This window comes from Ornithorhynchus anatinus, chromosome 1 (genome assembly GCF_004115215.2).
Source record: "Ornithorhynchus anatinus isolate Pmale09 chromosome 1, mOrnAna1.pri.v4, whole genome shotgun sequence".
Classification (NCBI taxonomy): Eukaryota; Metazoa; Chordata; class Mammalia; order Monotremata; family Ornithorhynchidae; genus Ornithorhynchus; species Ornithorhynchus anatinus.
In genome coordinates this window covers 49,777,482-49,921,660 of record NC_041728.1, presented here as the reverse complement: position 1 = coordinate 49,921,660, position 144,179 = coordinate 49,777,482, and the positions used below count along the sequence as shown (strand labels likewise).

The 144,179-nt window shown below is 41.0% G+C and overlaps 1 protein-coding gene across 1 annotated transcript; it reads left to right on the top strand.

The window, feature by feature from the left end:
- The first annotated feature begins 23,848 nt into the window (after positions 1–23,848).
- KCNK10 (potassium two pore domain channel subfamily K member 10) lies at positions 23,849–129,315 on the top strand. Its single transcript, XM_029076951.1, has 7 exons — positions 23,849–24,333; positions 59,552–59,880; positions 78,513–78,630; positions 91,228–91,388; positions 114,187–114,373; positions 125,345–125,487; positions 127,291–129,315. The coding sequence occupies exons 1-7, from the start codon at positions 24,282–24,284 to the stop codon at positions 127,909–127,911; spliced, it is 1,611 nt and encodes a 536-aa protein (XP_028932784.1). The 5' UTR covers positions 23,849–24,281; the 3' UTR covers positions 127,912–129,315.
- Positions 129,316–144,179: the final 14,864 nt, after the last annotated feature.

Below are 144,179 nucleotides of genomic sequence, written 5' to 3'. Positions count from 1 at the left end.
CTCAGGGGCTACTGTCAGGGAAGGGGCTGGTCTGGCCATGAACAACAACAACAAAAATTCAAAAGTGGCACTGGGTGACAGAGCAGAGGGAGGTCTGATGGAGGAGGATTCAGTGCACAGATGGAGGTGGGGGTGAACAGGAACTGCAGGGAAACAATTTGAAAAGCCACATTAGGGAGGGGCAAGGGGGAAAACACTTGAAGAGGGGCAAAGAGGGCCATCCAGATCCTGAACTCTCAGTCACAGTATGCACATTATATCAGGCACCCGCGATAAAATAATGGTGTCATACCACAACATTTCGTGGATAGTCCACCCAAGCCTGTCCAAACCCAGTGTGTTTTTTCAGGAGCACCCTGAAGTCCAGAGCCATTGTGTCTGTCTTCTCCTGGACTCTGTTTGCACAGTCACTGCTTCTGAGTCAAGGAACTCAGAGACAGAAGGCCAGGCAGAGGGAGGCTGGATGCTTAAAATCAAAGAAAAAAAACCCAAAGAGTCACAAAGGCATTTAATGCTGTGCCCATACAGCTGAAAACTGGATTTTTGATAAAATGACACATAAAAAGCCATATTAATAGTGGGAGAAGATGGGGAATAGGAAGTAAATGGAGTTACCTGATCACTAGGTGGAGTCGCCAGGTAAGTTAGACCTGAATATCTGACTTCTGCTGAAGAAAATGTCAGCTTCGCTTATCTTAGAACTGATGAAAAAAATGAAAGGTGTTCTTCATCTTCTATCTAGTTTCCTGTCCAAAGGCTTCTAAGAAAACTGCAATAGATAACCCCAGGATTCCAGGGCCCAAAGTATTTCAGTAATATTTTCCCCTCTATCTTTTGAGCCCGGTAAAGAAAGGGCCAGAAATCCAGAGCCCAACTCATCCTAGTTTTAGGCCCTCTTCAGGACCCTTGCCTACCTCATTGGAGCCCAGGGTTGTAGTGTGAAAACTAGGTTAGCATGGGACCCAAAATGACCACTGGCTGAACCAGAAATGAATCAGAACCTCACTACCTGGGGCACTGCCAAACAGTTGTGACTATTTTGCTGGTGCATTTGCGAGCATGCGTCTAGGAGTCAGAAGGTCATGGGTTCTAATTCTGGCTCTGCCACTCGTCTGTTGTGTAACCTTGGGCAAGTCACTTCATTTCTCTGGGCCTCCGTTTCCTCATCTGTAAAATGGGAATTGAGACTGTGAGCTCCACGGGGGACAGGGACTGTGTCCAACCTGATTAATTTGTATCCATCCCAGCGCTTAGTACAGTACCTGGCACAGAACAATACCATAATTATTATTATTATGATTATTACTGTTATATTTTCATACCCAAGGATTGTAAATAGAATAGTCCAAGGAAAAACTCTGAATGTCAGCAACCATCATCCCCACAAGCTCCTATGCTCTAACAGGCATGCTGTGATGTCCCTAGCTCAAAATAGACAGTACTGGAGCATGGTCTAATTGTACTGGGGTGTGCCAGAGCTCAGCCCTGGCACTTAAGGGGAGAGCCCTGTTGACCTGTCCTGGAATCCCGGCATCTTTATGCAGAGCTCTTAAATGTGTTCATTCAATCATATTTATTAAGGGCTTACTGTGTACAGAACACTGTACTAAGTGCTTGAGAGAGTGCAGTATAACAGACACATTCCCTGTCTACAACGAGCTTACATTCTTCAATAACAATAATAACAATAGCTGTGTTATTTGTTAAGCACTTACTATATGCCAGGCTTTGTTCTAAGCTCTGGGGTAGATACAAGATAATTAGGTTGGACTCAGTCCCTGTCCCACATAGGACTCACAGTTTTAATCCCTATTTTACAGATGAGGGAACTAAAGTGTGGAGAAGTGAAGTGACTTGCCCAAGGTCACACAACAGACAAGTGGCGAAGCCAGGATTAGAACCCAGGTCCTCCTGACTCTCAGGCTGGTGCTCTTTCCACTAGGCCACACTACTGGGGTCCTTTTGATTTGTCCCAGATGATCACAACCCTCCTGGACTCCCTACTGGCCCTTCCATCCCTTGGTGATAAATTCCACGCTCTAAATAATCTCATCTCCAAATTCAACTCCCTATTCTCCATGTCCCTCCATCATTTTTGTACCACCAAATCTCAGCCCTGAATCACCCCCACAGTCTGCTTCCTCTACTCCTGCAAGCTGAGTACTACTGGAGAAAATCCAGGCCCCTGAATGATTTCTGCTATGGGAAGCAGCATGGACTAGTGGATAGTGCATGGGCCTGAGTCAGCAGGACCTGGGTTCTAATCCCAACTCCATCACTTGTCAACTGTGTGACCTTGGGCAAGTCAATTCACTTCTCTGTGCTTCAGTTAACTCCCTCTATGCTGTAAGCTTGTTATGGGCAGGGAACGTGTCTGCCAACTCTAATATATGGTACTCTCCTAAGCACTTAGTACAGTGCTCTGCACATAGTAAGCACTCAGTAAATACAATTGATTGTAAAATGGGGATTAATACTGTGAGTCCCATGTGGGACACGGACTGTGTCCAACCTTGTATCTTCCCTAACATTTATTAGAATGCCTGACAGTAAGTGCTTCACAAATACCATAAAAAATACTTTTTAAAAATCCCTTCAAATTCACTCTGATCTGCTATAACTCAGCTCTCTCTCTTGTTTGGCAAATCTCCTGTTACTCTTTCCCAAGCCTGCAGCTCCCACCAACTTTTCCAGATCTTTACCTCCTTCCTGAAGCTGCCACTTCCCCCTCCTTCCCTAATCCTGATGACTTTGACAAATACCACTAATGAGAAAGTTCATGCCGGACCAAACAGTCCCTCCTTTACATTCTCATTACTCTGCACTTAAATGCCCCCTGCTCTTTTTCCTAACAATCTCTCAGTAGATCTACTCTCTTAACCTACCTCCACTGCCTGTGTCTCTGACCTCATTGCCTACACTTCCTTTAATCACTTCTTCCCTCTCTCCTTCTCTCCCTTATCATCTTCAACCATTTAGTTTTTTTGATGGCAGTTGTTAAGTACTTACTATGTGTCTTGCACTGTTCTAAGGGCTGGGATAGGTACAAGTTAATCAGCTTGGACACAGTTCTTGTCCTACTTGGGGCTCACAGTCTAAATAGCAGGGAGAACAGGTAATGAATTCCAGTTTTTCAGTTAAGGCAACGGAGGCACAGAGAAGTTAAGTTACTTGCCCGAGGCCACACAGCTGGCAACTGGAAGAACTGGGATTAAAATGCAGGGCCTGGGAGTCAGGTGGTCATGAGTCAGGTGGTCATGGGTTCTAATCCCAGCTCTGCCACATGTCTGCTGGGTGACCTTGGGCAAGTCAGCTCACTTTTCTGTGCCTCAGTTAGCTCATCTGTAAAAGGGGGATTGAGACTGAGCCCCATGTGGGATAGGGACTGTGTTCAACCCGATTTGCTTGTGTCCAATCTAGCCCTTAGTACGGTGCCTGGCATAGAGTAAGCACTTAATAAATACTATTATATTAGGCCATTCTGCTCTTAGTCTCAGATGGCTCCTTTAACTTCCAACATGTTCAAGACTCACCTATACTTTACTTAATTAATTAATTAATTATGGTATTTGTTAAGCACTTACTATGTGCTAAGCACTTTTCTAAGCGCTGAGGTAGATACAGGGTAATGAGATTGCCCCATGTGGGGCTCACATTTTTTAATCCCCATTTTTACAGATAAGGTAACTGAGGCACAGTGGGGTTAAGTGACTTGCCCAAGGTCACACAGCAGACAAGAGGCAGAGCCGGGATTAGAACCAACATCCTCTAACTCCCAAGCCCGTGCTCTTTCCACTAAGCCATGCTGCTTCTAGAAGCTTGGGAATGGTACCTGAGAGCTAGACCAAAGATATATAGCCCACTAGTCCCCACTGCTGAAGCCTTAACTTTACAGGACTCTATTTCTAAATTGTCAGTACCAAAAAACAATGTGTATCAGGTCTATTTTTTTTTTGCATTTAAACAGTACTAATGCATCGATCAAAAAAGATTTCCAACTATAAATTTCCCAGTGAGCAAGATGCATGAGGACTATTCAGAGAGGATGATATTTATTTCATGAAGCACCACAGCAAATGTAATTGCATAGCATTTATTCAAATAGTGACAACATCACAAATGAGAATGCAGTCATTAAACAAGAATCCCCAGCCTGACAAGGCTGAGGAGTTGCCCTGTTTGAATTTGAACATAAGAAATATCACGCTGGGTCCATCCGACCTAGTACTTTGTCTCTGACAGTAGCACCAGAGGATGCTTATAGGAGTAGTGTGATAGTTGCTCTCTTTGACATTTTTCCTTATGGTTATGGGTATATCACCTCCCACATCTGTTTTCTTTAATAGGCTTTCTTACACCCTTATTCCACCTAAAACATTCTTGAGCTTTCTATTGATAGACAACACCACAAGCACACACACTACAGGATCTTGGGAAAATTTAAGCTGCTTATGGGCAAGTCACATATCAACCAATTTTGTTTGTTTGCTTTTGGTATTTGTTAAGTGCTTACTATGCTCCAGACACTAAGTACTGGAGTAGATAAAAGTTAATCAGTTTGGGCACTGTCCATTTCCCACATGTAGTTCGGGGCTTTAATCCCCATTTTACTGGTGAGGTACCTGCGGCACAGAGAAATTAAGTGACTTGCCCAAGGTCACAGAGCAGACCAGTGGAGGAACTGGGATTAGAACCTAGGTCCTCTGACTCCCAGGCCCGTGATCTTTCCACTAGACCACACTCTTTCTCTGTTATATTGTACTCTCCCAAGTCTTTAGTACAGTGCTCCATATACAATAAGCACTCAAAAAATTATAACTAATTGTTTTATTGATGAATTGAGTACCACAGTGAATAAAGCAATTGCAAAGCTGATTCAAAAAGCACTAGAAAGTTCAAATGGACAAACTCAAAACTGCTGAATTTTCAAGATGTGGATTTGAGAGTTACTGTAACAGATCAAATTTAAAATTCATTTTTTCACTTAAGATCAAACTATCAATAAATACAAGTCATCATTTTAAAACACTTATTATATACCATTTCAAAACCTCCGTGCTCAAGATTACCCTGTTCCCCACTCCTCAAGAACCTCCAGTGGTTGCCCATCCACCTCCACATCAAACACAAACTCCCTACCATTGGCTTTAAAACACTCATTCTCCTTTCCCCCTTCTACCTCACCTCACTGGTCAGGTCTTCTATTACAACCCAACCCACACACTTTGCTCCTCTGATGCCAACCTACTCATTGTACCTTGATCTTTATAATCAAAATAATAATGTTGGTATTTGTTAAGCGCTTACTGTGTGCAGAGCACTGTTCTAAGCACTAGGGTAGATACAGGGCGATCAGGTTGTCCCACGTGGGGCTCACAGTTTTAATCCCCATTTTACATATGAGGTAACTGAGTCACAGAGAATTTAAGTGACTTGCCCACAGTCACACAGCTGACAAGTGGCAGAGCTGAGATTCAAACCCATGACCTCTGACTCCCAAGCCCGCGCTCTTTCCACTGAGCCATGCTGCTTTATCTTGCCACTCACCTCTCACCCATGTTCTGGTTCCAGTCTGGAATGCCCTCCCACTTCATATCCAACAGACGATCCAACTCCTCACCTTCAAAGCCTTATTGAAGGCACAAATCCTCCAAGAGCCCTTCCCCAACATTTCCCCAACACTCCCTTCTATGTCACCCTTGCACTTGGTTTTGCACCCTTTATTCACTTCTCCCTCAGCCACACATCACTGAAGTACATATCCATAATTTCTTTATTTAGATTAATGCCTGTTTCTCCCTCTAAACTGTAAGCTCAATGTGGACAGAGAATATATATATACACTGTCCTCTCCCAAGAGCTCTCCCAAGAGCTCTGCACACAGTAAGCACTCAATAAATACCATTGATTGACTAAGTGAATGAGTGAGCAAGAAAAGGAAGAAGCTCATTCTTCTTCAAAATGTTACCATCGTGGTCCAAGTTTTTGCCATATTGCAGCTAGAATGGTATCAGCCTCCCCACTAGTTTTTCCACCTCCAGCCTCTTGCCCTTACATCCCACAATCTCTAATACTGGATGCTTCACCGATCATCTTCGTGAAGCAACACTTGACACTCATCTCTCAGAATCAGAGGGGCCCTCACTCCCCATCTCGCACCTTCACTTTCAGCTCTTTGTACCTCTGGCCATTAAGGACCATGCCTCATGGTAAGAGAATCATCATTATAGCCGCCTGGGCTCCCAATTTGTGTGTGATTCTGATTCTGATTCTGGTGCCCTATAAGGGGTCCAGCATGAAGTGGAATTCCCAGCTATGCCCTGGAGCCTACTGAAATTTTAGTGGTTCTCAGAACTGTCCTAATTCTACAGGGATCTCCAATCCACTCGTGAGACTGGTAGTCAGAGGACCGGGTTCCTAATCCCAACCTATCTGCTGTGTGAGCTTGGACAAATCAATTAGCTTCTCTGTGCCTCTGTTAGTCAACTAGAAAATGGGGATAAAATGCCTGCTCTCCCTCCCTCTTGGACATGGAGCTTCATAAGGAATAGGGACTGTGTCTGATCTGCTGTTATCCAGCACTTAGTAAGGGGCTTGGCACAGAGTAAGCAGTTAAATACCCACACTATTATTTAGACTATAAATGTAGTCATATTCAAAGAACAGAGCAGCGATATGCCAACACAAAAATACATTTCCAATCCAGAAACAGCTAGACTATATAAGTAAAGTGCAACATTTCCACTAACTTTTCAAGGACTTTATATTTTTTTAGGGTGGCAACTGCCAAAAACAGCATTTGTGAATCTTGCTCAAGGTTGAGTGGCTCCACTTTGTATAGGTTCATGAATCTTATGCTACTTTGGGTAAACTAGATGTGGCAGATATCACAGCTATTAACTGCACTCATCTACAGAGCCATCTCCATCTCTGTTAGTTCCTCAGCTAGCCATTCATTTTAAATCTTTTAAACCCACTTAAAAAAAAATCTCTGTATGAACAGCATGTAGCCATTCTCTGGTTACTAGGTAACCCATCCCTGTAGCTTAAGGAATAGCAATTTCCAGTCTTCTACTGCCAATCAGATGCTGCAATTCATTAGCAATACGGCTGAATAACAAAGCTTGACATCCTACCTAATACAATTTTCATTCCATTTTTGCCACGAAACTCGATGTTTGCTCCGTCTCTTGTACATTTTCTCCTTTTGCCTAGAGATATACAGTCTAGGCTGCTAAAGAATTTCTAGATTTGCAACAGTGTCCTTTGTAAATGAACAATAACTAATACACAAATTGAACCAAAGATAAATAAAAAACACAACTATTCACCAAAATCCCAGTCCTAACAGTCACACTCCAGTTATGTTTATGAAGTATTTCTGACTACAGTTAGTTATTTGGGTATCTATTGTGATTTAGTCTATTGGAAGCTGTCAGTTTTGAAACTACCTGTGCAACCCCTTGATCCTCTTTTTATAAATATTCACAAATAAACCAATACTATCTAGAAAAATCAGCCTACCCCCCATCTCTCAACTCCTCTGCAGTATAAAATATCTTGTCTGATTTTCTTGACTTTTGCTATTTCTTACATTGCCTTTGTATGCTATTTACCTAATGCTAAACTATCACCCATTGTTTAAAGCAAGCCAGGTGACATTCATAGCAGTCCATAATTTAAAAAAATCTATTAATGACAATGATTCCAATGTAAAACTGAATTTATAAAACCAGATGTCAGTAATATCTGACAGTAATCATCTACAAAATTCACTCACAGACTTTAGAACAGAACTAAAAAAGGAAAAAACCCAAATTAAGAAAAATGTAGTAAATACAGAAGTCACAATAAGGAAACTTAAAAGCCAGTGACGGGTGACTTCCTTTCATTATTATTTCCAAAAGTAAGTGAGTCATGAAATGGTCATCTGTTTAATAAAGAAATAAATTATAAATAATTTCAAGTAAGTGGAGTTCGGGACAGTAATGCATCCATAATTTATTATGATGAGTGGACTGATAGCAGGTAAATTTTTCCCTTTGTACATCTTTCCTTCACAAACCCAAAGAGAAAATATGACACACGATAACTGGGCCGGTGGTTGAACATTACATATTCTCTTTTTAGTATATGCCACTAAACAATGCAAAATCAATTAAATATAAATTCATAGATGAATAGGGAAGTTGTCTTTCATTTTTCCAGATAAAGGTTATGTTATCTTCCTTCTTTCTCGTTCCCTCAAATTATTCTCGGAAACTAACCTTCAAAAAAACACTGTAAATTGAGTTACTATTCCATCTTTCATAGCCGATCCAGAGGTAATCTGCTGGGATCTTGCTGGCAATGGAAAATAATGAGATGCTTTGCTAATTGCCACAGACCTTATGAAAGGATTGGCATCCATAAGTAGATCAAGGTTCTAGAAAATGCTTAGTAAATTTGGCTGTGTTGAAACCTTCACTAAGATCAGATACTCCTACATGCAAAATATATTTATGCTGTAATGCAGGCTTTATAATCGGTTATTATGGCTTTGCTGAAGAAAACTGTTGATTGTATCACAAATTTGAATAGAGTTGAGCTTCTCATTCACAGGATAAAATATGGTGTAGATTTGGAGCTCTCATTTACTGCCCTTTTCTAGTGCAAGAGATCCAAACTGCAATGTCAGTTAAAAATAGAAGTTTATATTTAACCCCTTGGCTCCCCCCCCAAAATGTCACTTGCAAATGTAAAGACCACTGTGGTGGTCTTTCCCGAATCACTTATGACAGCTTGAAACCTTAAAATTATTGAGAGGAGTCATTATTATGTTATTGTGTGTGTATCATGACCTCCCACAACTGTCATTGAATTGACAACTTGATAGATATTGTCCAACAAAGTCTCTTTCTTAGGAGTAAAGTCTGCCAGTTAATCCCACTGTGGCTTTGTAGATGGTAAAGGTGTAATGAATTCATCATTATTGAGAACATTTATTTTAGTGATTACTGTATACAGGGTGATGTACAGATTCCAGTCTGTTAAATAGATAATGCTTAACACCATTTGGATTATTTTTCTCCTTGCAAACAAGACATTGTGGACAACCATTCATTCATTCAATAGTATTTATTGAGCGCTTACTATGTGCAAAGCACTGTACTAAATGCTTGGAATATACAATTCGGCAACAGATAAAGACAATCCCTGCCCAATGATGGGCTTACAGTCTAATCGGGGAAGACAGACGGACAAAAACAAGACAACATAATCACGATAAATAGAATCAAAGGGATGTACACCTCATTAACAAAATAAATAGGGTAATAAAAATATATACAAATGAGCACAGTGCTGAGGGGAGGTGGAGAGGGGTAGGAGCAGAGGGAAAGGGGGGAAGGGGCCTTAGTTGAGGGGAGGTGAAGGGGGGAAGGGGTAGGGAGTAGAGGGCAGAGGGGGAGCAGAGAGGGAGCAGAGGGAGCAGAGGGAAAAGGGGAAGCTCAATCTGGGAAGGCCTCTTGGAGGAGGTGAGCTCTCAGTAGGGCTTTGAAGAGGGGAAGAGAGTTAGTTTGGTGGAGGTGAGGAGGGAAGGCATTCCAGGACAGTGGTAGGACGTGGGCCAGAGGTTGATGGCGGGAGAGGCGTAAACAGGGGACGGTGAGGAGGTGAACGGCAGAGGAGCAGAGCGTGCGGGGTGGGCAGTAGAAAGAGAGAAGGGAGGTGAGGCAGGAGGGGTCAAGGTGATGGAGAGCTTCGAAGCCAAGAGTGAGGAGTTTTTGTTTTGTGAGGAGGCTGATGGGCAACCACTGGAGGTTTTTAAGGAGGGGAGTGACATGCCAAGAGCATTTCTGTAGGAAGATGATCTGGGCAGTGGAATGAAGAATAGATTGGAGTGGGGAGAGACAGGAGGAAGAGAGACCAGAGAGAAGGCTGACACAATAATCCAGCCAGGATATTATGAGAGCAACTAGAGAATTGACTCCTAAAAATCATCTCTAATTAGGGCAATTATTCAGAACATAAGAAGCCAAACAACACCATTACCATGTTACACCAGTGGTCCACTTAATCTAGTATTCTGCCTTCAACAGAAGCAACCAGAAGCTTGGTGGAATGGGTTGCCTCATTTGTGTTGTTTAGGGATGGACAAGAATTAGTATCATTATCATTATTATTGTTAACAGTAATAATAATAGTGATATTTGTTAAGAGTTTACTATGTGCCAAACAGTGTATTAAGTACTGCAGTAGATTAAAACATAAACCGGGTTGGACATCATCCCTGTCCAACCTGTCCAATCTGTCCACCAAGTCTTCAGTTTGATCCAGAACCCAATACATACTGTCTCCAGAGTCTGAGAGTCTTCTGAAGGATGTGCTGGGCTTCTTGGTTCTGTAGCCTATTTACCTGGCTATCATTGCATCGTTTGTCAACATGCAGCCTAGGTAGCAAAATTTTATCATGACTTTAAGCTTATCTACAGCTGTGAGACCCGAAGCAGTGTGGCCTAGTGGATAGAGCACGGACCTTGGAATTAGAAGGACCTAAATTCTAATCCTGGCTCTCCCACTTGTCTACTGTGTGATGTTCAGTAAGTCACTTCACTTCTCTGCTTTAGTTACTTCATCTGTAAAATGGGGATTAAGACTGTGAACCCCTTGTAGGACAGGGTTTATGTTGGCCTGATTAGCTTGTATGTACCCAGCCTTTAGCACAGTGCCTAGCACATCATAAGAACTTAAGACATACCATAGAAACAAAACCAAATGAACACTCAGCTTCCTGAGCAGTTCCATTAGTGCACTTACGAGCAATAATTAATATCAAATGGCAGCATAACATCATGAGCAGTGAAGTTCTGAAACCTAGTCAGTCTCCCAGCATCAGAGCTATGCTCACCTTAACACTGCTACTCTGTGTGGAACAGGTGAGGAAACTGAATAACAGCAGGACATCCAAGCATGTATGGAGAGTTAAAATTGGGAAATCCAAAGCAAGAAGGGCAGAACATTTGTTAAGATGCTTAACAAATATCACTATTATTTACTAATAATTTAATTGGAAATTTAAATATGTGCTCTAAATTGTTGTTCTATTTGCATATTATTTTATTTAAATATGTATGGCTTTGGCTTTAACAAATACCATTTAAAAAAATTATTACAGTTTCCCAAGCAATCTCCCTGGGATCTGCAATGAAAGGGAACCATGACATTGTTTGCCGCATTGGATAACTTATAGCCATACCAAGGCTTTCCACTATTATCTTTAATAATATGGATCAACCTATCAACCTGATTTCTATTTGTCTTCTCATCCCAGCACATTAGTTCCACATAGAAAGGACCTTTTGACACCCCTAGGAATGCTATACATTGAACTGAGTCATACTGAGAGATGAGAATCTACCTAGCAGTGACCCAAAAAGTGGGTATTCTTAAATTCCAATAACATGTATAATTTTACAGGTGCAGTGCATGTGCTGGCTATAGGAAATCACCACAGAAGATGATGACTGTTAAATCCATCATCCCTTGTAAAAGAATTCTCCAGAAACACAGGATTGCAAATAAATGCAATTGAAAAGAAAATCAACAAGGGATTTACTTATTCTTGTCTTCACTTACTGGTGCTAATGGCTGGTGTTATAAAACCAATTGTGGCAAAATCTCCCCAAGTTTAAGATTAATGACATCTTTAGATTCTGTATTGAATAGAAAGAAAAATGAATTAATTACTATGAGTCAGGGTATTCTGCAGGCTCTTGTGAAGCCAGTAGCTTCCGTTTCACCAGATGGCTTTCAAATCACCCTACAAAGCTAACTATTTAGAGAGAAATCACATCAACCACTCACCCCTTGTTAAAGCATAGCAACCATTAAACTGTGCAGAACACTCCCATAAAACAGTAAAGGGGATGCGGTATACTCTATTCAATTGAAAAAAAAATAGAAATATGGGGTCAGGGATTCTTTTTTTTTTCTGTTTTTTTTAATGTGAGGGAATATATTATAGTCCTGTTCAGAATATGGCCAGAACTCACATCTGAACTAGCTCCAAATGTACTTTATCGATATTTTTAGGTTGTTTGTCCTTTAAAGACCTAGTACCTATTCATGAAAATGCCCTTTTTTTTTTTACAAATAGTTTGGACATAATTTTCAAAATACAGTTACAAGTAGTTGGTGGGATGATGGGAATAGTGTTATAAAAAGACACTTTCTGCTATCCATACACCTCTATGTCTTATTGCTCATATAGTCTATATTCCATATTCCAAACCAGCGGTATGCATTTTGAACAATGCCTTTAGCAAGGTGAATGTAAATCGCATAATGACTTTTCAGCTCTCACATACCAACTAACTGTGATATGCAATAGACTATCTGCCAGTATTAGGGTTTCAGTTTACAGAGAGGCAAGCCCCTATGTTAGTAAGTTCTGCAAACATTACATATTTTGTGTTTTCATGAGTTATTTTCCATTTCCCTCTCTTTTGTAAAGTCCATTTTGAGGATAAACACATGAGTCCCATGAGGGACAAGGACTTTGTCAGATGTAATTATCTGTATCTGCTTTACTGCTTAAAATATATCAAGTACTTAATAAATACCACAATTATCATTATAATTATCATCATCATCAACAGAGTCATCTATGAAGTTATTTTAAAAAATCATCTGTGTTAAGTGCTTGTTTCGTACCAGGCACTGTACTTAGCACTGGGTACACACAAGATAATTGTATTGGACACAGTCTGTGACCCAAGTAGAGCTCACAGTCTCAATCCCCATTTTACAGATGAGATAACTGAGGGCCAGAGAAGTGAAGTGATTTTCCCAATGCTGCCCAGCAGACAAGTGGTGAAGCTGGAATTAGAACCTAGGTTCTCTCACTTCCAGGCCTGTGCTCTTTCTACTAGGCGACACTGCTTCTCGATTGTTGATGGAAGTTTGTGGAATGGTCCGTTGGCTTATAGTTAGTTGATAGTAAGCAAAGCTTGTGAGGTTGAAATTCTGACTAGAAATGTTTGGGCAGTGCGCAGATGGGAGACATATTTGGGGCTCTCTGTTTGTGTTTCTGTTTTTCTCTCCCAGCAGTGGTACTTCTTTGAGTGGATGGAATAAGTCTATATGATAAGTCCTGAAGATTCAGTGACAGTTTGTAAAAAATATAAGAAAGCCAAACAGAGTGAAAAGCTCCAAAGACATTGCTGATCATCTAGCCCAAGAGTAGTCGATGTGTAACTAGTATGGAAAGGGGAAGCTCTTCTTTGAGAAGCAGCATGGTGTAGTGGATAGCGCTTGGGTCAAGGAAGCAGAAGACCATGGGTTCTAATTCTGGCTCTGCCACTTGTCTGCTGTGTGACTTTTGGCAAGTCATTTTACTTCTCTATTCCTCAGTTATCTCATCTATAAGATGGGGATCAAGACTGTGAGCCTCACTTGGGACAGGGACTGTGTCCAACCTGTTTTGCCTTATTTCTGCTGATTTGCTGATTTCCTTAGCACTTAGAACAGTGCCTGGCACATAGTAAGTGCTTAACAAATATCAAAATTATTATTATTATTAGGTTTAAACACAAAAGCAAAAGAAATGTATGCTTACTTCATGAGTTTTGCTCCATCCCCAAAGAAATCTAATTTCACACACAACTTTATATTTTATGTGCTAATGCTAGCTTTAAATAGAACAGTTAATTAAAATTGTTTAAAGTAATCTGAATTTTAGATAAAAGTGAACCATCAGTCCAAGTTTTAGTTGGTTTTTTTTTGGAGGGTTTAATATTTAAGCAGAATGGGTTCAGTTGCTAATACCAGGGGTCTTATGTGCTATATTGTGTAATTTAAGTGTATATTACCCAAATGTCATCACAGAGTTCTGGCGAAATTGAAAAATGGAATTCAGTACACTGACTCCCTGATGGTCAAAGGGCAAGGAAAGGTAAAGTTAGAATTGGCAATAACCTTAATGATAGAGTTAAAGTTTATGTAAGCATATGTGGATGATAACACCTGTATAAAAAGATGAAATGGACTAAATCTGGGGACTGTATGACCTGGAGACATTTGTGCCAGACATCTTAAATATTCTCAAGAGATTTTGGTGATGCTACCTGAGATAGGTGGAGGATCACCAAGTGATCACAAGGTCCATGCAGACTAAATTATTCTGAACTTTGAGTTAATGAGGTTTTACTCTAGTCAACATTAATGAGAACTGGAGAAACAAAAAGAAAACCAACTATGTTCAAGACAACTACTCTTACATTATACATGGGGATCATACTGTTTTTGCAGGACTGTTAGAATAATAAAGCAAAGATGTCTTCAAAATTCTATTAATAATTTAAATTTTGAATCACATATTAGTTTTGAAAAATGGAAGAGAATGAATAATTTGCATGAAATGAAAATGATCATGGTGACAATCAATATAGATCATGATGTCAAGCTGGATAAACTATATAGCTTGTGAGGCTATGATAATTTGCTAATATTATAAATTATTTGAACCAATATACAGCTTATGGTACACATGATTAAACACCCTTCTAAAATTCAATAATTTATAGGGCACAATCATAATGCTTTTTTTTCTGTGGAATATATGTAACATTTCTTTGGTACTTACCTTTTACCTAATGATACCATTATCAGATTTTACAAAAATATCTTGAAGAAGACTTTTAATTTCCTGGTCCACTCAACAAGGCATAAATCAAAAACAGCATTAGATGACTTATTTTCCCTATGCTGGGGGAGTAGCTTGCCTTAAATACTTATCTATTCCTTACAACAGGTAGGATGATAGACTTCCTACCTTCATGGAGATGAGCAAATGGTGGGATTCCCCAAGGATCAGTGCCAAGGCCAATTTTGCAAATGGATTCATGGGCGATGATAGCCTACAAGTCCAATAAAATGCTGGCATGAGGTTTTAGAAAACAAAGACATTCATCTGGGATTCCTTGTTCTACAAAACCTGCATTTAGAGTGCAGCAGTCACCTCACTTCCAAGTGCTATACTGGAAAACAAAGATGATTTGGGCATACTATTTCTATTTAAATACCTCACATTTGTCAAAAGCAATCTGGAATTTTATATTTTTGTTTGTTTGTTTGGTGTTTCATTACTAGCACCTCAGGGAATTCATTCCAGCACAAGGAATTAGTAAGTTCAAGAAAGGTTTAGGTAAATAATGGTGACTACTGAAAGGGAAAATTTAGGGATGTTGGAGGGGAAAGATGGTACCTCCATTGCCATGAATCAACATACATAGGGGTAATCATTGTCTTGTTTCTACAAGCATCTGTGTTTGTCACTATCGGGGACAGAACCCTGGACATGTGCTGCAGGATCCTCAGTGACTGGGTCTGCATCTTTTCTTTCTACTGTACATCCCTAAGGGTCCAGTGAATACAGTAGGCTCGCTATAAATACGGCTGCTGTTGGACCATAGATCTCTAACTGAATCTCTAGGTTAGAAGTCAACATTTAGTTACCAATTCCTTTTCTCTTCAATCAAAACTACCGGCCATTGACTTTAAGGCACTCCATCACCTTTCTGCCTCCTACCTATTCACTCCTTTCTTCTTCACCCCATTTTTCAAGCTCTGCTTTTTCCCACGATCACCTTCTCACTGTGATTCATTTTTGACTCTTCTGTTTCTCACCTCTTTCCCCAAATAATTTCTCTTCTCCCCAGATCACATCCTCCCAACTGCCATCCCAGCATTTTTACACCACCTCAGCATTTATACACTCATGGTCTCACTGCAATTTTGTACATATCAATTTATATAGTTCTGCTACATAAACGTGACTTCCTCAGATCCATCACTTATACTGTGTGTTTACTTAATTAGATTGTAAGTTCCTCTGAGGGCAAGGATTGTGTCTTCTGGCTTGTACTCTTTCGAGCCAAGCATTTAGTACAAAGCTTTGCACAACAGAGGCACTCAATAAATTCGATTGATTGAAGCTACAGAATTTTAAAATTTCTTCATAGGTAGTGAGACTGAACAGGGCAAAGGCATTGTAAACATAAGCAAATCACCACTATTTTTAGTTGGACACTTTTGTTCCACAAGGCGCGGGTACTTAATCCCACAAACCCTTCAAACAGAGGGAAGATTCAAATATAAGTAAAATTTTATTTTAACTGTCCAAGGTCCTGAAATGCATGATCATTCTATTGACTTTATTGACCTTTAGTTCTTTTTAAGAAATACTTAACTGAGAAACTCTGAGGAAGTTTTAATTAGGTTTGGAATTTTAAACTAGGATTTAGAGTTTACAGGACCAAATAATTTTGCAATTCTTCACTCTTATGAAACCTTAAAATTTTAGTGGTAATTGACTGAAGTATTAGGTCAGTGCTATTTTACTCACAAAATTAAGAATTACCATTTTAAACAATAAACTAAATTTGACTAAACATTATATTAGTAATTATTTTATAACTATCAATCATATTTTCCCAATGTCCTAGATGAAGAAATTAATAATATTCTTCACAAGTTTGCAAATAACACTAAATTGGGTAGAGCTTTTACCACTTTGACAGACCTGGGAAGGAAAAAAAATGTAAATGACCTAGATAAATAAGAAAAAAAAATAGTGCCACATAAATAGAATGATTTTTAGTGTAGGCAAATGCAAGGCAAAACTCTTAAGGAGAAAAACAAATACAAATACAAATACAGGATTGGGAAAGAGTGGTTAGAAGAATTACAGCAGAAAAAAGGGTCCTGAGGAGCCCCAGATCCTGGGATCTGCTGACCTGCTTCAATCTGAGTCAGGCTCTGAAGGTGTGGAACCCTTCCTAGTTTACAGGAAAAAAAAAAAATGTAAACAAAAAAAGGGCGAAAAATTGAATTTTATGAGGATAAATGAATGCTTATCCAGAGTGAACAATGATTTGGCCAGGCATGTGGAAAGACTGCAAATTTCTCATTTTCCTACCTGGGAATGTACTGCGGTAAGGACTGACTGACAAAATAGTTGGGCTGGCAAATATTCAGTATTTATCTGTGAATCTGGGTTAAAGGATTCAGGATTGCTTAATCTGGAAAAGAGTTGACATAGGAATGACTTCTTCAAGAATCTGTATAGTTACTGTAAAGAAAATCATTATAGACAACACTACTAAACCCACAAGTCCATAATCTTGGCATTACCCTTGACTCACCTCTCTCATTCAATCCACATATTCATTCTGTCACTAAATTTTGTTAGTTCTGCTTTCATAACATCACAAAAATGTACCTTTCCTCTCCATCCAAATTGCAACTATGCTGATCCTAGCACTTATCTTATCCCACCTTGACAACTGCTTCAGCTCCTCACTTACCTCATTGCCTCCTGTCTTTCTCTACTTCAGTTTTTACTTTCCTCTGCTCCTCTGATTAATTTTCTAAAAAAGAGTTCAGTCCATATCTCCAAACCCCTCAAGAAACTCCACTGATATCCTATCCACCTTCACATCAATCAGATCACTCAATTGGCTTGCCTCAACCTACCTTACCTCACTGATTTCCTACTTCAACCCAGCCTGCACACTTCGCTTCTCTGATGCCTACTCACTGTACCTCAGTCTTATCTGTCTCACCACCGACCCCTTGCCCCTGTCCTCTCTCTGGTCTGGAACTCTCCTCCTGCCCCTTCAAAAATGTCAGACCACAACTCTCCCCACCTTATTAAAAATCATATCTCCTCCAAGAGACCATCCCCTACTATGCCCCCAAAATCCCCTACTCCCTCTCCCTTCTACATCATATATGTATTTGGATCTGTACTCTTTAAGTATTTGATAGTCCCCCCACCCTCTCCCTCCCAGCACTCATGTACATATCTGTAATTCATTTTAATATTTGTCTCCCCTGCTAGACTGGAAGCTCCTTATGGGCAGGAAAAATACCTACCAACTCTATTATACTGCATCCTCTGAAGTGCTTTATATAGTGCTCTCTGCACACAACACTCAATAAATACCCCTGATGGATGATCCTCTTTTCCATATCTACAGCAAAGAGAACAAGTAGAAATGGTTCAAAACCCTAGGGAGAGAGATTTACAACAGACATAAAATAGATAAAAATTTTTTTAAAAAGGTTATGAGACTTCAGTATAAGAGAGCTTCAAGAAAGAGAGAGCCACTAATGTGTCTTGATAATTTTTGAGACACTCTTTCTTTCAGGCAGGGGGCTGGTTAAATAACTTCTTTCAACCACATGAGTTTATGACATTTTCTGCATGGGCTAATCTAGCTGCAGATTTAATAACCTTACAGATCCCAGAGATTCTACCCATGTGTTCACAGCATGAATTATGCCTGTGTGTAAGCCAGTTAACATTAGCCAGCTGATCTCACCCAGAGCATCAGCAAGGTGGTGGGGACAGGGTCAGTGGAGGAAAAACTCATTTTGCTAACTGGGAATAACTGGGAATTTGATAGAAACCTTGGAGCCCAGGTTCTCAGGGTGTATTTGGAGGTGCATAAATGCTGATGACTTCAAAAACATTAATCTTTTTGCCCAGTGTAATACCCACTTGACTTGATTGGTGTTGGATGATACTTTTGTCCTGTGCAAATTACAGTGTTCTGCACATTGTAAGCCCTCAAATCCCACTGATTGGAAACTATCTTCAATTAATACTTTTGCTCTGGTGAAACGTGGTTTTAGTAAGTTACTTTGTAACACCTTAACATAAAAGCCCAAGTGCAGTTTCCAAAATAGTCATTTATAATGACACTTTCCCAAATAGACATGTTTGTTTAAAAAATCTAGTAGTTTTATGTATCAGGAATTCTTATAAGATTTCATATCTGTCTACTGAACACAGTCATAGCATGATAATTGTCCCCACTGAAATTAATTGGAAGTTTAAGATTTCCCTGTGCAATTTCATAAAATGCTCAAATTGTAGCTCAAACTGTAAATAATCTCACCTAGCCCCTTCCTCTAGGCAGGTGAAAATCTTGAAAACATGAATATTTCCTGCAGTGCTCAATTTCTAGTATATGTTTTCACTACAATCTCCAAATATTTTTTACTGAGAACCAACTTTCACTTTACGAAGAAAGCCAATAGAAAACCACAGTTTCCCTTTCCCATTGCCAAAGGAATTATTGCTATCCTGATTGCAATCCTGATATCCTGAGGAATCAATGTTCCCACAAGAGGTGAACCTTCCTTTAAAAGAGGTAAATAACCAACAAATGATGAAAACACAAAGCTCTATTATGATGTAAAAGCTGAATTTCTGGTGTGAGGAGCTTTTTTCTCCTTCCTATTAGACACTACATAATTATGAATACATAAACCCAATGTCTGTGTGTAAAGTCACTCTCCAACTGCTAAAAAATGAACACAGCTGGCCTTCTGCTAATTTTTCAACCACAAAACTGAACACAACACTATCTCAGTATGTAGTTTAAGTGTCTAGTGCTAGGACATTAGGGACAATGGAGAAGTGACAAATCCTATAGGGAAATTTCATTAGGAGAAGAAAACATTCAAAATATCCTGGGTTCCACATGGACACATGCCTCCATCAGCCATGGACATTGCAAACGATGCCACTGTAAGATAAAACTGAAAGCTATAACACACTTTCTAGAGATGGTATCCAGTCAGAGTGGGATTCCTCTTGTACCCTCTTGTGTGAAGAAATTCAAACAAAGCAGCTTTAATAAGCCTTCCTTTCATAATGATTTTGGCAAGTTCCAGATAAGCTCTAATCAGGTTTGGGTATTCTTTTTTTATTCTATCTGCTGAACTAACATTAAACAGGAACCTTCCCCCCCCCCCCCCCCCATCCCAAACCCTCCTCTTCACTCCCTGGGGTTTGCTTCCTTAGGAAATTCTCCTGCCTCATCACTGCAATCGTGTTAAATTCTGATCTGGCTGTGCAGGCTCATTAGCATTCAGTCCATGTTTCTCCACACAGCAGAGCCCCCTCCTTCTGTACACACACACCAGGGGCTGCAGCTTGGGGGTTGAGCTCAGGAGAAGTGAGCTAACCAACTCCTTGAAAACTTGCCTCTCCAACTGAAACTATTTTGGTAGAGGTTAACATTATTGTGGAGAATTCTGCTCACCAGGCCCTAACCCAATAACAAATAAATGGGATGCTACCAGGACCGATGCACTCTTGCTGCAGTTTAGTGCCTGCTGTACTAGACCTGGGACAATCAGAGTTTCTTTCTGAAGGGAACCGTGTTTGCTTATCAAGGAATTCCTCGAAGAATATGTGAAACAGGGGGGAATCCTCAGGAGTGTGAGAAAACTGCTGTTTGCCGAACCAGGAAGGCTAGAGGATACTTTACTCTACGATGCTTTGTTTTCCTGCCGCATGAACCTCAGGCTCTCTCGCTCTCTTTTCCACAAGTCAACACACTGGCAGCAATAAGCATGGAAGTTACCCAGCAGCTGGAGAGGGAATTGCTCGGCACTGCATCATTTTGGGATGTGATTACTCAGTATCAGAGAAGACTTTCCTCCCACTCGGGGTAAGTGATGTTAAGTTTCCCTAACAAAGGGGGTGGGGGTAGGGGTGAGGATGAAAAAGAAAGGGGTCTCTAACAGTGCAAGTGGTTAAGGTCTTAAGTTGTTCTAGTCGGTAAAGGAGTGGGCACATTTCACCTCATATGCATATTTTGGGATAAGGACTTTGTGGAAGTGATCCAGAGGGACTGAGATCAGTTCGATTCTTTGTTTAGAGTTTTTTAGGATAGACTTGCCTTTGTCCACTTCCTGAAAGAGGGATGGGGCCATGGGGGAGGGGAGGAGATTGGGGCGATGAATGATTTAGCAGAGCAGCTGCCCAAGAACAGCAGAAGAATGATCATCCTAAGGTCCCGGTGTCAGTGTAAGCCCTTAACACAAAACTAGGAGCCCGTAGCTCTCCAATCATATTCTTCTGCAGCCAGTCTCCCCAGTCCATTCCAAACTATGGCATCTTTGAAATAAGTGGTTGCAGTGACTGTACACTGTGGGTGTTTGCAAGGGGGAAAAGGATTTTCTTGCTTTCCATTCTGCTTAGGAACTGATGATGTTTGAGGAATTCCACTGCATCAATTTTGTCAGAAGGATTGCCTTCCATTGTTGTCTGTCTTGACTTAAAACAAGGCCCAGGATACTAACATGGCCCCATGCCTTCCACAGAGTGGGAAGGGACCAAAGAAGTTACCACAGATAAACCATTTGTTGGGATTTTTAAACTTCGGGAGGACCCAGAATCTCTGTACCATCTCTGTCATCTCTAGAGGTGGAACCGAGTTTTCGGGAACAAGGAAACTCTTGGATACCTCAGCCAGTCAATAAGTCAATCATATTTATTGAGCGCTTACTGTGTGCAGAGCACTGTACTAAGCACTTGGGAGAGTACAATATAACAGATCCATTCCCTGCCCTCAACGAGCTTACATTCTAGAGGGGCCATCTGATATGCACCTTGTTTTTTCTATCTGTTTCTCTGTTGTTGCCTTTCACCGATTTGGGGCTAGAACCATGGTGAAAACAAAGGTAGCCATAATTCCAGGGGCTAGTCATATTTACCCAAAGGGATACCTGGGAGGGGAGGCTCTGAGGGTGAGCATCCAATTCCTTTTAGAAGAACCTAGAGGCAGTTCTCTTCATGTCTTGCAATGGGATCTACACAACTGTTGGCATAATGTCCTCCCTTAAAGTAACAATAATTCATAATTCCTGCATTATATTGATCTTTGTTGCCAGAGAATGACATTTAGGGATCTCAGAGGCTCTCAAGGCACTTTATAGAAAACTCTGACATTGCATCATTCTTCACAGTGTCCCACTGAGGGAGAAAGGATCAAGGTTGGGAACTGAGCCACAGGAAGGCTGCGAGAAGCAGCATGGCCTAGTGGAAAGAGAGTGGGCCTGGGAGTCAAAGAACTAGGTTCTAATCACAGCTCTGTAACTGGCTTGCTGTGCGATTCTGGTCAAGTCACTTAACTTCTTAGTCTCACATTGTGCTTATCCATAAAATTGGAGATTGATACCTGTTTTCTCTCCTACTTTGATAGTCAAACTGTGACCCCCATAAGGGGCAGGGACTTCTCCAACCTGGGGTTATGTCCTATCTACCCCAGTGCTTAGTACATTGTTTGGCACATAATTAATGCTTAATACCTCAATTATTATTATTACTACTAGGGAGAGTACCTCTGGGAGGACTCCTAAAAGTACCTGTGGTTCTTGACTCTCAGACCAGTACTCTGATCCCACCATCACTCACTTGAATTTCTTGAATGCTTACTGTATACCTAGCACTGTACTAAGCACTTGGGCGAGGAACCTATACCAGGGTATACAGCCTAGAGAGGACCACCAGACTATCAATAACTTCTCAAAGAGGTGTCTTCTCTGGAATGGATCAGAAATCTGACTGGATTCCAGGAAAGGCTACCTGCTGGAGAATAACCTGGAGTTGAATGACAGAGAACTGAGCTCTTGCAGTTTCTGCTCTTGATGCAAGGCTGGCATAGAGTTCTTCTGGAAAGTCAGATGCCCAAGAGCAGAATGAGCAATAGAGAGACAATAAGCCTTTCTCCTCAGTCCCCACAAATTATCCCATGAAGCGCTTTGGGCAGTAATATTCAGTAAACATGGAGTGCAATCCCTGCAACCTCTACCAATGCATATTTGGTGTCAGTGGAAAGGGTTGGAATGGGAATTGAAAAGTGCTCTCCAACTAAGTCCTGAGGGGATCCAAAGGGAGAGCAGAAAAGGATGGTAACCTGGGACGAAGCAGCCAACTCCACGCAAGAAGCTGCTGTAGCTGCTGGTTGCTGTGGCAGCCGGGGTATGAGATATTCCTCTCTCCTTTTGCTAGAGTTCTCATCTCTTCAGCCATCCCCCCCTTCCCTTAAGGAGCAGCAAGCCCAGCTAGCTAGTCATACCTGGGGAAGGGAGGCCAAGTGGTGCCTGAGGAGAGAGGCTTCCCTAAGCAGGTAGCCAGGCCAGAAATGGGAGTAGCCCCGGCAAACAAAGGTTGATGGACGTGTCTTGGTCTCCTTAGACCATAGATGGAGGCAAGGAAACCTACCCATGGCACGAGCACAAAGCTAGCAGCAAGGGGATCTGGAGGAGAAAAAGAGGGTGCACCCCATGTGGAAAGTGGTCCCCCCAAGGAAGAGCTGGCCAGAAGTACTGCTCCTCCTCTTTCTCCTGCTGCTGCCTGTGCAGCCACAAGGCAGCCAAGCGTGTCTCCGGCTGCAAACTCCACCCAACAACACCGCATCCTCTCCCTCCTCACTCAGAGAGCAAAGCCAGTAAGTATCCTCGATTACCCTTCAGGCAGCACACAATTGTACACACCCTTTTACTCTTCTTGTACTTTTTTTTCAAAATGCAGACGTGACTTCCTCCTTAAGAACATAGTTTCTCTTCCCGCCCCCTTTGCAAGTTACAAAACCTCCCCAGAAACGTTTAGTGAACTCCCACCAAGCAAACGTGTCTCTCCCTCTTTCTCTCTCTCTCCCCCTCCCTCTCTCTCTCAGCTAATAAGCTGCTGGTATTGCTGCGGCTGCATTCAGATAGGACGGTCTCTCCCCCTCCTCCCTTTCCTTCACACAAGCCATGCTGCAACGCATCAGATGACTTTTGGGGGGTGGGGGCTGGTGTAGGTTTAGACTACGATTTTTCTTGCTGGCAGTGGTGAGGCAGATGGATGTGTGTATATGTGTGTGTGTGACTGGGTGTCTGTGTGCCTGAAACCTTCAGTGGATAGCGCTTAGGAGGGCTGGTTTGCTAGGTCTGCATTTGTGCTAGTCTGTATGTCAGACTGGTGTACGCATGTGTGTAAGACACAGAGAGAGAGAGAGAGAGCGTGTGTGCGTGTATGTGCTTGTGTGTGTGCATATTCGACTTAGATGTGTGTAGTAATACTGCAGCGGTTTCCTCACCCTCACTCCCCTCTCAGCACATGGACTGGACAATCAGGCTGCTGAACCTCACACCCGACGGGAACCACGTTTTGGATCTGACTTGCTGCTCTCATGTTGCCTTCCTCCCTATCGAACCATCTCTGCTCTTAGTTTTTATTCCACCCAGGGTGGTGCAACCCTCCCCACATCCCTCTAAAAATACCCTCCTCTGAACCCTTCTTATTGAATATTTTTCTCACTTGGCAACCACTGAGTTTCCTCAGCCAAGCATCCAGTTCCTCCCTTATTTGAAATTAATTTATTGGACTGCAACACTGAGACAGGGAAAGGATTGGGAGTTTATTTAAATTTTTCTTCTCCCCGTGCAACGGAGCAATGAAATTTCCAATTGAGACTCCAAGGAAACAGGTGAACTGGGATCCTCAAGGTTGGTGTTTATTACTTTTAACCTCCCTCCCTCCACCCCCACCCCACAACCGTCTCTAATAGTGCCGGATGACAGCATGTAGCTGGTCTGAATCTGGAGTAATTTTTCCTCCATGTGCGCTACCCATAAGTGGCAGGAATCTCTCTTCTGAAGCTTTGCCAGGGTGTTCTTAAGCTTGGAAATGTTACTGAGATCTGCAGAGCGGGTGGAGCAGCAGCAGGAGGAGGAGGGGGGCGGGGAATGTGTTAGATTCTGAAAACATATATTACCTGTAATTATCATAAGTATTTTTAGCCCCACTGTTTTTCTATTTTTAGGTAAATTAGTCAGAAGTGGATGAGAGTAGTAGAATAAAATGCCTCAAGCAGACAATACTCACTGCTTATTTTAATTTAGGAGTCTGAATGTGTGTGACTTCTTTGTTGCTGGTTATCTTTGTTTCTCTGGAAAATGGGTGGTGTACTTGTGGAGTCAGATGTGGCTGCTTGCTTAGGATGTTCTCACTGGGAAATGTATCCTGGCAGCAAGCTGGGATAAAATCTGCTGCAACATGTCCCTTAGAGGGACCAACACTGAGGGCATGTTAAATAATGAAGCCCAAAGGGCCCTTTTGTATTCTTTATCTTATGAACATTTGAACAACGACTGCTGTGCCTGTACTTCGACTCGCTAGTTGGGGTCTGAGTCTTGGTGGTGGGGAGTGGGCTGGGGGAAGGATGGGTGTGGAACGAAGTGTACGGCAGTGCAGTGGTTTATTGTAAGGCAACGTAAATTCGACGAGCGATAGAAAATATTCTCAGCTCAAGAGGGAGAGGGTAAAAGAAATAAGTGACAGAAATGGTCCTGGCGATTAGCATACAGATGCTTAATCTCCTCCTAAGTGATCGGTAGGGATTGAAACAAGTTGGAGCCTTATGTCCTGCTTTGCAGCAGGAAAGCTGGATCTTGGTCACTCTGTGGCACTTTTCTCAGGAAGTCTGAAGAATGACATGATATAGAGGATTGGTCTGAGTATTGCAGGTCTAATTCTGTTTGTCTGTGGTTTGTGCAGCATCTGTTTTTCTACAGGACTATATTTTCATATTTCTTCAGGATGGAGAAAAAAAAGAATAAGAATTCTTGGACACTGGACACTGCACAAATTCCAGTTAATATGATGAAAATTGGCAGTCTTGCCTTCAGAACCAGAGGCAAATCCATCCTTGACATCTTGATTTTGTCTTTAGGATATTGTAATACGTTGCCCATATCATTTTCTTTCACACTGACAAATCAGCACAAGATAATTCTGACGTTCACTAGGAAATGGACGGTAGGTATCACTCCCTGCTTTTAGACTAGGAGGTCCAAGCAAGGAGGTGTTAAGCAAGGTGCTTAGGGTTATCCACCCAATTTTTTATGCAAATGAGTACATCTCCAAGACTTGATAGGGTCAGATTCCCAAATACCAAGCCAACTGCCATCCTTTCAGGTATTCAATGTATGTAAATTATGTGTTTGGCAGGGTGGGGCAGGATGGCCTTATTTTGGAAAAGTCTTAAAATGTTCATTCTGTTATGACTGGAAAATTGAGTTATTGCCTTGATTATGGCAAAATAAGGCAGCAGCTACCTTAATAGGAGAATTATTCCATAATTATGCTGTTTTGTTTATAGCTCCACTATCTGACAATTTAATAGGATAAAATAAATGCAGTTTACAAACAGATTAGTTTTGATTGCACTTAGGTGAATTAAGTGAAGCATCAGCACATAATTTAAGTGCAAAAATCAAACCTAATTAATTTTTCTTGGAGAGTTAAAAGTCCTTCTTCCATATCCATAAGCATGGCCAATCAATAAAATGAAGTAAGGATCTATGGAGAAAGGAGGTGTTTCTCTCTGCCCATAATAGCAGTGAATATGACAGAAAAGAAAAAGATCGTTTTCCCCATTATATTGTTCTGGCTGAGATTCTAAATTAGTGGCTGCTTTCTAGCTGATGGGGGAAATGACCTGTTGAATTTGGATCTCATAGCCACTTTTAATAAGACTAGCAAGTACTACTCCCAAAGGGAACTAAAAATGGCAAAATACTGAGAAATTCAACGGAATTGGAAAGGGACACTAAACAGGAAAATACCGCCCCCCCCCCCTTTCACGATAGATGATGGCTTAAGTATTCTGTAGCGACCAGATAACATTTTTCAGAGACTGAAATTGACATCTGCTGATTTGACAACAAAATAATTATTGATCCATCAGTCAGTCAGGTTTATTTAGTGCTCACTATGTGCCAAGCACTGTGCTACGTGCTTGGGAAAATAGGTAATAGTAGGTAATAGTTATAGACTAGGTAGACATGTTCCCTGCCCCAAAGGAGCTTACAGTCCAGAGGGGGAGACAGACATTAAAATAAGTTACAGATAGGGAATATGATAGAGTGTAATGATATGTACATAAGTCCTGTGGAATGAATAGCAAGATCTTAAGGGGTACAGATTCAAGTGCCTAAGTGACACAGAAGGGAGGGTGAATAGGAGAAATGAGGGCCTAGTCAGGGAAAGCCTCTTGGAGGAAGTGTGATTTTAGTTGGGCTTTGAGCACCTTATTTGGACATACGGTTCATGTTTTGTGGGCAAGGAATTTTAACATAAAATCCCGAAACTAGTTAGGACCATATTTTGAGGAGGATTTGGCAATTTATTGATAATTTCATTCTGATTAAGAAATATAGGCAAACTGCCCAGAAACATCTGAAATTTTCTGTTTCTCAGAGATACATCTGAGTATGCACCTTATTAGAAAGGTAAAGCAAAACCTGCTTGCAAAACATGGTTCCCCCTTGCTCACAACCAGTCTATTCAGGAACCACTTTAAGTTACGACTAACTAGATTCACAGGATTAGCATGGCCTAGTGGGTAGTGGATAGGCCTGAGAGTCATAAGGACCTTGGTTCTAATCCTGGCTCCTCAACCTGTCTGCTGCGTCACCTTGGGCAAATCACCTCACTTCTCTGTGCCTCAGTTCCCTCATCTGTAAAGTGGGGATTAAGACTGTGAGCCCCTTGTGGGACATGAACCTGTCCATCCTGACTAGCTAGTATCTGCCTCAGTGCGTAGATCTGTGTTTGGCACATAGCTCTTAACTAATATCCCCCCAAAAAGAAAGTAAGCAAATACTGCCTTTTCTCAATGCACCATAATTGTTTCTTTAAATACTTACACTTCATTACCCTTCACTCCCCACCTGGGCTGTAAACTCGTTCAGGGAACTTGTCTATCAACTCTATTGTATTGTACTCTTCCAAGTGCTTAGTACAGTGCTCTTCAAACAGTAAACACTTAATATATATATGACTGATTGATTGATTAGGGAGAACTGTATGTGGAGGAGTGCAGGGAATTAGACATGCCCTTCTATGTTACCAGATGCCTTATTTGTACCCTTGTTAATTTTTGTGGGTAAACTTCAAATCCAAATTTAGAGAAATTATTCTCATTTAGACTAATCATATATCAGAAGGACATTCATAGTGAACTGGAAGATGAGATGAAAATCAATCCAGAAGAGTATTTGGGACTAGAGAAAGACCCATAATCTTTTCTAAATTTCTATTGTAATGTCAAAATCTCATCCCATATTTTAGTCTCTGGTGTTTAGTTTTCACTTTTAGAATTTGATCATTTCAGCCCATTTCTCAAAACAACTCAATTCTATGTTTGAAGGGGGAGTAAAGTTAGTTTTGGAAGACTGTCTGAGACAGATTCACCCTAAGGGACTAGCTGAGGAGTGGTATGAAAACTAAATGTAAATTAACATGTTCTGACTTTAGGACCCCTCTGCTCCCCACAACTCCACAGTTCTGAAAGTTACCCACCTCTTAAAATATAGGAGAATCAAAGGAAGTAATTATACTTAAGAACTGCTCACATTAAACAATTTCTCTTTAAATGATGACACCATTTGGCTCAAGATTCTGTGCAATGGCATGTTACAGATTTTAGCAGTATTATGGATAATTCACCCTAATAGACAATGCCCTGACATTGGTTACAACTGAGAGTTTCTTTCAACCTCAGGGGATCAGATCTCTATGAAAAATTAATTCTAATGGACAGGTATCAGTGGTAAAAAACCGATTCAATTTAACGTTCAATCAGATAATATTTGAACTCCCTGAGTTATGTTGTCCCTTCCAACTACCACTTATCAATCAATCATTTTTATTGAGTGCTTACTGTGTGCAGAGCACTGTACTAAGCAATTGAATTTATTTATACTCTCCTTAGCATTCAGGGACCTATACCACATTTCTTTATAAATTTTTGACCTCTCCAGTTGAAAATATTTTTCTGTTTCCCCTCTTCAAGTGTAAGCTCCTTGAGGGAATGGTGTCCTTTCATTATTTTGTACTTCACAGCTGTCTGCTAATACAGCACAGCACACCTAGTGGGAGCTCAGTAAATGCTACTGTAATTACTACTACTACTACTACTACTACTACTACTACTTATCGAATGCTTCTGTGTGCAGAAAAATGTTCCAATGATTGGATAAATACAACAAAAGCAAAGATGCATTCCCCGCCTTCCAAGTCACGTCAACAGCTCTGCCTTTCCGCTGGGAAAGAGCAGAAGTGTGGAAGTCAGGACACCTGAGTTCTAGTTCCAGTTCTGCCATTTGCCTGCTGTGTGGCCTTGGGCAAGTCTTTTAACTCTCACTGTCTCAGTTTCCTCACCTATAAAATGAAGATTCTCTATCTGTTCTTCCTCTGCTCCCTCTAGACTGTGATCCCAATGCAGGACAGGAACTGAGTCCAATCTGGTTATCTTGTATCTGCCCCAGGACTTAGTAAAGGCCTTGGCACATAGTAAGTTCTTAAAAAATATTATTATTACTATCATCATTATTGTTATTATTATCAACTCACCAACCATCTTTTTCACTAACATAGGTCCAGTTTTTTATGGTATTCGTTAAGCACTTTCTATGTGCAGGGCACTGAACTAAGTGCTGGGGGAGGTACCACATTATCAGGTTAGACACGATTAATTCAATTAATCAATAATGAGTATTGAATGCCTTACTGAGTGCCTTCTAAGCACTAGCGAAGATACAATAGAGGAAGACGACACAATCCCAGTTCTGAAGTGGCTTATGATCTAGCGGAGGAGACAGACATAAAATAATTTACAAATAGGAGGAAGTTGGCAACATTAAGCACAAAATAGCAAAGGGAAGTGGTGAGTGCAATTTCACTCATGTATAGATGCATTTTCAAATGTAAAGCCAATTATTTATTCTGATTTCACTATTTATAAATACATTTATGTTTGTTTCTCCTATTATAGCAAAAGGTCTTTGTGGCAGGGAATGTGTCTTGTGCTTCTATTTATTTTCCCAAGCTCTTATACAGTGCATTGCACTGAGTGGGCATTTTACTAACTACCATTGGTACCTAAAGAGCATACAATCTAAGGAACGGATATCTCTATTAGCTTCTCAGCCACATACCCAAAGAAGCCAGAAATAATCCAGAGGGTTCCAAGCTCATTGCCTACAAATATTCTTCCCCAACTTTTCTAACTGGGTGGTTGCCTGATCAACCTCACTTGGCTATAAATTACTTACAAATCAGCAAAAACCTGGCAAATCTTAAGCTGAGCAGTAAGAGAGAATGCAATTGAAGGTATAGTCTAGCATAATCTTTAGTAAGGAGGTAAACCATACGTCTGTTTTCATTGGTTGTGGTTGCTAAGCTAAACAATGGGAAAGCAACCTGGAGCATAACCTGTTTAGAAACCAGACCATAGCAAAACCACAAGATTCAGATCACAGTTCAAAATGCTAAAGGTCACCAACTGCAGTAATCCTCCTTTAACATTATGCTCCTTAAACCCAATAATCAAAAACTGTTTACCAGGAAGCAGTATGCATTTGATTTTTCTGGAAGATGCAAAATTTCAGATGACATCAATTGTAGCTTAACTATAAGTTCTCTCGAGCTGAACGGAATTGTGTCCAGATCTAAAGATAGTTCATTCAATTTCTTTGAAAAATGGTAAAAACATTGGAGACCAGAATGTGTGACATACTGAGTTCCAATTTTTATGCCCATCTCAATAACTGGTTCTGGTTGACCTTTATTAATTCATCTTTATCTATTGACCTCAGCATTTCTATTTCTAAAATGGGAAAATTAGGAAGAACAATTTTCAGAGGACATTCTTTTTAATTTTAAGCACGGTTGTATATAATGGTATTACACAGCAGTCTAAGTATCAAATAACACTCCCACACTAACAAGCTGTTTAGGTAAGATTTGTTCTCCATAAAAAGATCCATCTTCCCACAATTCAAGGTAATATTTTCTACAAGAAAATGGTCCTTTGTGAGAGGTAGAGTTTAGAGGTCTGTAGACCTGGCTATGAAGTAATAGAGTCAAACTTATTGGACATTTGATTGCAAGCATCTCTTTGGTTGCTGCTATATTATTCTTAAGCCAGACTTGTAGAGAGCTTGACAAAATAGTCATGATTGCAGATATCTTTGCCAAAAAGCAAATATCTCTGATTGTATACAAATCTACTCACATCATAGATATGATGCATCTGGTGGCCATACTCATCAGTAATGTGAACAAATTCAGGTCTTTTGCTTTGGGTCATAGTTAAGAATTTAAGAAAACTGTTCTTTCTCGCTGATCCTACTTTGATGTTATTATGCACAACTGAACCCATCTATCTCAGAAGGAATTTGGAAGCCTTTAACCCTTCCTTTATAAGATTTTAGAGGTATTTTACTAAACACGGAGAACACAAATAAATTACTGTACCAAGCACTCTCTTGGTCTTTTCACTTTGGCTCTAAATAAATATGGGTAGATTCCGGGCATTTCTTTTTCAGCGGGATCATTATATCATTGATATATATGCAAGCATTGTTCTTTTGACCCTACTGGGAGCTCTGCTAATCCATTCTTTATGGCTCTTGCTCAAAAGGCCAAGCTCAAACCTGCAGTAGTGCAGGAAACTGCTTTAGGGTTCTCTTTCTTCCTACAGTCACTGCGGGGGTTCTAACACTTGATGTATGGAGAGTGAATGAAAGACAGACCTCTGAGTTAAATGACTGATTCTTTTTTTTAAATATTTGCTAAGCGCTTACTGTGTCCCAGGCACTGACCTGTCTCTGTTTGTGACAGGTTACTATTCAGAGCAGCAGAGTTGACTTGGACCCAGGGTATTCTGGTGAATATTTAAAACATCATTTCAAATGTTAGATGCTACAAAAGCCCCAGAACTACTTTTGCCATGCTGTTCAAAGATATTCGTTTCTATTAACAGCCTGTGATGATCTTCACTTTCAACATCACCCTTAAGAGTTAGACGTTAGTGTGGATGGAGCATTGAATGATCATTGGTTTAACAATGATCATTGTAACAAAATGGTAACAAAATGGCATTCAGACATCTTAAAAACAAGGAAGTTTCCATTATGGATGGTACCAGTTATGGAAAAGAAAGAGTCTTCAGTGTTTGGGATGGACTCGGGGTGCCAACATCCGAGAAGTTTAATGTCATGGGAAATATCAGTATGTGTGGAGGTAGTGATGCTGAAAAACTTTGGGAGAAATAATTGGACCGCACAGGATTAGAAAGGTAAAGAGCAGTAGTGGAGTTCTTCCCTACAAGTATGCCAAGGAATAGCTTTCAATCTCATATATAACCCCCAAAAGAATAAAAATGACGCTTCACAGCTGCTTCCCAAGATCTCACAGCAGTAACAGTGTTCTCGGGGCTCGGCATTCTGCCGAGTGCTAGGTTTATCATCACTTGATGGATTCACATCTTTTTTTTAAATGTTAGAGATAGCCAATATATCACAAAGTGGCATCCAGTCCCTTGGAACACTTTTCTAACTCCACAGGGAATGATGCTCATCAAAAGTCTTTGAATCCACCATAAACACCAAGCCCATATGATTTTGTTCTGGAAACACAGTCACAGATATGCTGATATGTAAGAAACTACAAATCCCTTTTCACAATCAGCAAGGTCCTGTGGATTAACAATAATTATGCGATTATGGATCAGCCTGTGCCACAGAATATTGAAACAGACTCATAGCCAATTATGCCTGAATAATTTTTTAAAAATATGACAGAGTTAAGAAGACCAGTATGACCTTTGGAAGATTGCTGATAAGAGTGAGTCAGAAGGACCTGAGTTCTATTCCCAGTTCCACCACTTGTCTGCTGTGACTTTGGGCAAGTCACTTTACTTCTCTGTGCCTCAGTCTCCTCATCTGTAAAATGGGTATTAAGACTGTGAGCCCTATGTGGGACAGGTACTGTGTCCAACCCAATTACCTTGTGTCTACCCAGTACTTAGTACAGTGTTTGGCACAGAGTAAGCACTTAACAAATACCATTATTGTTATTATTAATAATAATATGACACCAAACTTCATATTTTAGTGGAGGTCTCCAACAAAGGGACACTTTTCAACTTTTGCCAAAGGGAGCATATTTCATTTAAATTATTTTTTAAATAGACTGCATACAAACTTGCATGCTGCCCCTATGCATTCTAGCCCTTGCTTTGGAGATAAAGTGCTCCTGCCATACTGTGAATCCTGTGAAGTATATTCTTTGGCCTGGCAAGTAATATTAGGTTCCAGAAAGACAGAAACCTTTGGTCCTAACACACCAAAACCTTATCCTTCATCCAGAGCTCTGGTTTGTACACCTTAATCTCTGTTTAGTGTAGAGTGCCATAAGGGAGGAGGGCTTGAACAGCCAGTAGAGAGGGACTAGAAATTCCTGGGCTTCCAGGACCTTGTGTGGCAAGTAGTCACCAGAGAGGTAGTCTCAGTCTGAAAGAGAGGGCTAAAGAGGGTTTTGGGCTACACAGTGCTTCATTGCTTTGGTCGTGCACCATACCACGAAAATATAATGAATGGGCCCAGCTTGTGTTCAGAGTTTAGAGTCCTTTTCTTAAATGAAAAAATCTAGTTCCGCTACAGACATCACCCCTGACTTCTTGAACCAGTCCTTCAGCATCTCCAAAGGGGCAGGTAATGTCAAATGGCAGTGTGGGACCAGAAAGCAAGAGGTCTTGGAACACAGCAGTTTGTGAGCATCAGAGCAATTGATGCTTGTTGCAACACAGCTTCATTAGCTGGGTCCGGTGAAGAGAATGGCTGACAGCAGGATGCCCAAGAAGTCGTTCAAAAATTCTTCAAAAATGAAGAGCTGCTATATATAGGTATTTCCTTCCATATTCGGGCAGTTGTATTCCACAATATGAGTTTTTTGAGTCAGTTATGTACACAGTTTTGAAGCCTATTTTTAAACATTAACATAAGGTTTAAGTTTAGACTAGTTGGCTGTTACACTATTTGTCAGAAAATGATCTCTTTGTCAATTTGGTGTTGAATGATTGCTGATCCTGCTGAAGGTTGTAAAATTCTGTGGACAGTGGAGTTTTGGTCAGTGGACTTCATTCATTCATTCATTCATTCATTCATTCATATTTATTAAGTATTTACTGTATGCAGAGCACTATACTAAGTGCTTGGGAGGATGTAATACAATAATAAGCAGATGAGTTTCCTGCCCACAAAAAGCTTACAGTCTAGGGGTGGGGGATACAGACATTAATAGTTTCAAAGGGAGACAGGTGATGGGCCTAGAAATTGTATTAAGAGCCCTAAAAATATATATATATATAATATATATATTTATATATACGCACACAATATGTTAGCTCAATTTAGTTCTGTTAGGTCTCCAAAGAAAAATGCATCTCTGATGACATGCAGTTCAAAACAATGTTGTTGCTGACTTCTGGGAATGTAGTTTCTGGAAATACAGGTGAAGATTTAATATAAACTTTCAATATCTATTCCATCCATTTGGACTATCATGTTCCTTTAAAGACAGTCAAGTCCTAAATGTCACTTTGTCCTAGGTCATGAAATCAATCAGAAGCACATAAATAGAAGAAATGAGCTCTCTTAGGGTACAGATGTTCCATCAACAGATATGAAGAGGGAAAGGCCATTTTCTCCTCTCATGCCCATTCCTGGCCGCAAGTACCCATTGCCTGAAACACGTTATAAATTGTGCAGTTAGTATAAGGACATTTGGTTCCGCAGTTACCGAAACATTTTAGGAAGGGAAGGACGAGTCACAGATTGGCTTTTTGACTTTGGTGTTCTGCCTAGTTTAGTGCATATATTAGGATACTAACCAACACACGACGGGGTTTCCACTTCAGAAAAGGACACCTTGTAAAATACTGCAGTTCTCATTCACTTTTTATAAATTCTCTCGACGCTTGCAGTATTCTCAAGCAGCGTGGCTCACTGGAAAGAGCACAGGCTTTGGAGTCAGAGGTCATGGGTTCAAACCCCGGCTCTGCCACTTGCCAGCTGTGTGACTTTGGGCAAGTCACTTAACTTATCGGTGCCTCAGTTCCCTCATCTGTAAAATGGGGATTAAGACTGTGAGCCCCACGTGGGACAACCTGATTCCCCTGTGTCTACCCCAGCGCTTAGAACAGTGCTCGGCACATAGTAAGCGCTTAACAAATACCAACATTATTATTATTATTATTACTGTTCTAGGGGAAACGAACAAACTCATTTAATCATTCCATATGACTGACTCCCATATGCAAATGTGTTTTCCATTGTTTCAGTTCCTTAGATGAAATATCTGCTTAAAGACAAATCTAATCCATTAAGTGTTTTATGGACCCCCAGGTCCCCCAAGGGGTGTCATTAAATTGACATGACAACTTGAAATATTGAATTTAAAATCTGGTCTCTGAATTAGCTGAAAGGATGTGAAAGACACATGAATGTAACTGACTTTTCCCCTTCAATTGAAGTCTTCTGTGTGGTTTCCCCTAAAACTTCCAAGATTCCTGTTCTCAAGAAAAGGAACCCAGCGTCATTCGTTTTAACTGCAGAGCAGCACCTTAATTCACACAGTAGCATTTTCCACATCTGCTCGAGGCTTTATTAATTTTCATTTTCCTTTCTGCCCAGTGAAGGATCTCTGAAAGCAGAGGAAAGGATTCAAAAAGTGGAAATCAAGCTACCTGGGTTCTAGTTCTAGCTCTTCCACTGTCCTACTGTGTGAGTTTTGGAAATCATTTTCCCTCTCTGTGCCAGTTTCCTCACTGTAAAATGGATATAAGATACTTGTTCTCTCTTCCTGTTAGACTGAGAGTTCTATGTGGGACATTCACAATATTCAACTTAATCAGAGTAGTAGTAATAATATCTACCGAGTACCCAAACTGTCTATTATATACACAGATAAACTAAATTACCACTCTAGTACTGAGACCAGGACTGAGAGCCTGCATTTAGTGATTGATTATAGTAACAGTGGCTTGTACTGCACTACTTACACTTCTGCAGGGGCACAGAGTGCAACTAGTCAGTTGCTCTATTCATTATTCATTCATTCATTCAGTCATATTTATTGCGCACTTACTGTGTGCAGAGCACTCTACTAAGCACTTGGAAGGTGCAGTTCAGCAATAAAGAGAGACGATCCTTGCCCACACTGGGCTTCCAGTCTAGAGGGGGAAGACAGATATCAAAACAAGTAAACAGGCATCGATATAAATAAAAAGAATTATAGATATATACACACCAAAACAAACATATCAATATAAAAATAGAATTATAGATATATACTATATTCATATATACATAAGTGCTGTGGGGCGGGGAGATGGGGGAAGAGCATAAAGGAGTGAGTCGAGGTGATGCGGAAAGGAGTGGGAGCTGAGGAAAAGGGGAATTAAGTCTGGGAAGGCCTCTTGGAGGAGTTGAGCCTTCAGTAGGGCTTTGAAGGGGAAAAGAGTGATTGTTTGGTGGACTTGAGGAGGGAGGGCATTCCAGGCCAGAGGTAGGATGTGGGCTGGGGTTGGCAGCAGGACAGGCGAGACAGAGGCATAGTGAGAAGGTTAGAACCAGAGAAGCAGAGTGTGTGGGCTGGAATGTAGGAGAGAAGGGAGGTGAGGTAAGAAGGGGCAAGGTAATGGAGAGCTTTGAAGCCAATAGTGAGGAGTTTTTGTTTGATACAGAGGTTGATAGGTAACCACTGGAGATTTCAGAGACTTGGAATTTTGAGCAAATGTAGAGTAAGGAGGGAACAATATATGGAGGCATGAAAGAAAAAGTGCTTTAGAATGAACTTGGAAAAGAAGTGAACCATTTTGAGATGTTGAAATAGAGAGAACAGCATGGCATAGTGTATAGAGAACCAGCTTGGGAGTCAGGAAGACCTGGGTTCTAGTCTCAGCTCTGCCATTTGTTTGCTGGGTGACTTTGGGGAAGTCACTTGACTTCTCTGTGACTCAGTTACCTCATATGTAAAATGGGAATTAAGACTGAGCCCCATGTGGGACAGGGACTTTGTCCAACCTGATTTGCTTGTATCCATTCCAGAGCTTAGTACAGTTCCAGGCACACAGTAAGTGCTTAATCAATACCACAATTATTATTATTATTATTGTTATTCTTAGGAGGGTTGGAAGGGCATGAGAAAAAGCAGAAGATAGACTGACCCTACATGTAGTGATCTTTAATTGACAATTCAGCTTTGCCTCTATCACTAGTCCTAGATTACTTTTCTCATATTTTTTATATTAAAGATATTTGAATGTACAAATCTGTAGTTTTAGTGTTCAGATTTTCTAGCTATCCTTCACTTAAATCATAATCCTTTCTGCATGATATCACAGGCAGTTGTGGTGGAAAAAAAGCATTATTACTTAACGTAAGACTAGATGAAAATTTAACTAGGATATGATCTAGTGCCTGGTATTTCAAAGCAGACTGGAGATATTAATTCATTCTCTGGTCAGGAAGCAGATATCCTGAAGTTCAGTGTGGGCAGGGAACATGTCTACTAACTCTGTTATATTGGACTCTCCCAAGTGCTTAAAACAGTGCTTTGCACACAGTTAGTGCTCAATAAATATCATTGATTGATTGATTGAAAGTTCCTAGAGTCTTTCTAATTTGATCCTTTATTGAAATATTATCCCATCCATTGTTCAATCTTCATTTTTCGCTCTTCAAACCCACTTAAAAAAGTTGGGGTTTGACTAGGCCAGACCCCAAATCTTGCATTTCCGATGGGCTCAGGCTGGGTTTAGAATGGGGAAGGCCTAGGTTGGGTTGGATAGATCCCAAAAGTCTAGTCCACGCAGAGGTCAAATATATATATGTTTTTCACCTGGGGATCTAGATTTCTAATCCCACTGAGTGCACAGGAGCATCTGTAAATGTACAATTTTTTAAGCATGAGTAACAGCTTCACTGTTGCTTGCTTGCCCAGAGCCATCATTAGGGTGACCAGTCTTCTAGGTTTACAGCAGATAGTTGTGGTTTCCTCTGGTCTGTCCCTTGTCTGGTAAGACTCTGACACTCGTGTATTTATTTCAAATGGCCAGACGTCTTCTACTGTGGTTCTTGCTACCTAGTTCTGTGATTCAAAATCTGAGCCCATGTTCAGAGGGACCTGGGTGATGAAAGCAAAGGCTCTGGAGCGAGTAGGGTTGGGGGAGCGGGAGACTGTAAGCACCCTGTGGGCAGGGAACATGTCTGCCAACTCTGTTATATTCTACTCTCCCAAGCGCTTACTACAGTGCTCTACACAAAGTAAGTGCTCAATAAATACAATTGATTGATTGATTGGGAGGGTCTTCCTAGAGAAATGCTCTAAGTTGGAGGGCTCTGGGTGTACGTGTGCAAAATGAAATGTATGATTTTATTATGTTAGGCTAGGGACAAGAAAAACACCTGTGACACCATGTGTGTCTCTTTGTGTGGCATTCATGAGGGGTATGATGTCCATCCTTAGTCTGAGGAGACCCAAACAGATGAGGCATGGCTGCAGGGCAGGTGGAAGGTGTGGCAGAAAGCAAGCATTAATCAGTAGTATTTTTTTAACATCTCCTGCATGCAGAGTACTGCTCTAAGCAAATGGGTGAGTATAATATAATTCATGGACTTGATTCCCTGCCCTCAAGAGCTTATAGTGTAGTGGGAAATGCAAACACAAAATAAATTACAGAAAGAAGAGGAGGAAGGAAAAAGTGATATGCATATAAGTTTGAAATAATAGATGTCAATATGTACAGAAGTGCTTTGAGAGCATAAGGGTGAATATAATTCATGCAGGTGTGCTGACATAGTAGAAGGGAGATATGACCTGGAGAGAAGAAAAATTAATTAGTAGGTTGGGGGAAAGGGTGTTGCTGCTTTTCTTCAAAAAAATAGCTTATTTTTCTTCAATTTCCATTAAAGTTTTCCTTATTTGCCTTTTTTGGGTTTGTTTGGGTATATTTTCCCCTCCCATTTCTGTTTCTTTATATTTTTTTCTTTTGTACTGCTTTTTGCAGGAAATTGGAAAAAATACCTTAGGTTTATTAAAGCCAACCTGAGTATCATACTCAGCAAGTGGCTTCATGAAAAATGGGCAAGGATACAGCAGTTCTGGGGCTCGTGAGGTCTTAGGGAAATTCTGCACCTGTGCCTGATATCCTTGGCAGCTGCCTCTCAGTGTGTGTTGCTGGGTATTGGGGCACAAGGTGAGAAAGTACGGATGGTTCAGTACAAACCGTTATCACTCCTGCAAAAATACCTCAAGCATCTGTCATATATCTTCCCCCCACCCCCAAATCATTTAGTCCTATGAAACACACACAGGTCCATTCTGGTTTCTTGTTGAGAGAAATAACAGTGACATTGGATACTAGGGACGCAGTGCTCATCCTATAGGACAAGGGGCTGGATAATCAATCGATCAATCAATCATATTTATTGAGCATTTACTATGTGCAGAGCACTGTATGAAGCACTTGGGGGAGTACAATGCAAGGGAATTAACAAACACATATTCTGCCCATAACGAGCTTACAGGCTAGAGAGCAATGAACCCTTCTGTATTTTTCCAGTGTATATAATGATGGTATTTGTTAAGTGCATACTGTGTGCTAGGCACTTTACTAAGCACTGAGGTACATACAAGCAAATTGCACTGATAAAACTCCCTTTCCTATGAGGAGCTCCACAGTTTCAATCCCCGTTTTACAGATGAGGTAACTGAGGCACAGAGAAGTGAAGTGACTTGCCCAAGGTCACACAGCAGACAAGGGTGTAGCTGAGATTAGAACCCATGACGTCCTGACTCCCAGGCCCATGCTCTATCCACTGCACCATGCTGCTTATACTATGCCATGCTGATTCTAAATGAGATAACACCTCCACACAAATGCAATTCAGCAGACCAACATCTTAAAATATACTTGGCAGATTACTCCCCACCTTTCTCCTCCCACCACAAAGACTCATATATGTGGTACTGCTGCATGAAAATATAAGGTGGAATGCATCAATTTTATTTGCAATTACTAGGGCACAATGTGGCTTTGAAGCAGTTCAGGGTACGAAGAGGAAGAAGCATTCTTATTGAAATTTCAGAGGATTTATGACTCACTTTCTTCAGCTAAGTCACTGTGTGAAGTAGGGGGAATGAAAGGTGGAAAGAGTTGTTTAAGTTGCAGAAAATTGATGGACAAATACAGTCCATTCAGCTTGATGAGAGAGTGAAGAAGATACTGTTAAGCAGAGTATCCAAGGCTCCAGCAATCCCTTACTGTTCTAATGCACTGTTATAATGGGCCCTAAGGATGCTAGCAGATGTTCCTTAATAGATGTATTAGGTTTTATAGCTCTGAATACAGAACACTATGTCTATTGGAATTTTTTCTTTTAAAGAATAACTTGAGAACTTTATGAAACTTTCAGCCTCTACTGGTATATCTGGGCTTCAGTTTTGCTGATATTGCATCTAGATGTACAAGTTCTAAAGTTTATTTTTAGGGTTCTTTCAAAAAGCAATCTTAGGTAATTTGTGTGGGAGAAAATTATGCAAATCAGCTGTTAGTTTTTTTCAAAGAGCTATCTTTATTTCCTCTATTGATTCAATCAATTGTATTTATTGAGCACTTTTTATTTGCAGAACACTGTACTAAGCACTTGGGAGAGTACAACACTATTGAAGTGTATAAAATCTGTCCATCCAGCCTCTCTCCTGAGTCTTAGTTCCACTATGAATTTATATTTCCAGGTTTAGGAACCTGAATCTCAGGACTCACATGAGAAGCAGCATGGCCTAGAGGAAAGAGCATGGGCCTGGAAGTCAGATGACCTGGGTTACAAATCCAGCTTTGCCAGTTGCTTGCTGTATGACCTTGGGCAAGTCACTTAACATCTCTTTGCCTCAATTATCTCATATCTAAAATGAGGATTAAATTTTCCTCCATCCAGTTTAGACTGTCAGTCCCATATGGGACAGGGACTGTGTCCAACCTGATAAACCTGTATCTTCCTCAGAATTTAGAACAGTGTTTGACATAGAGCAAGCACTTCATTCAATTGTGTTCAGTCGTATTGATTGAATGCTTATTGTGTGCAGAGCACTGTACTTCATGCTTGGGAGAGTACAATACAACAATAAACAGACACATTCCCTGAGTTCCTTAAAAAAAGTTGGGGGGCATTCTCTGGGACTTATACCTAAGACAAGAGGAATTCCAGGGAAAGCTAATGGGGAATACTTCCAGGTAAGTATTAGCAGGAAAGGCAACCTATGGAAAAATTCTCAATTTGGTTATGCTTCTACCTCTCATTTCCTCCTCATGCCATCCTGTTCAGCAGATAACTGCTAGTTAAATACTAAAAGATTCCTGTTGGCTTTACTTTCCACTATAATTTCATTTTGTTATGGCAAAAAGGCAATGAAAGATATCTCTGTTATAATTTCGTGACTCAGTGATTGAGCGTTTCAGTAAGTTGCATGACTCTGAGGATACACAAATGAGCTGGCGAACAGTCCAAATTTAGCAACTAATGAATACTGAAAATTATCTTTCAAATATCTGTGGTTTGGCTGAAAGTACTTTCCTTTCATATTTCTTTATCAGAAATATTTTAAGGGAAACATAATACCTTTCTCATTCACAGACATCAAATCATCTTGGTATTTTTCAAGGACCATTTGATTTCAAAGACACATTTTGCTGAATTTGAATAATCAAAACTCCAAAGCCCTGGGCTTCTAAGGGCCTTATTAGTCAAAACAGAAACATACAATTTATGCAGAATTACAGATGTGGAGTCCCATCTTTTAATTATAGTGGTCTTAAATCCATTGTATTCTCCATTTTAAAGTGAAAAAGAGAGAATTTTTCCTATTTACAATAACCTGAACTGCTTTCCCAAGCTCAATAGGAGCTGGATAAATTCATAGATTAGAGTTCCAAAGCCGGTATTTAGGTAAAGGATATTGGTAGGTCGATTCAATCAGTCTATCAATGGTACTTACTGTGTACGAAGCACTGTACTAAGCACTCGGGACAGTACGATACTATGCCATGTGGCTGGATATTAAGGAGGGCAATCAGCCCAGTGTTCCTTCTTTGACCCTATTACCATTCTCAGAGATAAGGTGTTGGGCTGGCTGATTGATCCAACCCAGTGTGGCATTGCTTATGTTCTTATAATGAATCAATCTACCTTGAAGTACTATATGAAACACTTTCCTAAAAAGCTCATGCCACTGAAATAGCTGCTCTGAAAATGGATTTGAATTCTCTGGATATTCTAAACTTTTGCAGATTATTCCTGTCTGTTTGTGATCTCATCTAAATATTTAGACTGCTTAGAACAGAGTACAGTATCAGAATTTGATCAGAATACAGAATACATTATATCAGAAAATATTATGAGATTACACCTCCCAAAGCCTGGCTTTAAATCATTTCCAAAATGTACAATAACCCATGTCAAGATTTCAGCACCCTGAAGCAAATAAAAAGTATAAAAATTCTAAATATAAGTGATAAGACCATTGAGAAGAAGCCCCAGTTGATTTCTGACCTGAAGGTATTGCCTCATACATACAATTGTCCAGTTTTGTTGTGGGCAGGGAATGTGTCTGTTATTTTGTTATACTGTACTCTTCCCAGCACTTAGTACAGTGCCTGCTTACAGTAAATGCTTAAAAAATAAGATTGACTGATTGATTATTTGCTTGTAAACTGTTCCCAGTGTCCAAGAGAACAGCCATTCACAGGATATGTAAGGAAATCGGTCAGTGGTATTTATTAAGCGCTTACTGTGTGCGGAACACTTACTAAGCACTTGGGAGAGTACAATACAATAGAGTAGGTAGACAAGTTTCCTGTCCTCTAGCTCACAGTCTAGATGGGGAGACAATCACTAAAATTAATAAATGACAAATATGAACATATTCACAACACACCCTGGGTACTGCTACAAACTACTATAAAATCAATCAGCAATTTGACTAACACCAATGCTACTTCTCAGGCAACAAGTTTGGGGTCAGACACAAGTCACTGTTCCTGATTTCTTAACGCTGACGTGAAAGTTACTTACAGGGTTTTAGCTTTTATTAGGGAATTACCATTAGTTTGATGCTTGTTGTTCCCCACCAATGAAGGGATCAGTTTCCAACTCAGAAAATAAGAGCAGCCTTCCCAGCCCTTTAATAAAAATTAAAATATTCCTGGGAACTTTCAGTCCACTAGCAAAGATCTCTTATGAGCAGTTCTCAGTGTGTCAGTCACAGTAGTTTTTTGAGGTTTGAATTCAACCACACTTCAGAGAAGCAAGTCTTTTGACATTAAGCGTGATGTGGGCAGGAAATTTGCCTACCAAATCTGTTTCATTGCTCTCTCCCAAGTGCTTAGTACAGTGCACTGCTCACAGTAAATGCTCAATAAATATGATTGATTATGACATAGTGTTGACTAAAGACGATTAACATCACAGGTATTAAGACAAAGTTCTGTATGCATTCTCTCTCAACTGATGCTGTATGTCCTGCAGAAAAATCTAAGAAATTTTCCTTTTTAGCTCAGGTATGCCTATGTCTAAGGCTGGAGGAATCCAATAAAATCTCTTTATTTTTTTAAACTACATAATTTGCTGTAATTTGGCATAATGGTAAGAAAATGAACTGAGCTGGCAGGGAAGGTGAGCTTTGGAGAAAATCTCTATTTGTTTACCCTTCTACCTCTCATTTCCTCCTCAAGCCGCCCAATTCCACTGGTAGCTGTTAGTTAAATACTAAAAGATTTCGCTTGGCTTTACTTTCCACTATGATTTCATCCTGGTATGGGGAAAAGGCAATGGAAGATATCTCTGTTAAAATTTCATGACTCAGTGACTGAAGGTTTCAGTAAGATGCTTACTCCAGGATACACATACAAGCTGAAGGTAGACTGTAGACTGCTAACCCCTTGTAATAATAAATAATAATAATAATAATAACTATGGTATTTGTTAAGTGCTTACTATGTGCCAAGTACTGTTCTCTAAGCACTGGGATAGATACAAGATAATCAGGTTGTCTCATGTGGGGATCATACTCTTAATCCCCATTGTACAGATGAGGTAACTGAGGCACAGAGAAATTAAGCAGCTTGCCCAAGGTCACACAGCAGACAAGTGGAGGAGCAGGGATTAGCATCCATGGCCTATGACTCCCAAGTCTGTGCTCTTTCCACTGAGCCACACTACCTCTTTTTGTAGGCAGAGATGCCAACTCTGTTGTATTAATCATATTTAGTGAGTGCTTCCTGTGTACAATGCATTGTACTAAGCACTTGATTTGTACTTTGTCAAGTGCTTAATACAGTGCTCTGCACACAGTAAGTGCTCAGTAAATACCATTTATTGATGGATTGACTGACCGAATGGAGTAGAATCATTTGCAGTTTAAAGCCTTAAGATGCATCATATTTGATCTTGACCAACATTTATTCAACTCTAAATTAAAGTTTTACGTTAAAGACTGGGATAGGCTAAACTTAATCCTCAGATTGAGACATACTTGATGATGAGAAAAACCCAACTACAGTTAAATCCCGAGAAAAACTAAAGTTCTTTATTTTTCACTAACTCAAAGGTGGGAAGCTTGACCATTTTTATTGCAGTGCATATATTGGCCAGGGTCATCCTCGGGTAGGACAGATTGACATAATTGTCCTGGACCTTGCCCCTCAGGGTGGGGAGTGGGTGGAGTCCTGCTTCCACTTTGTTCAAGAGGTTGTGCTACTTACAGGGACTATGTCCAACCCAATTTGCTTGTATCTGCCCTAGTTCTTAGTACAGTGCCTGGCACATAATAAGCGCTTAACAAATACCACAGTGATTATTATTAGTAGTAGTCTTGGAGAAACTGATGAGGGAACCAAACTAGTCCACTTGCTAGTTGCTTACAAGATCAGGCTAGGAGATAAAGGTGGCCAGTAAAGAAGCAAAGCTACTGCTCCTTAATGTCCCTTTCTTTATCTGCTGGATGGTCTCTTATCAGATAATTTACCCCAGGTCTCACACTGCCTAGGGACAGCCCTGAATTTTGATCCAATTATGAGAGCTCAGAACTGGGAGGCAGAATACTGTGTTCTTGGCACTGTTGTGGTAATGACTGAGTTTATCTGGGATGAGTTAAATGAGAGACAAGCCTGAAGGTAGAAAAAATGAACAAATTGATCTCCCTTCCTTGAGTATTCAGACTAGGGGCCTCTACTCTGGAATTATCCCAGATGATCAAATCTGCGTCTACTCTCTCTAGCCTCTGATAATCTGAGTTAGTTCTGGGTTGATTCCTCTAGACTTTAAACTTGTCCTCTAGACTGTATGCTTGTTATGGGCAGGGAACGTGTCTGCTGATTCTGTGGTGTTGTATTCTCCCAAGTGCTAAGTACAGTGCCCTGCACATAGTAGGTGCTCAATAAATGCCATTGACTAATGGGCTATTCCAGGTCCCTGTACTGAAAGGGATCACACAGCTCCCTCCTGAGTAGATCAGAGTTCATTCATTCATTCATTCATTCAATAGTATTTAATAATAATAATAATGTTGGTATTTGTTAAGCGCTTACTATGTGCAGAGCACTGTTCTAAGCGCTGGGGGAGATACAGGGTAATCAGGTCGTCCCACGTGAGGCTCACAGTTAATCCCCATTTTACAGATGAGGTAACTGAAGCACAGAGAAGTTAAGTGACTTGCTCACAGTCACACAGCTAACAAGTGGCAGAGCTGGGAGTCGAACCCAGGACCTCTGACTCCGAAGCCCAGGCTTTTTCCACTGAGCCACTCTGCTTCTCTAAGCGTGCTTACTACAGTTCTTGGGGCTTCTCTCACAGGGACCCACTGGACAGAGGCCAGCATACTTGACTGTCTGGGAGTATATCCTGGCTCACAGTGCAGAAATGCCCAGGGGCCTGCCATGAGCCTGGCATGCTCTAGACTGTGAGCTCGCTGTGGGCAGGGATTGTCACTGTATACTGTTGTCACTGTATACTGTTGTTTTGTTCTTTCCCAAGCATTTAGTACAGTGCTCTGCACACAGTAGGCGCTTAATTAATATGATTGAATGAATGCTTACCCAGATATGTAATGCTCTCCCACTCTGGGAGTCATCTCCTTTATGTAGGTTGTCCTGCTTCCCCCAGGTGGGGCAGGATGGGATTTAACCTGACTTTCCCTGACTTTAAGGTAAGCTTACATTTGCAGTTTCTATGAAGAGTACTCACTTGCCCCCAAATGCATTTTGAGGAGGTATTAATAACATTAAAGCATGCATCATTTTTGGTAGGGGAAACAATACAACTTCTATTTAATTACCCATTCAGCTTCTTGGGAATTAACAATATGTTTTCTTCTCCCTTTTACATTACTCTTTACCTCTATACTAGTTTCATTCCTAGCCACTGATACTGCATGTGCAGTAAATCACAACTAGGTTGCTGAGTCAGCAGCATTGGTACTGCATGATAGAATTCACTTTAGAGGAAATTATGTTAGTCTATTCAAAGGGATGCTGGTATTGTGTGGGAGACTATATTGGTACTGTTTTTTTCCAGTAAAACTTCGTATTCCATTTTACTTCTGTTCAATCCCCATATCACAAAGTAGTCACATTTTCACTGAGTACATTTTTGTGCCTACAAAAGGGACTGAATCAGGAAGCATGGAACCCTCAGTTTCTCCACACTTCTCATTCAGCAGAAGCAGCACAGGCACCAAGCTGTTCCGAGACTTCAAATGTTTTCTAGATAAACCTCACTAGGGAAGAGAGAGTTCTTCATTTCTTTGAATGATTCAGTGTAAGTCTTTCCTGGGTTGGTCAGCCAGTCACATATTTGTTGAATATCCATATGGTGAATAGGTGTCTACTAGGTGCTTATAATATGGGGCACAACTGGGGGCTAACAACAAATGTGGAGATTGCATGGGCTATATAGCTTTACCCTTACAATTTGTCCTGCAGCCCACCAATTGGTGTGCTTGCTGAAGGCTGTATTATCTTCTTTCTTGGTGATCTTGAAGAACAAGGGAAGCATCCATCTGTCTAGGATAGTTTAGGTGTGGCCCTCGGTGACAACTACATTAGTTACCTAACTGCCTTCATCTTCTCCTCTGACCGGTCTATTCTTTACTCTGATATTTGAATCATTTTCCTACAATGTTGTTCCGCAAGCCTGTCTATCCATAATAGTAATAATCATAATAATAATAATGATGGTATTTGTTAACCTATTACTATGTGCCAGGCCCTGTATTAAGAGCTGGGGTGGATACAATAAAATCAAGTTGGACACAGTCTTGTCCCACTTGGGGCTCACAGTCTCACTCCCCATTTTACAGATGAGGTAACTGAGGCCTAGAGAAGTTAAGTGACTTGCCCAAGGCCACACAGCAGACAAGTGGTGGAGCTGGAACAGAACCCATGATCTTCTGAATCCCAGGCCTGTGCTTCTTACATCATGCTGCTTCTTGAATAGTTACCTGCTCATCTTTGCATAAAACAGAAACTCCTGCCCCTCGGCTTTAAAGCATACCCTCAGCTCTCATTATCTTAATTATCTGCTCTCTTCTACTACACACCAGCTCCCAAACTCCATGCCCCCAAAGCTCATGTTCTCATTTTACTTCGTTATTGAGTCTCCCAACTTCAACTCCTAATTCATGCCCTTCTCTTTTCCTGGAACTCCTTCTCCCTTCAAATCTTCCAGATGTCAGTGCTCCCCCTTTTCAAAGCCCTTCTCAAATCCCTTCTCCTTTGGGAAACTTTCCCTGATTAACTTTTCTTCTTTCCAGGTTACATCCCCTCATCTGAAATGACAGCACTTTTCCACAATCCCGGAACTTTTGCTCATCACCTCACATTGTACTTTTGTATATATTGATTTGCGTACTCTACCATGTAAGCACTTCTGTGCATCTGAAAATTATTATAACTGTCTCATTCATTAGAGTGAAAGCTCCCCAGGGACAAGGATCAGGTCTTCTCCTCCATTTATTGTGCTCTTCTAAAGATCTTCGTTCTCAAGATCTCTGTACACAATCTACATATAAGACTACTGATAGTTTGAGAGCTGTAGGTCCTTTCTAGACCTGTGATATTCCAGATGCACATACCCTTCTGCACACAGTAAGCACTCAATAGTTATTATTGTGTGCAGAGCACTCAATTATTATTGTGTACAGAGCATTATACTAAGCACTCAATAATTACTATATATATAAATAATACATAAATATGATTGATTATTATTATGGGCTTAAGTGCTTACTGTGTGCCAAGTACTGTACTAAGTGCTAGGGAAGATACAAAATAATCAAGTTGGACACAGTCCCTGTCCCACATGAGGCTCACAGTCTAATTAGAGGGAGTAGGATTTAATCTGCATTTTATAGATGGGGAAACCAAGGCAGAGAAAAGTGAAGTGACTTGCCCAAGGTCACCCAGCTGACAAATGGCAGAGCCAAGATTAGAACCCAGATTCACTGACTCCCAGGTCCACGCTCTTTCCAAAGCAGGCCATACTGCTTTCCAATGGTTGACTGATTTACTATATCTGCAAAATTTACTGTATCACCCTTTAATAATTATTCAGAAAACCATACCTGCGGTTTTGAGGCAAGATAGCTGCAGTTATCTGGGAATTCTGGGCAAGTATAATCTTTTCCCTAATTATCCTGGTAATTGCCTCAGTGCACATCTTTGCCTGGCTGATTTTATGTGCTACTGTGCCCATTTCTCTGATGGCTCCATAATTATTGCCCCAAAAGGAAGCTGAAAACACGTTCAGCCTGAGAAAAAGTTTGAGTGTAAATCAAGAGTGTCTTTTACATAGACTTCTCCTTCTTTTAAGGGGAAATAAGCCATATTTAAAGGAAATAAGATATATGAAAGGGAAATGAAAAGACATTACATATGGATTGTACTAATTGCTGTGTGTTTTCATTTGGAAGCAACCTGTAATCTTTATCATAGAATCTAATTTTTAGGTTAACTTGAGTCAAACCCAGTTCTGCTGCTTATTTTCTGAGCTCTGCTCTCTCTCTCTCATCTGCAGAGCTTCTTATGTCCTCAAACATTTCCTCTTTTAAAGGAGCACAAACCCAACACTAAAATAGAATTGCTAGTAAGAATATCTATCCCAGCTCTTTATACAGTGTCTGGAACATAGTAAGCGCTTAACAAATGCCATAAAAAAAAGAGGTACAATTCTGTTGACTCCTGTTCTGTGATGTCATGGTACAACTTTGGAAAGTGGTTGGACCACTTCTGAAGGGTAATGGGTGTCCTGCCAGAAGCACAAGAAACTTGACATATGTCACCATATCCAAGGATGAAAAATCCAAAGGGAGATGTCTCCAGTTTGCTTTTGTTTGCAGAGCAAACTATCCCGAGGACTATCCTGTCTGTGGACTACCTCTGGAGCAAGAGCAAATTGGTTTCATGTGTATTTCAGGACTCCACCTGTTATCAAGAATTCATCTCCAAAAGAGAGAAGAAGCATGGTAAGTGTGAATGCATCATCAGGTTATAAAAGGCTAAGGCTCTGTCACTAAGGAACTTCCTAATTGAGAAATTTAGATTTATCCAACTGGAATAACAAAATGAGAATGGGGAGTATTAATAATGGAGTCTGTGAAACCTCATGTCATTTAATTGTGTAGTCTTAAACAGATGTGTAAGCAGAATGATTATTATTATTCTCCAACCTCAGAAAGAGAATAAGAACAACAAAAAAGACAGTAATAGCTGTAAAATACAAAGACATGAGGTGGCGATGACAACACGGATTTGGCAGCCATTTCTGATGGCAGGTAGGCTGAGTTCCAGAAAATATCCAGCGGGGTCCCAGACCAATTCTATTTTTCTCTACTCAGGCAGTCAGTCTGTTGAGTGCTTGCTGTGGATAGAACACTGTACTAAGTGCTTAGGAGGTACAGTATAACAATAAAATGGACACATTCCCTGCCCACAATGAGTTTATAGTCCAGAGGTTACAGTATCTACTCTTTCTACCCTGCCAAAATAAGGAGCATTGATGAAAGCTGTATGTAAGAGGGTGGATTAGATATTCTGGTATTGGGACTTTCGTTTTGCATGAAAGGAATAATTTGGGATGGTTTAGGGGAAATCACTGGCGAGTTGAAGTAATAAGAATAAATTGACCCATACATGATGAAATTAGCTTCTGTAAATGATGACCATTCAATTCTCCCACACACTGAGCCAATTCCCCTCTGTTAAGGGAAAAGAAATGGAGGATCAAGGGTTGGGGGGTGCCTCCTAAGGATGAACTAAAATTTGCCAAAACCAACTGGCAGCCATCTGTTTTATTTATATGAACTCAAATTGGGTCAGTTGGAGAGGACTGTTCTTTTTGTCCACTGCCACGATAGTAAATCACCAACGTAAGTTTCATTAACTTATCAGGATAACAGTCATATCACATGGAGCAATGAGGAAAGAGATCTCACCCGTTCTCAGCCAACTGTAAAAAATGTACTTTTTGGCTATTTTTCTTAGCTAGTGGGTGAGCAAATCATGCCATGTTGTTTATATACTATTTGGATTAAAAGAACATTTTCAGATCTTAGCTCTGGCTGGTTGTCTCTGAAGGCTAGAATCATTAACTCCACTGTTCTTCAATGGCCAAAAGAGAAATTTCCTTTCACAAGGCTTGTGAAATATGTATTTTCTGTTGGTTTCATTACAGAACATAAGTAAGAATACCAGACACATCAATCAATCAATCAATAATCATATTTATTGAGTGCTTACTGTGTGCAGAGCAGTCTACTAAGTACTTGGGAGAGTACAATATAACCGAATTGGAAAAATACATTCTCTGCCCACAGCGAGCTTACAGTCTAGAGGGGTAGACAGACATTAATAAAAATAAATTGTGGATATGTGCTGGGAGGCTTTGGCAGGATGAATAAAGGGAGCAAATCAGGGCAACACAGAAGGGAGTGGGAGAAGAGGAAATGAGGGCTTAGTCAGGGAGGGCTTTTTGGAGGAGCTATGCCTTCAAAAAAAGCATTGAAGGCGGGGAGAGTAATTGTCTGTCAGATATGAACAGGGAGAACATTCCAGGCAGGTAGCAGGATGTGGGCGAGAGATGAGCAGTGAGATAAACAAGATCGAAGTACAGTGAGTAGTGGGCATTAGAGGAGCAAAGTGTACAGGCTGAGTTGTAATAGAAGAGCAGTGAGGTGAGGTAGGAGGGGCATGGTGATTGAGTGCTTTAAAGCCTATCAGAAGGAGTTTTCTGTTTGATGCTGAGGTGGATAGGCAGCCACTAGAGGTTCCTGAGGAGTGGGAAAACATGGACTGAACATGTTTGTAAAATAATGATCTGGATAGCAGAGTGAAGTATGGACTGGAGTTAGGAGAGACAGGAGGTTGGGAAGTCAGCAAGGCAGGATAGAGTAAGTGCATGGAGTGCGTGGATTAACGTGGTAGCAGTTTGGATGGAGAGGAAAGGGCAGATTTTAGCAATGCTGTGAATGTTGAACAGACAGGATTTAGTGATAAATTGAAAATATGGGTTGAATGAGAGAGATAAATCAAGGATAATGCCTAGTTTATGGGCTTCTGGGACAGAAAGGATGGTGGTGCTGTCTACAGAGATGGGAAAGCTAAGGGGAGAACAGATTTTGGGCAAGAAGATGAGCTCTGTTTTGGGCATGTTTAAGTTTGAGGTGACTGCAGGACATCCAAGTGGAGATATCTGGAAGGCAGGAGGAAATGTGCCTTTTTCTTTGCCATTCTCTCACTGAAAAGTAAGACTGATGTGGAGAAGCCAAAGGCACCCTCCTTAGTGAAAAATAACTTGCCAAAAATAGTGCATCTGTACTGAGCATCAGCATTGCCTTTTAATAAAGCAACTTATGTCTAGTTCAAGATGTAGCAATCACGCCTGGCATACACTCTGTATTTGAGAAGCAGTTCAGATGACGTAATCTATTGAAACAGAGCAAGAGCACTTTTCACAGAGCCTTCTGTGCTCTGATGCAGCAGGAAACAGCTAGAATGAAATTAGCCATAACCAAAAAACAAACATGGCAGAGCCCTCCAATCAGGAATTCTCTTGTTCCCACCTAATGGGACTTATTTTAAAATTCAGCACAATTAAATCTTTATACATCTTGTAGATGAATAGTAGCCTCAAGTTCCTGACCACTCGTGTCTATTAAAGATCCCTTGGAGGTTTTCGAAAGAGCTGGGGCATTGACCTTTGTACTCTGGCCAGATTCCAGATGGGTAAGTACACTTTGCTGTGCTACATTCCCTCTGCAGTGTTAGTTCTGCTTCTTCATCACTCCAAATTTTCTGGGCAATGCTGGACAATCGGAAGTTGGCTACATTTTTGTATCAATGAAAGATTCCTTATTCATATTTTGGACATTGAATTGTTCACTGAGTGGCATTTTGGGGGCCAGAAATGAATAAAAATATAAATATATTTTATAAGTAAATGACATGTGAAAAAATCATCATATTCACCATGACCATTAAACAGGACTTCCAGGTGAAATACAGAAAAAAACCCTTCATTCAAAGTAATGCTTTAAATGAAATAGGGGAATATATTGGGCTTCATTTTTCCTACTCCACAACCTTGCATCATTTTTGCTATTTTCTACTTCATTTCTAGACATCACAAACTAAATGGACCATTACTTTTAATAGTTTATCAATTATTGATGATTTTCACATGACAATTGTAAGTAATGGGACAGTAGTAGTTGCTAGTGAAATAATTTCCACTTCAGTAAAGTACTGGTCACCAGTGTGGGAAATGTCTCTCTCCCATTTGGGGAATGGGGCCAACTCAATCCATTCATTTGGGAGATGAAGTATCTTTGAAGGAAAAGGACAGTAATAGGCCCTTCTAGACTGTTAACCCATTGTTGGATAGGGATTGTCTCTGTTGCCAAATTGTATTTTCCAAGTGCTTAGTTCAGTGCTCTGCACACAGTAAGTGCTTAATAAATATCTCATAATATCCCGACTGGATTATTGTGTCAGCTTCCTCTCAGATCTCCCTTCCTCCTGTGTCTCCCCACTCCAGTCTATTTTTAATTCTGCTGCTCAGATTATCTTCCTACAGAAACGCTCTGGGCATGTCACTCCCCTCCTCAAAAACCTCCAGTGGCTGCCTGTCAACCTTCCCACGAAACAAAAGCTCCTCACTCTTGGCTTCAAAACTCTCCATCACCTTGTCCCCTCCTACCTCACCTCCCTTCTGTCTTTCCACTGCCCACCCCATACACTCGCTCCTCTGCCGCTCACCTCCTCAATGTCCCCCGTTCATGCCTACCCCGCTATCCACCCCTGGCCCATATCCTACCGCTGTCCTGGAATGCCCTCCTCCTCACATCTGCCAAACTAACTCTCTTCCCCTCTTCAAAGCCCTACTGAGATCTCACCTCCTCCAGGAGGCCTTCCCAGGCTGAGCTCCCCCTTTTTCCTCTGCTCCCCCTTCCTTCCCCTCCCCCCACCCTCTGCTCTTTCCCCTTCCCCTCCCCTCAGCACTGTGCTCATTTGTATATATTATTTATTATCCTATGTATTTTGTTAATGAGGTGTATATCTCCTGGATTCTATCTATCTTGATGATGTTGTCTTGTTTTTGTTTTGTTCTGTTTTGCTTTGCTGTCTCCCCCATTTAGACTGTGAGCCTGTCATTGGGCAGGGATTGTCTTTATCTGTTGCTGAATTGTACATTCCAAGAGCTTAATACAGTGCTCTGCACATAGTAAGCGGTCAATAAATACTATTGATTGAATGAATGAATGAATAAATACGGTTCAATGAATAAATGAATGATAAAGGGGAATCCAGGTCACCTAAAGGTCACTATCCCTCTGCTGGACAGCACAGAGCACAAAAGTTCTCCTAATGGTATTTACTTCTCATTGTGGTATTTACTCAGGGAAGAGACATTTTAATTGAAGTTGGGTTTAGGTCACAACAGAGTTCAACAACATAAACCACAGTTAAAGCTATATTATAATAGTTTTTCACTTTCAGTATGGTAATTTTATCTAAATTAAGCCTTCCAAGTTGCCAGAGAGGTAAATATTTTGGAGCCCTATTCTCCCCAGGGAGGAAAAGAGCTGCATAAAAGTTCTTAAACATGCAGAAGCCATCCTCCAAGGATTTAACTGTGCTCCTGCAGGGAAAGAATTGCTCCCTTTCCCCTCCCCGCCTCCTTCTCACCCCCAGGGGTACACAGCACTGATTGGGGGTGAGGACTCTGGGGGCGATTCTGCCACCTGTGCAGCCCCTTCCTGGGCACATCTTTCCTGAATTTTAAAGTACTCCTGCTGTATGCCCCTTTAGGGGGTCGCTTCTGAAGAGGGACACGCCAGGGCTGTTTTGAGGCTCCTTTGGTGTGGGACAATGGTTGAGAGCAGTGACTGGAACTGCTCCCTAAAATAGAGACCCTTTGGAGATGCTTGCCAAACAGAATCATCCCTTCTTCCCTAGCCAAACTTTCCCTCCTTTCCTCTCTGAAATGTTCCCAAAGATTCAAGGAGACTCCTTGAAAGGGCAGCAGGAGCTCACAACTCAGAACCTGGGGATCCTGGCTTTGGGAATGTTGCCTTCTTAATAATAATAATAATAATAATGGTATTTGTTAAGTGCTTATTCTATGCCAAGCACTATACTAAGCACTGGGATGGTTATGAGCAAATCAGGTGGGACACAGACCAGGTCCTGCATAGTTCATTCATTCAATAACATTTATTGAGCGCTTACTATGTGCAGAACACTGTACTAAGTGCTTGGATTGTACAATTCGGCAACAGATAGAGACAATCCCTGCCCAATGACGGGCTCACAGCCTAAACGGGGGAGACTTACAGCAGAGCAAAACAGAACAAAACAAAAACAAGACATTTTCAAGATAAATATAATAATAGAATCAAGGGGATGTACCCCTCATTAACAAAATAAATAGGGTACTAAATAATATATATAAATGAGCACAGTGCTGAGGGGAGAGGAAGGGGGAATGGGGAGGAGGAGAAGAGGGAAAGGGGGGACTCAGTCTGGGAAGGTCTCCTGGAAGAGGTGAGCTCTCAGTAGGGCTTTGAAGAGGGGAAGAGAGTTAGTTTGGCGGAAGTGAGGAGGGAGGGCATTCCAGGACAGCGGTTGGATGTGGGCCAAGGGTCGACGGTGGGGTAGGCATGATAGTTCTCACAATCTTAATCCAATCCCCATTTTATAGATGAGGTAAAACTGAGGCACAGAGAAGTGAAGTGACTTGCCCAAGGCCACAAAGCAGACTGTGACAGACCTGGGATTAGAACCCATGACCTTCTGTTGCCCAGGACCATGCTTTATGCTACTAAGCCATACTGCTTCAGAATAAGGATATGTACATAAAGCCTGGGACTACTTCCAGCTAAGTAGGAAGCAGCGGGGAAGCATGGGGAAGCAGCGTGGCTCAGTGGAAAGAGCCTGGGCTTCGGAGTCAGAGGTCATGGGTTCGACTCCCGGCTCTGCCACTAGTCAGCTGTGTGACTGTGGGCAAGTCACTTAACTTCTCTGTGGCTTAGTTACCTCATCTGTAAAATGGGGATTAACTGTGAGCCTCACGTGGGACAACCTGATTACTCTGTATTTACCCCAGCACTTAGAACAGTGCTCTGCACATAGTAAGCGCTTAACAAATACCAACATTACATTATTATTATTAATGAATGGGAGAAAAATTGTGGACTCGCCCAGGATTTGTAAGGAAGGCTGAACCAGGAATGAAGGGAGACTGTTGGGCATGAAGGGATCCTGTCTCTTTAAAACAGGATCAATCATTCTCTTTTCAGCTTAAACCAGAGAAACAGATTTTGCTTTCTCATTTTGTGAGGTATGGTTCAGTAAGAGTAGCATAATTTCTGAAATCACTCAACCATTTGTTTTTAGCATTTAACAGGCATTAATCTGTCGTGTCCCATGTCTTCTAGACTGTAAGCTTGTTGTGGGCAGGGAACATGTGTACCAACTCTGTTATATTTTACTCTCCCAAGTGCTTAGTATAGTCCTTTGCACCCAGTAAGTGCTCAATAAATATGACTAATTGATTCTCAGAACAGAAATGTGGGACCTGAATAATAACTGTCATGTCTGCAAAGTCTCATCTTCAGCCTAAACTACACTCTGCAGCCCTGTTCATCTTAAAGTGTCTATCGGCACAAATCTCTTCTATCCTCAGAAGCCTCCAGTTACTGCCAAGTTCCCTCTCCATTAAGGAAAAACCCCTTTACCATTATGTTCAATCTCTTCACCAGAGCTTATATATTGGCTCTTTTCATCTGCCTCACCCTAGCTCGCCCTTCATGTCTCTCCCACTTCCAGTCACTTACTCATGCCCTCTCTTCTGCTTGGAATTTCCCCTCCTTCCAAATCCTCAAGACCACAGCCCTCCCTATCATCAAATTCCTTATAAAATAAATGTCTACTTCCAGCTACCTTAGCGGTCTGAACTTGTACCTATTTTCAACACTTAGGAATATTTCCTTCAAACTATAATGCAACTCTTCCTTATTATTATTATAATTATTTCAATTATATTTAAGCATTTATATTAAGTCAAGCACTGTTCAAAGTACTGGAGTGGATACAAGTTAATCAAGTCGGACACAGGCCTTGTCCCACATGGGGCTCACAGGTCTAAGTTGCGGGCGGGAACTGGCACTGATTTCCCCCATTTTAACGAAGAGAAAACTGAGGCACAGAGATGTTAAATTATTTGACCAAGGTCACACAGCAGGATAGAGGCAGAGTCAGGATTAGAACCCAGGTCTTCTGACTACCAGCCCCAGGCCCTTTCCTCTAGGAATGCAAGGTTCTTCAGAAATATAATCCCCATATTGTACCAATGGTATTGAGATCTCAGATATAACCCGTTTCTACCTGTTTCTTCCTATATATTGAAAGTTTCATGGAGACAATTACTGTGCCTTCTACTTTGATTGTACTCTACCACATCAGATTTACTTAGTGCAGTGCTCTGCACAGAGTAGACACAAAAAAAATTATCACTGTTTTTTTAAGAAAAGACTGTACGGAGTAGGCATTCAAAAAAATTATCATTGATTTTTTTGAGAAACGACAAGGAATAAAGTGTTCTTTTAAAATGCTCTTCACCCCTGAGAAATCATCCATCTTTAAGAATAAATGCAATACTGAACCTCTTTGCCTTTGTATCTATACCATTTAAACATTTTATATTTTCCACCTAATCCTCAGTCCTAAAGCACTTATGCACGTATCCCGTAATTTCTTTTAATGTCCGTCCACCACCCTTGTTTGAAAGCTCCCTCTAGACTGTAAGCATTGTGTGGGCAGGGACTGTGTCTATCAATTCTGTTATATTGTACTCTCCCATTCATTTAGTACAGTGCTCTGTACATAGAGCACTTATGTACACATCCATAATTTACTATTACATCTGTCTTCCCCTCTACACTCTGAGCTCCATGTAGGCAGATATTATGTCTACTAACTCTGTTATATCGTGCTCTCCCAAGTACTTACTAAAATGCTCAATAAATACCATTGATTTATTGATTTGAAAGTCCTGAAAAGTCCATCAACATGTTATTTCAAGCGTATAGTTCCTAGGCAATCCCTGAAAAAGGAACACTCAGATTCAAGCAGAATTCAGAATTCAGACAAATTCAAGCTTATTGGAAAGAACACCTGCCTGAGAGTCAGAGGACTTGGGTTCCAATCTTGGCTCTGCCACTTCTCTGCTGTGTGACCTTGGGCAAGTCACCACTTCTCTGTGCTTCAGTTTCTTCATCTTTAAAATGGAAATTAAATCCTTCTTCCTACCTCGACTGTGAGCCCCCAGCGGGACAGAAACTGACTCCATATGATAACTTTGTATCTACCACTGGTCTAGAAGAGTGCTTGGTACACAGTAAGTGCTTAATAAAAGCCATAATTACTGTTCAAAAGAAGTCCTATAGTACTAAGATTCCTACTGTATCCAGAAATGTCAAATTCTTCTTTAAGAGTATGTGAATGGATTTTACACATTCCTGTGGGCAGGACTGAAACTCACAAATGACTCATGCTCATGCTAGAAAAAGGGCAAAGTTACACTACTGGATCTATGAAATTAAGGAATGTACCTTTCTAAGCTTCTCTTTAAAAAGTATTAGTAGTGCTGACATTTGGGGTTTTGAAAATTAAGAAAATTACTTCATGCAAAGTGCAGCCTAAGATTTAGCCACACAAATCCCACCAGTGTTTAACTGTTTACATCTCTTTCGCTGATTATTTGAAATCTCTTAAATCTGTTCCTTGTTCATGAAATAACTGGGAAGCTCAGTGACATGCATTCTAAGGTATAACAGGGAAAGGAAACTGGAAAAAAATATGTATCACCCACTCTCTTGATAATAGTAAATTTTTGCAGTGCATTAAAAAACTAAATATCATATGGCCATTTAATTTCTGCAACAACAGTCAAGTCTGGGAGATAAATGCTGATTTCCAAATTAATTAAATTACAACTATATGGAATAGTTCTGAAAGATTTCATGAAATCTTAAGGAAATTCCCTTCCAGTGGAATTTTGGGAGGTAAGGAAGAGGGAACTTCAGGGACTAATAAGCTAGAAGGATTTTTCAGCTAGCTAACTCACATTTTCCATCCATCAATCAATCAATCATACTTATTCATTCATTCATTCATTCACTTAGAGGGCTTATTGTGTGCAGAACACTTTACTAAGTGCTTGGGATAGTACAATATAACTGAGTTGGTAGACATGTTCCCTACAGACATGCATTTAGAATCTCCCATATACTGGATCTACTTTTTAGGAAATACAATTTGACTTGGGACATAGTCACCATTCACTTTTTGAATCACTGTGACCTTTACTCCTGAGCACAGAGTAATCTTCAGAAATTCAGATTTTCTTTGCTGTTTGTGAATTTTGGCTGTTTTCTTTTCCAGCTTTTTTATGGATCCTTGTCCTAGGATCCTTCCTATGTGTTATGTCTTTGCATTCCTTTATCTATTCTCTCCTCTTTTAACATTTATCTCTGGATACTATGAAGAAGGCTAGCTGAACAGGTGAATTATTTTTATTCCACATAATTTTTCCCAAGTGTTTTGTACCATTTGTTATGACATTTATTAAGTGCTTACTATGTACTCAGTGCTTACTATATACCAGGCAATGTACTAAGTGCCGGGGGGGGGGGCAGATATGAGATAATCAGGTTGGACACAGTCCATGTCCCATGTGGGACTCACAGTCTTAATCTCCATTTTACAGATGAGGTAACTGAGGTACTGGGAGATCTGGGCTTAAAACCCAGGTCCTCTGACTCCTAGGTCCATGTTCTTTCAACTAGGCTGCACTGCTTCACTGCCTCAGTTGAGTTCAAGAATTCATGCCCTTCAAATGTTACCATACATTTATGTCTCTTACTTTTAGTCAAGAAAGCACAGAAGAAACAAAATATCAAAAAGGGTTTGTGAAAAATAAATCATTTTCAGAATTTACACTGGCTTTATAGAGAAGTGAAGGACTAAGTTCAAGTTTGGTTCCTTTTTCTAGGTTCCAAAAGTTGACAATGGGAGATTCAGTGGGCTATCCCAATAGTATATTGTGATATTAAGATGTCTTGAAGGGTAGGACTGGTTTTACCAATTTCAGGGTTTAGTCCCCCCAGTTTTAATGCTCCTGTTTGGAAACTGGACTGCAAAAGAGCTCTCTTTTAAAACAATAGGATGTTAACATTAAACATTTCTTTTCTTTCCCCAAGTGGCTGTTCCTGCGGCAGTGTCGGCTTGTCAGCCCAAGACTCCAACTAACGGTCACCGTCCGGCTCCGCGTCTCTCCATCACCTCTAGGGCCACGGTGGTTGCCAGGATGGAAAGCACTTCCCAGGGCTTGCAAACAGTCATGAAGTGGAAAACCGTGGTGGCTATCTTTGTGGTCGTGGTGGTCTACCTGGTCACCGGCGGTCTTGTCTTCCGAGCCCTGGAGCAACCTTTTGAGAGCAGCCAGAAAAATACAATCGCCTTAGAGAAGGCAGATTTCCTTCGGGATCATGTCTGTGTGACCCCTCAGGAGCTGGAAACCCTGATTCAGGTGAGCAGGGTTTGGGTCAAGACAGCCTGATCCTTGGGAACCACAGCTGTGGGACAAATCCTAATGGGGGTTTCCTGGAAAACTGCATTTTGTATTTCATCAAGAGCTGAAGGTTGCAGGAGTGTGGGGAGCAGGAAAAGGAAGCATGGAGTTTATACCTCTAGGCTGCTGGTGGTTTCAACCTGAAATTTCCATAATTTTAGATCAGTGGAAAATCCCTCAGTTTTCTATGTTTTAGAAAGGATTTGTGGTAGGAACCCATGCTGGGGTAGATAGAATCCATTATTTAAGACATCATGGCATAATGGATAGAGCATGGGCCTGGCAGTCTGAAAGTCATGGGTTCTAATCCTGGCTCCGCCATTTGTCTGAGGTGTGACCTTGGGCAAGTCACTTCACTTCCTTGTGCCTCAGTTAATTCATCTGTAAAATGGGGACTGAGACTGTGAGCCCCACATGGGACAGGGATGTGTCCATCCCTGTTGATCCATCCAAATGCTAAGTACAGTGCCTGGCACATAGTAAGTGCTTAACAAACACCATTATTTTTAATATTATTACATTAAGGACTTCCTGAGCAGTTTAATTAAGGGCCAACATTCACCCCTTTCTTGGAGCAGGTATGCTTAGAAGCAGAGGACTTAAGATAAGGTCAAGGGTAGAGGAAGTGGGGACAAGAGAAGAGGCCTGTCCTGACAAGTCACTTTTTAATCAATCAACTGAATTTATTGAACACTTACTGTGTGCAGAGTACTTTGCCAGGTGCTTGGAAGTGTACAAGATAATAAATTTGGTGGACATGTTCCCTGTCCACAAGAACATTACATAGGGAGAGAGAGATATTAAAATAAATTACATGTATGTATGTAAGGGCTGTGGGACTGAGGGTGGAAAGGATGAAGGATACAAATCTAATTGCAAAGGTGGCTCAGAAGGGAGAGGGAATAGGGGAAATGAGGGCTCTTATTTCTTCTTGTATTTATTTATTCTTGTAGACCTCTTGAATGTGCTACAAATCGTCTATGAAGCAGGGGAGAGTTGATCGTCTTTCAGGTCTGAAGAGGGAGGGAGTTCCAGGCCAGAGAGAAGATATGGGTGAGGGGTCACCGGCAAGATAGATAAGGTTGAGGGGGTCATCAACAAGATAGACAAGGTTGAGGTACAATGAGAAAGTTGGTGTTAGAAGAATGAAGTAAGCAGGGTGGGTTATTGTCAGAAATCAGTGAGGTAAGATAGGAGAGGGCGAGGTGAGTAAGTGCTTTATAGCCAATGGTAAGGAGTTTCTGTTTAATGCAGAGATGGATGGGCAACCATTTTGAGGAGTGGGGTAACATCAATAAGTCAATCAATTAATTGAGACTGAATAGTTTTTTTAGAAAAATGATCTGGGCAGCAGAGTGAAGTATGGACTAGAGTTGGGAGAGCCAGGAGAAAGGAAGGTCAGCAAGGAGACTGATGTAGTAGTCCAGGCAGTATAGGATAAGTGCTTGGATCAATGTGGTAGCAGTTTGGATGGAGAAGAAAACATAGATTTTAGTGATATTCTGAAGGTGGGAATGACAGGATTTGGTGACAGATTGAATATGTGGGTTGAATTAGATAGATGAGTCGAGGGTAGTGCCAAGACAGGGAGGATGGTGGGCCGCCTATAGTGATAGGAAACTCAAAGGGAGTACAGTGTTTAAATGGAAATTAAGACTGTGTACTCCATATGGGTCGTGGACTGTGTCCAACCAGATTAGTTTGTATAAACACCCAACAGATAAAGTTGAAAAAAAAGGGGGAGGAGTTCTGTTTTGCTAAGGCTGAGATGTCAACATGACATTCAAGTAGAGATGTCCTGAAGGCAAGAAGAAATACGAGACTGTAGAGAAGGAGGAAAGCTTAGGGCTGGAGAGGTCTATTTGGGAATCATCTGCATGGAGATGTTAGTCGAAGCCAGGGCAAGGAATAAGTTCTCCAAGGGAGTGGATGTAGATGGAAATTAGAAGGGAACTCAGAACTGGGCCGTGAGTGACCACCAATGGACTCTTTCCAAGGTGAGCACTGGGAAATGTATAAGGTGGTCACTAATGACACTCAAGAATACCAAAACACACTGTTACTGACCTGAGAAAGGACAGATCGGCTGAAAATTGGACAACCCAGTATAATAATAATGATGATGATGATGGTATTTGTTAAGCACTTTCTATGTGCTAAGCACTGTTCTAAGATCAGGGGTAAATACAAGGTAATCAGGTTGTCCCTCGAAGGACTCACAGTCTTAATCCCCATTTTACAGATGAGGTAACCAAGACACAGAGAAGTTAAGTAACTTGCCCAAAGTTGCACAGCTGATAAGTGGTGCAGCCAGGATTAGAACCCATGACTTTTGACTCCCATGCCTGAGCTCTTTCCACTTAGCCATGCTGCCTCTTTAAACCAGATGGATGATCTCCCTAGCAACTTCCAATCCCATAACCTAAAGCAGCCCCAGATATATTCAGCATCATGGCTACTATAGATTTTTGCTCATTTCATGCTTCTATTTTAGGTTATACCATAGATTCTAACCATTTTTTAATGCCCAAACAAAATGGGTCTAACAGTTATGGCTATGGCGTGGATATGTTATGCTACAGGAACATATGTGAAGCAGCATGGCTCAGTGGAAAGAGCACGGGCTTTGGAGTCAGAGATCATGGGTTGGAATCCCGGCTCTGCCACTTGTCAGCTATGTGACTTTGGGCAAGTCACTTAACTTCTTCGTGCCTCAGTGACCTCATCTGTAAAATGGGGATTAAGACTGTGAGCCCCACGTGGGACAACCTGATTCCCTTATATCTACCCCAGCGCTTAGAACAGTGCTCTGCACATAGTAAGCACTTAACAAATACCAACATTATTATTATACTGCTGCTCCTGAGCAATAATCACCAGAGAACTTAATTGTTCTGAGGTGATATGAAAATACTTATAATCACCTTGCCTCTTAAATAGTACAAACTGCATTTCTCCATCCCTTTTCCCCATGCACACCAAAAAAATCCCTCAATTCTAATCCACCTTTCCCTGCTTTACACATTCCTATCTAGAATCAGCCCTACACTAAGCCTTAAACAGTCTTTAAAAGCTCATCACATGGGGTGAAAATGATTGATGCACTTTCATATTAGTCTCTGTAATACTACATATGTAAATGAGGTCATGGAAATAATTTTGACAATGTGGTGGAGTACATAATTGCTTTAGGGTGTTCATTGGGATGATTTAACTAAAAAGTCATTTCCAAATCTGGAAAAATGGCTTTTCTCTAAAGCACCAAATTTTGAAGACAGAAAGCACACAGGAATTGCTACAGTCACCTTTTGGGTTTTGACGACCATGAGTACACTGACTTGAAAGCTATGCTTGAGTGCATGCTCACTGTGAATAATCACGTAGTCTATCATGGCTCTGATGGGTCTCTGAATAATTCTCAAAATCCTCAAATGGTTAGCCACCTCCCACGGTGTCAGTCTTATTATTGGCTCCAAGGCTCCCCACCAACATTTCCCACCTGACTTACTGGCTCTCCTCACCTACGACTACTTGATCGACTATTTCATTGAATTTCTTCTTGTTCCAGCTCTTGCAAATACTTCTGTGTTCACCTCCACCTTTAGAATACAAGCCTCAGGAAGGGGGTAGGTAGGGAAGGAGTCTAGTCCATTTGTTGTACTTCCCAAGCATTAGTACACAGAATTACACTCAGGAGGTGCTCAAAAAATACAATTACTACTACTACTACCACCACCACGGGTATCAGTTCAGAGGTCTTTCAGCCCTCACATAAAATCAATTGCTAAATCTTGTCCATTTTTACTCCTTAACATTTCCCAGGACTGCCCTTTCATCTCCACCCAAAAACCTCCAGTATGTCTCAAGGTCCTTTCATAAAATGGCTAGACTATTTTATTAGACTCTTCACTAGTCTCCCCACCTCCAGCCCCACTTCCTTACAGTCCATACTCCCCAATGGATCATTTTCTTGAATTGTCACTTGGCATACATCCCTCCACTTCTCAAATCCACCGATGGCTGCTTTCTTCCTTTAAAACAAGCATGTTGTTTAAGGCATTTCATCAACTTTCTCCAGCTTACTTATAGGCTCTGTTACATGTTACATATAGGTTCACTTAACTCAGAGGCTCACTTCACCTGCTTACATATAAGTGTTCTAATAATAGACATCCAATTCATATGCTCTCTTTACCATATTCTCCTTAGTTCACATTCTTTGCGCCTCCTAAGTGCCCCTCACTCTCAACTCTCCCACCCTCCAATTCATGACTTCTGCTGGTCCTCCTGCCCGGAACTCTTTCTCACTTCCAGTCGGCCAGACCTCAACTTTCCCTATCTTCAAAGCATCACACTTCCTCCAGTAAGCCTTTTTAGATTTATGAAATAAGCCTCACTTGTGCCAATCCAACCCCTGTGCTTACCACTGATATTCTGTACCTAGCCTGAGCACTAGTACATTTTTATTTACGTATTCATTTCTACATGTACTTATTTAGTCAGCTAATGCATACAAATTTATTTGTATTACTTCCTGCCATAACCCTCCATCCACTTTCACTATATGTAATTTGTTTCGCCATCATCTCATTAAATTGAGATCAGGTCCTCTAGATTGGACTGAAGTCAGGGATGGAAAGGCAACTCTGAGTGGAAAGGGTTTATCCCATCATTTCAATCTCCTCCTCCAAACCCTCCCCCCGCCAAAACACCTGCCTGCTGTTTGACTATGGGTTTGGTTTCTGTAGGGAATTTGGACATGAACCCATTTTGAGGAAACATGATGAGAGACACTGTGGTCTGACACATTAAGAAGTTCCTGACTGTAATCTTGTGGGCAGGGAAAGTGTCAACCAACTATATTATACTGTACTCTCCCAAGTGCTTAATACAGTGGTCTGCACACAGTAAGCCCTCAATAAACATGATTGATTGATTGGGTTCAATTCCCAGATTGAGCATCCAATTGTTTCTGTTCCCAGAAGGGAGTCCCTCAAACTCTACCTCAAGATGAGAAGGTATAGGTTTTACCTCTGGAAGCTCATTCTATAAGAGTTCAGAATCTGGTAAGGTCCAAAGAACAGCAAAATATATTTCCTTTAAAGGTTCATCTTAAGAGGAAATGCAATATTAGCTGTTTTGTCCGAATTCAGGTGCTTGGGGAATAACTATATCAGCAGCAGCAGTTTTGGAAAAAAAAATTCAGTTGGAGATTTTTTTTCTCTCAAGTCAGAGAGCAGTTGAGTAGGGGAGGGAGGAGAATTAGGTAGAAGAGCACATGAAGATTGAATAAAGGGACTCTTGCTATGCTATGCTATGCCAGACATGATGGTATTAGGCAATGCCAAAGGCAAGGACACTGGTTTTCTATCTTTTTATTTTTGTCTCCTTGGCTCCTTTGGGCAATTTTTCTCAAGGCCTCAGCAATAGAGAAGAGTGTTCCTGTTGATTCTGGAAGGTTGGCTCATTTAATGGAAAAGTCTATTTGCTAATGGGGCCTCCCTCTATTTTGTCTGTGGTAATTGTTAAGCACTTACTATCTGCCAGGCACTGTACTAAGCATTAGGAAAAATTCAAGATAATTAGGTTGGACAAAGTTCCTGTCCCACATGGGGCTCACAGTCTTAGTCCCCATTTTACTGAAGAGGTAACTGAAGCACAGAGAAGTTTAAGTGACTTGTTCAGGGTCATTCAGCAGACAAGTGGTGAAGTTGGGAGTAGAACCCAGGTTCTCTGACTCCCATGCCTACGCTGAAGCCACCCTGATTCTCTTATTGATCTTAAGCTAGAAAAATAGGTTCTCAATTATGTGCTTGGATTAAACTGCTACTTAAACTTGACATATAAAATAGGTCTACACTACCAAACCACCTGGATAATTAAGACCAGAACGAAGGATCTTTTCTCTTGAAACACCTAGGCAATTGAGGACAAAGTATAATTTTTAATTTGAATTGTCCAGGTAATTTTTTAAGCTCATTGTGGGCAGAGAATGTGCTGATTATATTGTTGTGTTTTACCTCCCAAGCACTTAGTACAGTGCTCTGAACAAAGAAAGTGCTCTATAAGTACAATTCATTGATTAATAGTGTAGATCGTCAAAAACTTCAGAATAAAGTTTAACCTCATTTCAGTAAATACACACACACACACACACACACACACACACATATGCTCTCTGCAAGTTGAATGATTCTTATGCCAGAAAAGACATTTTTGACATTATGGATTATTGTTAGAGGATGTAGTCTCACTGCTGGCAGCATCATCTTTGAAAATAAAAGGCCAGCTCCACTGCGATTATTATTAAAGGATAAAGTGCCACTTGGTCCAAATAAAATTTGACCACCACAGATCAACTTTCAGGCAGTCTTTGAAGGATAATTAAACATTTAAAAAAAAATTTTTGACCTAGTCAGGGATTTTTTAAACGAACAGAATATCATTTAGCATTTAAGCACTAGGATATTGCTTGTCCTTAATCTTCCTGAAAAAACTTTGTCCAAATAATTTTAAATGCAGCAGAATATGGCTGTAATATTCTAAAACACTATTCAAAAACATGAATAACTTTCTGAAATGATAAGCATTTGTGCAGATAGTTTCAGCCATAAATAATTCTACAGGTGATGTACCTTATTCAGGATTGTAAAGAGTTCACTTGTTCATATGAATAGTCTATTATTGCCAATTGGTAGATCTTTGAAAGAAAAATGCAATTTCTCTTTCCCCTGAAGAAAAGTCATTGCTATGTTACAGCTGAACCCATCAAGTGAGAAGTGATCTGCATTATATAAGATGGTGCCTGCAGTGATTGTTTGGTCTCCAATCAGCATTTTTGTTACCGCCACATATTATTCATTTTGTTACTGTGAAATAAATACCTAAACCTATTCCAGACAGAAATTAAAGTGATAATGAAAACAGCCATGTATTTGGAAGATGAAGAAAGAGATGTCTTGAGAGGACCAGAGAAAAATAATATGAGTATCCACATTTGTGCTTGAGAGCAGATGAATGAATACATTTTAGAGTAATTCTCAAAGTAACCCCTCCTAATATAATGATGAATATTGCTTTTGAGTTTAACTTCAAACATATTTGTTAGGGACTATGTTTAACTTCATGGACCCAGGGGAAAGAAAATCTGAACAAAGAGACTAATAATAATTATATATTATTAATATATAATAATATGGTTCTTGTTTAGTACTTACTATGTGCCCAACAGTGTTCTAAGCACTGGGATAGATTCAAGTTAATCAGTTTGGACACAATCCCTGCCCCACACAGGGCTCAGAGTCTTCATCTCCATTTTACAGATGAGGTAACTGAGGCCCAGAGAAGTTAAGTGACTTTCCCAAGTTCACACAGCAGACATGTGGCAGAAGTGGCATTATAATTCATGTCCTGCTGACTCCTAGGCCCATACTCTATAGGTCTGGGGACAGAAACTGGTGAGGAGAAGGGTTGAGAACAGAAGAGCATCTGTGAACTTTGGATGGTCCTGCTTGTTTAGCAATAACTGCTTCATTCCCTTCCCAACTGTTCCCTTTCCAACTGTTCCAAAGTAAGATTCCAGAGAAGACTATGGAATGGAGGCAAAAGGGGAAGACATTCTTTCTCCCAAACTATCTGGGGAAAATTTGGCTCAGTGAGTCTTCCTGAGGCAATGAATCCTCACCTGAAATTCAGAAAGCATGAAACATACTGATAACTTCGGAATTTTACTAAGGTTATTTCACTAGCTTCCATGGAAGGCTTAGCATTTACTTCTTGATTCTGACTGCTTACATCCTAACTCTCTTTCTCTCTCTTCCACACATTCAGAACTCTAGAAAATATTCACTATCAAATATAGAGTGTAGACCACATTTCTGAAAAATTTGAAATCCATAACAAAATGCATAACAAAGCAAGGGTACTTGGCATCAATATACACACAGAAATGCAAATGAAGTTATAACAAACCCCACTGTTGTATCAAAGGGTAAACAGTAGTATCAAAGGAAAACTTGCCCTCAAATACTCAAGATTTCAGTAGTCCAAACTCAGTTTGCAATTTAGATATTCTTTTTAGCTAATCCTATTCTACTGTCATCTTGCATTTGGAAATCATCACTGCTTTAGTAGAGGGTTAGGTATAGAAATAAGGTTTCCAAAATGGCTTTTAAGCTCTCAATAGTTGCTTAGTTCACTCTGAGTAACCTGGAACAATGTGGATTTTTGCATTTAAGTGATTCGTTCTGCCCATCCGTGATGACCCCCTCTAGACTGTTAAGCTCATTATGGCCAGAAAATGTGTCTGCTAATTCTGTTGTATTGCACTCTCCCAAATGCTTAGTACATTATTCTGCACCTAGTGAGCTCTCAAGAAATATGATTGATTGATTGACAATGATGATGATCCTCTAGACTGTAAGCTTGTTGTGAGCAAGGAATGTGTCTGTTTACTGTTGTATTGTACTCTTCCAAGTGCTTAGTACAGTGCTCTGCACACAATAACTGCTCAATAAATATGATTGAATGAATGAATGAATGATGATGATAGCCCCTGTTCCTGTACCCTGTTCTGTTCACCTGTTCTCCTGTTCCTTTGCTGGGCTGTAAGCTTGTTGTGGACAGAGAATGGGTCTATTATTTTGTTGTACTGTACTCTCCACAGTGCTTAGTACAGTAAGCGCTCAGTAAATAAGATTGACTTACTGACTGTTAAGAGCCAGCCATTCTTAAAGAAATCAATTAGAGCCCCAGTGGTTGGGGTAGCCAATCATACTCTCTTGCCCTGCCAAATCATCTTCCAGCAGGGAAATGGAGTGCAGTGAGCAAGTATGCAGGCAGGGGTGCAGTAAACTGTGAAGGGGCCATGAAGATTTTTGGGTTTGCTTTTTTTCAGACCCATCTAGGGCTGAAATGAGTGCAGCATAGTACCAATACTGTGCCAGAGTGTCACACCCAGCAGCAGGCTGTTGTCTTGGTAGCCACTCAGTCTTCACTGCTCACATTAGCCAGCAGTTTTTCTGTTCAGCCTGTCCCCCTTGCAAAATGCCCTAGATGGCTTTTCGGTTGGAAACCTTGGTCTTATGATTCCCAGAGTTATACTTTTTCTACCGGACCAACATGGGGGCTACAGCTATGGAAATAAGCCCTGGCCCACAAGACTGCAGTCTAACAGAATTAGGATGGTGGAGATAATGAAAATCAGGCAGTAAACATAAATGGCATTTCATAAACTCTATCTCTCATTTTTCAGATTAATTTCAGGGGAATCCATGCTTGCAAAGGAATACTGAGTCTCTTTCCTGTAAGCTGTCTGAGCCAGCAACAGGGAGCAGAAGGAGCTGATGAGTGAGAATAGTTAGGGCAATGGGATGGTGTTGGTAAATATGCAAGGGCTGCAGGCCAAACTGAGTTTTTGAAAGCTATTAACAAGGCTGAGTCACAATACTCCAGGCACATCCCATTTTATAAAGTTCATCCAATGGAGGAGTCGGAGGAAACAACCATGAAAGCATTCAGAAACTTGACTTTTTTTTCTCCTACAAACCCCTGCATCTGAAATAAGGATGAGTGGATATGTTCTGAGAACTTGAATGATGGAAACGTGAGTATTGACCGTAACTAGAACCAATCCATAACAAGGAAAAAAAAAAGGAAGAGGAATTTCACAAAGGGGCTGCTAGGGAATGGTTCCTTAGATCTGGTTTTTAATTAAGAAGAAATTATCTGAGAGAAGAAAAAGGGGAAAAAGTACTGCTCAGAATCTTTCACAATCCTCTTTTAGAAAAAAGGAGGCTAGAAGTAGAAACCAAAAATGAGAAGCAGTGTTGCCTAGTGGATAGAGTATGAGACTGGGAGTCAGAAGTACCTGAGTTGTAACCCTGACTCTGCCACTTGTCTGCTGTGTGACATTGGGCAAATCACTTAAGTTCTCTGAGCCTCAGTTACCTCATCTGTAAAATAATAAGCATTTAACAAATATCATTATAAAAAAGGGAGGGAAAGAGTGAATGAAGAAGCAGGTTATTTTTAGAATTAGAAATGAAGAAAGAATCTGATTGGAATTTTGTATTTACAGTCATTCTTTGAATAGTCCTTTAAATAAAACCTCTACAATCACTTTTCGGGTCTGTTTCTAAAGGGCATTTCAGGAGGGCTTTTTAGAATTCAGGTTTAAATGATGCCCTCTACTTCTACTTAATATCTGAGATTGACTGTGTGTTTTGAAAAAAATGCACAGTGAGCTCAGATCTAAAATATGGCCAAGACAAAGGTCTTTTCTTCCTCCTTTTTAAAAAATAAATTTGTTTTATACTATTATGAAGTAGTAAGCAGGAGCAGCAGGAGTTTATACTTGTGTAGGACAATTTTCACAGGTCATTTGGTCGACTTTGGTCTGATTTGGCCTCCTTTGGTCATTTTGTGCTAGCCTCTCTTTGGGTTAATGAGAGCTAATATCTCATGGAAGACTTTCTTGACCTTTCTAGTAACTTGCTACCAAATGAACAATAAAATTTTCCTGTACTGGGAGATGGGGGTGATGGAAGGACCCAGGACCGGCTCTGCTGCAACGTGGCCTGGGCTGGGCACTGCAGCACAAGAGTGGAGGATTCTGGGAATCCAAAACAACTGTAGATGGCAGGGGAGGGGAGGGTCAGAGAAGGGGAGCATGTGGAAGGAAGATACCAAGTCAGATTTTCTCTAGGCCGGTTAATTCACTCAACTTGTTCTGCCTAAGCCTGGCTTGATTTCCCACTCCATTAAATATGTTACAAACCACATATCCCTACCCCAAGCATTCCCTAACTTTTGGATTAGGAATTGCCTTCTGTCAAATTTTAGTTTTTCCTTTTTGCAGCTACCAACTGGGGAAGGGAACAAATGTAAGGGAGGTTGCCAGCACCCAAAGAATGAAGCTAAAATGGTTATTAACCAATAAAATACTCATTAACCTTTTAACCTAAAGTATTCATTAACCAAAAAAGAAGACTAGAGATTTGTTACTCAACAATAACTAATTAAAACACAATAAGCCTCCAATAAACTGAATATATCATTAGTTGGATTGGTCATAGAAGAAGACAATAGAAGCTGAAGTCTGCTTTGCATTATCCATTTCAAGAAAAGGGTAATTGACATTTTAGCAATTTCTGCTCTAAAGGGGAATGACTTCATTGTTAGCTTCAGCGGAAATATTTATTACTTTAAGCTCAGATCTTCCTCATCCTGAAGATCACAGTACTCCCACTTTCATTAATGTTTATTTCAATCTGAAGTAATGTTGACTCATAAGCAAGGGTAATGAAATGATATACGCGGAAAAGAAATGAACAAAGTCCTGTACTGCTTAAGCTATTGCTGCTGATAATTTGTCTCATGCCCCTTTATTCTAGGTTCAATACTTGAGGGTAGAAAGATGAAAGGAAATCAGCAGATTCTGGTTAACCTATGTGGGCTTTCAAACCCTAATGGCATTTCAGAGTTGTGGTGAGCCCATCTCACCAACTGTTATTAACGACCTCACATATTTTATTGTTAACCTTTTTTCCTCTAAGGATATCCTAAAGGAGGAAAGAGGATTCTCATTTTTAGCACATTTATGAAACCACAAGTTAAAAATAAATCCTAAATAATAAATCACATTCCCAAGAGTGCCCTATTGTGGACAGAGAACACTGTGGACATAGAACAATCACTTGATTGTTAAAATTTAATTCTTTATGTTTGTCCCAGTGGTACATACTAGCAGTGCACTTGGTTGGGAGTGAAAGACTCAGATTGTTCAGTTAGCATGATGTAAAATGAGCTAAGCTGATCTGCCATTTCTTAAACATTCAGAATCAGATAATTAAATAACCACAAAATATATACTGATTATATATGAAAAGATTCAGACATTCCCAAGTGAATCACAATTCACTACCAAGTAGCAGTAACATTATTCATATCATCTTGGACCATGCCATATACCGCTTATACATACTGCCTCGGGGGAAGTGGCAGCTTTAAACCTGATAATTTTCCCACATATAATTCACTTTCTTGGGATTAATCATAGAAGCCCCTAATCCTATTTGGATAGAGAATTTCTCTTGATATCTTTTATAGTAAACTTCTTGTGATCAGGGAACATGTCTACCAACCCTGTTACAGTGTACTTGCCTAAATGCCTAATATAGTGCTCTGCACACAGTAAGCATTCAATAAAATGATTGATTGATTGATCAAATAGTGAAACAGTGACCTATGAGCAGGGCTGGCTCTATGGCAGGCAGATCTCTGAGGAAGGTTAGGATAGGGTCATATCCTGGAGGGGTTAGGGAAGGAATACATGAACACACATGAACACATACATACCCACGTACATGAGAAAGTGCTCAATCTGGGGTGTAACGACAGGTGGAGATGTGGTTGAAGAGCAATGACAGAGAGAGGTCCCATATTTTGGGCAGGGCTGAGTGACCCATGCTGTGTTCATTTTTTTTTAATGGAACTCGTTAAGCATTTAGTATGTGCCAGGCACTGAATTAATAATAATAATGTTGGTATTTGTTAAGCACTATGTGCAGAGCACTGTTCTAAGTGCTGGGGGAGATACAGGGTAATCAGGTTGTCCTACATGAGGCTCACAGTTAATCCCCATTTTACAGATGAGGTAACTGAGGCACAGAGAAGTGAAGTGACTTGCCCACAGTCACACAGCTGACAAGTGGCAGATCTGGGATTCAAACCCATGACCTCTGACTCCCAAGCCCAGGCTCTTTCCACTGAGCCACAGCACTGGGGAAGACACAAGATAACCAGGTTGGACATAGACCCTGTCTCACTTGGGGTTCACAGTCTTAATCCCCATTTTACAGATGAAGAAATGGAGGCACAGAAAAATTAAGTGACTTTCCCAAGGTCACACAGGAAAGAGATGGATCCAGAATTAGAAGCCAGGTCCTTCTGACTCCCAGCGCCATTCTCTTGCCTGCCACACTGCTTCACTATATCTGTGAATTCTCCCATTCCAAGCCTGTTAAAAGCAACAAAGGGTATAGAGCATGGCAAGGGAGCCAATGGAATGTCACCAGTGAGAGAGGCAGCCCAGAATCAATGGCCATAATAGTAAGGTGCAGATTGTATTAAAATAGAAGCCCCTGAGAATGTATCCCACTTCCCTTCTTCCTCCCCTGAATCCTTATGTAAAGAAGCCCAAATTCCTAAGGTGTGCTGGGCACATTTTTGGACTTCTTACAGTTCAGCCAGATGGATTTATTCCCCTGTATTATATCATTTGTGCTTGTCTGATTTTTAAATTAATGACCTTAATTCTCTTCCCTTCAGGTTGGGAACACAGCATGCCCTAGTGGAAAAATCATGGTCGTTGGAGTCAAAGGACCTGTGTTCTAATTCCAGCTCTGCCACTTGCCTGCTGTAACCATGGGCAAGTCATTTAACTTCTTTGTGCCTCAGCTTCCCCATCTGTCAAATGGGAATTAAGTACCCATTCTTCCTACCTCTTCAAATGAGAGAAAGGGATTGTAGATTGTAGCTGTGTCCAACCTCCTGGGATTTGCATTTGGTATGCACTCAACACATAGACTGTTTTAAGCACTATAAGAGTGATAGCAATTACTGTTCACCCTATTTAACCTTTAAGCCATTTCCACTAATGTATCAAGTGATGGATTAGAAGTCAAGAGAAGTCATGAGAATGAGGAGTCATAAAAATTCAAAGCCCTCCTGAAATCCCATATCCCTCGGAGGTTTTCCCCAATTAATTTCCTCTCCCCAGGTCATACCCTCAGTGCTTGGCACATAGTAAGGGCTTAATAAGCACCACAATTATTATTTTGATTATTAGTTGTAGTGGGATTCTTCCTAATGGATTTTCAGAGTCAGCTGAGCATATGACAATACAGTCATACCCCTAGCTGCATTGTGGCCAAGAAAAAACATTTCTCTGCCACCAAAAACCCTTGGGTTTTGCCTTGAAAGCAGTTTGCTAAGGAAATGAGAAGACCAAATAGTCAAAACTTAGTGTGTTAGTTAATGGTATTTAATAATAATAATAATAATAATGTTGGTATTTGTTAAGTGATTACTATGTGCAGAGCACTGTTCTAAGCGCTGGGGTAAATACAGGGTAATCAGGTTGTCCCATGTGAGGCTCACAGTCTTTACTCCACATTTTACAGATGAGGTAACTGAGGCACGAGAAGTTAAGTGACTTTCCCACAGTCACACAGCTGACAAGGGCAGAGCCAGGATTTGAACCCCTGACCTCTCAGTCCCAAACCCGTGCTCTTTCCACTGAGCCATGCTGCTATTTATTAAGGGCTTCCTATGTTCCAAGCACTGTGCTAAGAGCTAGGATAATAAAAATAATAATTATTATCATGGTATTTGTTAAGCGCTTACTATGTGCCAGGCACTGTATTAAGTGCTGGGGTGGATACAAACAAATCGAGTTGGACACAATCCCTTGTTCCACATGGGGCTCACAGTCTCAATCCCCATTTTACAGGTGAGGTAACAGAGGCACAGAGAAGTGAAGTGACTTGCCCAAGGTCTTACAGCAGAGAAGTGGTGGAGCTGAGATTAAAACCCATGATCTTCTGACTCTCAGGCCTGTGCTCCACTGCGCCATGCTCCTTCATAGTAATAATGGTATTTGTTACATACTTACTATGTGCCAGGCACTGGACTATGCTGGAGTGAATACAAGCAAATTAGGTTGGACACAGTCCCTGTCGCTTGTGGGGCTCACAGTCTCAATCCCCATTTTCCAGATGAGATAACTGAGGCACAGAGAAGTAAAGTGACTTGCCCAAGGTCACACAGCAGACAGGTGGAGAAGCTGGGATTAGAACCCATGACCTCTGGCTCCCAGGCCCATGCTCTGCCCAACTGTGCCATTAATAGATCCCAGTCTCTGTCCAAAATGGGGCTGACAATTTAAGGTGGGGATAATTAAAGAAAACACTAACAATAAACTGCAGACATCAAACAACCTTATCAACAAGTTAAAATGACAGTGCTAAGACAAGTAAAATAATGGATCTTGGAGGTGGAAGCCCTCAGTTTCCCACTGCTCCAGGTAAACCGTCCTTAGTTACAAACCACAAGCAGCATCCCCAGGATTTTGAAGGATATTAAAATAGTTTTTCAGAGTATGTCTTGCTGAGCTGGGGAGGATGGTCTATGTGGTTGGATGATAGCTAACCTGCCAGCTGGCTAAAGGAGGGGGAGCAGTTGGAGAATCAAGTCTGATTTTAAACAGGGCCTTTCTTTCAGGAGGCTAACCTCTGTTATCACACATCGTCTTGTTCATCGTGTCTACCAACTCCGTTGTATTGCATTCTCCCAAGCACTTAGCACAATGCTCTGCACACAGTTAAGTGTTCAAACAATACCACTGATAGATTGTTTCATCCTCAAAACATTCTTTTGAGGGTGGAAGGATCAAGCATTATTACCATTTTACAGGTGGATAATCCAAGGTCTAGAGAGGTTAAGTCATTTTTCCAAGATAGTTACTGGTAGCACTAGCCTTTGGCCTCCTTTTGATTTTTTTGATTTTTGATTTTTATAAAGATTTTAAGAGATTCAAGAGCCATATCAATCAATTTTATTTATTGAGCATTTACTGTGTACAGAGCACTGCACTAAGCACTTGGGAAAATCCAATCCAACAGAGTTGATAGACAGGTTCTCAAGTTGATAGGTTCTCCACCCACATTAAGCTTACAGTCTAGAGAGGGTGACATATTAATATAACTAAGTAAATTATGGATATCTACATAAGTGCTGTGGGGTTGAGAGGGGGTGAATAAAGGGTACAAATCTAAGCGCATGGGTGGCACAGAAGGCAGTGGGAGAAGAGAAAATGAGAGCTTAGTCAGGGAAGGCCCCTTGGAGGAGAAGTGCCTTCAAAAAGCTTTGAAGATGAGAATATGAACGGAATGATCTTTTTTAGGAATTTGCAAATGTCACATATAAAGGAGGGAACAAAGTGACAAGTCTAGCTATGCTCCTAACCATCACCTCAAGTGCTGCTTTGGTTTCAGGTGAACTATGAGGGGAGATTGGCTTGTTTTGTCTTATGTTGTTGAGTCATCTCTGAGCCAGAGTGTCTACATGGACACATCTCTCCCAGAACACTTTCATTCATTCAATAGTATTTATTGAGCACTTACTATGTGCAGAGCACTGTACTAAGCGCTTGGAATGAACAAGTCGGCAACAGATAGAGACAGTCCCTGCCGTTTGACGGGCTTACAGTCTAATCGGGGGAGACGGACAGACAAGAACAATGGCAATAAATAGAGTCAAGGGGAAGAACATCTCGTAAAAACAACGGCAACTAAATAGAATCAAGGCGATGTACATTTCATTAACAAAATAAATAGGATAATGGAAATATATACAGTTGAGCGGACGAGTACAGTGCTGAGGGGATGGGAAGGGAGAGGGGGAGGAGCAGAGGGAAAGGGGGAAAAGAGGGTTTAGCTGCAGAGAGGTGAAGGGGGTATGGCAGAGGGAGTAGAGGGGGAAGAGGAGCTCAGTCTGGGAACGCCTCTTGGAGGAGGTGAGTTTTAAGTAGGGTTTTGAAGAGGGGAAGGGAATCAGTTTGGCGGAAGTGAGGAGGGAGGGCATTCCAGGACCGCGGGAGGACGTGGCCCAGGGGTCGACGGCGGGATAGGCGAGACCGAGGGACGGTGAGGAGGTGGGCGGCAGAGGAGCGGAGCGTGCGGGGTGGGCAGTAGAAAGAGAGAAGGGAGGAGAGGTAGGAAGGGGCAAGGTGATGTAGAGCCTTGAAGCCTAGAGTGAGGAGTTTTTGTTTGGAGCGGAGGACCCCACTCTCCATCTGCAATCATACTGGTAGTTAATAATGTTGGTATTTATTAAGTGCTTACTATGTGCAGAACACTCGTCTAAGCGCTGGGAGAGATACAGGGTAATCAGGTTGTCCTACATGAGGCTCACAGTTAATCCCCATTTTACAGATGAGGTAACTGAGGCACAGAGAAGTTAAGTGACTTGCCCACAGTCACACAGCTGACAAGTGGCAGAGCTGGGAGTTGAACCCATGACCTCTGACTCCGAAGCCCAGGCTCTTTCCACTGAGCCACGCTGCTTCCCCAACCATAGCGTTTTTTGTAAAAATACGGAAGTGGTTTACCATGCCTTCTTCCACAGAGTAAACTAAAGTCTTCATCCTCGACTCTCTCCCATGTTGTTGCTGCCTAGCACAGGTAAGTTTTGAGTTATAGAAGATTGCCTTCCACTCACTAGTCACTGCCCAAGCTAAGAATGGAATGGGTATACCTCTGCTTGACTCTCACTCCTGTAACCAAGACTGGTGGAGCCCTGGAAACTCTCCAGGTGCGATTCTGAGATTAGGCAATTAGATATTGAAATATACTAGGAATGGTGTAGTGTGAAATTGAATCTGAAGGCTCTCGGTCCAAACTGAATAAAATAGGACTTTTCTAGCAAAAAGGACACACCATCTGTTTCTTCTTCAACAACAGCATAAGGGGCATATATGAATAAATGATCTGTGTCAAATCACTGATTTATTCTGTGTTTCATAAATAGATTAGCCTAACAGCTCAGACATCTTGTAGACCGAACAACCAAATTGCAGCCTTATGTAATTTAAAATAAGGCTATGAATTCCTGGAAATCAGAGTTTATATTGTAAAGAGTGGCAGTCAAGATACAGTGGCAATATTTCACATTCTTAAAAGCAGGAAGAAATTGAAGAATTGCTTTAAAATGAGTGCATTTTCTTTCATGACTTGCATAAACCTGGTAGCCTTGTAGATAAGAGGTAGGTCAGTCTTCCAGGACAGTCAATCTTGCCCATCTATTATTGTATCAAGATCATATGTGGTAATTGCTGAGTGATGGTGCTATTTTGTGCAGATCATTTCAGAAATCTTAAATATATTATGGACCTACTTGCATGTTGTTTTGCTTCCTGACTTTTTAATTTTAAAGATTAGCTTTAAACCAGAGGTAGAAAGTCTGCGAGCTCATTAGCTCCTCCTCCAGCCTGTAGGCTCCTTGGGGGTAGGGAACATTTCTACCAACTCTGTTACACTGCACTCTCCCAAGTGCTAAGAGAAGTGCACTGCAAACAGTAAGTCCTCAATAAATATCATTGATTCATTTTACATTTTCTACTGCAATCTGTAAAGCATCAACATCCTGGAAGTCCAAGGTGTTGTCAGTAGTTACCAGTTTTTCAAATTGGAACTCTTCATTGACTCTCCAATTTCCCTCAGGGAATAATGCATTACTCCTTCTTTTAGCTTTTCTTAAGCTTCTTTTCCCTTCACAGTAGATACTCTGTCCTTTCATTCCATCTCACCACTTCCTCTCCTATAGCCATCTTGATTGTCTGCCAGTGCAACTTCCTTTCTAATTAACTCCACTTCCTACTCATGTCAGCCTCAGGAATCATTTACCCATTGCTTTATTTTGTTTTCCACCATTTGCAGGAGATATGCACAAAACTGCTATTTTACAGTGTTAGGATTTTTATGCAAAGCAAAATCCAGCGAAAGCTCACGGCTTTCTTTCTGTATTTGCAGCACGCTCTTGATGCTGACAATGCTGGCGTGAGCCCAGTAGGAAATTCTTCTAACAACAGCAGTCACTGGGACCTTGGAAGTGCCTTTTTCTTTGCTGGAACAGTCATCACAACCATAGGTAACCCACTTGTTTGGTAACATTTTCTCCCCAGCACCAGAACCCAGTGAGAAATTCAACACCCTCACCAGCTTGACCCTGGGCTCACTTCATAATTGTAAAAGGAGTTAGCCCCAGGACATGCAGGTATAATGCATGTGTAGGATGCCCAGGGGGAATTGTAGATTTATTATTGATCATGGTGCTTTCACTACAAGGAAAAAGGGGATGCAGAATTCAGTTTTCGGATGAAGGGCCTGGGAACAGCTAGGTTGAAAGAAGCCAGTGACAAAAATGAGATCAGTTAAGCTCAGAGGATTCAGCTGACCTCTACACCTTTAGCGAATTCTAAATGCTGCCTTCAGTTGAGCATCAAAGATGGGGGATGAAGAGGGCAAGAGATCTTGGGTACTGTGGTGGGCATTAGTGACTGTTTTGTCAAAGAAAACTGTTAATAATGCAATTTGCCAGAGGCTGGAAGGTGCTATAAAATGAGTTTCACAGCTCTAGGCATCACTTTCATGACACTGCTGTGGCTCCAGTTTGCAGAAGACACATGTCTTGGCTTCTACAGCCATATTAACTGTCTCACTAACACAAAGACAAAACTTAAAATAATGCAGGGTAACAAGGGGCTAATCTCATTGAGCTTACTGGGGAGAGCTGATTCAGATTGTTTCTAAGTAGGTCACCAAATCACATGACAACCCAGTCACTTTATGGAAACTCCTTAATCACAGTAGAAACCTCTATCTAGTTAAGTTTTCCATGGGTTCTGGCAACCCAGGGGTCACAGATGTGCAAGACTGCAGGTAAGATATTTATTTATTCGTAATGGTATTTGTTAAGTGCTTACTATGTACCAGGCACTGTACTAAGCACTGGGATAGATACAAGCTAATCACGTTCGACACAGTCTATGTCCCACATGGGGCTAACAGTCTTAATCCCCGTTTTACAGATGAGGTCACTGAGGCCCAGAGAAGATAATCAATCATATCTATTGAGCACTTACTCTGCTCAGAACATTATACTAAGCACTTAGGAGAATATAATACAGCAGAATTAGCAGACACGTTCCCTACCCATAATGACTTTACATTCTAGAGGGTGAGCAGACATTAATATGAATAAATAATTTATAATATGTAATTTAAAGATATGTATGTAAGTGCTGTGATTAGGGGATGGGGCAAATATCTAATGTCCAAAGGTCACAGATTGAAGTGCGTAGATGATGCAGAAGGGAGAGCGAGCATGAAAAGAAGGCTTAATTGGAGAAGGCCTCTTGGAGGAGTTGTGACCTTAGTAATGCTTTGAAGGTGGAAAGAGTGATGGTCTGGCGTATATAGAAGGGGAGGGAGTTCCAAACTAGGGGAAGGATGTGGGAAAGGGGTCAGCAGTGAGATAGACAAGATCAGGGCACAGTGAGTAAGCAGGCTATAGAGGAGCGGAGCAAGTGGGCTGGACTATAGTAGGAGAATAATGAGGTGAGGAAGGATGGGGAAAGCTGTTAACTGCTTTAAAGCCAGTGGTAATGAGTTTTTTGTTTGATGAAGAGATGGATGGACTGCCGTTGGAAGTTCTTGAGTCGGGAGACGTGAACTCAACCTTTACGTTGAAAAATGATTTGTGCAGCAGAGTGAAGTACAGATTGGAGTGGGGAGAGACAAGAGGATGGGAGGTCAGTGATTAGGCAGATACAGTGGTCAAGGCGGGTTAGGATAAGTACTTGGATCCTGGTAGCAGTTTGGATGGAGATGAAAGGGCAGATTTTAACAATGCTGTGAAGGTAAAACTGATGGAGTTTGGTGACATATTGAATATGTGGGTGGAATGAGAGATGAGTCGAAGACAACACCAAGGTTATGGGCTTATGAGGTAGAAAGGATAGTGGTGGGCAAGTTAAAGGACTTGCCCAAGGTCACACAGCAGATGAATGGCAAGCCAGATCTTTTCAGGTAATCAACAATTGCCTAATGAAGATAAGACTAAAGTTTCAGGAGTGTCATGCCACCAGCCCATCCTCTGTATTCTGGCATCTCTACATCTGCCTGCTAGGCAGACGGCAGTTTAGGCCAGCCCCAAGCCTGGCCTTACAATATGTTGAGGGCCCAGGGGAGCTAACTTTACCATTGTCTCCAAAGTTCAGGCAAATTTCTCCATCCCCTAATGTCACTTCAGCATTTCTTTGACACCTACACACTTGGATACTCACTCCCTAAGCACTATATCCATATTGCTAAACTCTATCACTTCTCCTTATGTGGAATTTACTTTAGTGACTATCTACACTGATAGATGGTTAGATCTATAAGGGCAGCAATGGTGTCCCTATTGTACTCTTACAAGTGGTTAGTAGAGTGCCCTGCCCAGGGTAAGTGCTCAATAAATACTATTGTTCAGTGAGTAATCCTTTTTAAAAACATCTGTACAAAATGCTCCCCCACCAAAAAAACCAAAAAACTCATAATTTTTTTTTTGGTATTTGTTAAATGCCTATTATGTTTCAAGCACTATTCTAAGCTCTTGGGTAGGTACGTGTTTGTCAGGTTGAACACAGTCCCTGTCCCACATGGGGTTCACAGTCTAAGTAGGTGGGAGGAGGAATGAATCCACATTTTACAAATGAGGTAACTGAGGTACAAACAAGTTAGGTGACTTGCCCAAGGTTCACACAGAAAGCAAGTGGTAGAGCTGGGATTAGAAGCAAGGTCCTCTGACTCCCAGGCCCATATTCTTTCCACTAGGCCCTGCTACTTCTTTATAACAAATAACAAAAGTCCTCCAGAATTGGTCCCTGAGTTTCATTTCCCCTTCCCGTTCACCACCATTGAGAAGAAGCCCTTATCTTCTGGGATCAGCAGAGGCAGAAACTGCCCTGCCCTATGACCCTGAGCTCCTGCCATCAGAAGGGCTCCTAGAACCTGTAGCACCTTTCCTCTCCCTTCCTGCCCATCAATGCTGAGGGGAGGCCCTTATCAAACCATTCAAGGGGTGAGAAAGTTCAGCTTGATTCTGAATTAGACTGAAAGCTCTTTGAGGGCATGAAATGAATCTCTTTCTACTACTGTTCTCACCATAGAGCTTAGATACAGATGGTACTCAATAATAAATACCAATGATTGGCAAATTCATGGTATTACTAAGCACATCAATAATCAATGGTATTTATTTAGTCCTTACTATGTGCAGAGCACTGTACTAAAAGCTTGGGAGAATACAATATAAGAGTTGATAGACACATTCCCTGCCCAGTCAATCGTATTTATTAACTACTGTATACATAGCACCATACTAAGCACTTGGGAGTGTACAATATAACAATGTAACAGACACATTCCCTGCCCACAATGAGCTTACAGTCTAGAGGGGAAAGCAGACATTTAGTCCTGATTGGAGTGGTGACAAGCCTAAGGACCATTCCCTCCCTACCATTTCCTCCCCACAGTACTGGACAACAACTGATTATTTTTTTACTTAATTTTACTTGTGTGAGTAGCATAGCACAGTGCATAGAGTATGGGCCTGGGAGTCAGAAAGTCCAAGTCATGGGTTCTAATCAAGGCTCCACCACTTGTCTCCTATGTGACCTTGGGCAGTCACTTCACTTCTCTAGGCTTCAGTTACCTCATCTGTAAAATGGGGATTGAGACGGTCAGCCCAACATGGGACAGGGACTATGTCCAACTCAATTTGCTTGAAACCACCCCAGCACTTATAACAGTGCCTGGCACATAGTAAGTGCTTAACAAACACCATTATTATTATTTTATTATTATTAATGATTTGCCCAGTTATTTTTTTCCAGGATTTCAATCTCCTCTCCCTCTCACCTAACCCATATACCCCCTCCCCAGCCATGTTTAAGACTATATGTTCTGTGTGGGCCATTGACCATGTCTGAATGATCATTCATGTGTCTATGTGTATGCAGGTGTATACATGAAGTTCACGGAGAAGCAGCGTGGCTCAGTGGAAAGAGCCTGGGCTTGGGAGTCAGAGGTCGTGGGTTCTAATCCCAGCTCTGCCACTTATCAACTGTGTGACTTTGGGCAAGTCACTTAATTTCTCTGTGCCTCAGTCACTCCATCTGTAAAATGGGGATGAAGGCTGTGAGCCCCACGAGGGACAACCTAATGACCTTGTATCTACCCAGTGCTTAGAACAGTGCTTGGCACATAGTAAGCGCTTAACAAATACCAACATTATTATTATTACCTTTAAGTTTAGTTCAGTACTTGTCATAAAGTAAGCATTTAGAAAGTACAATAAATGATTATTATCATGAAGGGTTCTACTGCACTGGACATCATTTCTTTAAATGGTATATTATAAGTTACTCATTTACTCTGTCTCCCCTTCTAGACTGTAAGCTTTTTATGGGCAGGGTACATATCTGCTAATTCTATTGTATTGTAGTCTTCCAAATGCTTAGTACAGTGTTCTGGACAAAGTAAGTGTTTAATAAATATCACTGATTGCTTGATTAATCATTCTTTATGCTACAGTGCTTTCAACACAGGAATCATGAATTATTTTTTTCTTGTTTAAATTGATTATACTTCTAGAAAGCACCTTGCTTCTGGAATGCCAGGTCAGCTTTGCTCTGGAATGCTCTCTGTTAGGATCTGACAGTTCAGAGAAGATTGGATGCTATACATAGTAAAACACAGCCTGCAGCTAAAAAGCAAACTGCAGAGCTCCCGAACTGCCAGGAAACGGATTCAAACCTTCCTCCCTGGGGAGATGAGAGGGAAAATACACTTAGTGAGTCCCTGCAATTCACACTGCAGGGATGCAGCTAGCAGCATTGCAAAAAACTTTGCTCCAAGTGCTATGCTTATCATTCTGTTCAAACTGCAAAAACCTCTCTAATATGGACTAATGGGAGGGACATGGAAAATCATCATAATTAGTAAAAAGGCAGAATTTTAGACTTCATGTTTTAAAATGCAATTTTGCGACTCTAAGTCTCTCGGCTACTCAGACTTTCATTTCATGAGATGAGAAAGAGAAGGGGCATTCCTGGAAGGGAAACTGATCAACCTGGGCAACAGTGAACTCGGAGGGGAAGAGTGATTAACTTTGATTTTTCCATCATCTTTCTTTTTCTCTCTCTGTCTCACACCCTTCCCTCTTCTTCTATGCCCTACAAGGATAAAGATTTTTGAAAACTTAAAACTAATTTTCTTTTTCCTTTCTCCCCGACTTAATATTCATTCATTCATTAAATCAATCGTATTTATCAAGCACTTACTGTGTACAGAGCACTGTACTAAGCACTTGGAAAGTACAGTTCAGCAGCAAATAGAGACAATCCCTACCCAGCAACGGGCTCACAGTCTAGAAGACAACAGTGTACACCCTAATTGCATAAGGAGTCAATCAGTTGCTCTGCTCTGATTTTCTTCTTTACTCCCCTCAGTTTTGCTTAATCGATTGTCTCTCTTCCCGCCTGTGATTCCATCATTTTTCTAACTTGTCAACCCTTCCCTACTCTCTTCTGGGATAGTACCTTCCTGCTTCCCATGGAGGCATGGGCAGGATGAGGTAGTCCCTTCCCAGACTAATGTTCCAGGCTTCCCGCTACATCCCACCCCATCCATCATGGCTCTGCCACTTGTCTGCTGTGTGATCTTGAGCAAGTCACTTCACTTCTCTGTGACTCAGTTACATCATCTGGAAAGTGTGGATTTAGACTGTGAGCCTCATATGCCCTACTGAGCGCTCACCTCCTCCAAGAGGCCTCCCCAGATTGAGCTCTCCCCTTTTCCCTCTGCTCCCCCTCCAGCCTTTGCTCTTCCCCCTTCCCTCTTCCTCTCCCCTCAGCACTGTGCTCATTTGTATATATTTTTTATTACCCTATTTATTTTGTTAATGAGGTGTACCTTCCCTTGATTCTATTTATCATGATAATGTTGTCTTATTTTTGTTTCATTCTGTTTTGCTCTGCTGTCTGTCTCCCCTGATTAGACTGTGAGCCTGTCACTGGGCAGGGATTGTCTCTATCTGTTGCAGAATTGTATATTCCAAGCGCTTAGTACAGTGCTCTGCACATAGTAAAAGCTCAATAAATACTATTCAATAAATACTATTGAATCAGTGTGGGACAGGAACAGTGTCTGCCCCTATTTGTTTGTATTGACCCCAGCACTTAGTACAGTGCTTGGCACATACTAAGTGCTTAACAAATACCATTTTTCCGGCACTTAGTACAGTGCCTGGCATATAGTAAGCACTTAACAAATGCCATTATTATTATTGTTATTGTTATTCCCATTCTTGACCCCATGGTTTTGGCAGAAGCAGGTAGATAGGACTGTAAACCAGGGAAAGGGAAGGAGGTGCTACAGTGGTGCACGTAATAAGCACGCAATAAATACCATCGATTAATTGATTGGCTGTTGTTACTAAGGTAACAAATCATGGCTCAATGGATAGAGCATGGGCCTGGGAGTCAGAAGGTCGTGGGTTCTAATCCTGGGTCCACCATTTGTCTGCTGTGTGACCTTGGGCAAGACACTTCACTTCTCTGGACCTCAGTTACCTCATCTGTAAAATGGGGGTTGAAACTGTAAGCCCCACGTAGGATAAGGACCGTGTCCAACCCTATTTGCTTGTATCCACTCCAGAGCTTAGTACAGTGACTGGTGCTGAGTAAGTTCTTAACCAATACCACAATTACTAATATTATTATTATTATGTAGTATGCAGTACAGGACTACTATGTTATGGAATTTCTTGAGTGCCTACTGAGTGTAATGCACTGTAGTAAGCACTTGGGAAGCACAACACATAAGACACAGTCTATCTCCAAGAAACCTACATTCATTTTACAGTAGAGGTCAAAGTGAACCCTGGGAAATAAGGGGAAGTAAGGAAATGAGTTCAGGTTGTGGGGAGAAGCAAGAACGCCTTCCGGAACAGGGGAAGTTTGATGATAAAAATAACAATAATGGTATTTGTTAAATGCTTACAACGTTCCAAGCCCCATAAAAAGTGGTAGGACAGGTACATATATATGCAAATTAGACACAACCGCTGTCCCACATGGAGCTCACAGTTTGAGGGAGAGTTAGAAGAGGACTTTTACCCCTGTTTTACAGATGAGGAAGCTGAGGTGCACTGAAGTTAACTGAATGTCCCAAGATCACACAGAGCCAAGATTATTCATTCATTCATTCAAATGTATTTATTGAGCACTTACTGTGTGCAGAGCTCTGTACTAAATGCTTGAAATGTACAATTCAGCAACAGATAGAGACAATCCCTGCTCAACAATGAGCTCACAGTCTAAAAGGGGGAGACAGACAACAAAACAAAACAAGTAGACAGGCACCCCTCTTTCCACTAGACCACACTGCTTTTCCATTGACTACCTATGATGATAGGAGGGAACATTGGACCAGAGGTACACATGCTCCCTTATGCTTTGTGGGGGTGGCCCAACTCGTGGGATGTCAGAGTTTGAAATGAAAGATGCTGCTACCTTTACAACCTGGGCTTTCATATGCTTGAATCTTAGATTTACTAAGTTATTTTATCTCAAGTTCAGAAGGGGATTCATTGTTTGCATCTGGAATTCATTTAAGTTATGAGTGCCTTGCAGTAAGCATTAATTTTTTATTTTGCAGCTAAAAATTAACCAAAAAGTGAAGGGGAACTTTCATTTGGGGAGTTTCTTTCATCTTGGGGACTTTCAATGGGGAGAAGCAGTGTATCATAGCAGAAAGAGCCCAGGCTTGGGAGTTGGATGTCATGGGTTCTATTGCCCACTCCGCCGCCTGACGGCTGTGTGACCTTGAACAAGTCACTTAACTTGTCTGTGCCTCATGTCCCTCATCTGTCAAATGGGGATGAAGACTGTGAGCCATATGTGGGACAACCTGATGACCTTATATCTCCCCCAGCACTTAGAACAGTGCTTGGCACATAGTAATCGCTTAACAAATGCCATCATTATTATTATTATTATCTTGGGCCCCCTTTTGTCTAGTGATTGAGAGTCACTTTTCAATCTGAGAATCTCAAAGCATTTACAAGTCCTTTTCTGACCAATAAAAGTTATCCGCTTCTTTTTACATATGGAGAAACAGGGGAAAAAGGAGGTTAATTTTCTTCCAGGTAATTTCCGTGCTAGGGGGCATTCCAGGAGGAATGTCCCATTTCCTTAAGCTCGAGGCCCAGGTTACTTCTCTGAAAATCTGCCCAAATTCCATTCTCATAATGAGTTCCAATATCCATAGGAGAACAAATCAAGAAATTCACATTTACTGACTTCATCTTTGCACTACCAGTAGTTAGTTCATAGTTTGTGTACCCATGATGAAGTCAAATATTTTCCATTGAAAAGCATAATAGTAAACTCTTGAATAAATAGCCAGAATAAGTAGCTTGGATGGTATAAAATATAATTTAGATTTACCCTAAAAAGCTTTCAGATTATTCTATTAAACTGTTACTAAACCAAGCATCAGTTAAAGGACCTATTGCTTTCAAAGGGATTTATTTAATTATAGTAATATTAAGAGAGTTACTAAATGGAAAAAGATAACCCTAAGTGTTTCCAGGCTTGATTTATGTTAAAAGAGTTATGAAAGTTGTAGCAAAGTTGTCTGAGTACTTCAAACTCCAACTCTTCTCTCAAGCAGCACTAATCATGATAATAATAATAATAACAATAATAGTGGTATTTATAGGCCCTTTCTTTGTGCCAGGCACGTACTAAGCTCTGGAGTAGATACAACCAAATTGCAAATGATCAGAAAAAGACTTGTAAATACTTTGAGATTCTCAGAGAATTCCTGTGATCACTAGACAAAAGGTGGCCTAAAATTAAAGTCCCCTTTCAATTTTTGGTTAATTTTTAGCTGCAAAGTAATAAATTAATGCTTACTACAAGGCACTTACAACTTAAATGAATTCCAGTCCCTGTCCCACAGAGGGCTAAGCAGTCTCAATCCCCATTTTACAGATGAGGTAATTGAGGCCTAGAGAAGTGACTTGCCCAAGGTCGCACTGCAGACAAGTGGCAGAGTCAGGATTAGAACACAGGCCCATGCTCTTTCCATTATGCCATACTGCTTCACTGCTGCTTCACTCATCATTATTATTACTGTCCTCATCCAGTATTTATTGAGCATTTTCTATATGAAGGTGGGTTTTCATCTTTGTGTTAACAATGTAGATCCCTGAATGGGTGCAGAGATTTTCCTAGCAGATAGCCATGGGCCCTTGGGCTTTAAGCTCTCTGCTTATTCTAAGAAGTGGCTCATAATCACGTGCATGTCTTCATGTGTGTGTACTTAATAATCCATCAATTGTATTTATTGAGTGCTTATTGTGTGCAGAGCACTATTAAGAATTTGGGGGACTACAGTATAACAGAGTTGATAGACATGTTCCCTACCCACAATGAGTTTACAGTCTAGAGGAATAATTGTGGTATTTGTTAAACACTTACTAAATGGAAAAAGATAACTGTAAGTGCTTCCAGGCTTGATTTATGTTAGAAGGATTATGAAAGTTGTAGCAAAATGGCTGAGTACTTCAAACTCCAAATCTCTTCTCTACAAGCAGTGAACAAAGTAGTGGGGTAGATAGAGATCTTCAGGTCCACATGGAGCTCACAGTCAAAGTAGAAAGAGAACAGATATTGAGCCCCCATTTTACAGATTAGGGAATTGAGGCCCTCAAAGCAGTTGTCAGTGAATAGAAGCTCCAGTATGTTTCAATGATGCCCTTATCTTATAGTGAAAGAATTTTCCAGCAATCAGATTGGGTTCCACCACTTGTCTGCTGGGTGACCTAGGGCATGTCACTTAACTTCTCTCTGCCTCAGTTACCTCGGCTCTAAAATGGGGATTGAGACTGTGAGCCCTATGTGGGACAGGGACTGTGTCCAACCCAATTTGCTTGTATCCACCCCAGTGCTTAGTACAGAACCTGGCACATAGTAAGCGCTTAACAAATACCATAATTATCAATTATTGTTATTATTGTTGTGATACCAAATACCATGTTGTATCGTCAAGCACAGCTGTGGAGAATAGGTTGAAGATTGTACTACATACATATACACTTGCATTACTACTTTAGATAACACTAGGAAAAGAAGCAGAGAAACTCTAATTCCAATGTAGTTGACCCTATAATATTAATTATAATAACAATAATGATAATTGTGGTTTTTGCAAGTGCTTATTATGTGCCAAGTACTGTACTAAGTGCTGAGGTAGATACAGGATAATCAGGTTAGGCACAATCCCTGTCCCAGTGGAGCTCAGTCTAAATGGAAGTGAGAACAGGGATTTTATCTGCATTTTACAGATGAGGAATCTGAGGCACAGAGAAGTTAAATGGCTTTCTCAAGGTCACACAGCAGGCAAATGGTAGAGCCCATTTTAGAACCCAGGCCATCTGAGAAGCAGCATGGCTCAGTGGAAAGAGCCTGGGCTTGGAAGTCAGAGGTCATGGGTTCAAATCCTAACTCTGCCACTTGTCCGCTCTGTGGCTGTGGGCAAGTCACTTAACTTCTCTGTGCTTCAGTTACCTGATCTGTAAAATGGGGATTAAGACTGTGAGCCTCATGTGAGACAACCTGATTATTATGCAAGTACATTATACGTATATAGTACATTATATGTATATAGTACATTAATTGCATGTCCACATGACTATTAAGAAGAATTAATATTCATTGTTTATCTACCTGTATCTACCCCAGCACTTAGAACAGTGCTCTGCGCATAGTAAGTGCTTAACAAATACCAAAGTTATTATTATTATTATTATTATCTGATTCCCAGGCCTATCAATCCACTATCAATGAATCTTATTCATTTCCATGCTGGGGAAGAAGCGTGGCTCAGTGGAAAGAGCCTGGGCTTCGGAGTCAGAGGTCATGAGTTCGACTCCCGGCTCTGCCAGTTGTCAGCTGTGTGACTGTGGGCGAGTCACTTAACTTCTCTGTGCCTCAGTTACCTCATCTGTAAAATGGGGATTAAGACTGTGAGCCCCACGTGGGACAACCTGATTCCCCTGTGTCTACCCCAGCGCTTAGAACAATGCTTGGCACAAAGTAAGCGCTTAACAAATACCAACATTATTATTATTATTATTATTATTTATTGAACATTTACAGTGTTCAGGGCACTGTCCTAAGCACTTGAGAGCGTACAACATAATACTATAACAGACACATTCTCTGCCTGCAATGAGCTAACAGTCTAGATGGGGAGACAGGTATTAATACACATAAATCAATTATGGATATGTACATAAGTGCTGTGTGGCAGGGGGAGGGGCAGTGAATAAAGGGAGCAAGTCAGGCAGACAAAGAAGGGAATAGGAGAAGAGGAAATACTTGTTTCCATATCATTATGAAGCCATCTTGGGCTCTTGATAAATTCTTTAGAAGTTGCCAGAGCCCAGGTTTGGTGGGGTGAAATTATGTAAGGGGCATGAACACCAGAGAGATGGGTGGTCTCTGAGGTACCACTTAAAATATGTAGCTCCCCAATTTAGTCTTTTCTGCCCATAGCAATCAGTAAGGCCATTGCTAAGAGAGACAAATAGGCTGCTTAGGTTAGCAGTCTTTCTTTAACAATGGGAAGCAGCATGGCCTAGTGGAAAGAGCTCATACAATCCTGCTTTAATGTAAGCCTAGTGCTTAAAGTCCACAGATTCAAAATAGAAAAGAAAATTTTCTGCAAAGAAATTCTTTCCAAAAATACTCCTTGCATTATGCAAACCAAGCTAAGAAGATGCCTATTCAAGGAATTTGGGGGCTTGAAACGAGTGGCCTAGATCTGCAATCTGTCCTCGCAAAGACACTCAAACAGAAAGGAAAGCTTTAACTAGCTGACAATAATAAGACAATTATGTGACAGTGGGAATGGGGGAAATATTTTCCAAAGTTATCTGGAGGAGACCATGAGTTCCCCTAATTTCTGGGCAAACAAAGGCGTGTAGGTGTCTTCTTCCAGTTTAATGGAGCTATTTAAATGTAAATAAGATCCTTCCAGAAAGAAGGCTGAAACATGCTTTTTTGTGAAAGTCTACAAAAAAGAATGTTAAATGCTGCCAAAAAATGAAATGGGGGCTTTTGCTATTAAACTGAAAATATGGGAAAGAAAGGAGTGCTGTCAGAGTGTCTCCTAAACATTGCTTTAAGAAACAGAAACTGTAATCCAGATCATTTGTGATAAGAAACTTGAAAAAATTTGAACAGAAATTTGAAAAGGAAAATGGATAGGTGAGTCACTCTTGCAGGCAAGAAATAATTCGTAAAGTACTAGCATAGTGGTGGAATCGAACACTTCACTTCACTTCTCTGTGCCTTACTTACCTCATCTGTAAAATGGGGGTTAAGACTGTGAGCCTCATATAGGGCAGGGATTGTGTCCCACCTGAATTGCTTGTATCCACTCCAGTGCTTAGTACAGTGCCTGGTACATAGGAAAAGTTTAAGAAATACCATTATTATTATTATTACTTTAAGCAGGTTTATGAAATCAGGAACCCCATTGTTGTGACAGATAGGGAGGACAAATTTGAGCTTCTTAATTTCTCTGACATATAATAAACCTCTTGATTCTTGATCTTTCCTAACAGGGTATGGAAATATTGCTCCAAGCACTGAAGGTGGCAAAATTTTCTGTATTTTGTATGCCATATTTGGGATTCCACTCTTTGGCTTCCTATTAGCCGGAATTGGAGATCAGCTTGGGACTATCTTTGGAAAAAGCATCGCAAGAGTGGAAAAGGTCTTTCGAGTAAGTACTCTTCTCAAATCCTAACTACTGTGGTCTAATGGTTATATTTTGACATCTGGACACCTTACCCACCATCCAGGAATGTTTATCTGTGGCACAATGAATCTGATTCTCCTAGAAGTGGAGGCTAGGGAGTGGGAGGTATACAATCTCTTTCAGGCTATTACAATACTAGCCTGTAAGCTTGTTGTGGGCAGGGACTGTGTCGGTTATATTGTCATGATTGTACTCTTGCCAGCAGTTAGTACAGTGCTCTGCAGACAGTAAGCACTCAATAATTACAACTGACTGACTATGACTGCCCTACTGTGCTTCTCAGAGGTTCTAATCTAAAGATGGAGAGCCATAAAACTAGAATGGATTTCATGAAGCTCTCTATTCCAGTCCCCTGCCTGCAGGCAGAGCCTCCACACCTAGGATTTCCAGACAGTTTCCTTTCAGTGTAGGCAGGGAATGTGTCTGTTTATTGTTATATTGTACTCTCCCACGCGCTTAGTACAGTGCTGTGCACATAATAAGTGCTCAATAAAAACAGTTGAGTGAATGAATGAATACTAGCTGGATCCTGGTCTGTTTGCTTTGGAAATCCAGCAAGATCTATCAGTGGTATTCACGTGCTTACCTTGTGCAAAGTGCCAAACTAAGCACTTGGAAGAGTAGAGTACAACAGAGTTATTAGACACGTTCCCTGCCCACAGTGAAGCAGTGTGACCTAGTGTATAGAGCATGGGTCTGGGGCCAGAAGGACCTAGGTTCTAATTCTGGCTCAGCCACTTTTCTGTCACTGGGGATTAACGGGGATTAATACTATGAGTCTCATGTGGGACAAGGACTGTGTGCATCCTGATTAGCTTGTATCTTCCCCAGCACTTAGTATAGTATGTGGTACGAAGTAAGCGCCTAACAAATACCATAAAAAATGAACTTACAGTCAAGAGATAATAATAATAATGTTCATATTTGTTAAGTGCTTACTATGTGCAGAGCACTGTTCAAAGCACTGGGGTAGATACAGGGTAATCAGGTTGTCCCACGTGAGGCTCACAGTTAATCCCCATTTTACAGATGAGGTAACTGAGGCACAGAGAAGTTAAGTGACTTGCCCACAGTCACACAGCTGACAAGTGGCAGAACCTGGATTCGAACCCATGACCTATGAATCCCAAGCCCGGGCTCTTTCCACTGAGCCACACTGCTTCTCTGAGTAGTGCACATGTCTTCCTGGTGATCAGAGAGAGTTTTCAGCAGACTTCTTGAAACCAAGAATAAACCTATCTATCCAGCTTATTCTCCAGGGATAGGGCAAAGGTGTTGATTTGTCTTTTGAGCCAAAGGACTGGGAATGACTGGCTAATAATACATCCATCTAGACATATTAGTGCTATATTTAGTTGGGGCTTGAGAAACTGCCAGATCCTTAAGACACTGTGATGACAACATCAATCTGTTTCTAATAGCCAAATAGTATTTTAATCAATCTGTCTTACGTGAAGTTGTACTTATGTGATGCAGAAAGTATACTGCAAACTATTAGCACTATGATCATTTCCTTCATGCAGCTTTTGGGTTCCAGAGTCTCTGTGGAGGGATTGAGGCTTGTCCACCATTTATAATAATAATAATAATAATGTTGGTATTTGTTAAGTGCTTACTATGTGCAGAGCACTGTTCTAAGCGCTGGGGTAGATACAGGGTAATCAGGTTGTCCCACATGAGGCTCACAGTCTTCATCCCCATTTTACAGATGAGGGAAAGTGAGGCACAGAGAAGTGAAGTGACTTGCCCACAGTCACACAGCTGACAAGTGGCAGAGCCGTGATTCGAACCCATGATCTCTGACTCCCAAGCCCAGGCTCTTTCCACTGAGCCACGCTGCTTCAATGGGAGACTCTGTCACCCGCAAGTTTTCAAGCAGCTAGGGTAATGTTCTCTACTAATCAATAGTCAATCAATCAATCAGTGGTATTTATTAAGCACTTACTGTTGTACTAAGTGCTTGGGAGAGTACAATACTAGAGATGGTAGACACATTCCCTGCCCACAGTTAGCTTACCACCTAGAGAGAGCTTACAGTCTAGAGTCAATGCAAGATAATGGTAGTGATGATTAAGAGAAAAGCATATTTGTCCATAGCTGGCCAGGCCTCATAAAAGAAAAGAAGATATTTTTCTTTATCTCCTTATTCACACTGTTCCCCCAGCTTGGAACTCCCTCTCTTCCAAAATCAACTGGACCACGGCCCAGCCATATTTAAAATTCTCCTGAAATTCCATCTCCTACAATTAAGCCTTCCCTGATTAATTCTCAGCACTCCAAGTGTTATAAACCCATCAGCTATCTCTCACATTTATGTACTTATTTATATCCACCCGCAGCACCTATGCATATACAATTGTATATTCAGCTTTTAATTTTCTTTATTCCCTTTGTACAGGTTTTTCTGTCTGTCTTCCCATTAGAGTGTAAGCTCCTGTTGAGCAGGGAAGGTCACTTCTTTGGTTTGTACTTTGAATGCACTTTGCATAAGTGCATTGCTCATTAAATACTATTACTAACCATATAAGAAGTGGAGAATGGAGGAGGGCTCCTTCTGAAAATATATTGAAAAGACTCAGATGAGTCAATACCAATCCTCCATCTGCTTCTTACATTTGGGTATGGCCAACTCGGTTTGGGTAATGGGGTAGGCTGGGGCTGCCTTTTGCTCTGGCCCTGACTGCCTCCTCTTGGTCAGGGGTTTTTCTGCTCTCCGAGCTGCAAGAGTTAGAGTAGTCTTCGTGTCAGGATGGCCTAGACAAACTGCCCATTTTGCTCAGTGGAAAAAGTGGCCCTTCTTAGAGGTGTCATTTCAAGACTGATGCCCTCTGAAGCCATCCTCAGACAAGAGGTTAAGTATCCAGTGCTTAGTACAATTCCTGGCACATAGCGCTTAACAAATACCATAATAATAATAATAATTATTATTAATAATAAATAATGGGTTACTGCTTCACTGGCATGAAATCCCCATTTTGGAAACCAGGTGTTATTTTGGGATCTGTATGCCTGGTCCCATTAGAAACAAAAATAGACCTGAGGGATCAGCTCAGACAATCAACCTTGCACGCAAACAGGAAACCACCATGAAACCTGGGGGAGGAATTTTTAGACCACGCTCTTCCTTGGCAGAGGAAACAACCCAGAGATGCAGTCCAACTGCAGTAGAGAGGGGATGTGGGGATGAATGGGGCAATCTAAGTAAAAAATCACTTTATAATAACATTCTTCCAGATGACTAAGAATCATATGAATAGAACTCAGCAATTTAATTTGTGCTGATGATCAGCAAAGATAATAAGCCTACTTCTCCAGTGCCCAAATGTCCTCTCTGGTAGTAAATTGGATGTCTGGGGAAGAGGATTAACTCTTTTAGATCCCTAGATCTAAGGGCACTGCTGCACATATGATGCAATGCTGTTACAGTGCCCTGAATGGTTCCCTAAAGCTCAGCATGAGTAATGCCCCTTCCAAAGTGTCTAACTTGGTAACAGGGAGGAATCTTAGGCATTAGGAGAATTGGTCTCTTTAATTTTAATTTAGATAGTAACCTCATGGTACTAAAAACCACCAATTTTAAAAATGAAAATAAGGTCGATAACCTTCATGTGAAATTCAGAGAAGCTTTTCCCTTGCGGGAACAAATTTGGGGCTGCTTGGATGTATGAGCTAAAATTGCTGACCACTCTAGGTTTGGCCCTACCCACATGCCAAATATGGGACTAAGAACCTCCTCCAGGACCAAGTGGATAGTGCCATGTATGCCCTGGCTACCATGATTGAACCAAATGCCCTAATCTTGCAAGATCAAAATCAGGCTGTAATCTGGGAAACAGTCTCAACAGGGAATACTAAGGAAGAGGTTTGCAAGGGAGTATTTACAACTTCTCAAGGTTTAATAATAATGATGTTGATCATTGTGTTTTTTTTAAATTCTTACTATGTGTGAAGCACTGTACTAAGTGCTGGGGTAGTTACAGGTTAATCAGATCAGACAGTCCCTGTCCCACTTGGGGCTCAATAGTCTAAGTGAAAGAGGAAACAGGTACTTATTCCTCATTTGAGAGATGAGGAAACTGAGGCACAGGGAAGTTAAGTACCTTGTCTAAGATCATATACCAAACAAATGGCAAAGCCTGGATTAGAACCCAGATCCTTTGTCTTCCAGGCTAGTGCTCTTTCCACTAGGCTGTGTTGCTTCTTTAAGGTTGCACCAAGATAAAAATTCATCAGCGAAGTTGGAGGTCTGATTCCCAGGTCATGTAGTTTATGCCAAGTGCTGTCTGAATACCCTACTAGGCGACATAATGAGAAATAGGCTTTAGACTAAAATCATCCATAGATTAAGCTCATAAACAAATTAACCCAAACTAACCTCCTTTTTACCCTAGGAATAGCTTGGTTGGAAATAAATATACTAGGACATATGGATCTTTCTGGCTGGATCTCCAAGGCAGAGAAACACCACCTGCTATTAGTAACAGCTTCAAAACTGAAAAACTTCCCTCACTTAATGCAAGGGAAGCAGCGTGGACCCGTGGAAAGAGCACAGGCCTGGGAGTCAGAGGACTTGAGATCTCATCCTGACTCTGCCACTTGTTTGCTTTGTGACCTTGGGCAAGTCACTTAACTTCTCTGTGCTTCAGTCACCTCATCCGTAAAATGGGAATTAAGACTGTGAGACCCACGTGGGACATGGACTTGGTCCAGCTTGATTAGCTTGTATCTATCCCAGCGCTTAGTACAGTGCCTGGCACAATGCAAGCATTTAACAAATACCATAAAAATGCCTAAGAGAGCTCAACTCTAACCTCACTGAGGATGGGGTGAAGCTCTTCACTCTATTGGTCAAAAACAAGTCCCCTCTTAGAATATTCCCTTTAACCCTGGGAGCAGATTCTGACCTAAGACAAACTGTGACCTTGCTTTCTAACAATTTGTAATATTCATTTACCAGATTCATTTCTAGTTGTTCTAGTCATGTTATGGAACACAAATGGGATTTAAGGTAACAGGGTGGTGGATTCTTGATCCAAATTCTCCCAACTCTCCAAACATCATTTCCCCAAAGATTACACTCTATTTTCTATCCCAAATACCTTCATTTTACATCTTCCCTAAATAAAAATGTTCAGGACTGAGATCTATTTCCTTTATTTGGAGAAATCTACAGAGACTTCAAATTTCCCTCAACTATTCTTCCTAAGAACATCTGAAAACAACTATCCCACCTTGAACCCTTGAACAGGAAAATGATCTAAGCCCAACTTGAATACATTGCAAAGGAGCGATTTAATTCTGTTCCCTCTTTAAAACTTTATCTTCAGTGAATGGCCAGTGTCCCTTTGGTATATCCTTCTGCAGTCAACTCTAATTTCATGAGGCATTAATGGTCTTTGAAAGGAAATTCTGCCACCCTTCTATTAATCTTCAATTAACAGGTCTAAAATAGAAAGGTTAAAGAGTCTTGCCAACACTTCTGCCTGAAGAGTTGGCTTCGTGGAACAACATTTCCACTGACCTCTACAGACTCCTTATCTTAGTTAATAGAAGCTGTCTCAGATTGCTCCCTGGACCACTTATTGTTAATTGCCTGTTCAATCAGACTCTAGGGTCCAGAAATATAAGATATTGGCAATTGTGTCTGAAGCTAACCAGGAAAGATCAGTTGGAAAATGTTGGAAACAGAATATTGCATCCATTTTAAAGATACTCTATGCTGTCTCCATTATTGTGGAAAAAGTAGAGATATCATGGAAACTCAAACTTCAACCAGCTCTCCTAGATGAAGCAAATTACACTTGGGTCAGCCATGCTCCACAGAAATTGTCAGAGGGGCCACTACCTAGCTCAGCGACCCAGAAGTCCGAAAAGCAGGCATTGAGCTTGGAGTAGACATTGAGCTATCCCTGTCTCCCGCCATGTTTTCTAATGCACAGAGTGAGAAGGGGCAGGGCTTTTGACCGTGGTAGGGCCAGTGGCCTTAGATCAGGGGTGAGAAAAGGACAGAAATACAAAACAGAAAGACATAGGCAGGCAGAGAATGATGCTGAGGAAGGAAGAAATGCTGAGTGGCTGAGGGGCAGAGAGAGACGGAGAGAGAGAAAAAAACAAGTGTATAGATTTTATGTTCCAAAATGCAATATTTGTATTCTCTTCTGATGATTTCTTACCATTTTTGTGAGAAATTGATTCCACTTTTCTCTTCAAGGACCTGCAAATAAACCTTTGATTTTGGGGTCTTTAGTAGCCTATGCCTTAAAATCTCACTAATATGGATTAAATGAAAGTCTGGGGAGAGTAATATGAATTGGTGAATTCATTGGTATTGGTATTTGTTAAGCGTTTACTATGTGCCAAACACTGTTCTAAGCCCTGGGGAGGATACAAGATGATCAGGTTGTCCCATGTGGAGCTCACAGTCTTCACCCCCATTTTACAGATGAGGTAACTGAGGCCCAGGGAAGTGAAGTGACTTGCCCGAAGTCACACAGCTGACAGGTGGTGGAGCTGGGATTAGAACCCAGGACCTCTGACTCCTATACCTGGGCTCTTTCTACTGAGCCACACTGCTTCTAGAACTCTTGTTTTAATGCAGCTCAACAGGAATTCCTGGTGACTCAGTTGGCCTGATTTTCTCTTTAAAGATACTTAGGACAATTGGAGAGTCAGCAAATATCTTTTCCTCCCTTTTATTTCCACTACACTTCTTCCCTGATATGCACCCTGTTCCCTCCTTGTTGCTTCTGCATATCACCTTCCATTTGCAGTTTAATTGATGTTTTGTTAACCATATTAAAGGCCAAACACTGTAGAGAAAGCAAAGGGAAGAAGGGAGCTTAATTCCATATTAATGGAGTAAATATTAATGAGGTTTTCCAATTTTTATCTTCCCGCCACTGTTGATTCACTATGAGATCTGTTTGAGCAGCCACCCATCTCTGTCTCTGCCATCTGGTTTTGGCCTGAATGGACTGAAAATCAAATAAATCACTGTGGGGGTGGGAGAGGGCAGTGAACTGTATTTCATTATTTTGTATAAGTTTTGCCATCATTTCTGGCTTGGTTGGTTCAAGGTTCACAGGCAAGGTAGGTGGCAACTTTAGAAGACCAATGCAGAGTGCCCATTCTAACAAGAACGGAGCATTATATATAGCAAATGAAGAACCTAGAAAAGAGCAGCATTCCTGTGTAGTTCAATGCTCAACTGTCTCATAGCTGATTCTGTGTGGGAAGAGAACCCTCCTTTTTTCTTGCAACAGTGCAAGCAAAAAATATCCATAGCAAGATAGAAATTCAATTTCAAATCCATGACTTCCTCTTATTTTAAATGGGTTTAAAGACTGCATGCAGGTTCACATACTTAGACCCAGGATTTTTTAAAGAATGAGTTCCTTTGCACAAAACATAGGAACCCAGAAATGCACTGGGAAATAAAGGTTCTAGTCCCCTTGTCTTCTGTGAGTTGTTCTGTTTAGATTTTTTTGGTTTTAAACATCAGGAAAGACTTGGAACCTGTTAATATCATTCAGTTATTACATCTATTAAGAAGCAGATGAGAGTGTAGGTTAAATACTACTGAGGAAATCTGAGTGTGACATTTGAAACAAATTCAACAGGCCCTGTGGTCATTAAGGAGGCAAAGGAAGAGAGAAATGGTTTTTCCATAAACCATACGGAGGTGTCTCTCCTGTGAGTGAGAGATCCTCCTTCAAGATTATTCTTCACCATATTGTGTTTTCATGGCAGCTATTAGTCCAAGCATACGCAGACAATTCAGGCAAAAAACAAACATCCGGCTTTGCCTAAATTAGTTGAATAATCAAGGTGAAAGCAGGGTTTTATTTTAGTCTGAATTATTCAGATGATTGCACAACCCTTTATTTCACTTCAAGGGCATTTCTGCCTAAAGGCAGATATATTCAGGAAGATAATTCTTCAGTATAAAAATCCATCTTGGATGCACTGGGGCAAGCCAAATTTTAAGTGCAAATCTCACCTTAATGACATTACCTCATGCAGATAATGATGATTTTGGAGCCAAATCCAAAAGTGCCTAAGAAATCATGACAAACTTGTCTGCGTGACAGAGCCCTTCAACCCCCAGCCGGCTACCAGTCTGGTACCCTTGGGGAAGTCCCCAGCATCCACACTAGCTGGCAAAGAGGGAGGGCAGAGCTGTCAGCTCTGTCAGCTTGGAAGTCTCCCTGGGCAATGAGAAAGTATGCTTGAATATGAAATCAGATGGAAAAATATCCAATCTCCACTAGCTCAACTTAATTTTTTTCTGCCCTACCATGTTGAATTGTAAGAAAAATTATTAGGAGTAAATCCCCTCCACAGGTTAGCAGTCCCGTGAGTCAGAGATCATGAGAGCCATGGAGACACAGGCAGATTCTAGGAATTTTTTTCAGTCAACTCCTAGGCTTGTACTGTTTTTCAGGTGACTTCTAGGCTTGTACTTGCGGGACTACCCTACATGTAGCTTAGGTCAAAAAGAGATTTGTTTAGTGGACTCTTCCTAAACTCTGAATGAGAGAGTGCAGTCATTTTTGCAGAGGAAACTATCTGCAAAGTTCTTCTCACTAAATTTTTTTTTTTTTGCAAAACTCCTCCAGTTGAAAGGGCTTTCTCTCTCCCTGAAACCTAAATGTGGTACATGTTAATTTTAATAGAGGAAAAAATAGAGGTCTTAAAGAGTGCTGCCCGTCAATATTGAATTATTATTCTATGCAAGCAGTTTATTTGTATTTATCCATTTTAGTAATATCACACAATCTCATTTGATAGCTGAAGTACTGTCCTCACTTTTTTATAGGTTAGGTTTTTTGCAGAAAAATATGTCTTGATTTAATGGAATATATAAAACAGTAACACTTAAATGTTCTGAATAAGTCTTTATTAGAATCATAGAACTATTACTAATTGTGAAATAAACTGCAATTCTCTTTTTTAGACCGGGTAAATAATTATACATCTCTTTTAAATGTTAATAAATTATGTCATTGAGGAACAAGGGACTTGTTCAGATCACAAAAGGCCAGAGTCAAGATTCTGTATAAAAATCCATACTTTTCACTGTTCGTTGCACTGTGATTTATTTATGTGGTAATACTTTGTCAGGGTAGTCAGTTATAAGGATTCATTATGTTTGAGTATATTGAGGCTTTGGTGGATAATTTATTTCTAATGGGTCATTGTCTAGAGGGGCCACGAAGTATTCTTAGCAGAATCCAGGTAATTTGCTTGATAGAAATGAAATGCCAAGATATGAAATTCACGATAGACTTAGTATAAGAGAACTGAGTTCTGAATTGCCTGTCAAGGACAAATACTTTCCCTGAATCAAATAAGCCAAAATTCATTTAAATAGGGGACAAGTAAAATTTATTGTAGGGAAAAATTACACAATGACCTTTGACCTTTGGTACATTTGTAATAGTAATGATAATAATAATGATATTTGTTAAGTGCTTACTGTGTGTCAAGCACTGTTCTAAGCACTGGAGAAAATACAAGATAATCAAATCAGAGACAGTCCCTGTCCCACACAGGTGTCCCAGCCAAGTAGGAAGGAGAACAGGTATTTAAACTTCACTTTATAGATGAGGAAATTGAGGCACAAAGATAAGTGACTTGCCTACTGTCACCAGGAAGGAATTGGTGGAGCTAGGATTAGAATCAGGGCCTCTGATTCCCGACAGATGTGCTCTTTACACAAGGCCAGTCTGCTTCTCATGTCTACTCCAAATTTCTTCTTTGAAGGGTCAATCAATAAATTAATCAACGGTATTCACTAAGCACTTACTGAGTGCAGAGGTCAATACCAATTGCAGGGGAGAATGCAATATAACATAGTTTGTATGCTTGTTCCCTGCCTACTAGGAGCTTACACTTGCTTCCCGCTCAGCTCTGGTTAAGAGTAATTAACTTTTAAAACTGTGCTGATGTTATTTGGCCCATGATCTCTCTGGCACCTAAAGGGGCCTTCTTTCCGGTCAAATGAAAAGTGCTAAGTTATGATCCCTGATCACTTATCATGCTTGAGCCTGATTCAGACCTTTGTGAAACTTACTTCTTGGGTGTTAGTTAAGATAAGCCTACTGGGGAAATGCAGTTAACTATTGCAGGTGGGAAAGGAAACTATGTTTTGGTTTCAGGCTGAGGAGAAGCCCCCAGAGTCACCTTTCTTCCACCAGGAATCACCTACTTGCCTAATAGGTTCCAACATATTTTTTGCCCTCAAATCCATATAAACTGCAATCAGAGAAAGGACTGAGAGACTTTTTTAACCTTTTTTAAGCTTGATATCTGACTTCAATTAGTTCCACTCTTTTTTATACATCCAGGGCACATGGCTACACTAAGGTGTCACTAGACAATTATTTTCAGACTTCAGGGAACTTTCTCATTAGTCCACCCCATAGTTCTACCTGATTCTAGGGTGGCTGCTGATGGCATGCATAAACAGCAGACACCCCTTTGCCACTCTGAATTTAAGAGATGAAGAATTCATCACATGCACTCCGCAGGGTATACAACATTATGAAATGATGCCACACTGAACTAATTGGCCAGGGCAATCCTTAACCACCTTCCCTTGGTCCAGAGACATTGAGCTCCTTTCCCAAGTCTTGGTGAGTGTTGTCTTCACTTCCCAAATGAAGGACAAGGTAGCAGGAACAAAGGCAAAGGGAAGTAGAGCGTTTTTAAAATATAAATACCAGGCAAATACTCTTTCCTTCTTGTTTAAGTAGCACCTCATTTTTTTTTTTGCTAAATGATTTCAACAGAGCATACTCTAACAGCTCAACTGTAACTAATTTACTATTTCTAAGGTATTAATATGCAAGGACTTCACATCCCACGCTTTTTTTTTTGTGACTGAAGAGAGTGAAAGCTTTGGCCCCTGAAGCATTTGGGTTAACAGACTCAAATAATTTCTGACATCCACCCATTTGCATCTTTCCTAATTATCTTTTCCTCTCAAGCTTCCTCATTTTTTTAAGCACAACCCATTTTAGAGATGTCAAACAAATATCAGCCTGTGTCCTCCAACGCTGACATTAGTGAGGCAGTAACCAAATGCAAAGATGTCTTGAGAGGATTCCATAGAAAAGAATACATTGGGTTTTAGCTCCACCTCCATCACTTGATCTGTCATTTTTTTTTTTTGTACAAATTGCTTGAATTCTCTGGGCCTCAGTGTCCTTATTTGTGAAATGGGGATTAAATACCTGTTCTCCCCAACTCCCTTAGACTGTGTCTCTGTGGGCAGGGATTGTATCGGATGTGATTATCTTGTATCTACCCCAATGCTTAGTGTAATGTTTGGCACAGAGTAAGCACTTAACAATTCTATTATTATTATTATTATTATTCTTGGGACCAGGATCAGTATTTTTCTTAGTTCTGACTGGGTGAACTTTAGGGATGACTTAATGGTGAAAAAGGGGATTAAGGGAATAATTTTTTTGAAAAATCAATTCAATAATGGGAGGCAGCATGCTTCCAAATTAGTTCTTTAAATATATATTTTGTCAAGAGTACACCTTAGGTGCCAAGAAAGCAAAGATTAACGTTTTAATATCACTGAAAAACATAACTGCTGTGTGGTACTACTACAGTATTATTGCAGTTCTCTTTTGGCACTTACATTTTCTTGTTACATTTTCTGTCTAGGTCCTGGAGTTCTGATTTTAAAACCTCAGCCTAATTTAGCACTTTGATCTTTGCATTAGAATTGGTTATTTTTCTTTCCTCTCATTCTATCCTTCTGAAGCCTGTCAACTATTTCCCAAAAGAAGATGAAAAATAATGACCTGTCCAGATGGCATTATAAATGTGACAACCTCTTCTGAGACCTGCTCTGTTGATCTGAAGATTTATCAGGCCGGAAATAATCCTGCAGAAAATGATCAAACTGAATTCCAACCTTTCCCCATTATTTTAAAGCATCAAACCCAAAGGTCTTCAATGATGACTTCCCTGGAAACGTATTACAATTACATTTTCCCATTCTCATTGCATTACAGATGCTAAAAATAAACCCCATTTCCAAAATTTAATGAAAACTGCATTTAAATCAAACCATTTAAATTTATCACAGTTAATATACTTCACTGGACTATGTCTACTGATTATTTTTCCTTTCATTTGCTATAAAATTGCTTATAGATTCCTAAGCCACGGGCTCCTCTAATAAACTTTTCTTAAGACAGTCCATGTCCTTTAGTGTACATTTCTAATGAATGGTTAGAAGGGAATCTAATGAAAGAAGATGCTGTCATAGGCTTCCAGATTATGTGGCCATCTTTTAATTTTTTAAAAAAGGAAAATGTTTATAAAGCTTCCATTCTTTTAAAGATTCTGAAATCATTGCCTGCACGAACCACATTCATCCCTAGGGGATGCTTCAGCAACGGCTTGCTAACAAATAGCCGTGTTACCCAAGAGCTTATGGTGAGAAGGAAAGGAGAATGGTGCATTTCATTGAAACTCCAGGAGGGATCAGAGGAAGCAGGATGTAATTATCCATGCTGGAATCTGACCAGGACACAACAGCCAACATCAAACATGCCTGGGCTTCTGAAAGTGTGTGCAAAAGCAGTTCTTCCACTGGGAAATACCCATTCAGAATCAATATTTTGAAGAAGCAGCATGCCTAGTGGATAGAGCATGGGCCTGAGAGTCAGAAGGACCTGGGTTCTAATCCTGGCTCCACCACTTGCCTGCTGTGTGAATTTGGGAAAGCCACTTAACTTCTCTGTTCTTCAGTTACCTCATCTGTAAAATAGGGATAAGACTGAGCCCCATGTGGGACATGGACTGGGTCCAACCTGATTAGCTTATATCTTACCCGGCGCTTAGTACAGTACCTGGCACATAGCACTTAACAAATACCATAAAAAAATTGCAGGAGAAGATGGCACCTGATGTTTCTTCAGCCTTCCTTCAAAGAAACTTACAGAATTTTGCACATCTCTTCAATGGGCCCAGCTTCCCTGTCTCATCCCACTTTAGGGATAGTAGAAAGCAATTTTCCAGGAAAGATTCTGCAGCATTCTGCACTTGAGGAGAAGCTTTCAAAACAGGATGGGAAGGCAACCATGCTGCCAATTACTACCAAAGATTTGAATGGGAGGGGGAAAATAATTCAAGGATGAAGTATGATCAAAGGAACATACCTATTGGCCTTCCTTCTTGTCTTTTTCTCTTTTTATATTTGTTAAGCATTCTAGGAAAATTCTCAGAAATAAAACACACACTTCTGGTGTTTCTGAAGCATGTCTGTTTGCCTCAGGGTAAAGGTGTGGTATTTATGGTATTTATTATTTGTTAAGCACTCACTATGTGTCAGGCATTGTACTACGCACTGGAATAGATACAAACTAATCAAGTTGTAATAATGTTGGTATTTGTTAAGCGCTTACTATGTGCCGAGCACTGTTCTAAGTGCTGGGGTAGACACAGGGGAATCAGGTTGTCCCACGTGGGCCTCACAGTCTTAATCCCCATTTTACAGATGAGGGAACTGAGACATCGAGAAGTGAAGTGACTTGCCCACAGTCACACAGCTGACAAGTGGCCGAGCTGGGATTCGAACCCATGACCTCCGACTCCAAAGCCCAGGCTCTTGCCACTGAGCCACGCTGCTTCTCTACACAGTCTGTGTCCCACATGGGGCTCACAGTATTAATCCCCATTTTACAGATGAGGTAATTGAGGCCGAGAGACGTTAAGTGATTTGCCCAAGATCACACAATAGACAAATGGTGGAACCAAGATTAGAACCCATCTCCATCTCCTCCTCCTCCTGTTTTTCTTCCACTTTTTATTCCTTCCTCATCCCCTCCTTCCTTTTTCTTTTTACTTCAGACAACTTCAGATATAGAATCTCTTTCCTATCCCTATTTCCTTCCTCTGGAGGAGGGTTGGCTTTTTACTCCAGGTACAGAGACAGATCCTACTGTTGTAAGAGGGAACAGTGTTTTAAAGAAGAAAAAGATCACTGTGTTTGAATATGGGCAGCAGTTTCTTAACAGGGAAAAGGTTCCTCCTGGAGACAGTGGAGCCTGGAATTGTACTATTTGGAACATCACTGAGGGATGTTTGATCTCCTGCAGACAATGGTTATTTCTAATTCACTAACCAGTTTAACATGAGAGTTGACACTATGACCATCTGTCCCAGTTTAGCAGACAAAGACTAAAAGGAGGATACTTTGGGTATATTCTTTAACTTGTCTCTGCCGAATTGACAGCTACTTTCAAGGGATCAAGTGGATTTACTTCTCCTTCTCTCAGTCCCCAGTAGCCTGTCTAGATTCCATGGAATGCCCTGAAACGTCCAGTGTAGAGGCAAAAGGATGGAGTGCAGGACTGAGGTGGAAAAGCCCCCTCTTATTTGGGCTGTCAATATTCATTCATTCATTCCATAGTATTTATTGAGTGCTTACTATGTGCAGAGCACTGTACTAAGCGCTTGGAATGTACAATTCGGGAACAGACAATCCCTGCCCAATGACGGGCCTACAGTAAATAGTGGGCATCCATATGTCTAACCAGTGACAAATGATTCTTTAGTTCGTTTCTCAAAGTAAAAAAGTTTGGACACCCATGAGCTAGGCCTTCCTTATGTTTTAATGATAATAATAATAATTATAGTATTTGTTAAACACTTACTATATGCCAGACACTGTATTTAATGCTGGGGTGGATACAGGCAAATCTAGTGGGACATAGTCCCGCTCTCAGAGCTCAGAGTCTTCATCCCCATTTTATAGATGAGGTAACTGAGGCACAGAGAAGTGAAGTGGCTTGCCCAAGGCTACACAGCAGACAAGTGGTGGAGCCAGGATTAGAACCCGTGACCTTCTGACTCTCAGGCCCATGCTCTAATAATAATGGTATTTGTTAAGCACTTACTATGTGCCAGGCACTGTACTAAGTGCTAGGGTGGATACAAGCAAATCGAGTTGGACACTGGTCCTGCAGTCTACAGGGATGGGGAGGACAGGGTTTGTGTGGGGAGATAAGAAGTTCTGTTTTGGACATGTTAAACTTGAGGTGGTGGGAGGACATCCAAGTAGTGATGTCTTGAAGGCAAGAGGAAATACAAGACTACAGACAGGAGAGAGATCAGGGCTAGATGATGTGGGTATCATCTGCATTAAGATGGTAGTTGAAGCCACAGAAACAAATGAGTTGTCCAAGGGAGTGGGTGTAGATGGAGAACAGAAAGTGACCCAGAACTGAACCTTGAGGAACCCCCACAGTTAGGGGGTGGGAGGCAGAGGAGGAGCCTGCAAAGGAGACTGAGAATGAAGGTCCAGGGAGATAAGAGGAGAACCAGGAGAGGACAGTGTCAGTGAAGCCAAGGTTGGATAATGTTTCCAGGATAATGGGGTGGTCCACAGTGTTAAGGCAGCTGAGAAGTCGAGGAGGATTAAGATTGAGTAGAGGCCATTTGATTTGGCCATTTAAGAGGGCAGTTTCTGTGGAGTGAAGGGGATGGAAACCAGATTGGAGGGGGTCAAGGAGAGAATTGGATAAGAGGAACTTGAAACAGCGGGTGTAGACAACTCACTCAAGGGTTTGGAGAAAAATGGTAGGAGGAAGATAGGGCAGTAACTGGAGAGAGCAGTTGGGTCAAAGGAGGTTTTTTTAGAATAGGGGAGGCATGGGCATGTTTGAAAGCTGTGGAGAAGAAGCCATTGGAGAGCTTCAAACAACTTGTTTGGGAGGGAAGATTGTTGTTAGGGAGGGAAAAAGGGAGGGGGCAAGAGTTATGTTGGTATTTGTTAAGTGCTTACTATGTGCCGAGCACTGTTCTAAGCACTGGGGTAGATACAGGATAATCAGGTCGTCCCACGTGAGACTCACAGTTAATCCCCATTTTACAGATGAGGTAACTGAGGCACAGAGAAGTTAAGTGACTTGCCCATTGTCACACAGCTGACAAGTGGCAGAGCCAGGAGTCGAACTCATGACCTCTGACTCCAAAGCCCAGGCTCTTTACACTGAGCCACGCTGCTTCCCAAAGCGTTTTGATAAGATGTAATAATGTTGGTATTTGTTAAGTGCTTACTATGTGCAGAGCACTGTTCTAAGTGCTGGGGTAGATACAGGGTAGATACAGGGTAGTCAGGTTGTCCCATTTGAGGCTCACAGTCTTAATCCCCATTTGCCAGATGAGGTAACGGAGGCACAGAGAAGTTAAGTGACTTGCCCACAGTCACACAGCTGACAAGTGACAAGTGGCGGAGCCGGGATTCGAACCCATGACCTCTGACTCCCAAGCCTGGCCTCTTTCCACTGAGCCAAAGGAAGCGGGGGTCAGATGCACAGGTGGAGGGGGGTGGATTTTGAGAGGAGGCAGGATTTTTCCTCTAGAGATACTGCTGGGAAAGATGGGAGAGTTGAAGAGGGGACCAGAAGGGGAGGGGCTGAATAGGGGCAGGGGTGATTTTAGGGAAATCATGCCTGATATTGTCAGTTTTCTTAATAAAGTAGTTGGCCAGGTCATTGGGAGCAAGAGATAGGGAAGACGGGGTTCAGGGGACCTGAGGAGAGAGTTAAATGTCTGGAACAACTGGCGAGGGTGATGGACATGGATGTCAATAAGGGTGGAGAAATAAATTTGCCAGGCAGAGTTAAAGCATGCAAGTATAAACTTGAAGAGGGCAATGTTGGTCATATATTTAGATTTCCACCAGCAACACTCTGCAACTGTGCACAAGAACGGCAGAGGCGGACTGCACAGATGACCCAGGGCTGTTGGTTAGTGGTACATAGTAAGCAATAAACAAATACCATTATAAAAAATTAGAATTGTCTTCCCAACATGTTTTCTATGGCCAGATGTCTTTCATAATACTAAGAAACATCAACGTGTGTGACTGGTAAAAGAATCACTAAAGAGACACAATACCTAAAGAAAAGATTTAGAAATACCTACAACGAATGAAATCAAGTGAAGATGTAATCGTCACACAGTCACAGAAGTGTTTCCACAACTTTCAGTTGGACCTTTATAGAAATGAAAGTTTAACGAAGTGAATAATATAAGAAATGTCATATTGGGTCTAAACCAGGGACCAATTAACCCAGGGTTTTGTGTCTAAAGGTGATCCCAAAGGATGATTTAGAAGTGGTAGGAGTAAAGTAGTGTATCCAAAACTGATTTTAATCAACTAAAAGCTTCATTGCTATTGACACCACAGTGACCATAGAAGCCATTTGATCTTCATACAATTTAGTTTTCTCTTCCAGGGAAAGTTTCCTGGAATTTCAATCTCAGAGCATGTTAATTGTGAGCCTGAAATAGTCTTTAACTTGCATATCGTCTTGATGGCAAATTTGCCCAAGCTTTTAGGATTTTCCAGTAATATTCAGTTGAAGATGTTCAGCTCAAGGTTTGCCTTGTTTAGCCATTGTCTGGTTTTACACTAAACTTCTGAAAAGAAAATTTTCAGAAGGATCCATGGGGATTTAACTGCCTGACTCCCATAATGTTAGTTCAGAGCAAGTATCTCTACCATAGAGACAGTAGACAAACAGGTTTAAAAGTACTATTAATAGTTTGAGGAACTGCAGGTTCTACTTGGCCATTCTCTGTGATGTTGAGAAAATGAAACAGTAAATAATAGTGTAGGGAAAAACTAGTCTTTCTGTAAGGCAGTTTCTATGATCATTTCTTCTTAAAAAACCTTTTATTATGATGATATATTTATTACTATGAGTAATAATAATAATATTTATTAAGCTCTTATTAGATGTCATGCTATGGTAGATTCAAAATCACATTACTTTGGTGGCCTGTTTGCATTCAAACCCCATAAAATTGGACTCTGACTTGCCAGCTAATTTCCCTGAGATTTTTCTAAGAAATCCATCAATTCTCTAAGGGGAAGGAAAAATGAAATAATTCCTTATCAAGAATCAACAATTTAGGGTGTTAATTTGTTAGACGAAACAACATGAAAACTAAGGAAAGAGAATCAAGCTAATCAATCGAACAGATAGTTTTTGCATTATTAAACAAATAGTAAATGAGTAAATGATCAGTCCAAGTAAAATTTTTTCTTTCACAAAACAGAAAGTTTCAGAATCACAGTAAAATCAGGTAAGTATATAATCTCTAATGAAACTGGTACTTGCAGCCCTAGTTTTTTTTTTTTAAATTTTTTGTTTAGATGGTATTTAAGTGCTTACTAATGTGCCAGGCACAGTTCTTGAAGTCCAGTGAAAAATCATGTAAGCATTCTAGCAAGATTCTCAGGGTAAAATCCTTGCTTCTGGTGTTTCTGAAGTATGTCTGTTTGACTCAGGGTAAAGTTATGGTATTTATGGTATTTTATGGTATTTTAAAAATTTGTTAAATGCTATGTGCCAGTCTCTGTACTAAGTGCTATGATAGATGATGCTGATGCTGATGATGGTATTTGTTAAGCGCTTTCTATGTGCCAAGCACTGTTCCAAGCACTGCCAAGTGCCGGGATGGATACAGGATTATCAGGTTGTCCCACATGGGACTCATAGTCTTAATCCCCATTTTACAGATGAGGTAACTGACTCTCAGGTTAATTCTCTATCCATTAGGCGACCCTGGTTTCAGATGAACTAAATACATTAATGTGCATTTGTATGTTCAACACACATTCAAAGCATTGTCCTGCATCTTCAAGGATTACACCACTGATAATGAAGTTTGTGTTTGGGTGAGTGTTGGTAAAAAAAAAGCCTGAGGTGGGCATGACCATCTGACCAGTAGATATACAACAAAAGTAGTCTTCTGCTGTGCAGATATGTTTGCTGTCTGCAGTGCCTGACATTATTAAAGTTTTGTATGAAAATATAATTTTTAAGTTAAATCAGATCTACAATAATGCATACTTACTGAAATTCATACATTTTCTCCCAAAACACTGTAAAATAATTGCTTACAAAATCTTAGTTCAGGAGATGGAATTTTAAAAAAATGTATGATGAACAGCAGAAAAACAACCAAAGAGTCTCATATGTATCATAAAAAGGCTGAAGTCAAATATCGGGGGTAAGCCAACAATTTATGCACAAAATTTACCCCCTGAAGCCTTTTTACAGATAGATTTCTATTTTGTTATTTCAAAGAAGGGTAAGCGCAGCCAGGTCAGTGTTCTCAAGCTGCTTGCTTGGCTCACTATTCCTGCAGCTAGTAAATAAACCAAAGCAAATTTGCCTAGCAACAACCTCAGGGAAAACCGGTTTGGTTCTGCTATGTGGAGAGAAGAGTCATGTGAACAACTCTGATCCTATGCAGCAATATCTAGAATACTGCCATTCCCTGTAGTAGCACGATGATGAAAAGATACGAGAAAATTTATAGGAAAGCAAAGTCTTCAAAGATTGTGAACAGAAACTGAGAAGAGGATCAGTTGAATCATAGCCTAGGAGAAGAATCAAAAAGATTGGCAGGGGGATGACAAGGCAGTGTTTCTTGCCAAAGAAACGACATAATTAAGAGTGAAAATATAACTAGTCAAAAGGAGGAAGGACTAACCCAAAATTAAATGAGGAAACTTTTAGCCTAGAAATCAGAAAATGTTTCTCAAAAGGAGAGCTTTCTCAGCATGTATCTGAAAATAGTAATAATTGTGGTGTTAAGCGTTCATGACATTTGTTAAGTAGTATATGCCAGCACTCTTCAAGCACTGGGGTAGACACAAAAAGTTCATACTGACAAGTCCACATTTTTGTCCAGATAATTTTCCTTGGTTTTGGTTTGAATTTGCAGGAGGCCATCCTAACATTAACCCTAATTGAAACATAATACTTGCTTGGCATTCTGCCATCTTGGCAGAAACAATCAGAATTCATGGAATCCCAGCTCTGAGCCCACATCAGAAACTCAGATGATTTACTATTTGCTTTTCAGTTTTTCCCACTACCCATCTGGACCTTGGCTTCACTGACTCTGTCCTCTCCTGGTTCTCCTCTTATCTCTCCACCTGTTCATTCTCAGTCTTCTTCATGGGTTCCTCCTCCCCCTCCCATCCCCTAACTATAGGGGTCTCTCAAGGATCAGTTCTTGGTCACCTTCTGTTTTTCATCTTCACTCACTCCTTTGGAAAACTCAGTCACTTCCACAGCTTCACCTATCATCTCTATGTGGATGTCACCAAATCTATATCTCCTCCCCTGTTCTCTTTCCCTCCCTCCAGGCTTGCATCTCCTCTTGACTTCAGGACATCTTTGCTTGGATGTCCTTCTGCCACCTAAAACTCAATATGTACAAGACAGAGCTCCTTATCTTCCTTCCCAAACCCTGTCTTCTCCCCCCGTCTTCTCCCTGATTTTTCTGTCACTGTGGACGACAGCCATCCTTCCCGTCTCACAAGAATGCAACTTTGGTCTCATCCTTGACTTCAGTCTCATTCACCCCACATATCCAATCAGTCACCAAAACTTGCCCCTCTCATCTTCATGACATTGCCAAGATCCACCCTTTCCTCTCCATCCAAACTGCTACTACGTTGGTACAATCACTCCTCCTATCCCGACTAGATTACTGCATCAGGCTCCTTTCTGGCCTCCCAACCTCCTGTCTCTCCCCACTTCAGTCCATACTTCACTCCACTGCCCAGATTATCTTTCTACAGAAACATTCTGGGCATGCTGCTTCAGTAATTATTGCAGTTAATCAACAAAAGACAATAATCTCTCCTGAAGTTAAGAATTTTATTTCCACCAGTAAATGCAGACAAGTTTATCTAAAGTCTTCCTAGTGTTTTCATATGGTAAAAAAAAAATGTTATAATCTGGAGGAATTCTCCCTTGATTTTCTTGCTATTTAAATTTGGTTATATTATTTGTAAAAAAACATTGCTCTATCAAGAAACTTCTAAATTTCTGTTATAGGGAATGGTCTTTTTATTGTAGGGTGTATAACACATAACACTATATATGTCATGAATTGTTTTTTCTAGCCCCATGATAAATGTTATGAATTCTGTTTAGTATGGTATCATATCTTTCAATAAAGGAACATGTTTGCTTTCTCCTTCTTTTAGTGTCATTCATGGAGTGTGCCAATCAGGGAATTGAGGTACTAACAATGCTGATCTAGGTTTGAGCAAAGAAGTATTCCTCTTTCACCTCAGGCATTCATTAAAACATTCCTCTTATTACCATCTTGAGCCTATCTAGAAAGTTATCATTCTTATTGGAGAGGATTGATTGGTAATTTTGTGAGGTGGATATTTAGGGAACTGTTCCTTCTGAAAAGGCACTTCTTTCTTTTCATTGAAACCACATCCCTGAGAGCCTCTCCTATGATTAAAGAAGAGAAGAGAGGAAGGAAAAAAGGAGGAAGAGGATCTAATCACCTCTCATTTCTAATCTAGGAAAAGATGAGTGAATAATCTGAAAAAATTATCTATTTTATTCATGTTTTCCTAGACTAGAGGTTTGCTCTTCTATGCTTTTTAGTGATTGATGACAAATATTGAGCCCCCATGATGTGATTTTCACCTCTCCTATTTACAGAGGGCCTGCCCCTATAGCCTACAGAAAGACAGAAAGCCTTGTGTTTCCGAGTGGGGCATTATTTCCAACCCTGCCATTAATCCCACAGAATGGGGATCTGGGATCTGCTCCAGGATCAGGAGACCTTGACTCTAGCCTCATTTTGCTGTTAGTAGCTGACATGGGTGAAGCCCACACAGGCACTTTGCAATAAGCTTCACTTTGCAAGGGCCTGCTTACTTTCTCGTTGCACTCCATGTCCCTGGTGGGAATGTGGTGGCTAGTAGGGATGAGACAGTGCAAGTGGGGCTGTGCTAGCCATCAGGATTACAATCAGTTCCTCAGTGGAGGTTCACTGTCTTAAATTCTCAAGACTGAAACTTATCCATCATTTCTGATGGGAGACTCCATCATCCTTATTTGAGAATGCATCACAGTGTTCATTAATGTTACTGGAAAGCAAAAATAGGCAAATGGATCCATCATCTTGTTTTCTCATTTCCAATTTTGCCAATGTGATAGGATCTGAGAAGGAATATCTTTCATTGGTTTTGCAAATAATTTCCCATGCCAGTGATAAGAGCACAACAAGCTGAAAAGATTTTACAAACAAAATATCTTGCTTTCACTGTAGCACTGGTCTATTAAAAAATACACTCTTACCTCAAAAATCTAGGTGCTGAATGCCAATCAAACAGTTGTATTTATTGAGTACTTATTATTTGCAGAGCACTGTACTAAGCACTTGGGAGAATACAATACAACAGAGTTAGCAGATGTGGTCACCGCCCACATTGAGTTTACAGTCTAGAGGGAGCAAAGCCAAAGTGTATTGTTTGACCTGATTTATCCTGAAATGTGAAAATATAAATCTGGCATTAGAAGAGTCAAATACACATCCAGTTGAAGCAGCAGTAGGCCATTTATATTCATCATCTTACAACAAAGACTGGAAAATGATCTAACAAATGGAAAGTTCAGGGGGGAGACTCGGCAGGGAATTGGGTCACATAATTCACTCAATTCTTAAAGCATTTGAAATATGGATTTCTTCTATGGGAAATGGTAAGAAATCTTCTTTGAAATATTTAAAGCTACCTAGGCATAGGGGCCAGAAAATCTGGATGAGGATATCAGTTGGGAAAGTGACTCGAGGGACTTCCAAAAAGTGATCTAATGGCTTTACTCCATTTCAAACTTCTAATTCCAGGATGTTAAAATTGATTTATCTTCTTCTTTCCTATTTTTCTTCCTAGAAAAAGCAAGTGAGTCAGACAAAGATCCGAGTGATCTCCACCATCCTGTTCATCTTGGCAGGCTGCATTGTATTTGTAACGATCCCTGCAGTCGTTTTTAAATACATTGAAGGTTGGACGGCTTTGGAATCCATTTACTTTGTAGTTATCACCCTAACCACTGTTGGCTTTGGTGATTTTGTGGCAGGTAAGAAACCAATCTGTTTAGAGGGAATCCACCTTCTGAAATGAAGAGCTATAATCCTGGAATGCTTTTCTCAACAGAATGCTAAAATGTGTTGTGTTATAATGAAATGAGCTATGAGAAGCAACATGGTATAGTGGATAGAGCATTGCCCTGGCAGTCAGAAGGTCATGAGTTCCAATCCCGGATCAACCACTTGTCTGCTGTCTGACCTTGGGCAAGTCACTTCACTTCTCTGTGCCTCACTTACCTCATCTATAAAATGGGGATTAAGAGTGAGAGGACAGTGTAGAACAGAGATTGGGTCCAGCCTGATTAACTTGTATCTGTCCCCGCTCTTAAAGCAATGCCTTACACACAGTAAGTGCTTAGCATGTACCATAATTATTATTATCATTATTACTGAAAGTCAGGGCTTCTATGCTTTTGGCAGTAAAATTACCACAAATAAGAACAAGTTCATTTGAAATTCAGGAATTTACAAGATCCAAAGGAAGTCCTTATATGAGAAAAAAGTGAGTGTTTTTTTAGCTCTTGGTCATATTATGAACTACATGAGGAAAATGAGTTTCATGTGTAATTCTGGACTTTGAAACTACATTGGTATTAAATTAGAATTGAATTAATTGATAAGGGTCACAATAAACTATACACATAGGCACTACTATGTGCTGCACAGATCTTCTCAGAGGATGATGTCAGTGGACTGCTGGTTATGTTTGTCATCTTGACAGACTGACCTCGTAGCAAATGTCTCTAAGGCACAGGACTGGGGAGGTTCCATCATTCATTCATTCATTCATTCATTCATTCAATCATATTTATTGAGTACTTACTGCATCATCTTTCTCCAGGGAGTACCAGGAATTTACGCACAGGATTATTTGGTTGCCTCTGTCATAATTACCATAAAATTCGCAAGGATGGTTATAATACCACTGCTCATTTTATGAGACTTACCAACAGGGAGTATGATAGGCTAGGAATGGCAAGACTACCATTGTATTCAACTGATGGAAAAAAGGGAGCTTGGATATACAATGGATAAATCTAGACAATGCACCTTCCCACTGTTATAAGACCAAAGTACGTGGATGACTCAACCACCCTATTCTTGTCTTCTCTCCAGTTACACCCAGTAGGAGTAATTCCCAGGGAGTGAGATTATAGACTGCTGCTTTAGGAGTCCTTTCAATTGACAGAGACTCCTGGTGGGTGGAGGAGCATGGCATGATAGGCAGGCAATTGGAGAGAGCTGAGGTTCAGGACTGGGGATAGGACAGTTGGGCCAGCCTCTTCCCACCTCCCTGCTATTCCTCCTCAGAGTTTCTCTCTAAGCCATCTCTCTTTCCCATCCTTCTCATCCTGAAAGGAATTTAAAACAGAAGTTCATTTTTCAGAACCTCCCATTACTGGCACCCATATCCTTGTTGCGTGGACATGGCAGATTTTTTTTTTAATTTGGGAAAGGAAAACATCTGGTCAAATGTTTCTTTAGACATGTCGGGCTTTCCTCCTCTGTCCTTGTTGGGTTTGGGCATCAAGGATCTGTGCAGTGTATAATTTGTGCCAGGGTGTTTGGCGGCAACCAGAATCCGTGAGCAGAGATTCAGAATCACTTTGAGAGCCCTGGCACCATTTTGGAATGTTGGGTAACGGAAAGGATGCTGACCAGGTTTGTGATAAACTTATACTCCAGGGAGTCCAGAGAGAAGGGAAACAGTTGAAACAAGAGAACTTTCATTTTTCATATTCCTTAGCCTCACCCCCCACAACGTCATCTTCAATTCTGGAGTTGGAAAGAGACATTTCAGTTACCAGGAAAAGTACCCATTTGCAGATCTTTGGAAAATCTCCTAATACAAATGTCATATTGGAGATTTAGTTCTACATAAATCTTGCCAATTCTTAGCTTGCTATGTGATTCCAGGTGATTCATTTCACTTACGGTGCCTCAGTTTTGTCCTTTGTTAAATTTGGGGATGGAGGAGGAGATGCCTTTTGGCCTAATTGTTCAATGATCAGTGATGGATTCCAGGTAAGGACTTAGGGAAAAACGGGTGGTCTATTGGAAAGAGCACAGGCCTGCGAGCCAGAGGAGCTGGGTTCTAATTCTGGCTCTGTCAGTTGTCTGCAGTGTGTCCATGGGCAAGTCAATTAACTTGTCTGTGCCTTAGTTCCCTCATCTGCAAAATGGGGATTCAATACCTGTTCTCCCTCCTACTTAGACTGTGGGACCAGTACTTAGTGCAGTGATTATTAAGAATGTTCAGAGGGGGATCATGGTAGAAATTCAAGAGCCTGGGATCAATCAATCAATCATATTTATTGAGAGCTTACTAAAATCCGGGGTAGATACAAACCCAGTCCATGTCACACATGGGGCTCACAGTCTTAATCCCAAATTTACAGATGAGGTAACTGAGGTACAGAGAAGTCGAGTGACTTGTTCAAGGTCACACAGCAGACAAGGGACAGAGCCAGGATTAGAACCCAAGTCCTTCTAACTCCAGAGTCTTGCTCTATCCACTAGGATGCCCTGAGTAGCTTGCCAGAAAATGTGTTTGGTTGCTCACACTGTGACAGTGAGGCTGAATAATCTAGACATCCCATAGAAGCAGAAGCTTTGGCTAGGAATTAAAAAGCCAAAGAGATAGAGCCAAATCTGGGAACATAATAACAATAGTAATAATAATGATGATATTTGTTAAGTGCTTATTATGTGTCAAGCACTGTTCTAAGCACTGGGGTAGATACAAGGTAATCAGGTTGTCCAGTGTGGGGCTCACAGTCATAATCACCATTTTATAGATGAGGTAACTGAAGTACAGAGAACTTAAGTAGCCTGCCCAAGGTCACACAGCAGACTAGTGTGGATCTGGGATTAGAACCCACATCCTCTGACTCCTAAGCCACACAGATATTAACACAAAACTGATATATAGATATACATCAACGTTTGATCAGTGAGGATGCAAGGGAATTTATGGTTTCATTGCTATGGTTTCAATCTGGATGAATGAGATTTTCTATAAGCTACAGAGGTTGTGAACACAGACAGTCAATTGGTACTAGAAAAACAGTCAGTAGACTGAAAATGGTCTGGTCTGTGCTTGTAATCATACATATACAGCTCTCATGAATAGCAGTGTGACAAAATATAAATTATGTAACCTATGAAATGTAAACTGCAGAAATGTGATACTTTAAAATGAGAATTGTACATTACACTTGCTGAAATAGTAAAAAAATAGAAATTATTTTGGACTAACCTGCACAGAATAATGTTCTATATAACCACTTGGAAATGTTTTTTCCTTCTGTATATTGCTAAGGAGTTATAGCCAATACTGAAAATGTTAATTAATACCCTGAAAAGCTGGCAGGGCCTTAACATAAACCTGCACTTATAGAATGCTATGTTTTTCTAAAAAACAAGAACAAAACATTTCTGATGTAGTTGCTGCTTATGATTCACTCAAAACAATCATCTTGGCTTTGGTTACTTCCTTGTGTAGTTGCTATCTCAAAGCAAAGATGTATTCTAGGTGGTAAGCCTAGAAAAATCCCAATAAACTATAAACTCCCTCTAATCCTATCTGGCTTCCTTGTTATGGCTCTCAAAATGGAAGTCAGTGCTCTGGATCTAATAATAATAATGATGATGATTGATAATGATAATGATAATTATTAAACACTGTTCTGAACTCTGGGGTAGTTACAAGTTAATCCGAGCAGACACAGTCCCTGTCCCATATGGGGCAGGAGGGAGAGAACAGGTATTGAATCCCCATTTTATATATGGGGAAACTGAGGCACAGAGAAGTTAAGTGACTTGCCCAAGGTCATACAGCAGACAATGTCAGGATTAGAATTCTGGTCCTCTGACTCCCAAGCCCGTGCTCTTTCCACTAGGCCATGCTACTTCCAGATAGGAGCTTAATCAGTAGAGATGGTAATGATGTTAATGATGATACTGATGATAGGGATGCTCCTGTTTCCCAGGGTACTTGAGCAACTCTTTCCACTTACTAATTGGTCCTTCTCATGTTGGGATTCAACTGCCTTCCATATTCCTTCTGTTTGTCTAGGGGCCAAAATGTTTCAAGCCAAATCCGGTCCCTGGGAAGTATATATAACATGGGCAGTGCACTTTGGAATTGTGGTTTCTGGCTCCAGTTCACATACTCACTGAGCCCCAGAGAGGAAGATATGTTTCTCTCTCTTCCTTCTGTTCTTTCCCCACCCCCTCCTTGATTCTCTATGGCAGCCAGACTTAAGTAGGCTTGACAAGAAGATTTCATGGGTTTCAGAAGTGTGGCTTTGGCTAGTTGCCCTGCCTCCAGCTCTTCCCTACCCCAGCCTGACTGCACAGCCTAAGCAACTACATAGATAATGGTCTCAGCCATAGACTGAGACAACCCCAGGTATCTTTATGAGCCTTCGATTTATCCTCATAAAAGAACCCTTGAGATGTACATTGCTGAATATGGCAGTAGAAACATCAGTTGGTCTAATAAAATCTGGATTACACTTTTTGAAAATAATTCCTTTTATCATTAGACAAGGAAATGCATCTCTTTAGAACTCCTTTTTGAAGGTGCTGCCTGAAAAATAAAGGCTGGATGGTATATTGTGGATTGTGTGTTTATTAGAATTGTTCATGCATTAGAAAGCCTTGCTGCTACTTATAACTTTAATTTATAGCTTCATTGGTTTTGCATTGTATTGTTTGTCTTAGGGTCTGTAATAGTCAGGATCCATCAGACTGCCCATTTGAAAAATAGCTTGCATTGACAGTGGTGACAGAATAAAATTTAGGTCCTTATTTTTCTTTTCTAAGGCCTTACTTTATGTCCAAGTTAGCACACTGTACTACTTGGTACCACCACTTCAGAGGCATGATTCATTCATTCAGTTGAATTTATTGAGCACTTACCATGTGCAAAGTACTGTACTAAGCGCTTGGGAGAGGTTGCTAACTGGCTGTAAGTTCACAGACTGTATGTTAATTTGCTAAAAATGGCTGTGACCATAAAAAATGTTGATGTCTATAAAAACATGGTGGGGGGAGGGCAAGGGGAACCCAGGAGTCTATCCCCTCTGCCACAGTGCTTCCACCATTCATCCCAGCTGCCTCGTTGGAAGCAGTGGATGCCTGGAGTTGGAATTTGTTAGGAGACTTGACCGGCTGCTCTCTGATGAATCAGTCATACTGATTGAATATTTACTGTGTGCAGAGCACTGTATTAAGCCCTTGGGAGAGTACAGTACAATGGAGTTGATAGACACATTCCCTTTCCCACGAAGCACTCAAAATCTAAAACAACGCTAACCCTACCATCCCCTTGGAAAGCTGCTCTCCGCCACTTGTGATCTGTCATTGTAGACTTTTGAAAGTTGGCAGTTTTTATTTACTGCCTGTATAAATGATTCTCAGTAGTTCGTAACTCTGCCTGAGGCTCCATGGAAATCTGGGGACAAATCCAGAACAAGAGAGGTTAAGGAGGGAGCTAACCCTACAGTTATTCTCTGTAACACCCTCTAGTGACAGTTTTGCTGTGATAACGACATTGACCTTTCCACTGGTTTAACACTCACACACAAAAAGCCTCAGCAGTAGGTTTTTGGCTTAATTGTTGGTATTTATTGAGCACTTACTTTGAAAAGAGAACAGTACTAAATGCTTAGGATAGTATAATACAGTTAGTAGATGTGCTTCCTATGAGGACTTTACATCAAGCTTGCTCTGGAGTATTAATAAGCTTGAAAAATAAAGCCATTCACAAGTGGCATCCCTAAGATATTATATTCCAAGGGACCTTAAAGGTAAACTCAAAAAACAGATCTTTAAACTTACCCAGAATGTTAGTGCATTTACTTTCACCGAGTTACTACAGTCAATGAACAGAAGTAGCATGCTTTGGGAAGCTTTATTCAGAGCCCCAACTTGAGAAGATTTTTATGACCAACCTACTTCTGAGGGCCTTGTTCCCAGGACTGAAATCAAGAGTTTTTATTGCAAATAAACTTTGGCATGCTAAATTTGGGATAGAACCTCAACTTTTGGGATTTGTCATAGAAATCTATTATTCAATACTCATCATTTTCTCCATTGCAGTTAGTACAATCTTGCAAATAGTCATTTGCCCTTTCTGTTACGATCTGTTCCAAATGAATAATAAAGGATGTAATTTCAATTATTTTATCAATCATATTTATTGAGTGCTAACTTTGTGCTGAGCACTGTACTAAGTGCTTGGGAGAGTACAATACATCAGAGTTGGTAGACACGTCCCTTGTCCAAAGCAAGCTTACAGTCTAGAGGGGGATCTAGACATTAATATACCTAAATAAATTGTGGATGTGTATATAAGTGCTATGGGGCTGAGGGATGGATGAATAAAGGGTGCAAAACCAAGTGCAGGGATGACACAGAAGGGAGTGGGAGAAGAGAACATGAGGGCTCAGGTGGGGCAGGCCTCTTGAAGGGAATGTGTTTTTAGTAAGGCTTTGAAAGTAAGGAGAGTTATCACCTGTCGGATATGAAGAGGGAGGGCATTCAAAGGCCTGAGGCAGGATGTGGGAAAGGGATCGGCAGTGAGATAAACAGGGTACAGTGAGTAGGATGGCATTAGAGGAGGGAAGTGTGTGGGCTGGAATTGTAGTAGGAAATCAAGGAAGTAAAGCAAGAGGGGGCAAGGTGATTGGGGTGCTTTTCATTCATTCATTCAGTAGTATTTATTGAGTGCCTACTATGTGCAGAACACTGTACTAAGCACTTGGAATGTACAGTTCGGCAAGAGATAGAGACAATCCCTACCCAATAACGGGCTCACAGTCCAGGCCGATGGTAAGGAGTTGTCCAGCCTGAGTGGCTCAGTGGTAAGAGCCCAGGCTTGGGAGTCAGAGGTCATGGGTTCGAATCCAGGCTCTGCCGCTCACCCGCTGTGTGACTTTGGGCAAGTCACTTAACTTCTCTGTGCCTCAGATACCCCTTCTGTAAAATGGAGATTAAAACTGTGAGCCCCATGTGAGACAATCCGATCACCCGGTATGTCCCCCCAGCGCTTAAAACAGTGCTTTGCACATAGTAAGCGCTTAACAAATACCACCATTATTATGACAAGCAGCGTGGCACAGTGGAAAGAGCACGGGCTTTGGAGTCAGGGCTCATGAGTTCGAATCCCAGCTCTGCCACTTGTCAGCTGTGTGACTGTGGGCAAGTCACTTAACTTCTCTGTGCCTCAGTTCCCTCATCTGTAAAATGGGGATTAAGACTGTGAGCCCCACGTGGGACAACCTGATTCCCCTGTGTCTACCCCAGCGCTTAGAACAGTGCTCTGCACATAGTAAGCGCTTAACAAATACCAACATTATTATTATTATTATTGTTTTATGTGGTTGTGAATGGGTAACCATGGAGGTTCTTGAAGAATGGAGAAACAAGGATCGAATGGTTTTATAGAAAAATGATCCAGGCAGCAGAGTAAAATATGAACTGGAGTGGGGAAGAGACAGGGGTCAGGGAGATCCACAGGGAAGCTGATGCAGTAAGCAAGACAGGATAGGATAAGTGCTTGGATTAATGTGATAGCAGTTTGGTTGGAGAGGAAAGAGTGTATTTTAGAGACATTGTGAAGGCTGAACCAAGAGGATTTGGTGACAGACTGAATATGTGAGATTAATGAAAGAGATGAGTCAAGGATAAAACCAAGGTTATGGGCTTGTGAGACAGGGAAGATGATGGTGTTGTGTATAGTGATGGGAAAGTCAGGGTTTGGGTGGGAATATGAGGAATTCTGTTTTGGACATATTTAGACTGTAAACTCACTGTTATATTGTACTCTCCCAAGTGCTCACCTTGGCTTCACGGACTCCATTCTCTCCTGGTTCTCCTCTTATCTTTCTGGCCGTTCATTCTCGGTTTCCTTCGCAGGCTCCTCCTCCCCCTCCCATCCTCTAACTGTTGGGGTTCCTCAAGGGTTGTTCTTGGCCCCCTTCTGTTCTCCATCTACACTCACTCCCTTGGTGAACTCATTTGCTCTCACGGTTTCAACTATCATCTCTATGCAAATGACACACAAATCTACATCTCTGCCCCTGTCCTCTCCCCCTCCCTTCAGGCTCATATCTCCTCCTGCCTCCAGGACGTCTCTACCTGGATGTCTGCCCGCCACCTAAAACTCAACATGTCCAAAACTGAGCTCCTTATCTTCCCTCCCAAGCCCTGTCCTCTTCCTGACTTCCCTATCACTGTGGATGGTACGACCATCCTTCCCATCTCAAAGGCCTGCAACCTTGGTGTCATCTTTGATTCGGCTCTCTCATTCACCCCACACATCCAATCCGTCACCAAGATCTGCCAGTCTCACCTTTATAATATCGCCAAGATCCACCCTTTCCTCTCCACCCAAATGACTATCTTACTGGTACAGGCTCTCATAATATCCCGGCTGGATTATTGTGTCAACCTTCTCTCTGATCTCTCTTCCTCCTGTCTCTCCCCACTCCAGTCTATTCTTCATTCCACTGCCCAGCTTATCTTCCTGCAGAAACGCTCTGGGCATGTCACTCCCCTTCTTAAAAACATCCAGTGGTTGCCTATCAACCTCTGCACGAAACAAAAACTTCTCACTCTAGGCTACAAGGCTCTCCATCACCTTGCCCCCTCCTACCACTCCTCCCTTCTCTCTTTCTACTGCCCACCCTGTAGGCTCCACTTCTCTGCCACCCACCTCCTCACCGTCCCCCGTTCTTGCCTATCCCGCCGTCGACCCCTGGGCCACGTCCTCCCTCCCTCCTCACCTCCGCCAAACTAATTCTCTTCCCCTCTTCAAAGTCCTACTGAGAGCTCACCTCCTCCAAGAGGCCTTCCCAGACTGAGCTGCCCCTTTTCCCTCTGCTCCCTCTGCTGCCTCTCTATCCCCCCCTTCACCTCCCCTCAGCTAAGCCCCCTTTACCCCTTTTCCCTCTGCTCCTCCCCCTCTCCCTTCCCCTCCCCTCAGCACTGTGCTCGTCTGCTCATTTGTATATAATTTTATTACCCTATTTATTTTGTTAATGAGATGTACATCCCCTTGATTCTATTTATTGCTATTGTTTTAATGAGATGTACATCCCCTTGATTCTGTTTATTGCTATTGTTTTTGTCTGTCTCCCCCGATTAGACTGTAAGCCCATCAGTGGGCAGGGACTGTCTCTATCTGTTGCCGATTTGTACATTCCAAGTGCTTAGTACAGTGCTCTGCACATAGTAAGCGCTCAATAAATACTATTGAATGAATGAATGAATGCTCTCCACACAGTAAGTACTCAATAAATACAATTGATTGATTTAGTTTGTGGTGCCAGCAGGAAATCCTTGTAGAGATGCCCTGAAGGCAGGAGGAAATATAAGACTACAGAGAAGGAGAGAGATCAGGGATGGAGATGTATATTTGGGAATCATCTCTGTAGAGACAGTAGTTAAAGCCATGGGAATGAATGATTCCCCAAGGGAATGGGTGTAGATGGAGGATAGAAGGGGACTCGATATTACCTGGAGAGAAAGTGGGCTGGATAAAAATCATAAACTGGGGAATGTTTTGTCTTTATTTGAAAGATTGCTTGATTTAAGGAACATGGTCTAGTGGAGAGTGCACCAGACAGAGTCAGAAGACCTGGGTTCTAATCCTAGTTCCACCACTTGCCTGCTGTGTGCCCTTGAGCAAGTCATTTAACTTCTCTGTGCCTCAATTCCCTCATCTGCAAAATGGGGATTAAATAGCTGTTCTCTCTCCCACTTATGTGAACCCCGTATGGGACAAGGACTGAGTCTGATCTGATTGTATCTGCCCCAACACTTGTAGTACCTTGCTGGGTATGTAGTATTTAACAAATGCCACTTTTATTATTAGTATTATCATTAATATTGATGAGCACTTAATATAGTGGCACATGAATAGAAGGGCTGTCCATTCTCTATCCTACCTTCAGTCATTCACCTGCTCCTAGGGAACTATGTTTGAGTATCTGAATGAGCAGCATGGTACAGTGGATAGAGCCCGGGCCTTGGAGTCAGAAGGTCACGGGTTCTAATTCTGACTCTGCCACATGTCTGCGGTGTGGCCTTGGACAAGTCACTTCAATTCTCTCTGCCTCAGTTCCCTTATCTGTAAAATGGGGATTAAGACTGTGAGCCCCATGAAGGACAGGGACTGTGTCCACACTGATTTGTATGTATCCACCCCAGTACTTAGTACAGTAGAGTGCCTAGTACATAGTAAGTGCTTAACAAATGCCACAGTTTTATAATTAAATAGAAGGGTATTGTCCGGGCTGGCTTCAGACAGTGCATGAGTGAGACAAGTGACTCAGTACAGTGCTTTGCATAGAGTAATCACTCAGTAAATATGATTGAAACAATGAATGAATGCAGTGACTCTAGAATTCGGTTGGGGTCAGGTGTTCCTCTCAACCTTACAGAAATGCTCTACATTGGGTGGTCCACATGGACTTCCATTGGACGTCATATGGAATGACATCAAGCAGAAGACTATGTGCATACACAGAATAACTTAATGATGTTGCAGGTGGGGGGTGGCTGTCTGAAGCTGCTCCTGGGATGTGATCTCATATTAACAGAGGAAGGATGGAGTTCCCTCTTGATCAACCTACAGTCAGGGTCTATCTGGGGAAGACCTAGTTCAAGTGAGTACTGGAGTCAAAGCTCAAAGATGTGTTATTCTCTTAGGTTCATCAGCTAACAGGGATCCTAAAGTCACAAGGAGATTAGCTACATGTATCTGACTTGCAAAGTTGTCTTCAAAGGCCTGGAACACAGGTTTTAATTTTTTTCTTCCTATATGAACCTTTATATGATTAGCTGATTATGCTGGCACTGGCCAAGAAATGAACCCTTTGCTACCTTAATGAAAATGTGTTTTCTCTCTGTAAAAGCAACTAAAGTGAAGCAATGTTTTGTTATTCCAGGGGGTAATGCTAACATCAATTATCGGGAATGGTACAAGCCATTGGTGTGGTTTTGGATCCTGGTGGGCCTTGCCTACTTTGCTGCTGTCCTCAGTATGATCGGAGACTGGCTACGGGTTCTGTCCAAAAAGACAAAAGAAGAGGTAGGATTCCTTTAAAACTGAGGGCCATGGCAGTGGTGAATATCACTTTACTTTCTAGCAGCATTCAGTAGTTTCTCTGACTGAACTTTTCTTGAAACTTTCAACAACTAGTCTTTTGTTATGGGAAGGTAATATGCCTTTTATTTTGTACATTCCCAAGTGCTTAGTAGAGTGCTCTTCACACAGTAAGTGCTCAATAAATACTGTTGACTATGAGTCCTTTCAAAGAAAAAACCAAACATGAATTGCTAACCCCTTAGTGGAGAGTACCATGAGAAACACAATTGAAAAAGATCAGTGCTTGTTTCAAAGGCCTATTATGCCTCCTCCAAACCCAAAGGAGAAAGATCCAAACTCTGCAGAGAAAGTATGACAGCATCACCCAGCTGAGTCAAACAATAGGTCACCTTCATTGGTGGGAAATCTAGAAAATGAAAAGAAGCAAGGATATCTCTCCTCTCTGATTTCTTTTACAAGCATATGGACATATCCAGTTTTCAAAAATCTTGGGACCTCAAAAAGTTTCCACCAACTCCCCCAAAATCATATCTGCTTCAACTACATTTAATAATAATGCTGCTCCCCGTTTGCCTCCACCCCTTCCTTCAGCTCCTCATATCTTTGGGAGCGTATGTGTTTCTGCATCTAAATGACTCAGTCAAAGATATCTGAGTGCTTCCTCTGAGCAGAGCAATCAATTAATGGTATTTATTGAGGACTTACTATGTGCAGAGAACTGTACAAAGTTCTTGGGACCATGCAATAGAGCTAGTAGACATGACCCCTGTCCTTAAAGGAGCTTACAATCTAACAGGGGAGACAGACATTAATACAGATTATCTGTAAATTTTTATCTTAGGAAAACCTAACCATAAAGTACTAAAAAGGCACACTCGGGAAGATCAAGGTAGATGGGATGATTACAAAATATGCCTGGAATTGCCATTCTTCAATTCTTCAGAGAGAGAGAGAGAAAGAGCAAGAAAGGGATAGAGTTAAAAAAAAAAGTGGGGGAGAAAGGGCAAGGAAGGAGGACAGCGAATAGTCAAGTATAAGAAGGAAAATCCCAGCACTTTTCAAAATCATTTTTGTTTGTGTTAAGACCTTGGGGAATTTAGGGTAGTTATCACAGTTGTTAAAAATATTAGTGTAAATAAATGCCAGTTCAAACCCAAACCCCTACATATTTATTAGGTCTCTCGGGAAACTGTTTTAAGGAAAGAGCACCTTGCAATATTATTAGATTTTCTGTAGGTAAACATTTGAGGTATTTTTTGGCTTATTGAAGGATGCTGTCAATTTGACAATTAATAGCCAGGAAATTGTTTATTCAAGGCAGCATTTTATTAGCATGCTTACTAATGCTTTCTAAACATTTCTTCATTCCTCCTTTTTGTGGGGGACAAATGTGAAAATGTCATTATTTCAACTAAAATGCCTTGGTCCATCACAACTGAACCATCGCAGAGATGCAGCCTAGGAAATGAAGTGTATTAGAAGAAATCAGAGGCCCAGGGTTTAATTCCCGTTCTACCATTGAGCTGCTGCGGTTTGGGGGCAAGGCCCTTCCTTCTCCTCTCCGAATCTCATTTCCTCATTTGTGCGATATAGGTAATATGTTACCGTAGCCTATTTCAGAGAGAGCTGATAAAGTTATACTGTATAGTTGTACATCATATAATAATAGTAATAAGTCAAAGATCAGATGTTGAGAATAAATGTTGGGAATAAACAGGGCAAAATGACTTTAATGTTGGGCTTTCTGGCGTTCTCAGCATCCTGTCTTTTTTCTCTTTTGGAAAGGTTGGTGAAATAAAAGCCCATGCAGCAGAGTGGAAAGCCAATGTGACAGCAGAATTTAGAGAGACACGGAGGCGCTTGAGTGTCGAGATTCACGATAAACTGCAGAGGGCGGCGACTATTCGGAGCATGGAGCGCCGGCGCTTGGGGCTGGACCAGAGGGCCCACTCACTAGACATGCTCTCTCCAGAGAAGCGCTCTGTCTTTGCAGCGCTGGAAACTGGGAGGTTCAAAGCCTCATCTCAGGAAAGCATCAACAACAGACCTAACAACCTGCGCCTTAAAGGGACAGACCATCTGAATAAACACGGGCAGGGCGCGTCTGAGGATAACATCATCAACAAGTTTGGGTCCTCTTCCAAGTTAACTAAGAGGAAAAACAAAGACCCCAGAAAGAGCCTCCCTGAAGACGTTCAGAAGATTTACAAGACTTTCCGAAATTACTCTTTGGAGGAAGAGAAAAAGGAAGAGGAGACTGAGAAGATGTGTAACTCGGATAACTCAAGCACAGCAATGCTGACCAATTGCATCCAGCAGCATTCTGAAATGGAGAATGGACTGGTACCCACTGAAACCAAAGAAAGGGAACATGAAAACAAAGCATTACTTGAAGACAGAAATTAAATGTAAAAGATGTTGGACATTGATTTAATAACGCTAATTTTTTTATAGAGACATATTGAGACATGTGCCTTATACAGACTTATTAGTCCGAATTACATAGCATTGAAGATTGTTTCACTGTGCCATAAATGACTGAAGGCTTGCTCTGCCAAAATGAATCAAAGTACTGCATTTTAAATGGTGACAGTGGACAACACATCACAAATTTCAGCATGTATGAGGTTACCATGGTGAAATGTTAAGGGAGAGAGTTGCCATGGCAATACAGTTGGAGGGTTCCTACTTTGGTATAATTGTCGAAGGGCAGATATTCTTTAGAAAGAAAAGACTGAGAACCGTGAATCTTTTCAAAAGATTACAGCATCCTGAACTCCATGTTATTGCTATATCTATATGAATGCATACACACACACATATCTAAGTGGAAAGGAGTAAGGTAAGATCAGTGGATGGCATTCACTGAGCGCTAATTGTGTGCAGAGCCCTGTACTAATTGCTCATGAGAGTACAATACAACAGAGTTGGTAGACACATTTCCTGCCAAAGGGAGCTTACATGGTGGCTTACTAGAGATTAAGTTTACATTTTGGCACATACTTTAAGCTTAAAGTTTTACCCCCAAACTCCAGATTCATAGTTTTTCTAAACTCCAAAAAAATTTCTATGGAAACCAACACTGGCAGGCAGAAGATAAGAGCAGATGTACTTAAAAGGTGTGATTGCTTTTCTCATAAATAAGGAAAAACAAAAACATCACACTGTAGATATTACCTGAAAGTGACAAAACCGTGACTGAATTTTTCTTCTTTTTGAGAGGGACCCAACAATTGCACATGTTGACAGAACCCTGACATCAACTACTCTATGGTTTAAAATTTCATCTCATTTTATCTCAGTTTTAAAAAAGTGGGCAAGCTGGTGTTAAATCTATCTGCCCTCCCTCATGGTAGAACTTAGGTTTTAAAGTGGTCATAATATGAAAAAATGAAAGCTTCTGCCGTGCAGGTTATCCGTGACTTGTTGTTCTGTGTAGCTAAAGTTGAATTTTACAGAAATATACACCATTCACTTTTGATATTGAGAGGTCAACCTTGACATTATTGGAGTCTGACACTTTTCTGACCTTTTGGTGAATTAGGACTCAGCTATAAGCTCCAGACACCTTACCCCAAAGGGAAAGAGAAGCATACCTATCCATCAGGTTCAAAATATTATAAGTACTTACAGCTTAAATGCCATTCATAACATCACATTTCATAACTCTTTAAACAAGTATTTTGAATACTCTGATTTTAGGTTTGGGCTTCCTTCCCTTGATCTCCACTTTCATGATCCTTTCCTCCTCAGAATCTTAACCCCAATTGTGACTATTGTTTCAAGGCAAACAATAAAAAGTAACCAAAATGCCATGTCTCTGAATGTTTCACAATGTCCTAGAAGGGCAAGGAGACACAGATAGTCCTAGTGGAAGTGAGCAGGGGCTGGGAGGGATGTGGTCATAAACAAGGAAGAAGTGAAAAAAGGTCAAGAGCCCAGGACCACTTGAATGTGGTCCAGGCTTTACCATCCCTAGTCCACAATTTAACAGAAGTAGACTAAGACATCTCACTGTAAACTGACCCTCTTTCCTACCCACTGAATACCAAGATTCCTCCAAAGAATCCGGGTGGTGACTTTTGGAACCACAGCCAGATAAGAAGGAAGAAAGCTTTGAGAAGTAACACGGCCTAGTGGAGCAAACAGGGACCTGGCAATCAGAGGACCTGGGTTTTAATCCCAGCTCTGCCACTTGATTGCTGTGTGACCTTGGGCAAGTCACTTAACTTCTCAATGCCTCAATTTCCTCATCTGTAAAATGGGGATAAGATAACTGTTCTCCCTCCCCCATAGACTGTGAGCCTCATGTGGGATGGAGAGTGTGTCCATTTTGCTGATATTGGATCTACCCCAGAACTTATTACAGTGCTTGACTTATAGGAAGCATGTAAGAAATACTACTTTTATCATTAAGACTTTTCATAGATTGTACAGGTTCATAAGTCTAGAAAGGAGTACAGTCACCTAACTCAACCCCCACTTCTAAGGGAAACTGCACAGAGATCCTTCTGTACCTGTTCAGTTTTTAAAAATCATCAGGGATCATTTCTCTTGCATCCACAAACTACTCTACCCTGTAACCTGTAAATCCCCTTGCTCAGACAGTGGACAATACAGCCAATGGAGTTTATGTTCTTCAGGCCTCCTCTAGACTGTAAACTCATTGAGGGCAGATAATGTGTCTGTTTACTGTTATATTGTACTCTCCCAAGCGCTTAGTACAGTGCTCTGCACACAGAAAGTGCTAAGTAAATATGATTGACCGACTGATTACCAGCTTTTTATTCTGGCATTCCTGTCTAGATTGAGTCAAGATTTATCTCATTTAGACTGGCCTGTACTCAATCTATTTCATTAATGGGAGGGCCTAAACTCACTAGATCTTCATGAAAACCTGTCTTGTATAATTGATCATTTGAGAATGTTTTATGTTAATGTGTTCTGTGCCTGAAGCACTCTCTGGAAACACAGTAGTGACCATGCATAACAAATGATAGAACTCAAATTGTAAAGCTGTATACTGAATGGAGCATCTTTAACAAAACCAGAAGTGTATTCTTCTCAATGTTACAAAAAAGAAAAAACAGATTTTTAAATAGCCCCTATCCCAACCAGTCAACTGCAGTACAAAGAAAAAAATCAATTTTAAAAAAAATATTTGTTAAGCACTTACTATGTGCCAGGTACTGTATTAATTGCTGGGGTAAATACAAGTTAATCAGGTTGGATATAGTCCATGTCCAACTTGGGGCACAGAGTCATCAACCTATTTTTCAGGTGAGGTAAACTGAGGTACAGATAAGTTACTTGTCTGAGATCACACAGCAGATGAGGGGCAGAGCCAGGATTAGAACCCAGATACTCTGGCTCCAGGCCCGTGCTAGTCAAAAATTGAAAGTTAAACACTGACCACATTGTGAGAGAGTAAAAAACTACTAGACTGTAAACTCATTATGGGCAGGGAATATGTCTGTTTATTCTCTTGAATTGTACTCTACCGTGCTTAGAACAGTGGTCTGCACATAATAAGTGCTCAATAAATACCACTGTTTGATTGATACTAAGAGTAGTGAAGCTTTCCCTCAGTTGTCTGGAAAACCAGCACTTGGCATAAGAATTTGGTAAATTATCTCATTGGAGGATGTAAATTTCCCAAGTTCCTTTCTCTCAGAGCTGGTGCAATGATCAGTGGTAGAAGAAAAGTGGATGCAGAAACTCTCCCATAATGCGAGGCCTGAATCTAAAGAATTGGAAACTGCCAGTGGTGACTTAGGATATAGTCACTCAGAACTTTTGAAGTGGCTGACACGAGTAATTTAAATTAAATTATTGAAGAAATCTCCCCCTTTCTACCATTGTATTCAACTTGCTGAGAAAGTCACTGCTTTCATCTTTGAATATAGTCTAGTGGTTTTGATTCCTTTCAATGCAAGGGCCTATTAATTAAATTCCTTCACCTTCATTATTCCTTTTATGAAAGATAGATGGAGACCAAAACTACCCGGGGGGCCAGAATTCAAATGATTTTGACATTTTCCAACAGAACCACATTCACTTTTCATCAACTCTTGTTAATAGAAGGCAGTCAGAATACTCCAAGCTACACTGACAGCCTTTGCATCATGTTTGACCCCAGTTCTGTTATATACCCATTACGGGCAAGATTCCCTTTAACATGTCAGTGATTTATTATAAGCACACAAAAATGAATGACTTCACTGAGTCCCATGGAAATATTTCCATTTCTGGAGTCCAAGGGATAAGAAGAACATCTGGTTAACACCTATAGCACACCTTGAAAACAGGATTTCCTGTTATCAACCCAGGTTACCAATTGTCTGGGTCCTTTCTTACATGTATTTGTAAAACAGCAAGATGTAACACTTCAAGTTCTTTCCCAGTACTTGACGTGAAAGTTTAGGCACCCCAGGCTTTAAGCATATGGGGGACATCCCCATACGTAGAATAATGATGCTTAAAAAGCATGCTATGGCTTTGTCAAAATAATAATAATAATAAAAATCAATGAAAGGAGTGATCTGTGTTCTGACGCTCCCTGCACGTGGCTGGGATTTCTAGTTGGCTGGTCAACCTCTCACTATTATGTTGCAACAGTCTGAAATGACTGACAACTGTTGCATGATTTGAGTGAAGTTGCTCTAGATGCAGTGCAAAAACCTAATCGGTAATCGCCTTAAAACTAGAGAATTGCTGAATCTGACAAGATTATTTACATAGATACTGTTAACTCTGCTTGTGGGAACTGGAGAATAGCATGCACTTAATATGATTGTAAATAAAATCCACATATTTCATTTTGGAACATGTATTCAATGCTTGCAAGGTAAAATTATGGTGTTGCCCTTTTACCCAGTCAATATGTTCTCAAAGGAAATCTCAATCCTCCTCCCACGTTGGTATGTAAGTCCCAGTTTCAGTGTAGTTGTCTTGAGAAATGCTAAATATTTATTATTTTCTGAAAATGAGTACCATTTTTTCACAGGTGCCTAAGAGATTCACAATTTCCTTTCTGTACTGGGTTCTTAAATGAGAAGCCTGAAACAGGTCTCCATGTATTTTTTTCTTTTCTTTTTTTAAAAGAGAGAATCATACTCCCTGCCTTTGCTGCAGAGGTTAGATGCAAAACTTCTCCTTCACCATTACAGCTGTGTTGGAAGGAAAAAAAAAACTGCTGTGGTGCCTAACAGTGATATGCAAACCAAACAAACCAGCCTTCAACCCTTTACTTGTTGGGTTCACTTGTCCCAGAGTCACCTACAAGATGATTAAACAATTACTGATGAAGACAATGCCATGTGCGGAGAGGTATTACTTATTTACCTCTCTTTAAGATTTCATGGTGCTTTAAAAAGGCATTTACAGAAAAGGGAGGATTTCAATGTTACTAGAAAGAGTAAAAGCAAAATTGCTTGTAACATTTCAATAAGCTGTGCTGCTATTGTCTTTACTGGGTGATGTAATTTTTTCAGTGATGGAAACAAAAATGCAACAAAGACCTTGGAGGATACAAACGACCTTTTCTGTTGTCCTTTTTGCTCTATTACCCAGGTGGCTATGGTGGCTGTGGTGGGGTGCCTCAGTTTCTTACTAAATCAGGGTCAGAAGATGGAGAATGTGTAATTGAAAGTTCCACATTCCCCACTTGGCACTCTCTTCTTTATCCTAATCTTTGCAATCAGCGAGAAATAACAGTAAAAACTCCCATGAACCTATTAGACCAGTGTGCTGGCAGACTCTTCAAAAAGAGAACAATCCCAACCTTCCATAACAATGTACAAGAACTATCACAAGATCAGAAATCCCTAGCTCTGAAAACATCTACTTTTCAATTTCTATCTACTCTTATTTCTACATGGCTTGGGGTTTGACACAAACTTGAAGGCTTTTGATGGAAACTGTTACTGAGTGTCAGATCATAAGAAAGTCCTTCATTGATGAATCTGTCAGATTCAGATGAAAGACTAATTCATTCAAATTTAAAATATATTCTATTTTCTGAGGGAAATGTTTTATTCAAAAGTCAGCCTTTTATGTGATTGTTCTGGTGTTATAATCTTTTCACAGATATCGCAATCCCATCGCAAATACAGTCATCTCTCAAGTATCTGTGGTCATGGGGAAAGAATGACAAGGATAATTTTAAAAAATTAAATTCAGCTTTAAAAAAATGCATTTTCCAAGAAAGAGCTTTGACTCTCCTTTTCATATTTAGAATGTTTCTGTTAAGTCTATTGATAGGTAAATTGAACACAAAGAAAGCAACATTTTTGTCCATTTGGTTAAGTAATATGCAACTAAACTTAGTAGAATGGCAGAGAGAAATATACAACTTTGTATTCCCTTTCATAATTCTAGGAAACATTAGTCAAGACAAAGCCTACTAGAAAAAACCTAATTTACTTATATTAATCTTCATTTCCTTTGCACTTTCTTTAGGAAGGTTAACAGTCACTTGAGGCACTAAGGAAATGATCTATTTTTCCTTGAAATGTAACATGAGCTTTTTACGCTGAAAATCCCTACTAGTAGTTCTCTCTTGTTTTTGATTTACATGAATAATGATACAAAATTATTGAATAATGAGTGTGATGTAAACTGTGAGCACCTCTAGTACAGAGTTCTAAAGACCCTGTCTTTCACTAGATTCCAGATGAGTCACTGAAGCGTGGAACTATCTCCAAGAGTGTCCAAAAGCCCTTTGTGAAGAAAATTTACAGGATCTGACCTCTATGGAGAAGGAAACTAAAATTTAAATGGCATGAGGAGAGAAATCCTATAAACAACCCAAGGGAAAAAAAACAACCAAACGTTCTAACTCTAATATTATTCACATTCTATGAGTAATTCATGTTTTTAACTCTGAGTGCCGAAATCCCAGAACTAAAATCATTCTCTTCACACTATGATGTTTTTGGGAAAAAAATTATATCTCTAGTCATAGCCTCTTTGATAAAAACAAACTTGTAACAGCAAACCTTAATGAACATTCTAATGAGTTCAGAGGGCTCAATTAATTTATCCTGCACTTTTTTGTCTTGGAAAAAGTTCGCCTGGCAGGGGAGAGATGGGGGAGAAGAGAGAAAGATAGAGAGACAGGTCCCACTTTTTGGTTCATTCTTCACCTCTGACTTGCTATATTTGATTTAACTATTTTCGGTTTTAAGAATATTTAAGCACTTACCATATGCCAGACACTGAACTATCGGTCGGGGTAGGTACATGAAATCATGTTGGACACAGTACCTGTCCCACATGGGGCTCACAGTCTAAATTGAAAGGAGATGGATTTAATCCCCATTTTACAGGTAAGGTAATTAAGGCACAGAGAAGTTTAGTGACTTGACCAAGGTCACAAATCAGACAAGTAGCAAAACCAGGATTAGAATAAAAGCCCTCTGACTTCCGGTCATGTGCTTTTTCCACTGTTTATTTTCACATCTCTTCACATTTGGGTCTACACTGAGGAATTTCTAGACTGATGAGATTCCTTTTACTCTCACTCCATACTTTGACCATCCCATTGCATATTTGCCAATATAGAATTGACACATTGGTATCACACATGGATTTGCCTCTGTTGATTTTCCTACATTATTAGCAAAAGCAGCTACTAATAGAATTAGAATTGTAGGTCTCCTAGCAAGGAGGCATCTGAGTTGTTTTTGTCCTGGAATAATTTTACTTAACATCCTTGAAGGTCAGCTTTCCCATCAGTATTCTGACAACATTCAGATTGCCATTGACAACACAAATTCAGAATTGACTTCTGGAGGCAAATAATTGTGCCTGGGGAAGCCTGTTTGAGGTATGATCAGGGCTGAGTGTGTGGGAGAGATCCAGGATAGAACCTGGTTGACCTGTGCTCCTGTGGGCTGCATTGGCTTGGCTTTGCTTTTGTGTCTCCCATCAGACTGTGAGTGAAATAGCCACTGGGAGCTGGACCTGAGGGTAGTGTGGTGTGTCAGAAGCAAGGACACGTACACTCTTCAAATTCCTCCACATTTATTAATTTATTCACTTGCAAAAAGAGCACGAGCTGTGTGCAGAGCACTGTATTAGGTGCTTGGGAGAGTACAAAATAACAATAAGCAAACACAGTCCTTGCCCACTAAGAGCCTACGGTCTAGGGGGGAGACTAATGTTTTCATCAGGATAAGCCAGTGGTAAGAACTTTGGGGCCAGTCTTTTTCCTCAGCTTTACGCTATAATTTGTGGATAAGCTGCAAGACCCTGCTTTAGCCATATCTTCAGAGAACTAGCCTATCACCCAGCAGGAGGAAATAAATTTACATGGAATTTGCTTCATTCTCAGCTCTAGTTCCCTCTATATTCAGAAAGTTTCAGATGAGGTTCCTGTTACACCTTGCTATAAGACTTGGGAGGAAAATGAAATTTTCTGTTGAGCCTCCTGGTGGAAACCCTGTCCCAAACAAACTCCCTGAAATTTCTTTGTATTTGACGAAGCCTCACCATGTCTTCCTTTCAATATAAAAATATGGCTAACCCAAGTCCAGGACTGGTTTCAGGCCTTTGGTCTCCCTAAGGCTGGAAAGAAAAAATAGCACTCCCCCCACTTTTCTGAAGACCCTCCAGGATGGTCACCCCTTCCCTAGGTTGGGGACACTTAGACACATGTTGCACTATAGTGAGTTCACAGCATAACACAGCAATATCACACCAAATCCTGGCCTCATCCATGCAGACCTAATGCATTTCTTTGGGGAAGTTCCTGGTGCTTCTCTTGCTTGCGAGCAATTGGGTTCTCCTCCCAGGTCCCTGCTGACACAGGCACTGCTTCTAAGCCCCAGGACTTGGAAGGAGGAACTGAGATAGAGGGAGGCTTGGTATCTTCTAATTTGTTCTGCCATAAGGAAGCTACCTCTTTCTGTATAGTATCTGCAGGTGGCCCTGGTTGGGCCTTCCCACAAGCTTGGTGTAAATTAAACATGACCCTTACTTATATGGAAAAAAGGCAGATTATTATTTTAGAAATTTTGAACTTAGAGATGTGGTGGAGAGAGGTCACTTCTACCGACTACACTGTCACTACTCGAAAAAATTGAGTAATTCGTGACAGAGTAGAGTCTTTTATGGCACAACACACTTTATTCCCTAAATTGGTTTCCAATTAAACCTTCCTTAAAGACTTTGCTAAAGTATGAAAATTATCTTGCACCCCACGAAGATAACTTTTTTCCTGTCTCTGAAACTCAATCTAAGAATCTTGCACATTGAATTTATTTGGAAGGAAATTTTGCACATTCAGTTGAAATTGATGCACTAGCATTAGTTTTCACTTTTTTAAAAAAAGATGATTGTCTAATAAATCCAAATGATGGAATATATCATATAGCTATGCATGCCTAATTATCCAATTAACTCTCTTGGCTCCTCCAAAGCCAACCTCTCTTCCCACTTCAATCTATACTTGACTCAGCTGCCTGGATTATCTTTCTACAGAAATGTTCTGGGCATGTCACCCCCCTCCTCAAAAATTTCCACTGGTTGCCTATCAACCTTTGCATGAAGCAAAAACTCCTCACTTCAAAGCTCTCCATCACCTTGTCCCCTCCTACCTCAGCTTCCTTCTTTCCTTCTACATTCCAGCCTGCATACTTTGCTCCTCTGGTGCTAACCTTCTCACTGTGCCTCGTTCTGGCCTGTTACGCCATCAACCCCTAGCCCACCTCTTACCTCTGGCCTGGAATGCCCTTCCTCATCAAATCCGCCAATCACAGTTGCCCCCTTCAAAGCCCTATGAAGGCTCACCTCCTCCAGGGGGCCTTCCAGACTAAGCCCCCTTTTTCCTCAGCTCCCCCTGCGCTTCGTGTCACCCCAACTCGCTCCCTTTGCTCTACCACCTCCTCACCTCACAGCACTTGTTTACATATGTACATATTTATTATTCTATTTATATGTTAATGATGTGCATATATCTATAACTCAATTTATTTACATTGATGGTATTGATGCCTGTTTACTTGTTTTGATGTCTGTCTCCCCACTTCTAGAATGTTAGCCCCTTTTGGGCAGGGATTGTCTTTGTTGCTGAATTGTACTTTCCGAGCACTTAGTACAGTGCTCTGCACACAGTAAGCACTCAATAAATACGATAAACATGAATTGAACCTCGGGACCATATCTCCCTCTTGTCTTGTTGATTCATTTAATCATATTTGTTGAGTGCTTACTGTGTGCAGAGCACTGTACTAAGCGCTTAGAATGTACAATTCGGTAACAGATAGACACTATCCCTGCCCAACAACAGGCTCACACCTCCAATGTTTGTTCTCTTTGTCTCCATTATCTGCCAAACCTCAACTCTAGCCACTTTCAAAGCTCTCCTAAAACCCCAATTCCTTCAAGAAGTCTTGCCCAATTTACCTCTAGGTTATCAATCCTTTAGGTATTTATTCTCTATTAATTCATTTCCATCTTGCCTGTCCTGCCATCGACCCCTCGTCCACGTCTACCTCTGTCCTGGAATACCCTCTCTCCTCAAATCCACCAATCACATTTCCCCCCTTCAAAGTCCTACTGAAGGCTCACCTCCTCCAAGAGGCCTTCCCAGACTAAACCCCCCTTTTCCTCAGTTCCCCCTCCCCCATTATTCCTACTCGCTCCCTTTGCTCTACCCCCCCTGCCCCACAGCACTTGTGTATATATGTACATAACTATAATTCTATTTATTTATATGAATGCCTGTTTGTTGATGTGTATATATCTGTAATTCTATTTATTTATTCTCATGCTCTTGCTGCTTGTTTACTTATATTGATGTCTGTCTCCCTCCTTCTAGACTGTAAACCCATCGTGGTCAAGGATCGTCTTTCTTTATTGCTGAACTGTACCTTCTAAGAGCTTAGTACAGTGCTCTGCACCCAGTAAGCACTCAAAAAATGCAATTGAATGAATGAATTAATTAATGTAAATACTCATAAATGACTAAACATTCAAATTTTATGTATTCTGATTCCATTATTTGCAACTCTTTCTGGGTTAATCTCCCCGCTTAGAGTGTAAGCTCCTTATGGGCAGGGGAAATGCCTACTACTCCTGTTTTATATCCCAAGAACTTAGTCTAGTGCACTGTATGTAGTAAATACACAGTAGATATATCTCAACTTCTCCTAAGGTGATGTCAACTTTCTCAGAAAACTCCCTTAAGATTCGTATTATCAAAAGATTTGGTTGTTTTCCCATTTAATCAAAGAGGTAGATGATGATACATGTTAGCATATGTTTGATTAGACAAACAAGGTTTGGGTATTCATTTTTAGAAATTATTTAAAGTGTTCATTCTTATGCAACAAAAATGAAGTAGGGCTCTTGAAGTCAAGAATTACAGCAAGGTTTAGAGCTAGTAGAATTAAAATTTGTCCACTTAACCTGTTAAAATAGTAATTGTAAATTCATCACTTTGAATGATCTGGTGGAATAAAGACTTTTCTCCATCAAACTAATTAAGAGACAGATTTATCTCCATTTTGAAGGGCAAGAATGTTCATCTCTGCAAGTTGATATGAGGTAAATTTTCATAGACACAAGCAAATCACATCTCCAATCTTAAGACATTTAGTCCTGTACAATTCCTATAGAGCTGAATTCTATGTTCTTTATTCTACAAATTGACCATATTTCACAGAGAAGAAAGAACTGAAAGAAAATAGCATATTTTTGTCAAGTTGTCCTCACCAGTGTCTAATGGCAGACTCATTTTGCATCAGAGACTCTTCTGAATGATTTGTAGGGGTCTGAGGGAAAAAAAAATCCTCTCAAGAGCCTTAGTCTGAGTAAAGAGATTTTAAAAGAAGATAGGAGAATTATAATTCTTGGAATTGATATAATTAACTATCAGTACTTATAGCATTAATATGGTAGACTATCATGTGAACCTCCATTTACACATTTAAACATTCACTTATAGTTAATGTATGTCTAAAAATCATAATATTCCTTTAGCTATTTGATTCCCCAGAAAGATGAAAAGATAAGTAATTTTGTTTTCACAATGACTGGCTTCAAATCACTGATGTAAATGAGACTGTGTGTTTATCCAGGGGAAGAATATAACTGATCAACAATCTTAGTCTCTTATGTGTGTTTGGTGTTCAGGAACACAAACTGTGAAGCTATTTCTGGGTTTTTGTTGAGACCAATTTGTTTATCAAGAGTCAAAAAGGATTAGTTAGTTCCTTCTACTGTGATAAATTCATTCACATTCCCATGAGAAACTGTGTACTTACTGCACCCAAGAAGTCCAGTAAAAAAGGAAGGAACATGACTGCACTGAGTCATCATTAGTGAACCTATCTGCCACTGCTGTGTCCTAAGAACTCAATTTAGGAAGATAAGTACACTGTTTTATTTTGTATGCCAAGTTCTCAGGTGAAAAGCAGTGATGAAAGTTGTTGAATGCAACCCCTAAAAGTAGTTCTGTCAAGGGCGTCTAAAGCCCTTAGAAGTTTAAGATAGTTCTAATCTATCACCCACGCCACTTGAACTCTGAGTGGAGCCACTGTTGGGAGCAGTGGGAGAAGAACTGGGAGAGGTGCTCAAGAAACTAAACTGGTGTGAGCCCCATTGGGTGTAGAGGGATCGTTTGAAGGGCAGAAGTTGCAATTCTCTCTCCTCTCACCCCCCTGCAGATGGGTAATGTGTAACAGGGCGACTTGCAGCCAATCATGCCTTGTCTCACCAACATCTTCTGCTTGGCAGCTCCCTAGCATTATTATTTGGCAGAAATGAATTATAATAATTTAAGTGCTTATTGTGTGCCAAGCACTGTTCTAAGTGCTGGGGGAAATACAATGTAACCAGGTTGTCCCACATAGGGCTCACAGTCTTAATCCCCATTTTACAGATGAGGTAACTGAGGCTCAGAGAAGTTAAGTGGCTTGCCCAAAGTCACACATCTGACAATTGGCATAGCTGGAATTAGAACCCATGACCTCTGACTCCCAAACCCATGCTTTTGTCACTGAGCCATGCTGCTATAATCTGGTTAAACATCAATTGTCTGCTGTGATCAGTTGTCTCATCCTCTTGGAGGTGTAATGCTGCCATATGACCAGGGCTACCCAGCTATTTTTGTTTTAAGATCACTTCCTGTTGTTGCTGCATGTGCATTTCATGCCACCTTTTCCCCTCACACTGGAAGATGGCTGAAAATGGTTTCCTGCACCCACAGTCTTTATGTGCTCCTGTTAACAGAGGCCTGGAGGGGAATGCAATGACTCTGGAGCAATAAGGATAGGGCTGGGGTTCATCATCATTAATGGTATTTATTGAGCACTTATTGTGTGCAGAATGTTGTACTAAGTGCTTGGGAGAGTAAAATACAACTGAGTTGGTGCAATACAATTGAGTTAGTACAATGCAACTGAGTTCTCTCCCAGATTTTTAAAAAAGGAAAATCAAGCAAAAATATTCTAAGATCAAGTTCAAATAGAATTCTGCATGATATCATTATGTTACACACACACACACACAGAGTACAGGCTAGGAATCCTTTGAAAAGCTAATTTTGGTATTTGATAAGTGTTCATTATGTGACAAGTGCTACTCTAAGCACTGTTTAGTAGGTAAACTTGCAGTAATACTGGTGACATTGTTAAGTGCTTACTATATCCTTTCCTGCCTTAACTCTGCCCTTTCCTCCGCCAGGGAAAACTTCTTCTCTTCCCTCATCGACACCCATGCCCGTCACCCCTGCCAATTGTTCCGGACCTTTAACTCTCTCCTTAGGCCCCCTGCTTCTCCCCCTCCCCTATCCCTCATCCCCAACGATCTGGCCACCTACTTCATCACAAAAATCAACACAATCAGGTCTGAGCTTCCCAAAGTCACCCCTCCCCCTCTCTTTTTCCCCCTCCCACCACTCTCCCCTATTTTCCCATCCTTACCTGCAGTATCCTCAGAGGAGATCTCCTCCCTCCTCGCAAGTACCACCCCCTCCACCTGCGCCTCGGACCCCATTCCCGCTCACCTTATAGAAACCATCGCCCCTGCCCTCCTCCCTTCCTTTACTTCTATTTTTAACCACTCAAATCTCGAATGGCTCCTTCCCTTCTGCCTTCAAACATGCCCAAGTCTCCCCCATCCTAAAAAAACCCCTCTCTCGACCCCACTTCCCCTTCCAGTTATCGCCCTATCTCCCTACTACCCTTCCTTTCCAAAATCCTAGAACAAGTCGTCTACACTCACTGCTTAGAATTCTTTAACTTCCATTCTCTCCTGGACCCCCTCCAATCTGGCTTCCATCCCCTCCACTCTACCGAGATTGCTCTCTCTTAGGTCACCCATGACCTCCTTATTGCCAAATGCAATGGCTCCTACTCCATGCTAATCCTCCATGACCTCTCAGCTGCCTTTGACACTGTCGACCATCCCCTCCTCCTCCACACCTTATCTCACCTTGGCTTCACGGACTCCGTCCTCTCCTGGTTCTCCTCTTATCTCTCTGGCCGGTCATTCTCGGTCTCCTTCGCAGGCGCCTCCTCCCCCTCCCATCCTTTAACTGTTGGAGTTCCTCAAGGGTCAGTTCTTGGCCCTCTTCTGTTCTCCATTTACACTCACTCCCTTGGTGAACTCATTCGCTCTCACGGCTTTGACTACCATCTCTATGCAGATAACACGCAGATCTACATCTCTGCCCCTGTCCTCTCCCCCTCCCTTCAGGCTCGCATCTCCTCCTGCCTCCGGGACGTCTCCACCTGGATGTCTGCCTGCCACCTAAAACTCAACATGAGCAAGACTGAGCTTCTCATCTTCCCTCCCAAGCCTGGTCCTCTCCCAGACTTCCCTATCACCGTGGATGGTACGACCATCCTTCCTGTCTCTCAAGCCCGCAACCTCGGTGTCATCTTTGACTCGTCTCTCTCCTTCACCCCACACATCCTATCCATTACCAAGACCTGCCGGTCTCACCTTTACAACATCGCCAAGATCCACCCTTTCCTCTCCACCCAAATGGCTACCTTACTGCTACAGGCTCTTGTTATATCCCGGCTAGACTACTGTGTCAGCCTTCTCTCTAATCTCCCTTCCTCCTCTCTCGCCCCGCTCCAGTCTATTCTTCACTCCGCTGCCTAGCTCATCTTCCCGCAGAAACGTTCTGGGCATGTCACTCCCCTTCTTAAACACCTCCAGTGGTGCCTATCAACCTCCGCTCCAAACAAAAACTCCTCACTCTAGGCTTCAAGGCTCTCCATCACCTTGCCCCTTCCTACCTCTCCTCCCTTTTCTCTTTCTAGTGCCCACCCTGCCCGCTCCGCTCCTCTGCCGCCCACCTCCTCACCGTCCCTCGGTCTTGCCTATCCCGCCATCGACCCCTGGGCCATGTCCTCCCGCAGTCCTGGAATGCCCTCCCTCCTCACCTCCAACAATCTAATTCTCTTCCCTTCTTCAAATCCCTACTTAGAGCTCCCTTCCTCCAAGAGGCCTTCCGAGACTGAGCTCCCCCCTTTTCCCTCTGCTCCCTCTACCCCCCCTTCACCTCTCTGCTGCTAAACCCTCTTCTCCCCCCTTTCCCTCTACTCCTCCCCCTCTCCCATCCCACACCCTCAGCACTGTACTCGTCCGCTCAACTGTATATATCTTCATCACCCTATTTATTTTGTTTAATGAGATGTACATCACCCTGATTCTATTTATTTGCCATTGTTTTAATGAGATGTTCTTCCCCTTGACTCTATTTATTGCCATTGTTCTTGTCTGCCTGTCTCCCCCAATTAGACCGTAAGCCCATCAAAGGGCAGGGTCTGTCTCTATCTATTGCCGATTTGTACATTCCAAGCGCTTAGTACAGTGCTTTGCACATAGTAAGCGCTCAATAAATATTATTGAATGAAATGAATGAATATGCCAGGCAGTGTACTAAATGCTGGGGTGTATACCAGCAAATCAGGTTGGACACAGTCCTGTCCCACAGGGGACTCACAGCCTTAATCCCCATTTTGTAGTTGAGGTAACAGGCATAGAGAAGTGAAGTGACTTGACCTAGGTCACACAGCAGACTGGCAGAGCCAAAATTAAAATCCAGGTCATTCTCACTCTCAACCCTATGCTCTATCCTCTATGAAATCAGAACACATTCAGTTTCTGTCCCACATGGGGCTCACAGTTTAAAGGGAGGGAGGGGAGGAAGAACAGATACTAGATCATCATTTTATAGATTGGAAATTGACAGAGAAGCTAAATGATTTGCCCAAGATCACACAACAGGTAAATAATGGAAGCTTAATAATTTTTAAATTCATTTATTTCCCTTCAAAGAGAGGAAAAAAAACCCTCCAGAAAGTTAATGATTACTCCAAACACATGATCAAAAGTAAGACTTCTTCTCTGAGAAAAAGCTGGACAGAACTCTCTCCACCAGGCAACTGGTGCCTGGTGCCCCTCACCCTCCATTTCCTTATTAGCTTCTGAGAACTACACTAGGAGTTAGCAGGTGTTTCTCAACTTTAAATACCTTGGTTCCTGGCCCCTCAGAAATCACCTTCACAGAATATCAGAACAGAAACCCCCAGATAATTGTTCTAAGTTTGGGTTTCCAAAGGACTTCCATAGGACATCATCATGTTACATTGTGTGAGAGCAGTTTAGTGAAAAGACGTTGTGTGGGAGAGGTGGCAAATTTTTCCCTCAAA

What these genes read in the sequence shown, in the direction of transcription:
- KCNK10 (XM_029076951.1), top strand. Translation starts at nt 24,282, where the DNA reads ATGAAATTTCCAATTGAGACTCCAAGGAAACAGGTGAACTGGGATCCT. An exon ending in CTTTGGTGATTTTGTGGCAG is followed by an intron (nt 114,374 to 125,344) that starts GTAAGAAACCAA and finishes TTGTTATTCCAG; the next exon opens with GGGGTAATGCTAACATCAAT. An exon ending in CCAAAAAGACAAAAGAAGAG is followed by an intron (nt 125,488 to 127,290) that starts GTAGGATTCCTT and finishes TCTTTTGGAAAG; the next exon opens with GTTGGTGAAATAAAAGCCCA.